Source organism: Artibeus jamaicensis, unplaced genomic scaffold (genome assembly GCF_021234435.1).
Source record: "Artibeus jamaicensis isolate MK-2021 breed Jamaican fruit bat unplaced genomic scaffold, CSHL_Jam_final scaffold_612, whole genome shotgun sequence".
In the NCBI taxonomy this organism is placed as follows: domain Eukaryota; kingdom Metazoa; phylum Chordata; class Mammalia; order Chiroptera; family Phyllostomidae; genus Artibeus; species Artibeus jamaicensis.
The window spans coordinates 10,026,102-10,146,060 of record NW_026522049.1 but is presented as its reverse complement, the minus strand read 5'-3'; the positions used below and the strand labels follow the sequence as shown (position 1 = coordinate 10,146,060).

General features: G+C 44.2%; 2 protein-coding genes across 13 annotated transcripts; one reads left to right on the top strand and one right to left on the bottom strand.

The window, feature by feature from the left end:
* The first annotated feature begins 432 nt into the window (after positions 1–432).
* LYSMD4 (LysM domain containing 4) lies at positions 433–5,748 on the top strand. 5 transcript variants are annotated; one of them, XM_037145928.2, is made up of 3 exons: positions 433–493; positions 1,676–1,965; positions 4,208–5,745. In XM_037145928.2, exons 2-3 carry the CDS (start codon positions 1,684–1,686, stop codon positions 4,811–4,813), a joined length of 888 nt encoding a protein of 295 aa, XP_037001823.2. In that variant the 5' UTR covers positions 433–493; positions 1,676–1,683; the 3' UTR covers positions 4,814–5,745. The 5 variants fall into 5 exon arrangements, with proteins under 5 accessions (XP_037001823.2, XP_053514878.1, XP_037001822.2 ...); XM_037145927.2 differs by having other exon boundaries at positions 487–567; XM_037145929.2 differs by lacking the exon at positions 433–493 and adding an exon at positions 574–853.
* A 9,955-nt stretch (positions 5,749–15,703) lies between these two features.
* Positions 15,704–119,378, bottom strand: MEF2A (myocyte enhancer factor 2A). Of its 8 annotated transcripts, none has more exons than XM_053658897.1 (12): positions 118,901–119,376; positions 93,048–93,134; positions 67,325–67,516; positions 58,371–58,574; positions 43,847–43,984; positions 41,525–41,744; positions 40,584–40,643; positions 28,524–28,711; positions 25,900–25,923; positions 22,975–23,101; positions 20,832–20,958; positions 15,704–19,382 (listed from the first exon to the last, which is right to left on the bottom strand). In XM_053658897.1, exons 3-12 carry the CDS (start codon positions 67,376–67,378, stop codon positions 19,019–19,021), a joined length of 1,506 nt encoding a protein of 501 aa, XP_053514872.1. In that variant the 5' UTR covers positions 67,379–67,516; positions 93,048–93,134; positions 118,901–119,376; the 3' UTR covers positions 15,704–19,018. The 8 variants fall into 8 exon arrangements, with proteins under 8 accessions (XP_053514872.1, XP_053514876.1, XP_053514873.1 ...); XM_053658901.1 differs by lacking the exon at positions 43,847–43,984 and adding an exon at positions 44,050–44,181 and having other exon boundaries at positions 118,901–119,373; XM_053658898.1 differs by lacking the exon at positions 118,901–119,376 and adding an exon at positions 94,493–95,132.
* Positions 119,379–119,959: the final 581 nt, after the last annotated feature.

The following is a 119,959-nucleotide window of genomic DNA, read 5'->3' as shown; positions in this document are numbered from 1 at the left end:
TTATCCTCTTGGGCGCGGCAGGGAGGAGCAGATTCCACCGGAGGACCCCTCGTTCACCTGAGCGAAGATACCCTTCTCTGCCAGGGGTCTCAAGCCCGTGACACCCCCTCTACTGTGAATCCGCCCTCTCATTCCAGATTATTGACGTACAAATTGGGGCCAAAAGTTCAGATGAAAGTTGGGAGTGAGGTGTTCAGGTAAACTGCAACCTGTGGATAATAGGAGAGCGTGGGGCGGGTCAGGTCGAAGGACTGGGGCCCCGCCCCTAGGCCCCGCCCCTAGGCCCGTGCTTGGCCCGCCCAGCCTCGCTCTCAGCTGGTCGCTTACTGACTTATCAGGACTGTCCGGTTTGGTCCAATGCCCGCCCACCGCTGATTTGATTGGCTGCTTGGCGGTCCCCACACCCCCAAGGTCACTGACACACTTAGCCAACGAGCATGCGCAGTAGTTCAGCAGCGCCAACGGCGCGTCGCGGCGAATCCTGGGAGCTGAGGTACCGGGGTTTTCCCGGGGGCTGGGGGTGTCTCGGTGTTGGTTGGGGACGCTAAGCGAGCCCCTTGCGACGCGGTGAGTTTACCCTGCTGTTGGTCTCGGTGACAGGCCACTCTCTTACAGCTGGAGGGGCGGCGGCCGCCACCGTGGGGGACTGGCACGAGGTTGTTGGGGTTGGAGGTCAGAGGTCTGGTCTTGTGTAAGTTGGGGCCCCGCCTGTCTAAGCGCAGAGACCGGCTGCCACGGGTTTTTATTGTCACGGAAGAGACTTTGCGGGAAACTGAGGCCTGGGAGTCTCCGGGGCCCCTGTTGGCTCGGGGTTCGGACGCGTAGGCGCGGCCCCGGTCTCGGGCCGCCACAGGTGATCCGGGCAGGGGCACCGGAGGGCGGGGACGGAGTGGGGGCGCGGAGTGGGAGGGTGTCGCGCTGGGCCACGCGCTGTCCCCGAGTGGGCCGCCCCTCTGTGGCTCCCAAGGTCCCCCAGACAACTCCGAGGCTGTCATTCTCCGTGTTTGAGAGTTCATTTCTGCATGCATTGGAACGATTTGGGGAGGGGAAAGGGGGTATTGTGGCTTTATGCACTTGGCCGGAAGTGAAAACACAAACCAGACACGGGGTGAAAGGAAGGCAAAGGGACTCGAGAGAAACCGGACGCATTTCTGAGGTTGGCAGGAGTTTTCCCCTAACTTGCCTCATGTAGCATATAACGTAAAATGTTTCAGAATCAGCGTGTCGAATTCTTAGTTCTTCTAAGTAAGTGGCCTTAATGGTGATACCTTGAAATGTGTAAAGTGGAACAAGGATTTTTCGTGTAACAGTTCTGAGTTAAGTTTCTCAGTGCAAGGACCCCAGCCACTTCTTTACTGCTCGGCGGCCACAAAGATAAGTTTTTCTGTACCTTTTGTGGTTTCGAAGAGTCACAGGTGTGGATGACAACTAAGGGGAGACACAGAGGGGTTCTTGCATTTTCTGTGCAAAATATGCAATTAGGAAAAAAATGGTGTTTTTGCTTGCCTATCTCTCACGCTGCATTTCTGCGTAAGCACATTGTTTTGTACTGCTAGTAATTTTTGAGTATTTACAATGATTCGGGAAAGGAGTCATCTCCGACAAGGTGCTTATCTTGAAGGTAGTCAGGGATGCGATGCCTTGTGTGGAATTAACCCTGGGGTTTGGTTTTCAGTTAAGAAAATGAGGCAGAAGGGAGCGTTAACCAAGACCTTCCAAGGTCCGGCCATGGTCTGTGGGACTGCAAGCAGCCAAGTTTACGTGTTTGAGAATGGCGATGGGGACTCAGGGGACTCCTCCGAGGAAGAGTCCCACCGTGTGGCTCTGCGGCCGCGGGGCAAGGAGCGCCAGAAGAAGGGTGCCCACCACCCTCCCCACCCAGGAGCCGGGGACGTTGTGTTGCTGCAGCGGGAGCTGGCCCGGGAGGACAGCCTCAACAAGCTGGCTCTTCAGTATGGCTGCAAAGTAAGACATCCCACAGGGGAAAGGGCCCGTGGCCCCCGGCCTCCGCCCATGCAGGGCCTCACCGACCGCATGGGAGCCCCAGCTGATCCTGCCTGACCCCAGCAGGTGGTTGGGAGAAGCCTCTTGAAGCACTGGGACTCCTGTTTAGCCAAAGATGGGAGGCAGATGGAAGCACTTTCAGCCCTGAAGCCTGGGCTCATAACAAGCGGGGGTTATGAATCTCAGGTGATGGGGGTTTCCCCTTTATGCAAAATATTTCTACTCTTCCCTGTCCCTCCAAACTGTGTTTGAGACCTAGTGAGGCCAGCCCTGGCCGCTGCGGCTCTGCAGATTGAGTGCCGGCCTGCAGACTGAAAGGTCAACAGTTTGATTCCCCGCCTGGGCACGTAACTGGGTTTCGGGCCAGGTCTCCAATTGCTGTTTCTCTCCCTCTCTTTTTCTCTGCCTTCCCCTCCTTCTAAAAATAAATAAATCTTAAAAAAAAAAAAAAAAAGAGTGGGCCAGAGATGCCAGGCGGAATTTACTCAAGATTCTTTTGGCATCTCGCTTTTCTGGCTGCTTCTCATTTTCTAACCCTTTCCTGCCGGTGGTAACTTATTTTGTTGGCAAAGTTATGTCTTCTCCCTTTTGAAACTGCATGATCTGGCTTTTGTATGCTGTGCATCTATATAACCCTGTCTCTCTCTAATTATGTTTTTAGCATTCAGAGTGATTAACAGTGGCAAAGTAAGTAGGAAAGTGTTTACAGAATTGCTGCCTTTCCCCCCTGGTTTGAAACTGTGTATTTCCCTTTGCTGACACCCTGCTACAAGTTTCCATGGCTTTCTCTAGGGCCACTTGGGCAGTCTGTTGATATTCACAGTCTTTTCCTCCTTCAACAGTCTGTCACTGTCTAACAAGGTTCAAATGGTCGAACATACCTGTGGGGTGTTGGGATGTATCCCCAGGAAGTGAACAGGCAGGCCTCTGGGAACACCCATACTGGTCCTTGAGTTGTACTGAAATGTACACATTTGACCCTTCTGATTGGCCTCTGTGGGCTTACTGCGTGGTTTCTAGAACATGAGTGGAAAAAGGCGTCCTACCCTGCAAAGAGCTGAACAGACGCACTGAGCGTCTTTGAGTGGTGACTTGTAATGAATCTGTGGAGCCTGTATAATGAATGCCGAGAATAAGTGATGAGTTTTCCTGTCAAAATTAAATAAATGTGATGTTTGTTAGAGACAAAGGCACAGTGGTCCCGAGCACCTATGCTTCAGTTTCAACACATCAATTAAAAATGTCCCTCGCTCCAGTTTAATTAGACAATTGGAAACACATGCTAAATAATTAAGATGGTCATGGCAGTGTCTTGAATTAGACTTTGTGTAAAGGTCCCTCAGCTGTGCTTACACTCTCCACGTGGACTTAAGTGTCAATACTGGAGAGTCCGCCTCTGATACTTTCAAACATTGGCTTGAGGAAGGGTTCATTTTTAAGTCCCTGCTTCTTAACCCTCCAAGTGGATTATGGAAGGTGTTCGTCAGGAACTTTGGTACTTTGTAAAATTCAGAGTGCTATTCCTTTCTCCTCCAGCGCTGGTATTGGAATAGAAGGTTTCAGTCCCTAGTTTCCAACTTGAGTCCTGATTCCCCATGTGCTTCTAATTACTGTGTTGTGCAGCCCTCCAGGTGAATTAACTGTAGGTCACTTTTATTTAAAAAGTAAATCTGTATGCCATGCAGCACCTCTGCAGAAGAAAACGCGACAGAATCCTGGAGGCACACCTCTTAAAAGGTTATTGCTGCTAAACTCCGTTGTGTGGGTCCGGCCAATCGGCAGGGGCTCTGTTTGCATTGTGCCAACGTGCACTGCGGCGGCTGAACTGCGTCCCACTGCGGGAGGGCGGGCGGCCAGGCGGGGGCGCTGTTGCCTCCGGAGTTAAAAGCAGCAGCCCGGACCAGCCTGCTTCCCACCGTCCAGCTTGTGTGCCACCTAAAAGTATTTTGTTGCAGTCACACTGCAAGCAAACACAAGAGTCTTTTCTGAAACTTAAGATCTTAAGTTGTTCAAAGTTGAAAACGTGGAGGAAATTTTGATGATGCAGCTGCACGTTAAAGCCAAAACACACTGATCTTTAGCCTAAACTCATTTTACGTATAGGTGTAGCATCCCAGTGTCCAAGGTGGGCTAGAGCCGCTGTTCCAATACTAGTTTGAGGAGCCCTGCGTAGTTCGTGATGCTTGTCTCCCTGGTTCCCTAGGTTGCAGATATCAAGAAAGCCAACAACTTCATGGGAGAACAAGACTTATATGCTTTGAAATCTGTTAAGATTCCAGTGAAAAACCATGGGATCCTAACAGAGACCCACACAGAACTCAGACCCCTCCTCCGCCCGTCCTCAGAGACCTGGGTGACCTTCGAGGAGCCGCCAGACCAGGACGGGGTGGCTGCCGGCACCGCTGCCAGCCCGCTGACGGATTTCTTCAAAGGCATTGACCAGAACATCGAGCAGGCGGTGCGGTCGGAGATCTTTGTGAAGGACAGTTGCTGCGCGGAGCCCCCCGGTCAGCCGCTGCCCCCGGCTCCTGTGAAGACGCTGGCAGACGGGGCGGACCGTGGGGTTCAGTGGTGGAACGCCGTTTGCATCATGCTTCTCGTGGGCGTTGTCTTACCAGTGTTTTATTTGGTCTATTTTAAAATACAAGCGACGGGGGAGATTCCTGGGAGCTTGAACTCAACTGCTGTCCCCAATGGCTCGGTGGCAGTGAGTGCAGTTCCAGGGCAAGCCCCCAAAGCGGCGATTCCAGTGGCAGCCACCCCCTCTCTGCACAGCCCCCTCAGGCCGACCACCTTGGTGGGGAACTAGCCGCCGCTGCTGTGGCTAAAGCCTCAGGTAGCCACGGGGCTCACGACCCACATCTGCTGGCACGGGCCGCCTCCTGGGCTGCTGCATGTACTTCCCTGTGGGACTGGGACCCGTTCCAGGAGCCACCAGTGGGTCCTTCCTCAACACCCTCGGTGCAGAGCATGCCCTGTCCTCGCCTAATGCGCGGCTGTGGAGCCGAACCACCAACGCCCGCGGCCGCCTGTGCCCTGCAGGTGCGGCAGGAGAAACACTGACACGTGTCTGGAGGGCTGCGCATCCTCACGACAGCGCCGTGCGGCCCCCAGAGCGGGCGTGCGGGGCTGGAGCCCCGGGCAGCTCTGGTCGCCTGGCTGTCGGCAGGGCCCCTGCCTGCTGCCGCTGAGAGAGACCGGCTCTGGCCAGTGGTGCTCTCTGCCCCCCTGGCAGGAGGTGTGCCCAGTGGTGAACGCCACCCTGCCCCGTATCTGCCTCACCAGCTCACCTTGCTGAGGCTACGTCACTTCTAAAGTAATAAAAAATGCCCTGAATCCTGGTTGCCACAGGGTTCCACTTGTCACCACTGACTTCACTGGGTGGGGCCCAGCCAGTATCCTGTGGGAAAATGACTTTTGTCCAGCAAAGAATGAATTAACTGTATCCTCCAAATGGAATAAAATAATTTCTTCTATGAAGGAAAACAGATTCCTGTTTTTTTTTCTTTTTTTTCTTTCAACTTGGGGGCCAGTAATTGAAAACTAAAAGGCGTGCGAAACATTGGAGAAGACAGGAGTGAGGTGTCCCGGGCTTGTGCCCAAGGTGAAGGCCACCCGCTGTCTGGCTGACTAGTGCTCTAAACGGTTCGCTGGGTGTGCACACCGGAGGCCGTGAAGCTGGTTTTCTACATATCTTACTACGGTTTGGGTGTCTTCCCGTTTCAAAGAAGCGGTGAAGTGTGTTCAGTTTTTTTTGGTTGAACGTCAGTACCCACCATTGAACTGCGGGGACGGTGGGGGGGGGGGTGCAGGGAGACCTCAGAGCAGAAGCCTCGGACACCCCGCCCCCACCCTCCCTGGGGGAGGTCGCTCTTTCCGCCGCCTCTGCCTTAGGACTGGGCTTGAGGGGGAGCAGTGGGGGCCCTGTGAAGGCGGCTCTCGGAGGAGACCTAAAGGTTTGTCTTTTTTCCCTCGGTTTTTTTGTTGTTGGTGTGTGATACAGTTAATGTACGGCACTACGTAAGTCTAGGGTGTGCAGCGCGGTGGTTGGACGTACAGACGCAGCGACACGATTCCCACAGGAAGTTTAGTTCCCACCCATATTCTCACAGATACAAAAGGGGGGCAGTTCCTGGTGATGGGAACTCAAGATCTGCTCTTAACGAGGTTCCTGTGTCTCACTCGGCAGAGTTAACCGTTGTCACCGTGCACATTACGGCCCCAGTCCTCACTGGCCTGGAAACTGACATTCTGTCCCTCCGCCCACCTTCTGCCATGTCCCCTCCCCCTGCCTTGGGTGACCACAGATCCAATCGCTTTTTTCTGTGAGTTTGGCTGCTGCTTTTTTTTTTAGACTCCACATACAAGATTAGACAGTGTCTTTCTCCGACTGGCTCGTTTCACTTAAACATGGTGCCCTTGACGGGGCCTTCCGTCCCCAGTGGAGGGGTTCCTTTTCTGTGGTGCAGTATTTCTCTGCGTGAGTGTGTATGGACGTGTAAAACTTCTACATCCGTTTATCCCCCACACCTTGTATGCACAGCTGCTCTGAACGTGGAGATGCAGGCACCTGTTTGCCACGGGTTTCCATGTTCTCTGGATGGGTTCCCAGAGGTGGAACTGCCGGGTCCCAGGGTTGCTCGCTGGCGTTTGGAAGAGCCTCCCCTGCCCCCACACTTTTGCCACAGCAGCTGTGTAGTTCACAGTCCCCTTCGTCCATGTCCTCGCCGGCCATTGTCATCTCTCTTTTTGATGGTAGCAGTTCTAACAGGTGTGAGGTGATGTCTCACTGTGGTTTTGAGGTGCATGATACGGGACATTGAGCACCTTTTCATGTACTTGTTGATAATTCAGAACTTTGGAAAAATGTCTGTTGAGGCCCTCTGCCCATTTTTAAATGGGATGATTTAGTTTGGTTTTTTCCCCTACTGAGTTGTGTGAGTTCTTTATGCATTTTGGATATTCACCGCTTGTTAGATACAAGGTTTGCAAATGCTTTCTCCCATCCCAGAGGTTGTCTTTATATTTTGTTGATGGTTTACTCTGCTGAGGAGAAGCTTTTTGGTTTGATGCCACCCCACTTGTCTAGTTTCGATGTGCCACCGTCTGCTTTTAGGGGTCAGACTGAAAAAATCATCGCCAAGGCCATTGTCAAGAAACGCACTTCCTCCTGTGTGATTTTATTCAGATGTGGGATCTCATGCAGAAGACAAACTAGCAAACCAAACTGAAACATTCGCAGGTAGAGAACCGAGGGACGGCTGTCAGAGGGAGGGGTTGGCAGAGCTGGGGGAATGGGGGAAGGAATTAAACAAAAAAAGTAGAAACATAACTCACTCAGACAACAGCGTGGTGATGGCCAGAGGGGAAGGGGGGAGGGAGTAGAACGGGGTTGGGGGGGGACAAATGGTGATGGCAGGAGACTTCACTTGGGGCGGCAAACCCACGATACAGTATAGAGATGATGTGTTGTAGGATAGTACACCTGAGATCTGTGTAATTTCATTTACCAACGTCGCCCCAATAATCTCAGTAAAAACTAAAGATAAAAATTATGCTCACTTCCTATGATTTCTTCCAGGAGTTTTATGGTTTTTAGTCTTACATTCATGGCTTTAACCCATCTGGAGTTCATTTTTGTGGTGGGTGTGGATGCCCCGTTTTCCCAGCGCTGCTGGTTAGAGAGACCCTCTCTTCTCGGTTGCGCATCCTTGGCCCCTGTGCCAGAGACCACTTAACTCCGTAGGCATGTGCTTCCGTAACCTGGGCACTGGGTGCCGCTCTCACGCGTCCTGGTTGCCATGGCTCCCAGCACTGCAGCTCTGTAATGCACCGGAACCGGAAGTCCGCTGTCCCCTGCCTTGTGCTCCCTGGTCAGGGTTGCCGAGGATCCAGAGTCTTTGGTGCCTCCCAAAAGATCAGGGCTGTTTTTTCCTGCTCGTGTAAGAGAAAAAGATGCCATTGGAATCCTGAGAGCGATTGTGTGGCTCTGCAGTGACTTTGAGGAACGCGGGCTTCTGGCCTTGTCACGCCTCCCCGTCCGTCCGTGAACCGGGCATGCCTTCCCGCGCGTACGTCTCAGTTTCATCCGCGCAGCGTCACGTTTGGTGTGGGGTCCTGCCCCATCGCGGTTAAACTCGTTCCTAAGTGTTTCATTGCTTTCAATGCTGTTGTGCGTGGTGTCGTTTTCTTTCTTTTCTTCCCCAGGTAATTCACTGTTAGTTGACACGCATACACACTACTGCTTTTTGTACGTTCATTTTGTATCCTGGACCTTTATTGGTTGTATCGAACAGTTTTTTGGTGGAATCTTTAGGATTTGGTATATATATATATAAAAGTCATCTGTAAATGGAGGCAATTTTACCTCTTTTCCAATTCTGATGCTTTTTATTTCCTGCCTGCATGCCCTTGGCTGGGCCCTGCCAGCGCGGTGCGGAGTAGGGGTGGCGAGAGTGGGAGCGCCAGCCTTGCACCCCCACCCCCCATCCCCCCCCCGCCCTGCCCCAGAGCGAGTTCTCAACCTCCCACCACAAGCAGGACATCAGCCGTGGGCTCGTCTCCTGTGGCCTTTATTATGTCGAGGCGTGTTCCTTCTCTACCCAGTCGGTTGGGAGTTTTTATCACGAATGGATGTTGAATTTTGTCCAGTGCTTTTTTTGCATCTATTGAGATGATCATAGGGTTTTTAATATTTCCTTTGCTAAGGAGCTGTAGCACATTGATTGATTTGGGGATGTTGCACCGTCACTGCATCCCTGGAGTAAATCCCACTTGCTCCTGGTGAGTGATGTTTCTAATGTGCTGTGACTTTGATCTGCTAGTATTTCATTGGGGCTTTTGGATCCTTGTTCATCAGGGACATTGGCCTGTGGTTTTCTTACGTTGGCTTTCCTCAGCTCTGGTGTTAGGGTGATACTAAAGGGAGTGTTCGTTCTGCTTTGATCTTTGGAACAGTTTGTGAAGGATTGGTGTTAATTCTTCAAGGGTTTGGTAAAATTTACTCAGAAGCCATCTGCTCAGGCTTTCTTTGTTTGGGCAGTTTGATTATTGATTTAATCTTCTCACTAGTCACTGGTCTGCTCAGGTTTTTTGTTTGTTCCTGCACCAGTCTTGGTACCTAGTTTCTGAGGTCTCGGTGGGCTGCTTCTCAGAATTCTGCTGGCTCCTGCAGATTGTACAGGTTTGGCACAGTCATCGGCGACGGCCCCTTGTCCCTTGTACTTGTGTGGTCTCAGTGGTGACGGCTCCTTTTCTCGCTTGTTCTTCTGTCGAGTCGGCCCTCTCTCCTCCACCGTGGTTGGTCCGCCCGGAGGTTTGTCGATGTCGTTAATTCTTTCCAAGAACCAGCTTAGCGTCGTTGATTCTTCTGCTGTTCCATTTCACGCATCTGCTCTGATCTTCGTTATTTCCTTCCTGCTGCCGCCTTTGGCTCCCTTCGTTCTTCACTTTTTATTTTCCGGAGATGGAGAGCTAGGTTATTTGTGTCCTTCCTCATTTCTAAGAGGCTTGTTTTTTGAAAATTGGCATTGACACACCCCAGCACGTTAGTTTCCAGGGTGTGTGAAACAGTAATGCGCACAGAGGCCGGTTCCTCCTGCCGATGTTTATCGCCGTGAGCTCCGCTGTCGGGGCTGGTTGTGCTGCGTCCCGTAACTTTCCCCCTTAGCTCGTCTCAGTTGCTTTTGTTGCTTCATCTGTCATCACTTCTTCCACCCGCTGGTGTTCAGGAGGGTGCTGTTGAATTTCCACGTGTCCATGAATTTCCATTTTCTTCCTGTTACTGGTTTCCCGTCATTCTGTTCAGGAAGACCCTTGGTGGGATTTCGGTCGCCCTGACTTTGCTAAGCGCTGTTTTGTGGCCTAGCATGGGGTCTGTCCTAGAAAGTGTTCCCCAGATGTTTGAGAAGACTGTGTTTTCCTGTCACTGGGAGGAGTGTGCACGTCTGCTAGACCCGGGTGGTCCAGCACGCCCTTCAGACCCGTGGCCTCCTTGCTGACGCTCTGGTCACCTGTCCATTGTCACGGGTGGGGCGGTGATGTCCCCAGCTGTGACTATTGCCTGCTTCTCCTTGTAGTCTGTTAGTTTCTGCTTTACATGTTTAGGTGCCCAAGTGTGCGGTGCACAAGTATCTACATTCTCCATCATCTTCATGGACTGACCCCACTGTATATCATTGTACAGTGACCTTGTCTCCTGTTACCATTTGTGGAGGTTTTGTCTGATACGAGTATTGTTACAGCTTTGGGGGGTTTGAGGGGGAACCTTTTGTATGAACTATCTTTTTCTAGACTAAAGTGACTGACTCCCATCCTGTCTCTTTTGATTGGTGATTTTTATGTTTAAAGTAATTATTGGCAAATGATACTGTTGCCATTTTGTTGATTGTTTTCTGGATCATTTTATAGCTCAGTTGTTTCTTGCTTCTTTTTGTTTGTTCATCTATTTGTTTTTAGCCCGGAGAAGAAGAGAGAGAAACATCAGTGTGTGGCTGCCTCTTATGTGCCCCCTGGTGGAGGCTTGGCCCGAAACCCAGGCATGTGCCCTGACTGGGAATTGAACCGGTGACCCTTTGGTTCATAGGCTGGTGCTCAATCCACTGAGCCACACCAGCCAGGGCCGTTTTTTGCTCCTTACCCTGCTGTCTTCTGATTGCTTTGGTGTCTTGGTGCCATTGTGCTTTGACTCCTTTCTCCTGTCCCTTTGTGTGACCCCTACAGATATTCATCATGTGGTCACCATGAGACTTACATAAAAACACCTTAAAGTTATGACACCCCATTTTAACTGGCACCTTATGTTTTACAGGGTCCCTAAACTTGACATTTCAGGCGAGTCCAAACCACACACACCTCTTAGCCGTCGGTGTGCAAGTGCGCGTGTTGTTTGTGTTGTGTGATCGCGCTGTGGTTAGGGTTCTTTTCACTGCACGTGTGTAACTGTGCAAGCAGAGCTGTTGAAACTTAGGAACGCACAGCCATCATCACCTTACAGAATCCAACTTTCACTCTGTCTTTACTATTCCCGGGGAGTCTGGGGCTTTCTTCTCCCGTTTCCGTGGCATTTGTTAGCGTCCTTGTACTTTCCGTGAACTCCTTCCAGCGTGGAGGGGCTTGGTCCAGACCCACGAGCCTGGGCCGTTGTAGAGCAGGTGAAGGTGGGGGCAGGTGAAGGTGTAGAGCAGATGCTGTGTGAGGTGGGGGCGCCGAGGTTCCGGTTTCCGGTTCCGGTTCCCGGCTGGGGCTGACCCGCTGGCTCAGGCGAGGACAGTGCTCGCACCGTCCAACGTTCCCGCGTGGGCTTTCCCTCCGGGTGGTTGTCGACGGGGAGGCGTCGGAGTCCCTCGACGTTGTGAGGTTGTGCGCTTCCCTCCAGGTCTCTCGGTATCTGCTTAACCCAGCGAGGCCTTCCGACGCTGGGTGCGCACATGTTTAAGCCTCAGTGTTGTCCCAAAGCCCCGGGGCCCTCGTCTGAAGGTGGTTTTCCGCGGGCTGCGCCTCGAGCCCTGCCCCTCCCCGCGAGTGCGTGCGTGCGTGTGTGCGCGTGTGTGTGTGTGTGTGTCTCTCTCTCTCTCTCTCTCTCTCCGAGGAACATTTTTGCTCTGGGGCTCCCGGGAGGTTGATGTAAAGCATCTTACAGATGCATCGGTGTATTTGGTGCCAACAATTTAATGTGATCACGTGTCTCAGGGTCTCACTCTCCCCAGCCTCATGGCTCTTCTGACACCAGGCCCAGCTTTCAGTCGCGGTCCCACCAAGGACTGTTCTGAACCCCTTGTCTCTGCGTCTCTGGGCCAGTAGCTGGGGGCCCCCTCTCTCCGCCCCTTTGGTGGAGGCCCATGTCCCTGACCCTGTGCAACCCCTCGCCCTGTGTAGGCATCTGGGTGTGGGAAGAAGTGGCCTCTCCCAACTTAGTGGAATGATTTCGGGAAGGGGAGCCTTTGACCTGTGGCTAGGGGGACACGGGGCCATGTTGTGACCCTGAATCGGTGGCATTGGGCGTGTGGCAGCACTGGGTCCCAGGGGCGTGACGTCCCTTTGGTCCAGCCCCTCTGGTGTCCATCCCTGGCAAGCGGGCAGGGGTCCACGGTAGTCTCGGGGACTGTGGCTCCTGAGCTGTGTGTCCAGGAGCAGGAGCTGGACTGGGGGCCAGGGTCAGCAGCAGGGGCGGCCAGAACCCAGCTGTGGGGCCAGCTGCAGGGGCCCAGGTCGTGGTCCCCATTGCTTGCAGACACAGCTACGGTGCCAGGATCAGGGCAGGTGTCCAGGGCCACTCTGGGCTGCCTAGCAACGTGGAGGTGCCGGGTGTACACATGGCCTCTATGTGCCGGTCAGTGACAGGAGGCGGGACCTTCTCTCTTTCACCAGCAGCTGCTGGGGCCCTCGTGTGGCGAGTCCACCACCGTCCCCTCCGTGCGTGTGTAGCAGTGGGGTTGGCCCCACACCAGGGTGGGCGCCCTGCCTTTGCAGAGGGTATGAACTCCCCGACTCTGGTGGAGCAGGTGGGGCCCAGGTGTCTGACCCTGAAACAGCCAGGGAGACCTGGGGTGGCCGAGGCTGTGGGTCCGGCCCAGGCAGTGGTAGGGGGTGGGCGGGTGGATGGCAGGGAGGGACTGTGGCCCCGCTGGCACCAGGGGATGCGGACCCCTGCAGGCGGGCCTGGAGAGTCTGCACATGGGGGAGCCGTGGAGCTCCCTCCCCCCCCCCCCCTGGCAGGAGGATCCAAGAGCGCCCTCTGGGGGCGGGGGTGACACAGGCAAACCACAGTGGTCATCTCCCCGTGCTGTGTTCTCAGGCGTGCTCGTCTGCCGCGTTGCAGGGCCTCCCGGGGGGACCCCAGACGTCTCCTGGCCCGCCGTCCGTGGGTAGCTGTCCAGTGATCTTTGCGGGGAGCAGGGACGGGGAAGCTGGGGTCTCCCTGCCGCCTTCCCCCACCCTGAATTCCCGTTTCTTTATGCTGCCTGAACCGTGAAGGCTGGGCCTCCAGAACGTGTCCTTTCTGACCGCGGACAGACGGTCGGCCCTCCACCGCGGGGGTGCGCGGTCGGCCGTGAACCTGTGTTAGGTGCAGGCCTTCAGTGCGCTCTGCTGCGCGCAGTTCGCTGAGCGGTTTTGTCAGGAGGGGCTGGCACCTTCCGTCAGAGGCCTTTCTGCATTTACGGGGTCCTGTCATTCCTGCCCATCACTCGTCACAGCGGCGTGTAGCACCTTGTCCTTGAAACACTCCGGATCCCCAGGATAGATCGCACTTGCTCGTGGTGAATGGCTCTCGTGCGCCTTTGACCTTGGCTCACTAGTATCTTGAGAGTGTTTGTTTGCACCTGTAGTCGTGAGGGATGGCGGCCCGTGGTTCGTTTCTCACGCTGTCCTTGTCTGGCTTCGGTGCCGGGGCGATTGGCCCAGGCCCTGCAAAATGAGTGTGGGATTGTCCCCTCCTCGTCCTCTGGGACCGAGGGAGGCTTGCGGTTAGTTGTGCGGAAAACCTGACAGACCCCACCCACGGAGCCACTCGGCCCTCTTCCTGGGGACCGCCTGCTGGGGCTTGTTTCTTCACGGGTCAGCTTGCTGGGTTTTACTCTCAGGAGTCGCCCGCGGGGTCCAGGCTCCCCATTCGCCGAGGTCCTATAGCGATGCCATGTGGTCCCATGTGAGTTACAGCATCAGTTTGTCTTTCTCACTTCAGTTCTGATTTTTTACCTTGTGTGGTTTTAAGACATCTCAGTTCAATCTGTTTTTTAAAAAACTGGCTCTTAGTTTCATCGATCTTCTCTATTGTTTCTCTGATCTCTACTTCATTTATTTCTGCTCTGTACTGTGTTTTCTCTCCTTCTGCTAAGCCGGGCTTATCTGGTCCTCTTTTAGTTCCGTGGGTATGAGTGTAGGTCTGAGACTTCCCTGTGTTACGTTTCCATTTATCACTGCGGACCGACTTCCCCTGTAGGAACTGCTTCCCTAGCGCCCCCGTGTTCCGTGCCGTTTCCATTGTCATTGATTTCGGGGTGCTTCTTGATTTCCCTTTTCATTTCGTTGTTGAAGTGGCTGGTGCAGCACTGGGTCCAAAAGAGGACGGGGGTGGGGTGCACACTGCCAGGAAAGGCCCTGAAGTGGGGAGGGGCTTCCCACTGAGCAGGGGGTCCTGGCAGAGGGCGTTCTCCGTGGCCAAAGCTGAAATTATTCACGACACAAAGTGCCGATAGTACTAGACTATCGCCCCCAGAATTACGTGAGTGCCCGAGTCCATAACGAGGGCAGCAGCTGCCCCTGACACAGGTCCCACCACGACGACGCAGGGAGAGACGGGGACACCGCAGCAGGAGCTGCTGCAGTGAGTGGGCGAGAGCTGGAGGGGACACCTGTCGGTCACGGTCTGCACCAACTGCTCTCAGACCTCGGCCCCGGACCCCGTGCCGCCCCCGCACACACACTGCGTCTGTGCGTTCCTCCCCAAACAGCCAGCTCACTGCAGCCGAGGACCCGGGCGGACCCACACTGAGGGACCCTCTCCAGACCGCCCACCCGTCCAGTCGTCTTCCCGGGTGTCTTGTCTTTTCTAAGGCGAGACCAAGGAGCTGCTACAGAGAAATGACAACTACGTGCCACGTGGATCCTGTGATGGGCACAGACCTTGAGGGGAAATGGGGACATTCAGATGCTGTGTATTGTTAACACAGTAACACAGTGGCCATGTCGGCGTGAAGGCCTGTGGTTATGACGTGTTAACACTGGGGGTGACGGGTGTGTGGGAACTGTCATTTCTCCAACTTCTTCTGAAGTGAGTCGGACTTAAAGTGACACAGGCAGGCGGGTAAACGGTGAGACCCGCCGACGCAGCCGTTGAGTTCTCGTCCCGCAGCGCCGTCCGTCTGCTGTGGCCGTGCACACGCAGGCAGGCAGGTGGGGGTGTGTCTCGGCGGCCCAGATGTGCTCCCTTGGTGGACCAGGCCCTCTGGGCAGAGCTTGGCTCGGGGCCGCCTGCAAGCATGTGGCCACCCAGGGCACCCCTTCCCGGGGTGCTGGTGCCTCTGTGGAGCTGGGAAGAAGCACTGCTTCCCTCCAGTTCCACGCCCAGGGGTCCTGTGACCCCTCATGAGGCCCTGGATGGCACAGGCCAGAGCCACCCTCGGGCGCTGGCTCGGCCATCGCAGGGAGTAGGTATTAGATGGCTGCAGGTGCAACCGAGTATTTTTAGCCACAGCGCTCAGCCACCTTTCAGAAACCTCCCTTGGCCTCCCTCTAGGCAGAAAGTAACAGCGGCAGAGAAATGGAGCTTTTAATTTAATTGACTGCAAGAATCTGCTTAGCCAGGCTTTTAGAAGGCAAACTGGAGGAAGAGAACTTTCCACTGCACGTTTTTCCCACCTGTTGCTTTTAGAAATGAAACTCACTTGGGAGATGGGTCTTTGGCTGCCCCGGCTCAGCGCTGTGTGTGCACTTCCGGCAAAACAATTCCGCCACGAGCTTGAGAAACTCGAGCAGCAGCCGCCGCCGCTCACCTCCCCTGGCGCAACGCCGTGCGCGGGTCCTGCGTGCAGGGCCACGGGCCTCACAGCAGGGGCCGGGAGGGGAGGCTGGCGGGCACTGCGGCGGTCCCCTTGGTTGCGGTCCCCTTGGTTGCGTGTCGGGTGTCAGCGCGCGGAGGGCGTCTGTGGGCAGATGGGGTCAGGACAGGGGCTGGGGGCAAACATGACAGAGTCTGGGGTACACAGGAAAAGCCAGTCTGTCTTTACTGTAGTGAGTGCAGGATACAAAGAGTTTACAACAACCTCTAGCGTTTTCTTATCCATTTGATAAAAAGTTCACTATCATATTTATTGTATAATGAAGAAAAAACAACACGTCGGGGAGAAGTTGAGATGAACTCAGTTTCATCTCAGGGATGGCAACAAAGTCCAGCTTGTGCCGCCAAACGGTTTCACGTGGTCAAACCGCGTACAGCTTCTTGTGTGAACTGTTGACTACAAACATTTACCAAATACATAAATCTCTTTTAAAAAAGCCATTTTAAATATAGCAAAGCAGTGTCTTCTTGCACAGCAAAGTGAAGAAAGTTTCTACAGAGAAAGGAAAGTTTTACATTTGTAAAATCTTGTTCACATTCTAATAATCATCTAGCTTCTTATGATCCAATGCTAGGAGTTTCTGCTTCCCGATTTACTATGTATTTCTTGTGCGCATGATGGTTAATACGGAAAATGTGTGGATGCTGTCAGCTGTCCCTCTGGTTAAAGGAAATGGTGACACAGGTGGTTCCTTTCAGAACCAACCCGACTGAGTCGCTAACACAATGGAGTAATGGGGGCTCGCGGGGTGGAGTTTGGGGCGGGACCACCTGCAGGCCTCCGGGGGCCGCGTCCCTCCACCACCGTGGGGGGGGGGGGGAGCACGGCTCTCGGAAACCGGGCTGTAACCAGTGCAATTCACGCTAAGCTTTTTTTGTTTTTGTCTTTTAGTAATAAAATACTTCATCTGCATGGGTGCGTTTTTCTTGTGATGGTGTCATACAAAACACTTGAGTCTGGAAAGGTGAGAGATGGAGGTCCTAGGGAGCCTGTGCGTGCGTGGGGCGAGGTGCGGGCTGCCTGCCAGGTCCGTGTGCGGCGGGTCCCTGTGCGTGTGGGGAAGGGCTAACAGTCGAACACTCGGTTCCCGAGAACGGAGTCCATTGTTACTTGGTCTTTGTGATTGGAATACAAACTCCGAGCCTTGTGTAAGGTTATTTTAGAAAACAGTAGTTGTACTGATTAGAAACCTGCATAGAAAGAAAGACTACTGAGATACAGTCAGAAAAGCCATCTCTTAAGGCACACAAGAAAATAGACAGTAAAGGTGACGGTGTCCACTCCCATGCCAGTGGACAGCAGAAGGTCATGAATGTGCAGAAGCAACAACGGAAGGGTCACTGAACACTTTCAAAGCTGTGGGCGGGTGTGCGTGGTGAGGGTTGTCTTGGAAGTGCAGTGTCGGGAGACGGCCTTGCTCTGACTAAGGTGACCTATGAAGAAATGTGCCTGCGAGGAAGTGGTTCAGGAAGGTGGGGCATCTGAAAAGCGAGTGTCTGCGCTGTGAGCACCACAGGCTCCCGCCCATGCGCCACTCAGAACCTGCCTGATGATTTGTCACCAAGAGCATCTAAGCGAACCCCCAAAAGGGGTGCAATTTAGGGGGGGAAATGTAAGTACAAATTGTAGGTAGCTGCTCAATGTTAAGTGTAAAATATAAAATAGCAGCATTTCTAAACCCTCATTTTGAGTTTCTCAGGAAAAGTAGTACTTAAAAGTCTGTGGTAGAAGATCTACAGGACTTGGAACTTCACTTGCGGCACAAGCGCAGAACAGGGGCGGACCCACTGTCCCCTGTGAGCGTAAGGCCTTGGTTGGGATGGGAGCTGAGGGCGTGGTCCCCTCCCCCGAAGCATCCTGTCCCCACTGCAGGACCCCCCCTCGGAGGCGGGGAGAAAGGTCCCCGCCCTCGAGGGCTCCCCGATGGTGCACCACCCGGAGAACCTTTGTGCTCCTCTCGTTGGCCGCCTGCTCTGGGGCCTCCTCCCAGAAGGCGAGTTTGCGGTGGTGCCTCACAGAGCCTGTTACAACACACTGGGCACTTCTGCAGCATGAACTTAACACCACGGTTGTTTTTGTTTTTTTTTTTTGCCACTTTGCTATTTATGCACACATATAAAATATATAATGATGCTCAACCCATACAGCACAAAGGTTACAAGGCAACACCACACACTCACCACCAGTGAGGGACCGTACACAACACCCGGAAGGACTGGGCTAATAATGAAAATCCAAAGTACAGTATATTTAACAAAATAGTAAATATCGAACAGTGAATACTCTACTCAACAGGGATCTCGCCTCCCCCCAAATTGGCGGCAAATCCACAAAAATATACTTTTTAATCTGGTGACCATACAATACATAGGTACTTACATCAAAGGTGATAATATATTTAAGATGCTATTTACAGAACGTTTGGCTCAACTTTTAATTTATATATAGAATAGTAAGTGTTCATGGCTTTTTCTTTCCAAGGTTCTGCTTGCAAGGTATTTTTTCCCTCTTAGAATAAAACTAAAAAGTTAAAACAAGATAAAGCTAGTCTCTTAAAAAAAAGTTAAAACATACAGCTTTGGCTTATATAAATAATTCATAGCAGAATGTTTCAAAAGTAGTGAATATAATTTTATATATAGTCATCAATTCATAAGGGTGTTTTTCTTTCATATAAAATATACATGAGCTAAAATCAGTTTTTTTAAAGATATGAATGTAAAAAGAAACTTCTGACATATCCCAATTATAACTTAATATATTAATTTATTTTGTTAATGCTCTACATTTCTAGGCTAGTATTTTCTGAAGATCTCATGCGTGTTTTCTATTCTCTCTCTTATTAGCTAAAGATCACTTCTTTGACCCGATACATCTTTGCACGTGCAAAACAGTTACGTGTGGGGCTTTTTTGTTTTTTTTTACTACCGACAGCCCTTTGCCATGCACCCCTTTGCAAAAGAGACCCATGCCGGGTTGGGTGGTTAATACAGAGGACATCCTATGTACAGTATTGCTTTCTCGGTTCCTGCTGTTCTACCGCTCTGCTCTACAAAGCACTTCTCCGCAGTACTACAGTCACCGCAGTCACACACGAGGGGGCCCTCGGGGCCTCCGCAAGCTAGTGTGGGAGGGTCACCTACGGCACACGTCTCTGCACACACCGGGTCTCTGGCGACCACGGGGTCCAGGGAGACGCCGCACTAGACTCCGCCTACAGGGTGCCCGCTCTGCCGGGACGCGCGTCTGCAGGTCGACAGGAGTTGCAGGTCAGTGCCTGATTCTGCATATGCAACACACACCCACGCACACACTCACACCCACATACATACATACGTGAAGGGTAGATATGTATGTATGTACATATAAATATATTTACCTCACGTCCTCACCAACCCCCTTAGCTACGTCGGGCAGTTCACTGCAGTCACAGTACAGACCGCCGCCCGGCGGCCTTAGGTCACCCAGGCGTCCATCCGCATGCGCTTCACAGAAGGGCTCTCTCTGTCCTCGGCGTTCGGGGGCCGGCTGAGCACGATGGGGGAGTGGAAGTCCCCTCGCGGGTCCTCCCGGTCGCTGCCGTCGTAGGAGCTGCTGGAGCTGCTCAGGCTGTCCGCGGGCGAGCGCCCCACATCCTGCCTGGGCTGGGGCGCTTGTGATGGCGGCGGCGGTGGTGGCGGCGGCTGCTGTGGCTGCTGCTGCTGGAAGCCTGACGGGGTCATTCGATCCCGGGGAGGTGATATCGGCTCGGACTTGATGTTGATGTTCTGGTTGGTGTTGATGGACAAATTGGAACCCTGAGATAACTGCCCTCCAGAACTGCAGGGAGAAGAAAGAGACGTGGGACGGCTTGTGGGCGCACCTGCACGGTAAGGACAGGGCGGGTCGCTGGACGGAGGGGAGCCCTGTCTGAGACCGCGCCTGGCTCCCCGGCGCTGGCTTTGGCTTTGGCTTTGGCCGTCCCCTTCAGTGCTTGGCCTCAAAAGAAATCACATCTCCCTGGCAGGGAAAAACCCCAAAACGGTCCCGTCAAGACCTTCTGGGGCCGGTCCTGTTTGCACCGTGGCCCTTCTGTAGCTGGAGCACCCAGCACGGGGCCGGGGCCGTGCGTTAGCTGAGCCCTGGGGGAGCCATCGGCAGCCTGACTCCCGTGTCCCCCCCTTCCTCCGCAGCTGGGTCTCGCTTGGCTGTGGGAGGCAGGACACCTCTGCTCACAGCAACTCCAGAAGTCAGCCGTGTCACCCCATTTCCAGAGAGGCGGCAGTGGCAGAAAGGTAAGCAACTTGCTCAGAGCAGGGCTGGAGGGTGTACACGGCTTTTCCCGGCTCTAAGCACCACGCCAAGCCCCCGCCTGCACCAGGGACATTTGTAGGGCGTTCGTTCGGGAGGCAAAGGGTTTGCTGCCACACAGCCCTTGGGGGACTCTCGCGTAGGAGGAGGGGCGCCCTGAGCCCTCAGAGGCCCCTCTTCTGGAACACTATGGGCCACCTGCTCCATGAGCCTGCTGCTCTCCCGGGCACCACTGGACGCCCTGCTCACTCACAAGGCAGGCAAAAGCAGCTCACAGTAGTTCGTGTGGGAAATAATTCAGTAATAAATATGAGAATAAATTGTTTTGTGTGCTCACAACTGTGAACCTACTTTTGCCCACCCTGTCGATCCCCACACCCAGCCCGAGAGCTGTGTCCTCTGGTGCCAGCTCCCCAGTGAGGACAGACGTGCGGTGGGCTGGGATCTGCCACAGGACCCCCGTGGGCAGGGAGAGGACAAAAGGCACAGCTCGCCATCCTGCCTGTCTGCTGATGGAGACGCGGGTGCACCCAAATACCTGTCACCTGGCTCCACTCAAACTGCACGGCCGGACACGGGTTGGGAAGCCGAGGTGGGAGCAGGAGGCTCAGTTGTGGCGGGATTGGTGGGCGGGGTGCCCAGTGTCCCCTGCGCCCCCTCAGTGTGCCTGTGGGGAACCCTACTCCCTGAATCTCCTTTAAGGAAGGCCTCCTGTGCTCAGTACCCAAGCTGTTAAATGAGAGCCACGTAAACAAAGTTCTCTCCAAATACTCGGGCCACCAAAACACTGCCGAACCGAAAGGGTGGCGGCCCATGGAGCAGGTGGGGGACAGGCCGCAGGCCGGAAGAGGGGACAGCACAGCAGCCCCGCTGCCCCCTCACTCCTGCTTGGGGCTCTGAGGACTGTCCCGCAGCGTCTCTGTGCGGGGGTCCCCCGGGGCACGCGGGGGAGATGCAGGGAGGCCTCCGGTTACTCACACCAAAGAGCTGAGGGCAGCCTGTCCCAAATGGTGCTGCTGCCAGGCCGACACCTGCCCCAGGGACAGCATGCCCGGGGAGCCGAAGCCCTGCAGGGCCGACAGGTCCGCGCTCGCCAGCGAGTAATCTGCAAGAGAGGGAGGCGTGCCAGGCTCAGGGTCCGCTCTTCACGGAGCAGCGTCCCAGGCTGAGAAGCCAGGGCCTGCCCAACCTGGAACCGCAGACCGCAGGGCCTAAATTCCACAGAGGACTTCCTCTTGGGAGGTTTATGGACTTAGCTGTATTTGATTGTCTGTGATTATTTCAATAAACTAAGTTGCAATTTTGTACTAAATATCGTTTGTTATTTCTCATTCCAGACTGGTCTATAATGCCGAGGCTGTGCTGCAAAGCTGCTGTTCCACACACCACACTCACTGCCACCTCCGGGAGCGCGTGCACGCACGGGACGCCCAACTGCAAGCAAACTGCTTTCACGCCGCAAAAAGAGCTGGGTTACAAAAGGACAGCACAGGCTGTGTTCTGCGGCTGCTTCAGCCACAGCCACTTCATCCGGAACGTGGGACGCACGCCCACCACTCACGGGGGGGGGGGGGGGGGCTCTCCGGGCTCCTTGTCAACACTCGCCTCTCCCATCCAGTCCCAGAGGGAGGCGGCGAAACTCAGCTTCTCATGGCTCGAGAGCGATGTTCAATGAAGTTGCTCTTCCAGTGAATCAACATCGTTTTAAAAAGCAACTGAATTTTTCACAGAACTAGGAAACCCAACGGTGCACAGGGAGGGAACCACAGCAGACCCTGAACAAGCACAGCAGCCCTAAGAGGACAAGGCTGGGGTTTGCCCTGCGTGACCCAAACTACTCTCCGAGGCTGTGAGCACACAGGGCGGCACCGGCGTAAAGACGCGCACACACACCCCCGACCCCACGCCTCTGTGGCCAGTGCACGTTTGACTGAGGCGGCAAGAACACACTGTGCGGTAACGGCAGTCTCTACCATCAATGGTTCTGGAAAACCCAACAGATACGTGCAAAAACAAAGGAAGGGACAAACCAGACCACCGGTGACCTTATATCCGAGAATAGACTGACCATGGATGAGAGACTTAAACGTCACCTCGGGACTCGGATGGGACCTGGCGCCGCCCTGCAGGGGTGAGGGAGGATGGGCTGGCGGAGCGCCGGGCGCCCGGAGACAGCGCCCAGGTGGAGGAGCTCACGCTTTCCTCCCGACTTGAGGCTCATGGATTTGGGCATTTTTTCATGCCGACTGTAAGAGAACATCATCATTTCATCTAACAGACGTCTGTTTTCAACCAAACCTTTTAAAACAAACGAATGGTTTGTTTTAAAAGAACAACTTGGAATCAAAGCGCCAAACACGTGCACGGCTCCGCGGCCCCCAGGGAGCTCCACGGTTTGGAAGCACCGCGATCAAGCACTTACCCTCCAGTGCAAAACAAGATGATCTTTATTACCACCTACTCACAAGAAGCATAAAGAACAAAACCCTGCTTTTCGGCATCTGAACAATTAGTCCAGGCACGATTTCACTGTGTCCCTCTCCGTCCATTGACGCGTTGGGAGTCCGGCCCGGCCGGTGAGAAGGGGACCCGCACGTGAGTCCGCCAGGCCCCAGCGCGGCCCATCTAAAGACAACCTGCCGCGCCCGGGGTCCTCCTCTTCAGCCCACTAAGCCAAAAGCAGACCCCACCCAGGGGTGGGCACTGACCAGCCAGCTCTGCGGACAAACGAGAAAGGTCCGGTTCTGTCCCTGAGACTCGAACCACAGACACCACACCGGTGGTTACACGGAGGCGCCGCCCAGTGAGGAGACGGAACTGTCTCACTGCCCAGCCTGCAGGAGGGAGACAGTGCGAGGAGAAAGGGCCAGCAGCGGCTGTCCCCTCCTCGGCGGCGGCGGCACGCCAGAATCCTGGGGACAGCTGCAGGGCAGTGAGAGTGCCTGCTGGGAAACCTGTGACCGGCGTGTTTCCTGTAATGTCCTCAGGGCTGGCGGGCACGTCTTTCAATACAGCAAACGTGAGTCCGGAACACTGGAAGCAGTGCATCCCAATGCACACTTTAAAGGCACACCAGGACCACAGAGCAGAAGGAAAGCCAGGAGGGGCGGGGCCGGCTTACCAGTGTTGTAGGCGGTCGGCATGGCCGAGTACACGAGCCCCTGCGGAGGCAGGCTGGGCGTCGCCACGGACACGACCGGGGTGGCCAGGGGCTGCGCGGCTTGAGAACTGCTTATCCTTTGGGGGTTCTGCGAGAGGAGAAAAGAGGGACACGTGCTGCTGGGCGAGTATTTATGTTCAGACTTCACGTTTTAAAAATAGCATTCGATCTGAAAGTGACATTTTTCACGGTTTTATGATATGTCATTTCCTGAAGCAGTGCTGACATGAAAACCTTAAAAATAAATACTAATGGGAATCACTAAATATTGAATTTTAAGGGACATGTTTTCACGGTAATCATTCACTTCCTCCTTTTTCATGCAGCATTTACTGATGTCAGAGGCCCACCCGCGGCACAGAACCTGCGTGGCGAGGGGCAGCTCCTCTCTGGGGGGCGTCGGCGGGGCCTCAGAGCCACTGCAGGCAGGGCTGGGCTGCCAACACGGACTCCCTGCAGGTTCAAGTGCCCGAAGGCCGCAGTCATTAGTCTATAAAGAAATTCTAAGTCCTTGAGTGTAAAGCTCAAAACTACTTTTAAGTCACGGCTTACTGAGGGGCAGCTTGCCTCTGTCTGGGCTCCCTTCCAGTCTGCAGCTGGGCACGTGTGTAGAGAGACTGTTTTAGGGCAGGCTCAGGTTCACAGGGGAATGGAGGGGAAGGTGCGGAGATCCCCGTGCCCCCCCAAACCGCACAGCCTCCACATCAGACCGGTTTCTAACAGTCCTGTGTTTGGGCCTGCGTCGCGTCAGTGCCCGGCTCTCCTGCCGGAAGGGCCGCTGGAGAACGTGCGTGCCACAGGCTTGCAGACCGACTCCGCCTGCTAGTGTCCTGCCTGCCCTGGGAGCGAGTGAATCAAGTCCGCTATGAATAATCGAGACCGACTAAGACAGTGGCTGCCCCGTGTCAGAGTGTGATGGCGCAGCCTCTCACCACACCGGCCGGCGGGACCACTCCCCAAAACCAAGGGCCAGTGAAGCAGAGCGCAGGCCCTGTTCTGTGGGCCGTGCACACAAAGCCGAAACACAGCCCTAGGGTCCTGTTCTGAACCAACAGGAGTGCGGTTCAGCCTCAGCCCCCCTGAGGTCGAGAAGAATCCCAGTGACTCAGGTTCCTGGCCACGTCTTCCAGGAGGAAGGCCCTAGAGCTACATGCCTGGACACTGACTACGTAGTAAGGGTCCAGAGCTCAGTTTCTTTCTTTTTAGTTTGCATTTTCTATACAGTCTTCACTGAGTGTTAAAAAGACCTTTCACTATGTGGCTGGACCGCCCAGGACTTTGTCCCAGATGCACCGTGGTGCCAGGACCCTCCCTCACCTCCCATTTGTCTGTCAGGCGGGAAGGCGGTGACCTCGGGCAGCCTGCAGAGCTGCTGGGAACCTCGGGAGGGAACTGCGCACCGCACGAGTGCGGCAGGGCCTTACTGCCCCCCAAACACTTGGGCCCAGGGTTCCCACAAAACTGGTGGAAAAGCACCAACGTCTCTCTTCCTTCGGACCCACAGCTAGTGCCCTAGAGTGGCCATAGGCCGCACTGTCCTGGGGAGCGAGGCGTCTGGGGACTCTGTGGCCCGACTCCCACAGGAGTCTTCAGTGTGGGCTTCGGGGCACCCGGCCCTCCTCGCCGAGGGCCAGAGCCACCCACGAGTGTACCCCAGAGTTCAAACCAGCATGAACAGCTTTCTAAATTATAACACCTGGTGCTGGGTGCTGAGATTTAGCAGAGTGAGTGACTTCTGAACCACTAGGGGGCAATATATTGCCAGATAATTCACAAGGCAGCCTTCACAACTTCTAATATGAATTATTTTCTCTCGAATTGTAAACCAACAATTTGGTAATGTTATTGTATCATTAAGTATTTTCCCAAAAAGCAGTCCAAATCTGCACGTGATATAACCCAGTACTACATGACAGCCAACTAGTACATTTTAACCAACATGAAACCACATCCAAAACCGTGGGAGTGAGCACTAATTTAAATACAGGATGAGCTCGCTCTTACTTTAAGAACACAGCAGTCTTATTTAGAAAGAAACACACCGTGCACAACACGCCCGCATGCAGGTACACGTCCACGAGACACGCCCCTCCCCCATGCTTCCATGCACCCGAGCCCTGCCTGCTGCAGCCTGAACTCGGGCCAGTGCTTATCCCCTGAAGGGCTCTCATCAGAGCTGACTCTGAATTCATTCGCTCACGTCTGTGAGGCCTGAGTCTCAGTTCCCGAAGAAAAAACAGATCAACTGAAAGTTATTTTTAGCCAAACTTACTTTCTAGAAGGAAAGCAAATAGAAATCATTTGTTTGGGGGGGGAGGTATTAATAGCTACTTTTGAAGATGGAGTATCTTCTGATAAAAAGTAGTAAATTTGTGCACAATTGCAGACACTCCCTCGGTGAACAGGGAACTCCTTTGTGGCTCAGAGCCTTTCCTGCAGCATGAGATAATCCCAACTCTGTGAAAAAGGTGACCTCACCAAAAATGATGTAATCATTTCGAAAGGAAGAGAAATAACACAAGACCATGTGTTACAATCTGAGGAACTTTGAAGGTGAAGTCATTTTCTAAAAATATGTTAATAATTTGGGGAGCTATATAAGGTATTTTGCATCTGTAAGAAAATCTTTAACAAGGGTCTTGTGACCATGGACAGCTATTGTCTGAAAGCCTCATTCCAATAAAATGGATCAAGATAATCAGGAATAGAAAATCTCAGCACTGTATATTACCAGTGGATTGGTTTAGTTATTCAAAGTGTTTGGACAGTGTTTAGTCTCAAGAAAAAAATCTGTGATAAGGGAACACTGGTTAGGTAAAAACGTGTAGGGGAATTAGTACTTTCTACACCTTTTCCAACTCCCTTCGAGCAGAAACCCACACTCACCAACTCCAATTCCTCTTCCTCCGACTGCGCTCAGAACACAAGAGGGATGAGAGAGTTACTAAGACTGTTGGCATTCAACAAGAAAGTATTTCTTTACGAAAACATGTTATTTGGACACTAGCAGTTGCTGGAAATTCTAAACAGGTCATTATATATGCAACAAATACAAACATTAATTATTTATTGTCTCTTGCAGCGGATTTTGAAAGCCCGGGAAGACTCTGACAGTGTCTAGGACCAGGGTTTACAGACGTGCCTCCCGACTTTCCCCACTGGCTGCACCCCTGCCACACGAGCCGCCGCACTGAACGGGCCGGTCACGGGCTGGTCTGCCTCCTTGTCCTTGAGAAGACTGCTGCCACCCAGCCTGACACCTCAGCCCTCTCAGCCTGGCCCCACATCTCCTTTGTCTCGTGTCAGAGTCTCTGCTTCTTGGGAAGAAGCTATTTTCTCTCACTCCCACAGCAGTTAGCACAGTGTTAGGGAAGTACAAGAGCTCAAACATTGGTTAATAGGTAGAGCAATTTTACACAACACAGATTTACATGTGTCTATCACTTGCAAATACTGTTTTGCTATGAATAAAGTAACTGCCACAGAGAAACCCCCAATGGGAAGAACAGGAGGCTGCAGGAGGAGGGGCCTGAGAATCAGGTACAGGAAGGAGAGGACAGGACCCTGTTTGCTCTTTGTCTCTTACACACCTAGAAAATGTACTTGAGAAACCACTGACTGACTAGCTTTTCCTACTTTACTTCGGTTTCTCTGTCAGCCTGTGAAAGGTGTCTCTTCATAGGCATCTCTGATACATTAAGCCTCAATCTGAAAGCAGGTTTATCTGCAAAGAAATGGCATAAAATAGGAGGGAGGCCGTTATTTGCTGTGTGGGTGAAAAACATGGTTGGCCAACAACTGTCTCACTCGTGGGTAGAATGCACCTCATCTCGAGTTACGGGACAGTCACATGCTTGCAGCTCCGGGACCCCCACCAAAACGCGAGGGCGCATGTGTGTACCCCTCACTGCGCCCTGCAGGGGGTATCGGTGGAGGTGGTGTGTGGTCAATTTTGGGTATTGCCTGGAGATGCTTCATGGCCTGTGCTTTAAAAAACCGGAGATGACCTTGACCAGTTGCTGAATGCCAGGATGCAGTCTGCCTGGACATTCGGCTGTTTACCGGTAGTTCTCATGAATGTGGCTAAGCTAGCGCTCCTTTTCCACTTCCCCGGGGCCCTCAGGGTGCCAGGGTCACTGCCTACACCCTCACAGATTAGCAGAATTTCTGTCCCACAGAGAGAGTGGGGAGAGGGATCCGGGCCAACCTCCCTGCCCCCCAAGAGGGCCTGTTTGAGCACACCCCCCACACGGGGGTCTGGGAGCGCCCCCGCGTGGCCCCGGCCTGGCCACGGAACACCTGGCCTCCAAGCACTCCGCAGCCCCCTTGTGGAAGTCTTCTGCCTCGCCTTCCTGGTCCGCCTTCCTGGTCCAGGAAAATCAGCATGTGCTGCCCCCTCCCCAGGGGGAGTCTGGGCCAGTCAGCTGCCCTGACGCGTTGTAAGCACTACAACGTGCTCAAGGAGCACTGAACTTTTTCTCTGTCCAGATGTTTTCATGGAAAGGCTGGGAGGGACACGGTTTCCAGCCTTCTGGATTTCTGAATGAGAAAATGCTTGTTTGTTGAGCTAAAAAGGTTGGTTCTGGTCTCTTCTGTGCTATGTTGGGGAAGCACTGACGTCTCCCTCACTCAGTGCGTGTGAAGATGCTGGGCGTCTCTAAAGCAGTGCAGACGTGGAGTCACTATCTAAAGCCCGAAAGCGTGGCTTTCACTTGCAAAAACTCCAATGTCGAGTTCCAGCAGCTACTTAGCAGAAGGAACCACCTGCAGGCACGTCGCACTGCAGGTCAGCAGCTGGACCACTGCCACACTCACTGTTGGTGTAAAACTCACACGTATATTCTAGTTATTTTTCCTACAAGAGACTAGGGGGTAAAACATACTCTTCTCTGCTTACAGACACAGGGCTCAAAAGTGAATGAGGCTGGGACCGTAAAGACACAGTCAAGGTCTGGACGGGGAGACCGGTCCTCTAGAGACTTAAGGGGGAAGGCTGTTTGAAAAGGAATAAATAGAACCTATTTGGAGAAGAGCTCATTCAGGTTTTCATGCATTCTTCCCTAGTCTGCAGCAGTGTTCGTTGGTATGTAGACTTTCCTAACAAATTATTAACACAGCATTTCTGCACAGAAGGGCACAGGCCATAGGTCACTGGAAGTGTGCACAGCACAGAGAAAAGATTTCAGTCGGGTTTAACTGATTAGTTCAGGGATGAGACCTCTAAGTAAAGACCCCAGCCTGGTAAAATTAAAATCACCCTCAAAACTAACCTCTCCATATTTAGCTTTCATTTTAAATAACCATTAAGCAGATTAATTTATTTTCCATTTCTCCATCATCTGTTTTCTGTGTATTTAAAATAGACTTGTTTCTTCAAATGCTAATTTCAAATAGAAGCCATCATTAGGAAAAAGCCTAGATTCTACGGCAGTACGGAACATTCGGAAAGAAAATACAGACTGTGCAGAAAACGCACGTCTGTGAGGCGCGCACTGAGCAGGCTGACGTACCAGAGGCGGCATCATGCCCTTGCTGGACGGGGGGATGACGACGCGGAGGTCTGGTTTCCGGCTGTTCATGGCCAGGCTGCCACCGCCCGGAGGAGGCGGCGACTTTGTGGGCATGACTTTGCCCACGCTATTTGCACCAGTAGTTCCAATCAGATTTGGAGAACCTCTTGAGTTTACGAATCCATTCCCTGGAAAAAAAAAAGAAATATTGCTCATTAACATAAAAAGAATCATTCAAATATTTGGGTAAGAATATGAAGCAAATTTTCCCCAGTTCTGATTCCAAATGAATTTTGTAAGAAAACTCATTAGTAGCTAAATCATGTACCTCCAACTATTTAAAAAATGAGCAACGAAAGTTAACCAAAGTCCGAAATGCCTATAAAGCTTAAGTTTAAGGCCACGTGTGTTCAGCCTCACTGCTGGGACCTGCTGAGGCGGCGCTGGAATCAGGAGACGCGTTTCCGATGCAGCATCTCCTAGCGGGGCCGTAGCAGTGCAGGCGTCACGGGAACGCGCCTGAGACCAGCCTGGTCACCCCCCGTGACAGCGAGGCTCCCTACCAGATGCCGAGCGTGGGGCGAGCTACCGCCGGTCCACCGGGTACTTCCTCCGAGCTGCAGCTCTGCCTCCTGTCTCTTCAGCTGGCATGAGGGTCTTCACTAAGTATCTCGGCTGTATCCAACTTTAATCCCCCCATTTCTGCTTCTTAACTTTCTCTACCAGAAATGCCTCTCTCAGAGAAAATGAGGAAATAGGCACACTGTGGTGTGTGCCCCATACACGGGTGCCCATTGAGAAAGGAAATAAATGTAAGACAGCATCCCTGTGTCCATGGATACTGCGGTCACTGCAGTCACGTGCCACAGCCCTGTGGCTTGGATGGGGCTGACGCCACATCAGTCACCCTCGCCCCACACTGGCTCGGGGGCCAGCACTGACTCAGGCCAGCCCGTGCGTAAACAGCACGTGCCCTCACCACAGCGATGGGATCACGGGCACCCCCCGCCGGGAGCCTAGGTGAAGAAGTTGTTCCACAGGGGTGAGGGGAGCCTCTGTATTCCTCTACAAATGACCGAGGAAGGATTTTATTCTCAAGCTACTGTGACACTCAGAAGAAAGGCAGACTGAAGGGCGGGCTGACAGAAAGGCAAACTGGGACTAAAAGACAGAGCCCGCCACTCTCGTGGTCTGTGCGACTCCGGTCTTTACCATTGCACGTTGGTGAGGAAGTGCCCCGTGTTATTTCAGCTTAATTCAGATGGTTTTGTTAGTTTCAAGGGATGGTATTCTGGTGCAAATAGTGACCATTCACCAGTTTATAATTCAGTCAGAGAGGTCATGCCACAAATTTTTTAAAGGTCAGGGAACAAGTATACCATAAAATGTCATTTATAAAACAGAGGCTACTATGCTATTTTAATTTCTAAGTAAATCACAAACAAAGCAGGAAAAAAAGACAAAATTAATAGATACTTAAAATATTTGGTGAAAATTTAATTACTAAACCCAAGATACAGTGTTAACTGCCTATAAAAAGATACAGCATAGGTCAGTATTGTTGCATATTTTTAAAATAAATCACCAACTATAATAAAAAACATAAGAAACTAAGTTAACTGTGTGTATGGTGTGTTTCTGGCAGCAGAAACTTCACGCCCTGAACACTGCACTATTCTTTCTATTTTGAAGAGTTCCTATGTCTGTCTGCTACCACACATAGATGTTAATTTAAGAACATTAAATAAAAGAATAGATTTACTGGCTAAAGAATTCCATCCCTGCTCTGGCTGGTATAGCTCAGTGGATTGAGCGTGGGCCTGCAAACCAGACATTAGCGGTTCGATTCCCAGTCAGGGCACATGCCTGGGTTGCACGCCGGTTCCCTGCAGGCCAGTTCCTAGCAGGGGACGCAAGAAAGGCAACCATACATTGATATTTCTCCTCCTTTCTCCTTCCCTTCCCCTCTAAAGATAAATCAATAAAATCTTAAAAAAAAAAGAATTCCATTCCTAACACAGGGATCGTACCTCCATGTGGTAAAGGCCATATATGATAAACCCATAGCTAACACCAAACTCAGTGGGGAAAAACTACTAGCATTCCCCTTAAGACCAGGAACAAGACAGGGATGCCCGCTTTCACCACTTCTGTGAGACTCGGCACTGGGCGGCCTAGCACGCGGATCAGATAGGAAGAAGAGGTGAAAGGCGTCTAAGTTGGAAAGGAGGAAGGAAAATTTTCCTTATTTGCAGATGACACAATAGTGTACATAGAGGACCCTAAAAATTCCACACACAAAAAAAATCAGTGAAGTAGCAGGATACAAAATAAATATTCAGAAATTAGTTGCATTTTTTACACCAATAATATGAACTATCAGAAAGGGAAACTAAGAGAACAATTATATTTGCCCTGGCTGGCACGGCTCAGTGGACTGAGCCCCAGCTTGCGAACCAGAGGGTTTGATGGTTCGTTTCCCAGTCAGGGCACATGCCTGGGTTGCAGGCCAGGTCCCCAGTATGGGGGTGCTGAAGAGGCAACCACACCTTGATGTTTCTCTCCTTCTCTCCCTCCATTCTCCTCTCTCTAAATATCAAATAAAATCCTTATCAATAAATAAAATCTAAGTGGGCAGCGACCAGAGGGCAGAGGGAAGGGAACTTAAGGGGAAAAAGGGGGAGGGATTTTGAGGAACAAGTATGAAAGACACAGAGATGAGGACTGGGGGGGGGGGGGGGGAATGGGGGGGGGGGGGAGACCGGGCAGGGGGGGGGGAGAGAAAAAAAATGTGTACTTGAAAAGTAACTAAATAAAATTTAATATAAAAATAAATAAATAAATAAATAAATAAATCTTTATATTTTCTAAATATAAAGTTAAAAAAAAAGCTTAAAATATTACATTTACAATTGCATCAGAAAAATGCCTAGGAATAAACTCAACCAAGGAGGTAAAAGATCTGTGCTTGAAACACTGTAAGACACTGAAGAAAGAAAATGAAGACACGAATGAAAGCATATACTATGCTCATCAACAGAAAAAACCAACATCATTAACATCTTCATACCCCCCCAGAGTGATCAATGCAATTCTTATCAAAATGCCAATTGTGTGTTTCACCAACTAAACAAATAATCCAAAAATGTGTATGTAACCACAAGAGACCACAAACAGCCACAGCATCTTGAGAATGAAGAACAAAGGCAGAGCTATCACACTACCTGATATCAAACTATGTTACGAGGCTACAGAAATCAAAACAGCATGATACTGGCATAAAAGTAGACACAAAGATCAACAGATCAGAATAGAGAGTCCAGAAAAAAATCCACATTTACATGGTTCATTAATCTATGACAAAGGAGACAAGAATACACAATGGAGTAAAGACAGTCCATTCACTAAATGATGCTGGGAAAATTGGACAGATACATGCAATAAAAAAAATACAAAGAAACTAGACCACATTCTTACACAGTATGCCAGAATAAACTCAAAATGGATTGAGGACTGAATCATAAGACCCCAAACCATAAAACTCCTGGGAAAAAGACAGTAAAGTCCCTGACGTTTCTGTTAACATTTTTTTCTGATGTATCTCCTTGGGCAAGGGAAACAGAAGAAAAAGAATAAACAAACAGGACTACATAAAACTAAAAAAAAGGTTTTGCACAGCAAAAGAAACCATCAATGAAATGAAAAGACAAACTGCTGAAGGAGAGAAGGTATTCATCAGTGATACATCCAATAAGGGTTAGTATCTAAAATTTATAAAGAACTCATACAACTCAACACCAAAGAAGCAAACAATCCAAGGAAAAGTGGGCGGAGGGCCTGACTAGACGCCTGTCCAAAGAGCACACACGGACGGCCAAGGGACATAGGAAAAGATGTTCTCATCACTGTCAGAGATGCAAATCAAAACCACAATGAGGTATCACCTCACACTTGTCAGAATGGCTATCATCAAATCAAAACAAAAGGTGTGGGGGACAATGTAGGGAAAAGGGAATCCTAGTGCCCTGCTGGTGGGATTGCAGACTGGTGCAGCCACTGTGGAAACCAGTATGGAGGGTCCTCGAAAAATGAAAAATGGAGCTGCCTATGACTCAGTGATTGCACTTCTGGGTGTACACTCCGAGAAACCCCAAACACTAATTCACAAAAGACTATACACACCCCCGCGTTCACTGCAGTGTTTTTAATGACAGCCGAGATAACAGAAGCAACCCAAGTGCCCATCAACAGACGAATGGATAAAAAAGTGGTGGTACATGTATACAATACAATGGAATATTACTCCGACATTAAAAAGAATGGAATCTCACCATTTGCAGAAGTATGAATGGAACTAGTGGGTACTGTGCAAAGTGAAATAAGACAAAGACAAATACCATATGATTACGCTTGTATTTGGAGTGTAAAAAACAAAACCGAACAGAAACAGACTCACAGATACAGAAAACAGATTCACAGCTGCCGGAGGGAAGGGGGAGATGGGCAGCACGGGTGGAAAAGGTGAAGGGACGAGGAAGTATGAATGGCGGCCATGAAGGAGTCACGGGCCGTATCTCCAGCACCGGAAACACAGTCCGTGATGCAGTGATCACTGTGCACGGTGCAGGCGGGCACTGGAAATACTGGAGGCGGGGGGACCCTTCGTAAAGGATACGACTGTCTACCCGCAGGGCTGCACACCCGAACCTAATAAAAAATAATGCTGAATATAAATTGTAATTGAAAGGTAAAATGTAGAAAATTCCACTCTTCATGCTTATTATAAAGCTGCCCAAGAAAAAAAATAGAATGGTGAACCAGAAATTTCTGGAGGACTGACCAGGACCCTTGAATTGTCTGGCTGGGACCTGGAGGTCACACACAGCAGTAACAACCGTCAAAATTCAGACACCAGACAGAGCCACCGCCATCATTTGGAAACAAACTTTTAAACATCTGCTCGGTGGGGGTCTGGGAAAGGAGAGAAACCTGGACTGTCTTCGGGAGCTTTTCCTCCCGTCAGCAGGAGAACGAACAGGCCACAGAGGCGTTCATCACTGTGCCAGAATCACACTCCGGGAAGGACAAAACCAACACAACAAAGGCGAGTGCACAAAACTCAGAAATAGAAAGCAGACCACTGACACAGGTTTGGGGCTCCACGGGGAAGCCCCGTGGGGCCGCCCACAGCCCGTGTGGGCAGCGAGGGCAGAGGACAAGCACCCTGGGTAAAGGGGAGAAGGGAAAGGTCATCAGGTCATCAGGGGAGCAGGGAGGCCGAGGCTCCTCCCAGTGACCATCGCGGCCGCGCACTTCCGTTCCCTCCCCTCCCGTAGGAGGCAGGAAGGCAACCTGAGAGTCCCCACGGGCCTGGAAACCTGCCCGTACTCACCCCGGAGGCGCAGTGACGGCCCCACAGAACCCAGTGAGTCAGCGACGACGACCACTGTGTACCGCTCTGCGTTTCACTTTAGGAGCTTTTGTACTGGTTTTACGGGATCATTTCAATTTTATCTGAGTTTCTTAAATGAAATAGAATTATTACTTAAAACCACTGAAAGCACGAAAATGTTTGGAAGTTCATGAAATATTTCAGGACAGGACATAAGGAACAGGACCGACTGAGAGATACCTGTATATCAAACCTGAAATTTTGTTAAAACATGTAACTAAAAACAGACTATGTCCCTGAAGGTAATCTGAAGAAAATGGATGGATGCTTCAGTATATCTGCCTATAATATACCCCAAGGTTAAAAAATACATTATTTATGAGTTAATTACTCATAAGAGAAACCACAAACCGGTGTTCTGCCAACACAACACAGCCAACTTTGTTGGCCCCTCAACAGGAAGGATGTTTCCAAGGGACAGAGAAACTGCAGCGTGGGGGGTGCGGCACTTAGGGCCTGGCCTGTGGCTCTTCTGCAGTCATTCGAAATGTCAGGATCCCAGACAGCTGGCGTCTCCTCCCTGCCCACCCCACCCCCCTCTCATCCGCTTCTTCCTGCTTTCTCCAAAACTCTCACCAAGGGGCCCACCAGTTTTCACGCACTTACGTGATTTAATTTTGTTGTGGGACCAGCATCTCAGTTGACCTTACGAGGCCATTTCCTGCCTTCTGCTTCCATCACCCTGAAGGGCATGCACTGAACCCAGGCTGCCCACACCCGGAGAGCCATTTCCTGCACGGTGCGGAGCTCCAGAAAGCAGCATTGAGAGCAAACACAGCCTCCTCCCGGCGCCTCCCGGGGGAGCAGAGCTGCTCTGGGAGGTTGGCCCAGCCAACCACCTGGATGTGAGATGTTTATCCCAGTTTCATTCAAAGATAGGAGGGTTTATTAGAAACTAGCGCGACGTTAGATTAACATTAATGACAGATGAACAGCATTTTTTTTTAAATGAAATACTGGCATGCCTGTCTGTTCCTAATCTCTGACAGTACTTAGAAGATTCTTACCGACTTGCTTGGCACTCAGATCTGAAGGGTAAAGCAGCATCCCCTCTCCAGTGGGTCAAGGGATGATGCAGCGTGTGATTTAGAAGAACGCGTTATCACGAAGCGCTGACGGCTCTTCCCGTGTGGGGTCCGTGGTGCCTTTCAGCTACACACGGTAGCTAGTGACCCCCGAGAATCCAGTTACAAGGATGGGAAGGACCTAAAAGCGCGGCGCTGCAGTGTGAGGCCCAGAGGACACATGACTCCGGGATGACGTCAGGGTTTGGTGCCGTGCCAGGAGGAAACGAGATAATCTTCGATGCACCGTTTGTTACTGTGTGGAGCGGAGGGATACACTACCAGCTCATTTTTTATGACAAAAATGAAGATGTGGAGACTTCTGAGGTGGATACCTCTAGTATATAACTCATCTTGCCATGGCCTACACATTTAGGAATTAAGTGAGTAAGCCTAGTTTAATGTCGTCTCTTAAAATGTGCTTTGGCGGCCTCACACGAACTTCACAAATACGCTCTGGAGGAACCTGCGCGGCGCTGCCTCCGGAAGCGTCACAAAGCTGATCTCAGCCCACAGGTGGATCACTTGGCGCTATCGCCCCGCCCGGCTCACAGAACAGTGTATCAGCTACAACAATCCCGGTGGCTGGGAAGCACTCCCTGTCCTCAATGCTGCTCTTCTAGAGCCAATATGTAGACAGTGGTGTTATTAATGTTTTATTACTGTGAATCTACTCCAAGTTCAATCGACATGCAAAGGATTTCGAAAATCTCAAGGGATTCTGAAAAATTCATCTAAAGCAAAGTTCAAGAATTAATTCTTAGTATATCTGACAAATTTTCATGATATCTGACAAACTTTCAGCTGATTATTCAGTAAACAAACATATTTTAAGTCTATAAAATGATATGTTTTGTATAAAAACTAAATGAGGTTTCTAAGATTAAAAAGACCTTGAGTTTCAAAATCACTGACGACCTATTTCCCTGACTCGATGGACATTCGTGCGTGACGGACAAAATTACTGTCCATTAAAAATGTATAATCTGGAACCGACAGTGCTCAGGGTGCCGCCGCTGCCCTTTGTGAACACTGCATTCGCCCTCGCCCCGCCCTCGCCCCGCCCTCGCCCCAGGGGCGCCCCAGCAAGGCCACGCCCCCTTCTCCTTCACAGACTTCACGGCCTCTCCCCTCCCAGGGCGTCCGCTTTGTGTCTTCTCCCCACACGCTTCTCCCCGGACGTGCTCCTGTCACCGCAAACAACCTACTCTGGGCGTGGGCCACGCTGTCAGCAACCCCGCACTCCCCGGCCACTGTCCCGGAGCCCTCGGGCTTTCAGGCTCTCTCTTCACCCTGCCTTTCGCCTCACCCGGCTCTGCTTTTCGCCTGCTACTCCCTCAGCCCCTCAGCCACTCCAAGAGCTTCTTGATGAGCCTTTCTAGTTCTGGTCCTATATATATATGTGTGTGTGTGTGTATTTATAAATTTATATATATATTTATATATATAAATATATATATTTATATATATAAATATATATATTTATATATATATATTTCTCCTTCCTCAACATGTTTTTAGAAAGTGAAGTTGCCAGACATCAGAGATTTTACTTTATGCTTGACCTTTAAACGTAGGCGCGAAAGTTAAAAGGAGTTCCCAAAGTCGTCTCACTACAGTATCATCTGAATGTTAAAGGTAAACTCTCAGAAGATAAACAGACGTAGTAAAACCCTAATAAAATAAGTGGACTGCCACTATGAAAGATGTATTCAATTTATAATATGTACAAAACTGGCAGGTTTTATCTGGACATACAATGACATCAACTGAAAAAAAATCACCATCTTAGCCCTGGCTGATGTAGCTCAGTGGATTGAGCACAGGCCTGCAAACCAAAGGGTCACTGGTTTGATTCCCAGTCAGGGCGCAGGCCTAGGTTGTGGGCTGGGTCACCAGTGGGGGATGCATGAGAGGCAACCACACTTTGATGTTTCTCTTTCTCCCTCCCTTCACTTCTCTGTAAAAATGAATAAATGAAATCTTTTAAAAAATCACCATCTTAAAAGGGAAAAAACAAATGCTCTAATTTACTACAACAGTAATTTTATGGCTATAGAGGTTTGCTATCAACATGGCACCACAGAAAGTTCAGGAACCAGAGAAAGAGGGAAAACGCACCTTCACAGCTTCCTAATGGAACTACTGTAATCGGTTGGGATTCCCCTTTTTATTTTCCATGTGCATTTTTTTGCATAGTTTTAAATCATAACTGAAAAGGAATTCAGTTGAAAATTTTAATATGCTTAATTTTCACACTTTTGAACATGTTGATTTGTTCCTATTATTCACTGCTATGAAGTGGTTGGAGATGGCTGGGTTGGGGGAGTGGTGGTGGTGGTGGGCAAGAAAACAAAAACAAAACAAAAAGATAAAGTTGTAAGGAACCTTTTCTAATCTAGTTTCTTTCTTTCGGAGAGATTCCCAGAAATGGGATCAGTGGGCTCAGAGGTATAAGCATTTTTACGACAACTGAAACACCTTGCCAAAAGCTTTTAAGGAAGACTACTACATTCACAGTGCCACCAGCTCGCACATTTATTGTTAAGACTCTTATTAATATAACACATCACAGAAAGGCGCACAAAACAAAAACCCAACGGTCAGGGAAGTACCATAAAGTACCATAAAGTCCGATGTAGCCATCGGACGAGAAAAGGCGCCCCGCCACAACCCGCTGTGTCTGCTCGCATCCGACCCCTCCTCACCACAGTGACACTTCCAAGCGGCCTATCAGAAACCACTTATTTTGGTGAGAGGGGCAGTATTTATAGCAAAACACACTTTAAATCCACATACACTCTAAGTATTGCACAGAAATAATCACTTCTAGTTGGTATCTGAATTAAGTGATACAAGATGTCTACTTGGTTGAATATAAATTCTAAGAAGCACATGTTAAAAAGCAGTTACAACACCCATGTGATTTAGGGTATAATTCAAACGGGCAGAGTAAGTAGAACTAGACCCAGGTCAGGTAAAACAAGTGTGTAACAGCACAAATGAAGACGTCTGGTCTTGATGTGTTGTAAATGTATACTGAGAAGCAGGATTTATTTCTGTGTATGACAATGCTCTTAAATAAATCACCACGGGCTTAAAATATTTTAATGCTAAAGGTTAAATTGTAATAGAAATTTGTGCTCACTCATTATGGGCATTAACATGATTATTAATGCTGACCATATTAAAACAGCTGCCCGTGACGGGGAGGAAGGGAACGGCAGTGAAACAGGGGCACATGGGGATGAGCGAGCACCACACGGAGATGCTCCGGATGAGCCCGCGACGACGCACCTAACCCGAGATGTGCGGTCAGGGCAACCCTCTAGACCTGAGGGTCTGAGGGGTGGGAGGGGGCTTACCAAAAAAAAAAAAAAGAAAGAAAAGAAACAATTACACGTAGCATGTCAAATAAGGATGATGACAAAGCCCGACTTTGAAATTACCAAAGGGAACACAGAAAACTGAGCCACAGAGACGAAGTCTAAATTTAGTGTGGAAAGGGAAAAAAACGAGGAGAGAACCAATTCGCACTTGTTTCACAGGAGAAAGAACTACGGTTACAGTGCCGGTGGAATGAGGAAAACAAAGGCATGGGAGGACGTCTTCAAAAAGGTACATTCCACGAAATAAAAATAATTTTGGAAATAAAACCAAGACCTAGTTAAAATTAACATTCAATAAAATAGGAATGACTGATGGCAGCCTTAAGCAGGCTGGAAAGTAGAAGAGAAAGCAATACGGACAGAGTTGGGGGATAAAAACATATGTGAAAAATGCAAATGAACTATAAAACAGAGGCAAAAGACACTAAATATTTGGAAATACACATCCAAGTGTAACCACCCTAACATACCTGGTAGGGCCTTTATGAACTTTACACATTAATTACTTGTTTTAAAATCCTACAACTAGATCGTATTTGTTTAACTCCATTAAAATAGCAATTAATGCAGTGGTAGATATACCATATTTTGCTGTGTATGATAAGAACTGTCTTGCCCAAATTTTTGAGGGAAAAATAAGGATGTGCATTATACATGGGTAGCACCTAAAATACCTTGTGTCTGTTCTCATGTTTTGTAATTCTTTGTTAAATTTCTTGTACCATAGTATATTAAAAAATAAATGCTAAAATTCCTTTATAATGCAAAAAAAACAAGTATCTAAATATACATAAATAAATAATTGAATTAAAACGACCCTGGATGGTGTGGCTCAGTGGATTGAGTGCTGGCCTGTGAACCAAAGGGTCGCCAGTTCGATTCCCAGTCAAGGCACATGCCTGGGTTGCGGGCCAGGTCCCCAGTAGGGGGTGCATGAGAGGCAACCACTCATTGATGTTTCCCTCTCTTTCTCCTTCCCTTCCCTTCTCTCTAAAAATACATACATAACATCTTTTAGAAAATAAAATGAAATGAAAAACTAAAATGAAAGATTTTTTTCCGAGAAAGTTTGGGCCAAAAACATGGGTGCGCATTATACACAGGACTGCATTACACACAGGAAAATACGGTCATTCTGCACTGATTCCTACATATAGGTCACTATATGTTCTGTAATTTGCCTTACTCATCATGCATATTTATTTCTTTCTCATCATTTTAAATTAAGTTACTCAATCATCTCCGCAGCCTGTCACGTTTTTGTGCAACGAATGCGGCGGTGCTGTCAGAACCATCCCCATGACAGATCTGTTTCCCGACGTCTCCAGGGACGCGCGGCAGAGTTTAAAAGCAGAGAGGGAGCACCTGCTGTGACCCTCGGGTAACTATGATGATATCAGAGTAAGAGACCTGGGTGATCAGTATGATGATAATCCAAAGGGATACACTTATTCTTACAACTCTCTGACACGTGTGCCACGTTTTTGGTCGTTGTGAGACATTATAACCTGCCTTTACCAGCACCCAGGGTGGGGCAGGCATCTTGGTGACTGGGTGTAAAATGCTGGTCATCTTGGGAGGGGTCCCAGGTAAGAGAACCCGCACGGCCACAACCAGGACGAAAGGTGAACTTCTGCACACGGCGCCCGAGACGGCCCTCCAGAGGCCGACCTCTCAGCTCTCTGTGTGTCTCAGAAGTGAGCCCGCCATTCGCACTGCAATCCCTCTGAAAACATTCTGCGCTACTGTAAGGTGTAGCAGGAGTCTGTTAGTCTAATTTTGGCAAGAACAGCTGACACAGAAAGCTTCTCCTTCATAGCTCTGATGTCAAAATGGTACCAAGGCAATTTAGTCTTTAGAAAAGAATCGTGTCTGCTATGAAGGAGGTGCTTGATAATATGTATTGAATAGATGAGCAACTGATTTTAAGGCCAAGGTGAAAGGAGTAACACAGGGGAGTTATGAAAAAAAAATGTTAAATCTTAGTAAAAGTACCCTGCAGAAGGAAATTCAGCCTACAAAGGGAAATGTCTACTTCAGTCACACATCCCCATTTTCCCTCCGGTCTGAGAGAAGGCCGTGTGTCAGGGACAGTGTTCCCTTCACCTCAGACGGGACAGACGCCCACGAAGTGAAACGGCGGGAAGTCACTCACCAACTGGGCTGCTTCCAGCTCCATTTGGCACCGTGAGGTCTGCAGCGCTCAGCATCCCACCTGACAGCCACACAGAGAGAGAGGGGAGAGGGCAGGTTGAGTATGAGCCGGCTCTCCTCACCTGAATGACTGAGAACAAAGTAAGCGGAGGTAACCCTCACTCCATTCCCCAAACCACAAAAACTAAAGCCAGCCCAGTCTGAACATGCAGTAACGTGTAATAGAAGCAGGTTAAATCACCAGCCACCGTCACCTGAAGGGTAAGTCGTAAGTAAGGATATGAAACAATTACAGTAAGACAGATAAAGTAATAGAATAATTAATAGATTATAACACAAGAATAAACTCTGTGTCTCACACACTTGCGACTGTGAACCTCCCTGTGCCCACGCCTGCAGGCGGGCTCAGCTCTAAGTCGGATGCGCCTGCCTCCTGTGCATCAGCACCAGAGTATGGACCGATACGAGAGCAGTGCTAATGCAGCACCACTCAACCCAGGACGGCGCGCAGAGTGATGCAGTGAATGCACCGCGAAGTTCTGCTGAGTCGGTAAACAAACTCAGGCAGGGAGAGATGCACGAGACACTAACTCCAGTCAGTTAGGTCTGGTCCTGTATTTTAATGAGTGGTCCACCCTCAGCCTGAAATCTTTTCTTGTGATGTCCTAGTTCACGTCCTGCCTGTCAAAGCGTGTCTTTCCTAAGACAAGGAAAGCTCATGGATGGCATGTTGTCTGTACGGCTCCACAGCCCTGACATAGTGCTAGAGCCACAGCAAACTGTCACAAAAAGTACTCGCAGAGAGAGCCAATTGTGTAGGACTGGCTCCTGCTTATTAGAACACTGAAATCAGGACCAGCAGAAGTAGGCACTGCTCGTGTCAGCAATTCGGTTTTCCACCCCTTCTGTCCAAGAGCTGGTGGAGCAGACACCCCCACGTACCTGCACTGCCGGTGCTCGGTGGTCTCTGAGGGGCGCCAGGGGACACGTTTCTGTGCAGCGTGGCCTGAGGCGGAGAGAGCATGCTTGAGTCTGCTAACGCGGAGCTGGCCGCCAAAGACGGGGACACGAGGGAGCTCCCTGGGTTCGTGTAGGACAGAGCACTGGGGCTGCTCACAGGGACTGTGACGGACATCGAGAAGTTCTGAGGTGGCAAGCCGGGCTGGAAGGAAGGAACAAGGAAGAGAAAGCTGTTAGTTCTCATTTCATCATTACTAAATGAGTTCAATAACACATGAACTTGAACTTGACAAGGTAACTCCAGTTATTAAATGTGGAGGATGGAGACAGGTTCTCACTAATCGACTTGCAAATTTAAGCTATTTTCTTTATAATTACATTTAAACATGAGTATGTTCAACATGAACCTTTTCCATTTCAATCTTTTACATCCTAATACATATACACTAAAATAATGTATGTAGTACATGTTTCAAACATTCATAGAGATGAAAATTAGATGTCAGAACCTGATATTAAAGTACTGTTGTCAAATTAAGACGTGAAATATTTCATGTTACCAAGAAAGCATAAATTAGTACTTTAATGAAACCTAGTTTAATACCATTATATTCCTATTGGGAGATTCCAATTATAATAAAAAGGGGAAGTGTATACAAATATTATAAACTTAGTGCATAAAATCTTGGACATTATAAATAAGACCTGGTATGATTTAAATGACTGACATTGTTAATGGACAAAATTAAAAAGATATAATAATAATAATCAAGTTATATATGTAGCGCAATGCAATCTGAATGTCATGAAAGTGAAAAGAATTAACAAAATTAACTGCTGCAAGCTCTCTTTAAATTGTGATTAAATTACAATTATTATCGGTGCTATCTTCCTTCCCTCCAAAATATTCCACACCCCTTTTAAGATATCTGTTTCCTCATTCATTCTTCCATAGACCATTTACAATGTACTTGTTCACCAAGATAAATAACAGTCTCCTATATAATTTAAAATGAGAGAAAACTTCCCTCTTCCTACTTTTTCAAACTCCTTTGCAAAGTAAGGTAACACTGCTAATTCAAAGTTGGAAGAATACAAAATAGTTTATGTACTCTATTCAATAGTTTACTTCAGGTAGAAAGTCAATATTCATTAACAGATAAAACAAAGGACATAAGATAGAGTTTTCAAAGGTAAGGCACTTATTTACCAATACTTTTGCATCTTAATATTAATTGCACATTCACCAACATCCATATCAGGTCAGAAAGGATTTTACTTTTTGGTTGGCTATTGTTTTTGTTGTTTTGTTTTTTTAGGAACGATGGTAGTGTTAGCACAAAAATAGCTCCTTAAGTCTATTTTTCATGAGTGGCTTGTATAGTACAGGACGACCCTGAAGAAGTCACCCATGATGCCTACGTCAGGGCACAGCGCTCCAACACTGACATAAATGCCAGCATCAGAACCAGGCTGCTCCAGGAGGCCTGCTGCACACACTGCCTTTGAAAACCAGATTGAGAACAGCTGCCTTAAGCGGCTCTTGCCAATGGAGCTTCCAGCGGGAGCTCTTTGGAGAGCTCTCAAAGGCGCAGGAGCTCAAAGAAATACTGGTCAGACATACGAGCTTGGAAGATTTTAAACCAACTCTTTGTTTTGCAACCAGTTTAAGAATGCTGTTTCCTTAAATCAAAATAGAACCAAGGCTCTCCTCCTCCATACCTACAGGATTAAAAAAAAGCAAGGGAGTTTGGAGGCATGGCTGCCAAGTGGTGTGAGGACATTTATAAAGAGCCAAAGAGTAAGCTACTATGACAAAAGAGAATTAAAAACCATCTTGAAACACCAAATTTTGTAGCACATCCAACCATTTTATACTCTATAGTCTCAAGAGCTACTTAAAGTACGTGCGATGTTTTTTTAAAGTCATGGAAGGGAGAGGGAAGTTGTACGCACCCTACAGTTAAAACATTGAAATCCAGAGCTGGATGAGACCTTAAAGAGTACGGGAGGCGGCTCCCTCACTGTACGGATAAGGGCCCGGGGTCCAGGATGTCTCGGGCGCCTACCCACAGGTACAGGTGGCGGTAAGCGGCAGAGCCTGGATCAGGTGTGCCTCTTCACTTGTGTTTAAAGGACTGCACGTGTACTGTAAGGGTTCAGCAACTCTAAAGTTCTACAAAACCCTAACAACGCTGCTTCCCCCTTCCACTGATTGCCGCCGTCACCCACGGTGAAAACACAGATGTGTGGCCAATCTCTTCATGCACGAGTTAAAAGCACAAACCATACTTTAGTACTCACTGCGATTTTATGATTCCGCATCATATTATCAAACTCCTCATTAATTTTTTTATACTTCTCTTCTGTGTGCGGAGTTAGCACATAGGAAGTGTCAGGGTCTGGGCTGTCGCACCCTCTGTGCTCCTTCTTGTTGAGAGCCTAAATGACGAAGTCAACAGAAAGGATCAACACGTAAAAAGGAGCGGTAAAGCGAAAGTACTTACAGGGCCTCGTTTGAAAATAAAATCACTATCTTCATTTAGTTTGCTGAGTCTGTCCTCCGAGAGCGGACTGTGCTCAAAGTAATCGTCAGCATCGGGGCTGTCACACCCGTTAAGGCCTTTCTTTCTTAACGTCTGAAATACAATTGGAAAATTCACACACATGATACTCACTTGCCACGGGTTTCTTTGTAAAATGTATTAAGAGAGCACAGACTGAATGGAGTTATAAAAAGGGCCACTGAAATGATCGCAAATGCACTCTAATGCTTCAGTAAAGGAAGTCTTGGATGATGCCCCCGTCGTACATTAAGAGCAGAATATTTATTTGTTCGGATGTTTTCCTTCCATACTTTCAAGAGAATACTAATAAATTACTCACTGCTCTGACAGTTACAACACAATCTAGTTAAAGCCTTGTCAACATATCTGCCAGGACCAATGAGTGTGAGAACTGAAACAGAAATGGATCAAAACGATGCTTTGAGAAGTTATGATGGTGCCTTTAGAAAATGAGCAGCTCAGCAACTTCCTCTACTGACACCCCACTCTGCTCGAAAGTTATCCTAGCGCCCAGGGAAAATCAGCACAATATCCCAATGATTTCATTTTTAATTTGTTCTGAAATACTATCATTTTCCTATATAATTTTGAAGAATAAAAACTCAAGTTAACTGAGAATGCTTATTTTATGCCTTTGTTTCTTGAAAGTAGAAAGCAAACACACTACACATTAATATTTGAGAATTTTTCTTAGTTCCCCTGAAGTGAAATTATTTTCAAATTTTACAGCTATGTCAGCCTCTCAGGTCGCTTTGGTACGTGCTAGGGATGCCCCACAACGCCTGACCCCCCCCCCACAGCCCAAGCACTGACCGTGGGCAGAGTGAACACACCTGTTTCCCACACGGCAGCCAGCCCCGCACCCTAAGTGCTGAGGGTCTAACCGACACAGGGCCTTTCCTGCGGACTTAGCCATAAAAGGTGCCGTCGTGGAGAACTAAAGGCTGAGGACACGCGTCCTCCCCCATTCGCGGCAGCGCGCTCCGCCTGCCAAAGCTCTGCCAGTCGCTATCTGCAGGGAGGATGTTAACACTCAGAACACTGGTGACCAGTGAACTCTCCTAACCTGCAGAGCCCCAGGCACAGAACAAATATAGCAGGTGCCTACACACAGACTCGGACATGCAGTTGTTGATTTATTTGTGCCTGTGATCTCCAGACGTTTCCCCCCGTATCCACCTATTTCAGACCAGGAAATTCAGAGCCGCACACTCGCAGTAATAGCGATCACTGAGCATGCATATCTTTGGATGTTTGTTCAGCTGCAGAAGAGAAAGGGCAGGGCTTGTGTTTCACAATGACACTCAATTATCCTAGGACAGCAGGGTTACCCCAACCTGCACTCTGGAGGAAGGACAGCCTTCTTCGTCCCCCGCCCTGCAAGCCTTCACTTCAGAGGGGTTCCCGTCACTGCGAGGGAAGCTGGGAGTCTGTATCAGCTCTGCAGATAACAGGCTAATGCACCTCTGCTGGAAAGCCAACGTGTGTCTTATCACCAGAGCATGAAGAGTTGTTTTGAGGACCCGACTACCATAAAAAGGCCTCTTCTGCCTTCTTTATCATCACCACATAGCAAAACAGTGCAGCCTTCTCCTGGGCCACTGGCACTCACGAGAGGAATGCTGTCACCTATTAGCAAGGCCAGGCGAGGCATACAAGAAACAGGCTGGCCTCGGGCTTTTCCGCCTGCCTCACGTGAGCCGCCACGAAAACACTTGCTCAGTGAAGAAGACAGTCCCAGAAGTCGCCGCACTACGAGGAATCTGCTCTTAAGTGGGGGAAAAAACCATCCAGAGTACTTACACTGCGTACTCGCCATGGCTATTTCTGTGAGGCTAACGCTCCCTGTTCTGAAAGAAACAAGACTTTGAAAGGGCTCCGTTCTTGTAAACAGGGCTGACAGTTTGCAGTGCCGCCAAGGCAAACTTAAAGGCAAAAACGCAATTGTGCCAAATAATTCGGAATTTCAGGGGCACAGACCATTCAAGTTGATTTCTCCTAGTTGCGTTCCTTAAATAACTCCATTCCGAAACACACACGCCAGAGGGTCTGCTGTGATGCGCAGCTGAGCTACTCCTCACTTCAGGCTGACTGGATACGACCCATGTCCTTCATGACGACACTCCAAAATGCCCTTCTGCCGAGGCATGGAAGGACCATAGTTGAGGCTTTTTCTGCACTGGGGAATTATGGGCTGATCACAAAGCTGGTTAACTCAGGGAGGGACCCTGCCAACCAGCTGTGGGGACAGAGGACACTGGGCAGACCCCTGGTGCCTCACCTTCAGGAAGCCAGGGATTCCTTCCAGCCTTGGGTAACATCTGCCCACATTCTTCCAAGAAATTCCCCTTTAGCCTGAGCTACTTAAAATAGATTCCTAGACCTCATAGTCAAAGAAACAGTGAACAAAACTGCCATAACCCTTTAGGTAGGTCCCATAACCAGTCTGGCTAGTGCCTCCACAGCCCAGAGTCCAGAAAGCATCCCAAAGCGGAGAGCAAGGTGACTGTGGGTTATCTGCTGCTTGGGGCCTGAGGAAATGGGTTCACAGTGGCACCTACACTAGTAAAGACCTTTAACGTCATGTGTTCTGTTGTTTCACTTACAAAGTATTAGCAGCCTTGTCTTTCAAGTCAAGAAAACACATATAGAATTCTGGGTATACATTACTGCTTGACAGGCCCTGTGTGTTTGCCTCGCACTTTCCAGTTGATATTACCAAATCTGCTGGTGAAACTGGATATGGAAAGAATGAGGGAGGCGTGGGAAGGCGATAGGGAAAAGGAACTTGAGGAGGCAAGAACAATGATGTTTAGACTTTATAAATATATCCAGGTTTTCTGTTACACAATATACTTAAGAAACATATTTCAAAAATGAATTATAAATCAGAGGCAGTTAACTGAATAGATTTCTTTTGGCTTATATTCTCTCATCAGCATGAAATAAGATAATTTTCTTATGCTCTGATGTAAGAACTAATCAGCAAAAAATAATGCATTTAAAATTTTAGATTCTTATTCTACATTAAAGTTATATATACATACGTATATATATATACACACACACACATATACACATGTAATCTTTAATGTTTGTGTACAGAGTAAAGAAACCTAGTATTCAGGATATTTTTCATCAGAAATGTGTTTAAATACTTAAAACAACGAAGATATAATATCTGACATAAGGGCTGATTAAAACCCCAAGGGCTGGCAATGTCAGGACTCTCCGGGCACACTGCTGACTTTCGGATTCGGGGGCTTCCACTGCCTGAGTGTTAACCGAGGCCACGCCTGACCAGACTGTATTTCACCAGCTTGCCTACAAGAACTGCAGTGCTCTTTAATGTATGTTCAACTCCATAATGACAACTGCAAATGCCATTCCCAGCTAACAGAATTGCGCGCTTAGAAGTAAAGCTACGGAACTGAAAGCACTCAGCAAGCTCTCGGGCACGGTTCTCAGTGCACAGGGACACATCAACTAAACCAGCCCACGAGATCACCACCCATCACCAGATCTCATCTCCGTGAGGCGGCTGAGCAGCGAGCTGATGAGTACTTGTAAAATAAAGGAATAATGTCTTCAGTTCAAAGAACTTAGACTATTAGGGCTTTTTTAATGACAAAAATTCTCCTTTCCCCCATTTTAATCATTGTTTCCAATTTTGAAAGATAGTTCTTACACTTCCTAGACATGTTGAAAATACATAAAAACATTTAATTTTTTTAACTGTGAAACACACATAAGAAAAAGTACATCAAAATTTATATAAAATTCAATGATTAGGAAATGAACAGCAGTGATTCTGATCAAGTCAAAAAACCGACCAGAGCCAGACCCCTCTGTATCTGCCTCCATCACACAACCCTGCACGGCCAGTGCTACTGTGATGACCACCTCCTGCATTTTCCTGATAGGTCTGCCGCAGGCACACAGGTCCCTACAAATATAATTTAACTTTGCTTACTTTTAGCAACCTTGTGAATGAAACGCATACGCTACACTACTTTGTCTAGCCTCTTTATATGCACCGTGCATTCTGTCTCGCCTCCTTCCTTTATGAGAGTTGTCCACAGGACTGCATGCAGTTACACTGTTCATCTCCACTGAATGCTGTGTTAGGGGGCGGTGGGGGCAGTCCATACATTCTACTGCAGATAGACTACTGTAGTGCTTCAGGTTTTTAGCTATTATAAAAATGGTACTATGTATATTTTTGCAGATAGTCAACTGTGTATCTTTACACATTTCTCTAGGGTATATTCTTAGGAGTGGAATTGTTAGTTCATAAAATATTAGCTCTGGCTGGTGTGGCTCAGTAGACTGAGTGCCAGCCTACAAACCAGAGGATTGCTGGTTAAGATTCCCAGTCAGGGCACAGGCCTGGGTTGTGGCCAGGTCCCCAGTAGGGGGCGTGCAAGAGACAACCGATAAATGTATCTCACACACATAGGTGTTTCTCTCCCTCTTCTCCCTCCCTTCCCCTTTCTCTAAAAGCAAATAAAATCCTTAAAAAAAATAAATAATGTCAGTCCTCAGTTATACGAGACAATGCCAAACTGTTTTCTAGTAGTTGTATCAATGAGCATTTCTACGTGCAGCGAGGATTTAATTTGCGTTACTCTGATTACTGAGGGAATGAAGCACATGACACATCTACTGGCCATTTGGATTTTCTCTTTGTGAAGTGCCTGTCAAACACTCTGCCAAGTGTTCTACTGAGTTGTTTCTTATTGCTTTATAGTCACTTTATTTGTAATCAACATAAGTCCTTTGCTAATTTTATGCACTGTAAAAAATCTCTTCCCATTCTGTGACTTTTTTAAAGACTTGTCTCTGGATGAAAATGGGTTCTTAATTTTAATGAAGTGAAATGTCTCATTTTGCCCCCTTTACAGTTTTCCCATATGGTAGTAGTTTTTTACGTCTTGTGTAAGAAAGCTTTCCTGACCTCCACATGAACACATTCTCCTATGTTACCCTCTAAATCGTTTTATGACCTGCCCTTCGCCCTTCCCATTTCGGTCTGTAATTTTCAGGCAGGTGGACTTTGCTGGGGACACAGCTGCACCACCTTCACAGTGTGAGAGGTCTCGGGAACGCACAAACAGCGTTCCAGCAGAGCGTCTGCATGCCTCCTACACAGCCCACAGCCTCGCTCTCTCCTCCCTTCCCGGAGTGAATGGTGCTCTTCTTGACAGCAACCTCAACATTACTAAACCTATCAAAATTAAGAGATGAGATAACTCAGTCTATTTTTAAGAACTATGAACTTGTTTTAAGATGCCAATTATCTACTGCTAGATTACTGTTCTTGTACCCCTTACTTGAGTACATTTTAAACAGTCCTTACGGCTGCCTAGTACCCACAGGACAAATGTTCTATTTCACAGAATCTTTTGTACAATGTGTATTGTGAAGTAAATATTGAAGGGTTTCCCATCCCCCTGGAAGTATATCCAGCTTTCCTAGCACCACGTATTGAAAAGGCTTTCCTTTTCTAATTCCCCTTGGCACTTTTGCCAAACATCAATTAATCATATTTATGTGACTCTAACATTTCTGAGCTGTTTTGCTCTGCTAAGCTACATATCCATCCCAAACTTTCTGTGTTACTGTAGCCTCACAGTACATCCTACAGGTGGGCCGTCTGGCTAGAGTAAAACAATTGGCAATTTCCCTCCTCCATCTACTACCCTAATTAGTGTATTGGGCAGGGGTGAAGGCATGTGATCTAAACCAGTACAACTGAGTTAACGTTAGGACACTTGCTTGATGTGGGGCACAACTGCTCTCTCCTGCTTGATAACAGTGTTTAGCAATGCAGCACCAACTAGCCACATGTGGTTACTTAAACATCACGAAAATTAAAAATCTGGTTCCTCACATTCCAGTGCTCAGCAGCCGCACATGGCCAATGGCTGCCGTCCCTGCCGGCACAGACACAGAGCACTTCAGTCACCACGGGGCGTCCCGCTGAAAGGTGATGCCTGAGAGGCTGCCGTGTAGAAGCCTGGAGCCGGGTGCAACAGAGGCCAATCTCTACTGCACCACCGGTGTTTGGTTATGTGATATTACAAACACCCCCATTTTAAAGGCCAGTTCCAGTCAGGTTTTCTGCTGCTTGCGACCAGGACAACCAAACACAGGCTAGTTTCCAAAACACTTTCACATACATTATTTTAACTGAACCTCAAAGCCCATGAGGTTTGGAACTTTAATACTAATCTCTTCCTATCAAACAGTGAGCTTAGTAGCTGGTGATCCTAAACATTCAATAAATAACTGGTTAATCTAGTCAAAAATGCTAATTATAGAAACTGACTTTGAATTACAATTAAGTGAATATCAAATAATAGGATTTGAGAATAATACCTTTCACAAAACTATATACCCACCTAAACACTGTTATTTTCTACCACCCTACAAAACAAGACTGATAGGTTCTCTATTCCTCAAAGTAACAATTTTTAAAAGCTTAATTCAACTATACAAATGTGGAAAATGGCAACAAAATTATTTTAATTATATAATATTATGGGATAATCCTACGGGAACACTAATTGCATTTAAAAAAGCATGCTGAATTTTAAAATTCCTATACAAATACTAGGTGTTATTTCTAAGTTCTTTTTGCAGAACATAAGCATTTTTCAGGTTTCTAAGACAGATTCGGGCAATAATAACCGGAGCCCATAAGTTAACCCAAAAATAACAAGTTATACGAAAACAGATGTTCTATAACATCAAACCCCGAGAGAAGCTGCCCCCACTGAATTACAGGAGGCGGGGTCCAACGCTCTCTGGGACGCAGGCGCGCAGCTTCTTCACGAAGCTTTAATCACTGAGCTCAGAACCAGTATTACAAGTTTGCCTTCTGGTGTCTTTGTACTAACGAATGACAATGAGAACTACAATCAATGTCCTTCGTTTGAGTCAAGAAATAGAACCACGTGTCAGTGTACCCACATATACACCATTCTTCACAGAATACCCTTTGGGTATGCAAGAATTGGAGCACATACTCCACGTGGGGAATCCACCTGCCGAACGGCACTGTAGGATACTTTTACTCTTCCAAAATGTCAGAGGCGCACACTGCCGCCGGGAACTGCGCAGGCGCAGCACTCACTGTGAGTTAAAAGTAGAGCGACAACTAGTCGGTGCCAAGAAGATGCACCTTTCTTTAGACAACAGATCCCTAAACAGAGTTTCTCGGAACTAAGCTACAAAACTCAAAATAAATATGAAAACTATACAGCTATCTGCTTAATGTTGACTATGTGTTTTAATAGCCAGGTTTAAAAAAACTGCATGTCTGCATTAGCTACCTTCTTCTGAAAGAACTGAACTATCAGCTGAATCTCACTTCACGGGCAGGCACGGGACACTTTCATGTATGGTAAGAACCCTGCATCTTTTGCTCTAAATGAGATTCCAGCTCTAAATGTAGTGTAATACATATGCTGAATGATTCATACTTGGTGGGGAACTTCAAAATCTTGGGGTTCTGAGTGTGCTGAATCCCTCTGAAGCATAACCAACAAAGGCACTTACGTGGGAAGACAATAAAATAGCCAACATGTCAACTTGTTAGAGAAACAGCAGGAATACGAGCCAGTTACCACTAATACTTTAGTGTCTGGCGCCATGCCCCATACACAGTATGATAAATATCAATGCAATAAATAAAAAAATAGAGAGATACTGCATTTCATTCAACATTTTTACCCTTTCTCTTTTAACCCTTTTCAAAAAAAATCCAGTTCAAACCTAACACAATTTATAGCTTGGGAAGTACAAGACAGTAAATCTCTGGCTGCTATTCTTTTAAGTTCTTTCAATAGCTACCCAAATCTTCAGGAGAGAGTCAAGGGCCTCACACCCCTCTCTGGGATCTGGTTCACTGCGCAGGGCTCGGCCCCTCCCACTCCTCACACCACACTTCTGCCATGCTCAGCTGACCTGAACTCTGGAACGGAACGGTGCCCTGCCTCTTTCCCTAGTCCCAGGTACGCTAACCCCCTGGCCTAAAACACCTGCTTCTAGCCCTTCCCTCTCCAACCCTGCCCTCTAGAGGGCTGTTCTCTGTCCCAAGTCCTCTGTGCCTTCCTCCTCCTCCCACTGGTCAAAAATCTGGCCCAGGTATCAGAGAACTGCCAGAGGAAAAAAAGAACAATTTATCTGATCATTAGCACTAACACACTCGCTCCCTGACAGAGAGAGATGTAAAGAGGACACGTAGGTATTCATCAGTAATCACAAGACATGCATCACTGACATGTGAGCTATATTGTACAGTAGGCTGTACCACACCTTTCCCCATGATCTCCTGTTGATAAATCAACATCAATCCCTGATGGAGAAAAATCTGACCTCAACGAAAGAAAAACCACACAGAGATGCAGTTCCTGATAAAAAGCACACAATGAAAACCAATAATTGTGCAATGAGTAAGAATATTTGAATACGGAGCAAAATAAAAACCGTGAAACGGAAACTGCAAGAGCCACGGTGGTCGCTGTGTGAGGAGATGGTGCAGGACAGGTGGGAGGAGGAGGGGCCATGAGGATTGCGTGCCTCACCCTGTGCGTCACCGTCCTGCTGCGTCAGGCTCTGTTAGGGACAAAAGAGCGGGGCGGGGGGGCTGGAGGTGCAGGGAGGCTCTGGGCTGTCTTCACAGGTCTCATTATTCCCCCTTTCCCTGCCGCTCCACTGCAGCCCTGTAAAACATTAGGCAAGCCGCTTAACACTCCCTGTCTGCTCCGCTCCTCGTCTGCAACTCGGGGAGAAAAGAACTGTTGGCTCGGAGAGAGTCCCTGAGGACATTATAATACTGTCACGAAAACTTTGCAGAATCACACTTCCCGTTCTTTAAGGACAGCACTAGGTAACCTCAGGAGATAAAAGTCATTCATCTTTCTTTTTTGCTCAACCGAGGAACCAGAGTCCCTTCCCACACACCCTCAACAGACCCCTGAATACCCTCAAGAGCATTCATAACCATGCAGATGGGAAAACCCATTAGAAATGTGTTCCCCAGTTCACAATTCACGATATTGCCGTACTATTTTGAATTGCTTTTAGAAAGGTCTTGAGCGTTACAATTTCTGCTTGCTCACTGTTTGAAATTATTTCAGAGGCTATATTCTTGCGAATGAAAGTATTTTAAAAGCTGGATAACCACTGCCAAGAGACTTCATGTGAACTTGAAGCTTTTAGTATCACTGCACTCAGGACACATTACTACGAGACTGCTTAGGCCTCTTCTGAAGAGTTTCTGACTCAGCAGGCCTGAAGCAGGGCTCCAAAACTTATAGATTCCCAGTAAATTCTTGGGAGAGGAGGATGGATTCTGTTGGTTAGGGTACCACACTCCGAGAAGTACTGATTTTAAATAATGTACCACCTGTTATGTAATAATTAACAGGTGGATCTTACATTGATTTCTTTAAGAGCCTCATATTAATTTCAAAATAATCTCTAAATTCCTTTGTAATTTGAAAGTAGGCAAGGATTATCAGAACTCAAAAAAGCAGATTTTTTCTTTCTTCAGAATCCAAACTATCATCATCTCACTTCATTTATCAGTGTGCCTCAATTTCCTCAACTGTAAAATGGGATCAGTAGAGAGATTTAATAAGATAATATAAACATAAGCCCTTGGAAGAGTACCAGACCATATTAAGTACTTGATAAATGTTACCTGTTATTCTATTACAATTATCCTCACTTATTTTCTGTTCATTATTGAGGGAAACTTATTCATGTTTGCTACATGTTATACCCTGCTGGTATAGGTATAAAATGCTATCTACCTATGGTGAAATATCCCAGAGACCAATAGATTCAGTGACGGGGGGGAACAAGGGGAGAGGATGGGTGAAATCAAAGATTTAGGTTTTGGTCGCAGTTCTGCCACTAAACTTCGACCTGACTCAGCACAGGTCATTTAACCGGGGTCTCAATTTCTACTTCCGAAAACGCTTACCTTGAATATGAAGATCACGAGATAACGCAAGTAGAATTTTTTTTTAAGTACTGTAGTATCCCTGTGGTGAATAAAATAGCTCTATTTGGGAACAGTTCACAAGACATTAACATGCAAGATCAATGGCCATAGCCCCTGTATTTAGATCCTTAAATTACATCACAATGATCTGAATCACCATAGAAGCTATCTACTGACATTCTCCAATGCCACCAAGTCACAGCTGTTTAAAAAATACTGAACAGGAATATTTAGCATCCCAAATATTCCTGCAAAGCAAAATTACAAAAGGGTTTAAAAGTAATTTCAGGTGTTTATCGTGTAGCAGCTGCCGAAAATCCTTACTTTATGCCTTTAGAATAACATTCATTTTGATGCAGAACTCTTTCTATTGGCTCTGGGCTTCTATTCAGTTTAAATTCAATGTATGTACATATACATGTATAAGTAACAGCCATTGATTAGCAGTTTTCATTTCTAGTAGCTAAGACTTTAGGACATGTCTAATGTCCTTATGCAATTGCATAATATAATTTTCATGTTTTTAAATCTTAATTTGCTGAAAACTTGGGTGTTCTAAAATTTTCTTTGTACATGTCAATTAATACTTTTTGTATCCATGCTCAACAACATGAAAATGTTCAATGCATATCTTTGATTATATTCTTTGTATAATGTCTCCTAATATAGGAAATAAAGTGATAAAACTCACTTTTTTCTAAAAAGTACATTCCTGAAAAGCGGTATGCGAACATTTTCAAACAAGATGTTATTTTAAACACAGCAGTAATACTCTTCATTTCAAAGAAATCCAGTTTTGCAGGTTCTTATGAAGTTTACCTTAATGACAACCTAATTCACCACCGTGTAGTTTCCACCTTCATACACTTAGTTCTCTCAATGTAGAAAGTATGTATATCCTACAAGACACTGCAGACCTTAATTTTAAATACCTGTCACCTAAAATATGTGTTGATTTTTTAAAAACTATATAGAAATAATGTTATCAGCTAAAGTTAATTAATTTTTCAAAGCTAGTATGAAAACACAGGTAGTATGAAATGAGGAACAGCAAAGACACATCATGCTGTAGAGGGTTTCTAATACCCATGGTTAAAAACAAAGGTAGAGAAATGTGAGTGTAGTGTCTTTCTTTCTGTTCACCCTCAATATGCAAACACCAACAGCTGTAACATGTATTTACCACAGCGCTCCCAGAAAACACTCTAACTCCACAGGCATGACACATGTGTGTCCCTGCGCTGCTGACCACGCAGGTGTGGTAATGACACAGGACACCCATCCTCCTTTCTCTTCACAGCTCGTCCCAACAGGACGAGTGTGTGGGATACAGAGGAAGCGCATCTACAGAAGGCTCCATTTTAACATATTCAAGACTGTCGGAGGACCGTTTAGTAAAATGTCAGGAAGTAAAATCCTGCTGATTTTGGAGATAACACGGGCTGCGGCAGGAAGTCAGTGCCTTCGGGTTGGAGGCTTTATGAAAGCAGTTCACCAAGTTTTCGGTTCCACTGCCGACCACGGAAACACACGAAAGCCAACCTCTCACAGCTGTGTATGTGCCACCTGTCAGTACTGATGTGTGTGCTCAGCCACGTGAGGTGGCTGAACTGTCTAGAACATCACACGCTGACGTGTTAGAAGTTAGAGATCAAAGATCTTTAGCTGGAAAAAGTTGATCTCCATGATTTATAAAACTTGGGTAGAAAGAACTGCCTTGTGGCTTGAATTGGAAATCTGTAAATAACATCGTTTTGCAGAGCTTGTGGCACCCAAGAGCCCCTCAAATATTGTTGTCAAATGAACAAAGGGACATCAAAAAGTGTGCTTCCAATGACTGCAATTGTTTGAAAGGAAACTATGTGAAAAAGGAAAAAATACTTACAATGGTATTCTAAAAATATCCTTAGCTGAGACACTTGTAAAGCATTTGAGAAAGTGGCCCACAGGGAAGTCAGTGGAAGTATCCGTCATTAGTTTAGCTCACAAAAATCTTTGTGGCCGCATTAGCATCGGCTGTGAGTGCTGTTGGTGAAAAGCACTCAGATCGTACACGCTACTCGTGTACACACACCTTATATATGTGGGAGAAAGGATATCTTACAAGTGTAGCCACCTTTGTCTTATAATGCAGGTTCACAAACATACAAGAAAGGCAAATTAAGCCTTATAATTTATTCTACCACAACAAACTAAGCCCTTACAAACAACTGTGTTTTCTATCCACTGTTTTGACGCAATTCAGAACTTCATAAAAACATATTGGTAAGATTTATGCTCACTTCTTAAATATTTAATTAAAAAGAAAAGATACAAAAGCCAATTGGTAACTGAACTGCAAAAGTTTTTCTTCATATTGAAGTAGACTGTAACGAAGGAGACTGCTAAAAAACGTCTGGGGTCTGTCCTCTGACACTGATGGCTGACCACAAACGACAGAGATGAGCAGAGTGAGGCAGCCTCCTGAGACCCCGGGAGGACGGAAGCAGACTGCCTTCTGCATGTCCGCGGAGGAAGTCAGCCTGTGGCGGTGCAAGGCTCCCTCGACTTCGGGGGCCAAGAGCAGCCCCGCCGCGATAAAGAGCACAGCGGTTAGGGCTCAGCGGGGTCGCTGCCTTCCAGGGTGAACCTTGCCTGACCATCCCTTTGTTGCCAGTAGAAAGTCAATGCTATTACTTGTTTGACTTAAGGCAGTGCAAATTTTTATGAGAAATAGAGATTTCAAAAATATGACATCATTTTAAACTAAACACACCAGGGATACTCCCCATTTCAAGGAAATTCAGTTACAAAGTCTCCTCTAAAGCCCACCCGAGCGGCAACCCCCTCTAATTTCCAAAACTTTGATTAGAAATTCATATCTATAGAACAGGGGGAAAGTCGACTGAATAGTTTGTACTGCATATAAGTGGTAAGATATACCAAAACTACTCAAGGATAGAAAGTAACTTACAAATGACATAACTGTGTTAAGGGGTTGGCTAAAGACGTAACTGTGCAGTTTAATCGAAGTGTTCCACGAAGGCCCAACTGAAAGCTCCACACACGTTCGGGGGAGGTTTGCAGGAGCGAGCCACTTAAATAAAACTGAGTCGACCAAGCAACAGCAAGGAGTCCTAGCTATAATATCGCTATACTTTTTCTTCTCTTTTCAACCAATCGGTTAATTGCTATAAAGTAGTAACAATGTTCTTTTAATACAAGTAGCAGATTTTTTCTTCGTAGTAACAATTACATACTATCCAAAAAGGAATGGCTAAGGCAGAGAAATATAGGATAAATTTAAAACTCATTGTCAGAACTATAGTATCTGTGGAGACAAAAAAATTAGATTTCTACAAAATACCTTAATTTCAATTATTTGAATGAAATCTAGATTGGAATTCCATTTCTTCTTTTACAGTTAGTCGTGTGTCATTTCCCAGGGTTGCAGTACTTTCACCAAGAAAGTGCCTAATTCATTAAAATAGTTTTCTGTTTCAATGAACTAAGCCAAAGTATGTATCTTTTCAAGTAGTGAAAAAGTTTGAATAAAAGTGAATACAAAACCTCTAAATACAAACAAGGACAAAAGTAAAGATCAAGCCAATCTAAAACTCTATTAGAAAGATGCGTGGGCAGGTACCTTTTAGGAGAAGCTTTTGCAACAAAAAAGCATTAAAGGAGAAGCATATTGGCTCTTGTTTCCGAAGGTTTAGTTTTAAAACTCTATTTCCGAGTAGAAAAATCATTCTTTAAAAATCCCCTCTCTTTCTTTTCACGTAGTTAGGGTGGCAGAATTATGAGAGATACTGGAAAGCAGCAGACAAAGGAAAAGCAGGGCACAACTGAACACTATCGCTGACATCGTTTTCTTTCATTTCGTCAGTGTTCAGAGCTATGGGCAACCAATGACGTACTGAAATAATTAAGACATTAAGACGACAACTTCGTACTGCCCAAAGAGATGGCAGTGTCTTAGACTATCAATTTAAACATTCATAGAGTAAGTCAGAGATGAAACACTAGGTTATACTGGGTGTGTGGTCCAACCGCCCAGCTTGTTTTGTCTCAATGAGCAAGCTGTATTTATAACGTAAGTGGTCCATCACACAGCAACAATGAGAGCCTTCTAAGAAATGATTCAGAGAAAACATGTGTCTACCCTTTGGACATTTATATTCTGGATGTAAAAACCACCCTGACAGCTAAAGTCATCAAACAAGACGAGCATCCCTGCGGTTCGGGCCGGCGGGGCTGTTACCTCGACAATGTCCGAGTTGGTCCTGCTCTCGTGCGGCTCGTTGTACTCGGTGTACTTGAGGAGCACCTTGTCCATGTCGGTGCTGGCGTACTGGAACAGCTTGTTGGAGCTGTTGAAGATAATGAGCGCTATTTCACAGTCACAGAGCACGCTGAGTTCATAGGCTTTCTTCATTAACCCAAACTTCCTCTTTGTGAAGGTGACCTAGACGATCAAAGAAACGAAAGTGTATTTTTACCAAAAGCATTTAGGGGAACTTGAATACAGGCTACCTGAAGACGACTCTTCTTAACACTGAGTCCAAATTCGAAGGAGGAAAAGGTTCCCAGCCTCGTGCTCCCGTGAGCCTCTGCCTCCCTCACTGGCCCCAGGGCTACAGTCCCACATGAGCCCTGTGCCTCTAAGGGCGCTGGCAGGGCAGCTGCCTGAGGAGGTGTTCCTTTCGCCCACCCGCTGCAGAAGCAAGGAACCAGAGGAGGAGGCATGTGAACAGTGACCCTTAGCATCTAGTTAAAAAGGGTTCCCCTCAGAAACGCCAAGTCCTACACAGAGGCATCCATCACTCAGACTTTACTCCCTAAACAACTGAGCACCCACTAATCTAACTTGTACTTGCCCCTCCCTCCCGAGCCCTTCTCCTGTGACCACTAAATTTCATAATCTAGGACCAGCAAATTCCCTAATGTCCTTTAAATATTTAACTAAAAGCTGTCACCTGAAGTTCTCTCAAAAAGAGGTCAATTTTTTTTTTATTTTTAAACATTATATTCCCTATACTAAAGGACCTGGAAGATACATCCCTTTTGTTCCCTATTCTCTCTCCCAAATTATTTTTCCTTCCTCCCCCTTCAAAAATCCCAGATGCTTTGAAGCTCAAGCCATGACATTTACACTACCCAACAACCCTCAGTGTAGTGGGCACCAGGTGACCCGCTGGTCACTCTCTCTCATGCGTACTGAGAAGTATCATCTGACTACTTCTCGGTCTGGCCCTGCTCTCATCTCTGGTGCTTTCAGCATCGGTTGGGGGAAAACCACTATGAATACCATGGTCTCTCAGTTCCTTCATCTCCCAACTTGCAAGTGATCAACTTCCACCACATGTCAAGTACCCACTCCTACAATCATGCCTTTAACTCCGCCACCAGCAATAATCACACCCCCACCCCGAAACCTCAATTTCGTGCGTTCCACTTCACTGCCTCTTTTCCTGCTCCCCTCAGGTGCATTATCTCTCCAGAAATTCTTTAACCTTATCAAGGCCTCCAATCACTGATCTCACAACCTTGTTACTATCTAGTCTCATGTCCTTTCTTACCTCTTGATTCCAGGATCCATCACTATTTTCACTCCCTTGCAAACCCTCATGACTTCTTCACCCTTGTCTCACCTGCTTGCCTGGTGCAGCCCCAGTCAGGGACTGACCCCTACCCATACACTGAATTATCCCTGCCTCTCTGTCCAAGTAGCTCACACCTCTCCTGGGAACACTTGAGCTCATACACACGCACACACTTGATGTTTCCAAGCTCCTAATAATAAAACTCAACATTCAGCGGTGCCTGACAGCCGTAACTTCGCTCGTCTCTTTAGCCCGCTCTCCACGTCAGCTATTTACCGCGCTCTCCCCCTCGACTTCCCCTGCCTCAACCCACTGATGCAGGCGCTCCCCATCACCACTTCATCAGTTAAACACTGCCTCTGTCCCTCTCCACACTCTCCGGGCTCTGCTGCTGGTGTTGACATTTCCGGTCCTGCTCCTCCCCACATGCCACAGGCTTCCCTCTCCCGGCATCAACAGTCTCCTTCCCCTCTACCAGGTGGAAGGCCGTAAGCACGCAAACTTGCTCTAGACTCTCCTCCGACTGACTCCACACTGCCCCTGCGGTTGCCACCCCTTCTCCTTGCTCTACTTCAGAGCTCAAATGTTTGAAAGAAACATCCGCGGCTGTCCCCAGTTTTGCACTACCTGTTCTCTCCCCAACCTACTGCGCCCTCAGACTTCCACTCCTCACATTCTACTAAGACTTGTCAATAATAACCTTTGATTTATGTGAATAAGGTCAATCGTCCCTTTTATGTCCTTATCCTAGCATAATGTCAGCAGCATTTGACAAAGCTGACCATATTCTCATTCTTCAAACACTTTCTTCGCCAAGTGTTCTGCGCCCAACACTCTCCCGGTGCCCTCCTCCGGTGGCCGCTGCTCCCAGCCTTGGAGCCGTGACCTCTTCCCCTGCTCTGCGCTGTGTATGGAAGGGCCCAGGGGCTTCCACTTGAGCGCCTCCTCCTCTTTACCCTCACAGTACTTGCCAGGTGACTGCAGCCAGCGTCATGATTTTGAAAAACTATAAAGATGCTCTTCCCACAGTCTTTTCCATTTCAGCAATTGGTACCACCCTCCATTCAAACAAAGCCAAAAAAATCTAAGAGCTGTCCCTTGATCCCTCTCACCAAATACCCCACCACACCAATCCATCAACAAACTGTGTCTACTCTACGTCTCGGACATATCTCAAATATACACACTTCTGTCTACACCGCTACCACCCTAGACTAACTTATATCACCTCTAATGTACATTATTTATGTAGTCATCTGAACTGCATTTCCTGTTTCACCTACTATACCCTACAGCAGTAATATTTGCCATTTACCTTCCAGAGCGAGATTTCTGACATATAAATCACAATGTGTAAGTGGGAGTTTAGTTTTTCATTGCACTGAAAGTAATATTCAAGCTCATTAAGCAAACAAAATAAATGATCTGGCCTCATTCTCACTGACCTTATTTCATCACTCACAACTACCTCTATTACTAAGAATTCCTCCTATAAATATGAATCTTCATTTTGAAATAGGCTTGTAAATTTTGGTACATGAAACATTTAATTTCATTTTATTTTTATGTATTGTAAAATTTAAATAATTTTAAATTATCATTAGTAATATAGCTATTTCAGTATTTATTAGCCAAAATAAATAAAAATTTTATTTTTCAATTGCCATTTTACTCCAGGATTATAATCACTATAAACAAAGAATAAAGCTAAAGACCTAACCTATAAAATTCAGTGCTTCTATAAATTTGAGACACATTTTGCTTTAACCTAACCAGTTTTTCTAATTTTGTACCAAATCTGAAACTCAGCATTATAATTCTCTAAATTGAAGAAACTGGCTGCCTTTAAAGATGGCTGCACCATCTCTAAGAGACCTTCTATACTTAAACCCTAAGTACCTGCAGAGATTCACACAATATGTATTTAGGCGTATCTTTAGTTCACTGTTGAACTGAAAAGTCGGTAAGACACTTAAGGTTTCTGGTAGAGCACGTACAGGAGCTTGGAAGTTGCCACTCCATCCTAACAACAAACAGAGAGCTGAATAAACTGAAAAATTTAACTCTTCTTCAATCCCTCAGAGAACTGAGGTCAGAAGGCAACTTCTGCCCCCCTCACCCCGAAACTGGAGCCAGTATCAGGGTAGGAAAACCAGAACTATAACTGAGGAAATGCTGGAGGCTTACTGTGGACAAGATCAAAGTGAAAAACCCCAGGAGGGCCCAGCCTGAGAGGGTCACACGTATGCTTCTGCATGTTTTACCCTCGGGTCCGGTCCCCACCAGGTCCCAGTGGTAAAGGTCAGGGAGACGCCCCTTGGGCTTCCAGCAGGGAGAGGGAAAAGGAGCCACTCTGAAGTATGCCAGGGCATTCGTTCCTAATGAGGCCTGCCCTCAAGACAGACAGACTCTGTTACCAGAGCCTAACTGATGGGGCGGAGGGAAGCAGCCTTCCTTCCAGCCACCCTCACCCACCCAAAGCTGGGGTTGGGCACCGCAAAGCACTCACAAAGTGCACAGCCCGCCAGCACAGGTTCACGAGAGACTGAGTCCTGATCACAGGATGACAGACACTTCTCTCCCCGCACCACATGACTAAGGGCCTACTACTGCAGTACCTTTTACCTAGTGCATCATGCCTGGCTTTCAGCAAAATTACAAGGCATACTAAAGGCAAGAAACAATCTGAAGACACAGAGCTAGCATTAGAAGCAGTGTCATATATGGCAGAAATGTTGGAATTATCAGACCAGCGATTCAAAATAACTATGATTAACATGCCAAGGGCTCCAATGGCAAAAGCAGACAACATGCAACAACGGGTAAGCCGAGAAATGGGAATTCTAAAAACATAACAATTTTAAATGCTGGCAATAAAAAATCCTGTAACATAAATGAACTGTCTCTAATGGGTTCATCTGTAAGCTGGAAACTAATAAGGAAAGAATCTCTGAGCTTGAGGATATGTCAACAGAAACTGTGACTACTAGAAGAAAGAGAAGTAACAGAAGAAATATTTGAATCAATAACATTTGAGAATTTCCTCAAATTAATGTCAGACACCAAACCACAATCCGGGAAGCTCTAAGAACACCAAGTGGTATGAATGCAAATGACAAACAAACAACAACAAAAATAAAAACCCTTAAAACCCTAAAATGACACCAAGGTATATTACATCTAAGCTACATAAAATCAAAGATTTTTTTCTTAATCTTGAAAAAAGCCAGAGGACCAAAACATCTTATATATAGAAGTGTAAATAAAAGAATTACAACCAATTTCTCCTCAGAAACCAGGCAATGAAGAAGAGTGTGTTTAACATGTTAAGGAGGAAAAAACCCAGTAACCTAAAATGCTGTATCTTATTAAGCAATTACACTTCAGAAGAAATAAAGACTCTCCTAGACAAACAAAAACTGAGGAAATCCATTTCCACTGGACCTGTTGCAAAAGAAATGCTGAAAGAAGTCCTTCAGAGAGAAGGAAAATACAGACCAGAAACTCTGATCTACATAAGGAAGTGTTGTTATTCTTAACTGATCTAACAGATATCAGTTTGCTCAAAATAACAGTGACGATGTATTTAAACGATTATAGCTTATGTATCAGGGGAAGGAACAACAGCATCAATACAAGGGACAGGAAAAGAGGAATTACAGGTACTTTGTTATTATAAGGCAGTAAAAGCCTGTGAAGCTGTATAGTTATTTGAAAGTAAACTTGGGGTAGTTGCAAATGTACATTACGAAGTCTAGGGCAACCATTAAAAAGATAAAAAAAACTAAGTATAACTGATATGTTAAGAAAGGAGAGGAAATGGAATCAAAATAATCAATTAAAACCACAAAAAGAAAAAGAGCATAAGATAAAAATAAAAACAAAAACAAGAGTAATAAATAGAAAACGAATGTAGTATATATTGATCCAACAATCACTTTAAAAGTCAATGTTCTGAATTTGCCAATTAAAAAATAAAGACTGTCAGTGAATCAGAAAACAATGCCTAACAATATATGGTGTCCACAAGAAGTCCGCTGTCAATATAAAGACACACATAGGGTAAAAGCAAAGGGAGGGAGAAAGACATAACACTAATCAAAAGAGAACTGAAGAAGCTGCATTAATTTCAGACAGAGCAGATTTTGGAGCAAGGAAAATTATCAGGAGTAAAGATGGCACTATATAATGCCAAAGGGGTCAATTCTCTAGGACGACATAACAATCCTCAGATCCTTAAAACGTGAAGCAAACAACAGAGCATCACAGAGCTGCGGTGCAAGGAGAAACATGAATTATCACAGTAGATTTCAATACTCTTCCACCAAAAATGTTGGGGAAACCCCGTAAGGATGTGTGTGATTGATATCTGCTTCATGCAACACCAGCAGAATACACATTACTCTCGAGCTCACATGAAACACTACGACAGGCCACATTCTGCTTAACAAATATAAAAAAGAGAAATCATACAAGGTATGCTCTCAGATGACAATGGCATTAAAAAAATCAATAATACAAAGATAGCTGGAAAATACTTGGAGATGAAGTAGCACACTTCTAAGTAACACAGAAATCAAAGAAGAAATCTCAAGAGAAATTAACTATTTTGAACTAAATAAAAATACAACTTATCAAAATTCGTGAGATACAATGAAAGCAAAGCCTAGAGGAAATTAATAGCACCGAATGCACAATATTGGCAAAGAAAGACCTAAAATCAATAATTTGTCACCACCTTAAGAAATTTTTAAAAGAGCAAATCAATCCAATGAAAGCAGAAGAAAGAATTAGAGCAGAAATCAATAAAACTGAAAATAGAAAATCAATAAAGAAAAATCTATAAAACCAAAAACTGGTTATCTGGATACCTCCAGCCAGGGTAACTAAGAAAACAAGATACAAATTACTAATACCAAAAATGAAAGAAGGGACATCTTAACTCAACTGCAGATCCCATGGATAATAAAAGAATAAAAACAATTCTATGCCTATAGGTTTGATAATCTAGATGAAAGAAACCAATTCCTTAGAAGACACAATCAACCAAAACACACACACAAAAAATAGGTCTATTCAGACTGTCTATTAACTGGATCAATAATGACAACCTTCTAAAACAGAAAGCACCAAGCCCAGATGAGTTCCCTGGTGAATTCTAACAAACATTTAAAACTTATACCAGTACTGTATGATCTTCCAGAAAAGAAACAGTACCCCCTATCTGTGGTTCTGCTTTACAAGGTCACCTGCGGTCAACTGAGGTCTGAAAATATTAGCGGGAAATTTCAGAAATAAACAATTCATACGTCTTAAATTGGGCACTGTTCTAAGGAGCACAGTGAAATCTCGCGCCACCCTGCCCGGGACGTGACTCTGTCCAGCATATTCACACCGCATATGCTTCTTACCTGTTGGTAATTCAGCAGTCCTCTTGTGTTCAAGTCACCCTTATTGTACTTAATAATGGCCCCACAGCCCAACAGTAGTGATGCTGGCAATTTGGACATGCCAAAGAGAGGCCATAAAGTGCTTCCTTTAAAGTGAAGAGGTATGTATGAACAGGAAAAAAACATAGTGTATATAAGGCTTTGGGACTATCTGCAGTTCCAGGCATCCACCAGGGGGTTTTGGAACGTGACACCCATGGATTAGGGGGAAGTACTGTGCTGATTATAGCTTAAGAGAAGACCACTCTGCCTAGAAGATGAGACATAGCGAAGCTAGGTACACAGCAGGGAAACAATCCTTTAATGTCTACCTCTCCCTCAACTGTAAGGTTCTCTTTCTCCTTTTTAACTTTTGTTGTATTTTTCCCATTACCATGCATTCCCCTTACACTCCCTCCCCTCTGCAATCACCACACTGTTGCAATTAGGTGTTTATGGATGTCATGCAGAGATTTTCCTTCCAGACGATATTTTTATAAGACGTCTACTTCTTACTTGTAGCTGCTGAGCTACAGTGGCAGACTCCATCTTTTTAGCAAGGTCCTTTCCTTAACTTACAGAGTTCCATTACACAGTTGTCTTTTCCTGGCACCCCACTCCCTCATCACGTGGAGTCCCTTCCCCTGGTGAGTGCAGTCCCTCTGTGCTCATGACGAGAGGGCAGGGGCTCTTATGTGCTTTGTACTTCTGTGCGCATGTGTTATGCCTGATAAACCCTATTTTACATGTGTCCTGCATGTCCTCATGAAGCAGGTGCCCGTGCCTCCCTACATGTCAACATCCTCCGACCTGTGAAGGGGAATTTACTTGCAGCCTCGCTGAGAATCATTCCTTTGGAATTTGGGGCTAGTTGTTAGCCTTCGCTATTTTATCGGCCTTGGTAAGGAACCCTACTATGTGAGCCTGACACGTTAGCCAAGGAATCTCCCTGCCCTGAACAAGGGCCCTCATCAGTTCGGTCTGTGGGCCACTCCCACTGATTTATCTGCCAGTTGCTCAGCTGAGTCTTCTCTGCAATTACATCCACCAACTGGGTGAGCAAGCGCTCAACCTCGGCAGAACGCACTTTTAGTACTGTTCTGTTCCTTGTACGCTTCCAGAAACCAGCTGTCCTTACAACTTCTCCTGATGAGGAGCTTTTCCAGAGACAATCTCTCTCCCTCCTGCATATGCTTTGAATAGTTTGCTTACAATAATCTGGTAAATTATTTTTCCTTCTTTTTTCTTTAAACCGAGGGGTTGTCAGATATTCCCTTAAAGGACCAGAGAGCGAAGACGTTAGCCCCCTGAGCCACATGGTCTCTGGGGTAACTGACTACTCAAGTACATGGCTGTAGTGGAAAGCAGCCACAGACAGCACGTAAATGAATGGGCACAGCGGTGCGCTAATAGAGTATTATTCGCAAAAGCAGGCAGCCAGCCCAGGGACCACAGTTTCCAAGCCCTGCTTTAAACCCTTACAACTTCTGGTCTTTATCCATCGGTAATCACTACTATCCTGAACTGGTAAGAGTTGGCTGACTTTGGTACTAAAACCATATGGGGTGGGCAAGGTAGGGTTACAGTTGTGAGTACAAAAAACACAGAGCTTATTCTTGCATTGTTTATTAATTACTGTATTATTTTCCATACAAACAACTGTAAATCTACTTTTACCAATCCCATAAATGTTTTAGAATATTTGTGATAGTAAAAGTTGTAAAAACAAATCTCATTATTTGTTGGTTAACCAGAAAATTTAACTGACCAGACACATCATTGATGGCTGTAGCTACTTTAGGTTTTACCTACCTGTGAAAACAGAGGTGATAACCTAAAGTGATCAAGATACAGAAAACTCACAATCACATGTACAGAAGATTACATGTGTTATGATAAATCTACACAATGAATAGTAGTGGTGCGACTGCAGTGATTTGACTTTTCTTCTTTTTTACCTATATTTCCTGCAATTAACACACATGATTTCTGAAATAAAAGTTTCTTTAAAGCACATGATAAACAGCCAAAACTTGCTGACTGCTAAAATATTTCATTTACTCAAGAAATAAAAGTATTGACTTGAAATTAAATTTAAGAAAAATGCAACCATTTAAGTCTATACTCCTTTTTTTAAAAAATTATTTACATCAATTAAATACATAAACTAAAATTTCATTTACCTGCCGGTTCCTTTCATCCATTATGCGTGTGATTTGTATTTTCTTCCGCCCCATTTTCAGTCACCTTTCCTTCCTTGTATTCCAAGTATTTAATTCAAAAATTAATTTTCTTCAACACCCTAATGCATCGTACACAGCTTCTGTTATTTCGGCTCCTAGTCCAAGGGCTACAGCTGAAATTTTCTATAGGATCTAAAAGAAAACACATATTAGAAAGTTTGAGTTCTATAAATTTGCAAGTTGATTATACAAATTTCAAACCTGTTTTTATGCTGCACACTGACAACACTATGTGTCCAAATTTCTGGTTACATAAGATTAGTAAATAAGTTGAAGTCTTGTTCATTTCACCCCTAAAATCATTGACGGATGATGTCAAAAAGTGGCACCGGGCGCTACTGACACAGGGAAACAGCCACCCCCAGAATGGGGGAAGTAACTATAAGGCACATTATCTCATACAAGGTTAATGTCCAGAATATATTTAAAAACACCTAATACTCAGTAACAAAAAAATAAACTATTTCATTTAAAAAATAGGCAAAGGACTTGAATAGACATTTCTCCAAAGATATGAAAATAAGCACACGAAAAGAAGCTCAAAATCCTTCTGTCACTACCGCAAATCAAAACCACAACGTGAAACCACTTCACACCCATCTGAATGGCTGTTACCAAAACAAAATAAAAACACAAAGAAAACAAGTGTTAACTGGGAGGAACCGGAACCCTTGAGCATTGTTTTGGAACTGTAAAATGGCCAAGCTGCTGTGGAAAACAGCATGGGGGTTATTTGAAAAAATACACATAGAATTTGATCCAACAATTGATCCAACCATTTGATCCAACAATTCCACCCCTGGGTATAGACACCCCCCAAAATGAAAGGACTCAAGAAACATGTCTGTACACGTGCTGATCGGAGCATTACCCACGACAGTCAACAGGTGCAAAAAACTCAAATGTCTCTGGCCTGTGAATGGAGAAGCAAAACAAACAAAACCCAGAGGAGTACAGTATACACATACTATGAACACAGAGTGGAATATTTTTCAGCCTTAAAAAAGAAAATCCTATTAAATGCTACAACATAACATGAGATTCTTGAAAGTATTATGCTAATTAAAATAAGCCAGCCACAGAACACATACCATATAATTCCGTTTACATGAGGTACCTGGAGCAAATGCATAGAAACAGAAAAAGGAAAATGGTAGTTGCCAGGGACAGAAGGGAGGAATGGGAGTCACTGCCTAAGGGGACAGAGTCTCAGGGTGAGATGACGAGAACGTGCAGGAGATGGTGGCGATCACTGCACAGAAATGGGGACGTACTTAACGCCGCTGACCTGCACACTTAAAAATGGCTAAAATAGTAAATACTGAGTTATGTATATTTTACCACAATTTCAAAAAACACATACTCTAGAAAGTATGTAGACCCTTAAAATAATTGAACACTATAAATGTTATTAGTACAAGGAGTTTTTGTAGAAATGGCAACATTTAAAACCTACCTTTAAACTATAAAACTGATCTTTAGCAAACACAGTTGGGAATTTTCTGCCCACAGAGAAAGTAAAATATCTTACCTAGGGGATAAAAATGAATCTCTCTAATTAAATCCCCAAGGCCTATAACTGTGTTCAGGCAACAATAATACAGTAAAAATCAGTTGAAACAACTCTCAAGTTGAAATTTTTTTTTGTATGTCATTTAAAAAGAATCAGGAACTAGTGTTTTAACAAGATTTCCAATATGAGTTTTGCTGGCTTAATTTAACAGATTAACATAGAACCCAGCATTCGGATTCAGACCAAATTACATTAATACTGATACAGGTGTTCAGTCTTTTAAAATCAATTTTGTTTACTGTTTTAAAAAAAACTTGTTGCTTAAGTATATAAATATTTTAAGAGCTTGGACTTTAAACAGAAGGTGAACTTTACTTCCAACTTGGCCCTTATTAAATCAACACCACTCTGAGTTTGTTCATCAAAACACACCATTTTGGTGATTCTAGTAAATCAATTATGTATTAATTTTTTTAAAAGCTACTAAAATAAACTTTCTAATAAAGTAACTATGTACAATCAACAACTGACTGTTGTAAATAAACAGGTCTCTATCGAGAGACAATAATTATTCATTCTTTCTTTAAAAGAGGAAACTTGAGAATTCAATTTTGAACATATTAAACTTGAATTGGTCATGGATCGCACAACTGAAAAAGTCAAATAGGAAGCTGATATAAGATTAAGAAATCAGAGCTAAAAATACACCATGGGGGGTCTTGGGCATCTAGATGATATTAATATTGTAGGAAAAATGTACCCACCTAGGGGTAAAATATGAAATAAAAAAAAGCAAAAGCACCACGGAACAAAACATTTTGTCGCTGTCTTTGAAAATGAATAGCCCAAAATCATCCTCTAGATATAAGGTTTCTGAACAATTTGACCAGCATTTAAAAATTTTTTTTTCAAAAGAAATCTGAATTTCAGCTTCCTCTGAAAATTCCATTTTACTTTCAAAAACTCTAAGAAAATAATAAGACAATGACAAAAACATGTGTATGGATGCTCACCCCAATGCAATCAAAATATGAAAACATGAATGGCAAAGATACTGTGTAAGCACCCAGGGATAACCCGTTTATATAATAAAATATGGTAGCCAATAATAAGGCCTAAACATTTTACAAGTGTTCACAATGCATCTTTGTGGGCAGGAAAATATACAATTCTAGTACGCTTTTAAGAATTCTACTGATGTAGCATGCACCAGTAAAAGGTGGCCTTGCATGTAGACTCATGTCACAGAGATTAATAACTTGTGGGTAGTTTTTAAAAATTACGTTTACTTTTTCTAAAATAAATACCACGGTTGTGCTAAGGAGAAGAATCATTACAAAGAGCAGAAACCCATGGCTGCCTTTAAAATCAAGAAGACCAAGGAGGCCAGAAAGCATGAACTTCACACATTACTAAAGTGTCCCTTCTACATGAGCGTTTGTGCAATTTCCAGTCACTCTTTCTTCACAACTTGCTTGGAATTTGAAAGCACTTTCCGACTGAGGACTATTAGAAGTTGAGTGAAAAAACACCTAGTCCTAAAATAGTTGAATAACCTTTGGTACCTGACAACTTCGAAGTAAAAGAAATTTCTTTGGTAACAGGGAAACTGAAATTATACACACTATATGTACCACAGAAGGCTAGAATAAAATACGTCTGCAAATATACGAGGGAAAGTGACTCATTATTACTATTAACAAATATATGTGCAAGCATGCCCTGTTATTAACATTTATTTTTAAAATTTTTGTACTGCTGCCGCTATCACAGATGTCCCTGTCTCCCCCTTGCCCCAGCTCTACCCAGCCCCAGCCCCACCTTCCCTCTGGCCATCCCCATAGTGTACTTTGTGTCTAGTCATCAGAGAGATGCGAACCAAAACCACAGTGAGACATGACCTCACCCCTGCCAGAATGGCCACTATCAATGAATCCACAAACAATAAGTGCTGGGGAGGGCGTGGAGAAAGGGGGATCCTAGTGCACTGTTGGTGGGAGTGCAGACTGGTGCAGCCACTGTGGAAGCAAGTAAGGAGTTTCCTCAAAAATCTGAAGATGGAAGTGCCTTTTGACCCAGCGATTCCTCTTCTGGGAATATATCCTACGAATCTTGAAACACAAATCTGAAAGAATACATGCAACCTTATGTCCACAGCAGTGTTACTGACGATAGCTGAGATGTGAAAACAGCCCAATAATTCAGCAGTCGATGAGTGGATAAAAAAGCTGTGGTACGTTTACACAATGGACTACCACATGACCGTGAAAAAGAAGGAAAACTTACGTTTTGTGACAGCATGAATGGACCTAGAGGCTATTATTCTGAGTGAAATTAGCCAGTCGGAGAAAGACAAATACCACATGCCCACACTTGCATGTGGAAAGTGATGAACAAAGTAAACTGATGAACCAAACAGAAACAGAGGCATGGACACATGGAGCAGACTGACCACTGTCGGAGGGGAGGGGTGAAGGGAAAACTGGGTGAAAGAAGGGGAAGGGGTTAGCCAAAGAACATACACGTTATTAATATTTGTGATCAGAAAATACTTTATTTACTTTGTGCATGCTAGTTCACGTATTTACTTCCCTTGAAGCATATGAATAGAATACCTTTTTTGCATATGCAATAAAAATCAGAAAAAATTAAATGCAAACCATTACCTTGTAACTAATTTCCCATAAATGAATGTCAAATAGGTATGTAAAGTTATACATTATTTAAAAAAGCAAGCTACTTTTATGACATAAAAGTACACATATAAGTGACATGTTACATATTAATACATATAGCGTTTAAATTTATATACAGTTTATACAGTTTAAATTTTTTCCTTAAGCTCCGTAAATAGTCTGACAAAAAGGAGGGGAAGAAAGAAAGCTGAGACAACACGATCCACCACCCACTTTCACCTGCACCTTGTCCTTGACCACACTCCAGTTGAGCTACCTGAAAAGCATATGATCCTCTGATTTTCAGCTTACCTAAGAAATCATTTTGTATTGTAACCTCTACTCTTTCAACAAAGAAGAGACTGAAGTCCAAGGAAAAAGCGTGCCGTCCAAACCCTCGGTTCGCCCGCACGCCCAGGACCCTTCCCCTGTGCCACAGCAGGTGTTCCTCAACCTCCCTCACACGCTCACTTCTCAGTCCTCCTCCGAGTTACAGACTCATTACTTTATCTATGAACTGCCTTTTTTACTTTAATACATATATTTAAATGTTAAACTGTATTACTGCTATAACAGAAAAATCATAGCAGTAACTTCCCACAAATGGAAGCCTTAAAATAATAAAAACAATTAAATATGAAGTAAAATTAAAGCAATTAAATACAATGTTGGTGTGTATATATGTGTATATGTGTATGATACTATTATCAGTTATAGTTTCCATGACTATATGGGGTAAATAGATATATCTATATATAACACATGTTTGGTGTACAGTAACTAAATATTACAGGGTGGGATAAAAGTACCTTTGCTGATATTCACATGGAAAAAATACAATAATTAACAAATAATATAAGAACAAACTGCTTCATGTACAACTGTAAAACTATTTTTGCCCTATCCTGTCCTTCTACATATGAAACATATGTAACATATAATATGTATATAATTATGTTAACTATAAGCAACAATAAATCAAATGGCCTGATTTGTAAAAATGCATACTCAGACAATAACTTCCTCAGGAAGAATGAGATTACAAAAAATTAAGAGGGATTCAGCTCCATTTCACCCAGGAACACCAATTTTTAGTTTTAATGTAAACCAGATAAAAAATCCCATCTCACATGCATACTTAACCAGAAAAGGGAAAGGCTGAGCAACCATCCTTGACGGGGCTGAAATACTGAAAATTCGTTCCTAATCAAAAAGGCAGTAACTCTTGTCTAACTAACTGTTGCCTCATGACGGCTTCTGAAGTCCCCTTCACAAATGTGGGAATGTACTTGGCTGTTTGCAAACAGGGGTGGGAAATGGGTTCTACTGCCATTCACTTCTTGCATCAATTTGGGGAAAATGCTTTTTCAAAGCTTTTGTCAGGCCTTTCAAGTATTTTTTCATAATATTTAAAATATGTTTCACTGCTGGTTCAATTCACCCCATAAGTACGTTCACAACCATCAATTCAGACAATGAACACATTTTCTCTTACTTATTAGTTGGTTGAACGGAGAAATGAAGTTTTTCGAGGGTCCTGGTACCTAATAACAGCAAAGCACTCGACACACACTATCTTCTCAAATCTGTGCACCCTGTTTATGCGAAGGGCATTATTATTATTCTCATTTTCAGTCTGAGAAAACTGAAGTTTAAGCAACACATATCACTCCGCAAGGCCAGAGCTGATAACCAGAGCCGAGGCCGTTCTAGAACCTTGAGCGGGCTCTGTGACTTCCCAGGGTCACAGCTGCACTTTGCAGCCTCGGGAAGCGGCTGGAGGGACAGTTCTGAGGCAGGCAGTCTTCCTGCAGCAAAGGGTCGCAGGCTACCCTGCTGTTTCTAACCCAGACCTACCACAGACACCCTGTATCCCACCATGGCAAAGGATCATGGGGGGAGAGAAGAAGCCAAAGACTTCCAACCACAGTCAGGTACAGGAAGCCCACCACCACTCCCACAGCCTGGCTCCTTCCCTCCTCCTTCCTCCCGTCCACATGGCCAGGCCAGAGGCGCTGCAATCTATCATTTCAAGCTGCAGGTGGCTGCCTCCTCCTACTTGCCCATACTTTGGAATATAGATATTCCTTGACCTACTATAATATTCTTGCACACGTTAAAAATGTATTGCTCTGGGCCCTGGCTGGTGTAGCTCAGTGGATTGAGCACGGGCCTGTGAACCAGACAATCGCAGTTCGATTCCCAGTCAAGGCACATGCCTGGGTTGCAGACCAGTTCCCTGCAGGCCAATTCCCAGCAGGGGACGCATGAAAGGCAATCATACATTGATGTTTCTCTCCCTCTCTCCTTCCCTTCCCCTCTTAAGATAAATAAATAAAATCTTAAAAAAAAAAGAAATGGGGTTTATGTTAAATGTTACATATATATTTTAAAAAAATGTATTGCTCTGTACCACTTGAGGGTAAATTGCATATATCAATCCTTAAAGTGCGAATTTCCTAAGAATATGAATATTTTTCTCATATAACCAAAGTACAATAATCAAATCCAGGAAATATATCACTGATACGGTACTTTAAAGTGCAGGCCATACTCCAATTTGCTAGTTGTTTCAATAATGTTCTTTAAAGCCCCCCGCCACACACACACCCAGTACAGTACCTCATTATTCAGGATCCAATACCACATTGAGTTGTCCGTCTCTTTGGTGTTCTTTATTCTAGAAACATTTCTTGGCCTTTGGCATTCATGACATTGACATTTTGAAAAATACAAGCCAGTTTTCCTACATAGTATTTCTCAATTTAGGTTTGTCTGATATTTCCTCACATTTAAGTTCCCAGCAAAAACACCTGTATCCTTCCTAGGGTATCGTATCCAGAGGCTTGATGTCCATCTACCTCTTAATAGGCATAAAATTCTCATCAGAGTGGCAAGCAGATATAAAATGTTGTGTAAATGCTAGCCAATACGGCAGCTTCAACATCCCATGATTCTAGCTAATATTCATAAAACCCTTCTAAAAATGAAATCTTTATCATTTGAAAATTATAACCTCTACTGAACAAAGATCAATTTTATCTTTGTGAATAGCATGCAGACAACATAAATCGTCATCAAAATGATGCTGTGTGAAGTGGAAGGACATCTAGTTATTAAAGATGTTATTAGGGGAGCAAAGGTTATGCTTGTCCAACTTTACTTCGCTGGTCAGAGAAGCATGGGGGAAAATTCCCCATCTGTGAATTAACAGAAAATCAAGGTAATGGTTCTCATTAATAACACCTGTCTGCATTAAACATTCTTCCTAAGCCTTCATGTTACTTTATAATGCTCACTATTCAATAATTTACAAACAGACGTGCATCCCAGTCTCCTTCTATTCCACACAAGTACGAGGCAGCCAGAGACACAGGAAGCCCTCCCCAAGCACCAGAGCTGGTTAGGAAAACAAGTGGGGCGGATAACGGCAAGACCAAATGTTTTACACGGTTCTCATGCAGGCAAGGGTCTCATGTCCAAAAATTTATTAGTGAGAAGGACAACCCCCAAAAGGTAAAAACTTTGCACACTTTCAAGATAATTAGATTTGCAGACACTAGGACAAACAAGACCATAAAAAAGTACTTCTAATCAGTGAAATTTGCCCTGTTTATCTGAAAATGTATTTATTGACTTCAAGGAGAGAGAAAATACATATATTTTCAGTATAGCCAAGGATAAGGAATATAACATCAAGTGCTTCAGTGTTTAGTTATATGTAAGCTATAATACAGTAACTATATCAAAAGCACAGAAGACTTATCCATCTCCATACGAGTAATGTAGCTCCACAGCGTATCCCAGGTTACAGTCGTTGTTTTCTATAGACAGGCATGGAATGTAAAAAGACCGCGGAACAAAATCTTTACCGTGCTTCATTCCCCTAACACATCTGTGGCCATGATGGACAGTAAGAGGACTCCTAACGGAATCCTGCCTTTCATTCCTAAATGACATCAAGACAACAACTTATTCTTGATAGGGCCAATATTAATTCATATAACGACGAACAAATGCACCCTAAGAAATTCCTGTGTGTCTCCATTCTATCCGACTGTGATTCTCTAACCCCTGCACTGCTCCAGGATAAACGACGCAGGACTTCAGCCAAGGACACTAACAAGCCTCAAGATAACACTGCTCCTATCCTAACCGAGAGAAAGAGCCGAACAGTTTACAAAGCATAACCTTTCTTGAACTTATCAAAGAGCTAAGGTTTGCAAGGCAGCCATGTGGATGGAATTCCAAAGGCCAACAGATCTCTCTGAGACTACAAGCTTCTACCACAAAAGCTGGTAAGAAGGAATCCGCATACAGCTTACCACATTCTTAAAAGCTGCATGGGCTGGCATGACAGTCTAGGACCTCTGGAGTCCCCAGACAGAGGGGACTGCGTTCTTCTCCACGAACCTGGCCCATGTGCTCACACCAAAGGCAGGGGCCAAAACCGAAGACGTGAGAGAGTCCTCCCTTGGAGACACACGAACACAAGTTTCTGTCCACTTTCCAGGCGTCGGTTATTTATGAGATACGGGACTCTGGGGCACTATCTCCAGAGTGTAAACTTCTCTCGCCCTTCATTTTCAAATCTGCACACGAGAACAATGAAATTTCACACGCAATTTCGTGACGGTTTCTAAACATAAAGCACCTATTCAGCACCTGGCATCACAGGTGCTTAGAAGTTATACTTCATATTAATACGCAGTTTATTCCAACCCCCAGTACCCATTTGCTGGGGTTGGAATAAACCCATAAAATTAATGAAGCCAGCCTAGGCGTGGCTGCCACCTAGGGAACATCTAAAAGGCAAAGATCAATTTAAAATTTTGCAAATTTAGTAAGATATTTAGAGAAATTCATCAGATATTATAAACCTACAAAAATTCACATTTATAATAAGAGAAAACTGGTTATCTGGAAGAAAACTGATTTCTTTTATGAAAGGAGGAATCATTTTTTCATTTACCTGGATTCAAAGTTCATAATTAGATACATCAGATTTTCACCAACAGAATTTATTTTTGTTTGAATAACATGTTTTAATGTTATACCATGGACATCATAATAAGTGGACTGGATTTATTGACAGGATTCTTTACTGTCTGAGGGACTACTGACTACAGAGAGAAACACTTGTTATTCTCTATTCTTTTTTTAATGTTCATTTTCCTTGATGTCTATATGTAATTTAAAAATAAGCATCAGATACTTAGAAGATAGTTCACGTTCCTTCAGTTTCAACAATGAAAATAAAAGATGAAACAGAAAATAAACTGGGATCTTCAGGAGTAGTCCAGAGCAAAGAAGTCGACCGCTTTTTCCTCCCCCACAGGCATTGACGCAGTCCAGGTCAACCACACTGCCTAGGGACTGTGCCAGTAGGGAAGGACCACTGCAGAAACTTAGAATGAAATAGCAGAACATGAAAATGCCAGAGAAGATAGAGAAGAGGGACCCAAGTTCACCGACGCAGGAACTGCCCTAACCCTAACCTTCTTGTCAGATGAGATGGTCGGACCCTCACTGCTCAATCAGCCCCTCCATCACTTGCAGCAGAAAGCATCCTGCCTGACACACACGTGCAGACAGTTTAAGAGTGGACTGTAATCTGTTCCCAAAAGGATAAGAATACTACAGATCATTTTTAAATGTTTCAGGCAGGTTAGTTTCATGCCAAATCACAAACATTTTTCCATGATCTATCATTTCATTCTATTTTTTTGTTTTTAGATGTAAAAGAGATGTACACATGGTCATAAGACCAAAATGTTCCAAATGAAAACAGATGATAAACACAGAAAATGAAAATGCTTTGTAAATAAATATAAATCATATAGTGAAACACACATAGAGACTTAAAAATGAAAGAGTTTCCTATGTGGCTCTAACAAAAGCTATTTGGTATCTTACAGGTACTCAGTGCAGCAGTCTTTACAAGAAATGATGGTGTGTGAAATGAACACAATGAAAAGCTGCTAAACGGCAGTGCGGGGCGATAGAAGCCGGCATTCACAGAGGAGCCATCGATCCTTTTAATATACACAGGTCATAATTATATTTAGAAAGCAGGCAAACTAATAAATGACTGTAACAAAGATAAAGGGGGAGGCAGTCGAACAGCTTGTCGACTCAGCTACTCACTGCTTCCTAAAATTCTCAAGAACCTTACAAAACTGCTTCAAAATGCTCACACAGCCAGCCACCCAGTCAAAGTTCAGTATCTTTTCCAGACAGGCTCTGCTGGCCAAGTGAGACGGGGTTTCACCTTCACTGTGATAAGAATGCGCGTGGCTACAGCTCAGCAACCCAAAGAAACCTCAACCTAGAATGACTTTACAGGCATTCAGTATCCAAGAGACACTCCACCTTATCAATTCACAGCACCAAACAATGAAGGCAGATGACAGGTGATTTTTCCTAAGACTGCCTCACACTAGTCTTTCTGCAGAAGGCTCATTGGGGTAAACATTATTTATCCCAAAGTCAGATCCAGAAGAAGGAGCTATGCTGTTAATACTAAGCTAACTGCCTCTCACTGAGATCCAGCAGGCAGTTAACAAGCACTGGTAATATGGAAGTCTTGAATTCCTGTACCACAAGAAGCCAATATTAAAAATACATTATGCTATGTTACCTCATTAATTTTCAATTGTCCTCTCAAATTAAAAAGGAAACAAAAAGAAGAAAATTAAATGACTGACTGAATTAAGCAAAATCAAGATGCTGTCCTATACAAATGCTAACAATTATCTACAATCTACAAAAAGCCATTGACCTGGTTGATGTAGCTCAGTGGACTGAGCGTGGGCTGTGAATCAAAGGGTGGCCAGTTCAATTCCCAGTCAGGGCACATGCCCAGGTTGCAGGCCAGGTCACCAGTGAGGGGCACGTGAGATGAAACCACACACTGATGTTTCTCTCCCTCCCTTCCCCTCTGTCTAAAAATAAATAAGAATTTTTTAAAAACAGCCACTGAATACATCAATATTGTGATTTTGTCTCATTTCTTCAAAGATATTAAAAAATAAACATGAATTTGTTAGATAACACCTTCCTATTTTATCTCTTCTAAAAATATTTACTTTGTATAGATATAAAAGTTTTTTTAAGTATTCCAATTTGTTCAGCGGTTTATGCTTGAAATGCAATGTCTAATCCTGAACACTGATGATCTACAATTTATTTGTAAGAACAAGCCTGTAGTTTGGTATAGAACCATTAAATCCATCATGTTCCTCAAGGAAAACGTTCTCATCTTTAGGTCAACACACAACTCTTATTTTTAAGTGATGGAATAGAAAATATACTCACCTTGGAGTGAAAGGGCCCATTTTAAATCCCAGCTCTGCCATTAACCAGCTATTAAGGATCTCCACCAAGTAAGTCACTCAGGCTGTCTGGGACACAGTTTCTGCATTTTTAAAGCAGAGCAGATACCCAATACATCACAGAACATGTAAATATTAAGGTAAATGAGAAAGTACACTAACGCACCTAAGGCACAAGCAACACAAAGCACACACAAGTCCATCAAAGGTCAATAAACGCGTTCTCATTCAGTCCCTCTCCGTCTTGTTTATTTGCCTTGCTTACTTGTCGGGTCAGATGTCGAGGAGGAGTGGCATCTGGTAGCGGTTCAGAGGACAGGTGCTGCAGTGAGCCCGCCTGGGTTCTCAGCTCCACCCCTGTTAACAGCTAACCTTCGTTACTTCACTTCCCTAAGCTTCAGGTGCCACGTCTCAAAGACATCATGTCTTAACTGATGCTCAGACACTTGTGAGAATTAAAGAGGTAACATAAAATCCTTAGTGTTGTATGCAGCATAAGTAAGTTTACAAATGGTAAGAAAATCACAGCAGGTGCATCCAAACTGTTGTGAAATGTGCATAAAGGACAAATACCAGGTACTCGGGTCACCAACCTCCTGCAAAGGCCCTGGCCACCATTTGGACACCAGAGTGAAATCACCAGCCTAACGGGCCCTGTGTTTCCAACCACACTCTCCACTACTCTCCCTGGGTGTCCTACAGGTATTAAAAAATCCAACGTTTTTAAAAACCAAGCCTTTCCTGTACTGACACCTTTCCTGCCCAGTTTAAACATCCTACGTAGCCAAATCACTCCTATTTATAAAATCTCCACTGAGTCCACATTGCCCACAAGAAGAAAGTGACTACAAGATCTGGTTCCCACTGGCAGCATAGGACTCTACTTCCCGAAACCATCACTGCCACCCTGGCCTAGGCTTTGCAACCATCCACTAACTGGTTTCAGTGGGCATTTTTATTCCTCTCCAATCCAATTTCCCCATTTTTGCTAGAGCAATTTTAAAATCTAAATACCGGCCCGTGGCTGGTGTGGCTCAGTGGACTGAGAGTCAGCCTATGAACCAAAGGGTTATTGGTTCGACTGCCAGTCAGGGTGCACACCTGGGTTGCAGGCCAGGTCCCCAGAGGGGGCGCGTTCAAGAGGCAATCACATATTGATGTTTCCCTCTCAATGTCCCGCCCTTCCCTCTAGTCTCTAAAAATAAAATTTTCAAAAAAAAAAAAAAAGTTAAAACTAAAAATCCAGATACCAGAATGTCACCACTGTTCTTAAATCCAAGCCCTGAATGTGACCTACAAAGTCCTGTCTAATCTTGTCTCTGCCTCTCTGCCTCTCGCTCAGCAAGCTTCAGGCACAGGCCTTTCTGTTCTCAGGAAGCTCTTAACTCCTTGCAGGGCCTTCACACACACTGTCAGCTGGCCACCTCTCCTGAGGTCTCCTCCCAAGCACATCCCCTCACTAAGAGTCCTAATAGAGTCTTCATGTCTCAGTATTACCACATTTCCTCCATGAAATGTTCCCTAACCCAAACTATCTTAGGACTCCTAACATACTTCAGAGAACACCCCGCTTCTCCTTTATGGTACTTACCACAACTGTAATGTAATCACTTGCACAATGAAATGTTTAATTTCCCCTACCCCTTGCCAAATTGTGAGCTCAGTGATGAAGAGGATCAAATCTACCATATTTTGCCCCTATAACTCCAGCAGCTACCCAAGGGCCTAACCAAAAACAGAAGCTCAATAAACAGTTGCTTAGTTAATGAACGAAAGCAATCAAAGCACAAGAAAGACTTCAGGCCCCGAACTCTGAAAACTCTGAGAGCCATCCTTCTGAAGGTTGTCAGTTGTTCTTCACCAGTGGAAAAGGGGAGGTGAGTAACACTCTATCCATCGCCAGCACGTGCCAACAGCGTGTTAGACGTTAGGGCATGCTGTCTCACTTACAGGCCCAAGAACCGCGTGAATGGTCTTGGCAACCCTGCCCAAAATCAACTGGCCTTAAATGTGAGAGATTATTTCTGGACTCTCATTTCTATGCCACTGGTCTTTCCACCCACCCCTGTGCCAGTGCCACGCTGTCCTCACTGCTGTGGCTTTGTAAGAATTTCTAAGAGCAGAAAGTGGGAGTCCTCAGCTTTATCATTTTTAAAGGTTATTTTTTTATCTATTTTGGACCTTTTGAACTTCCATATAAATTTTAGGATCAGCTTACCAATTTCTGCAAAAAAAAAAAAAAAAAAAACCCAAAAGTCAGCTAAGATTTTGATGCAGACTGCATTCAATCTGTGGAGTAATGCAATCGTACTAGTATTGAGTATTGCAGTCCATAAACACAGCCTGCCTGTGCACTGACTTAGCTCTTCTTTCATTTCTTTCAATGACGTTTTGTAGTTTTCAGTGTGCAGGTGTCATACTTCTGTTAAATCTATTCCTAATCATTTTATTCTTTTGTTGCTATAGTAAATGGACCTTGTGAGGTCATCAGCATTTGCTCCATTTCCTGAGGAAGGGACTGGAGGCCAAAAGTACCATTCATGCAGCCCCACACAAGGGGGCTGCATTGAAATTTTGGCTCTAATGCCATGTTTCATTTTTACAATATAGTACCAGCACTGATGCTGTTTTTTAATGTTTTTTTTATTTTTCAATTATAGTTACCATACAATATGATATTAGTTTCAGGTATACAGCACAGTGATTAGACATCCATGTAACTTACAGAGTGATCACCCTGGTGAATCTAGAATCCCACACAGCTATTACAACATTGTTGACTGTATTCCCTACGCTACACTTTGCATTCCTTGTTTTTTTATAACTGGCGATTTGTGCACCTTAATCTCCTCCCCTTTTTCACGCATCCCCCCAACTCCCCTCCCATCTAGCCACCATCAGAATGACCACTGGAACTGTTAAGCAGTAGCTGAAGAAAAGCTATCAGTCAAAACTGTCAGAGACATTTCTGGATGGACATGATCCATCACTAAATAAACTAAACTTCAAAATCTTCAAGAGCCACCTAACTCCCATTTAATGAGTTGATGCTACTTCAACAGCAGAATACTAATGTAATTTCCATTAAATCATACGTGGATGCACAGGAGAAACTGAAGCTGTGAAAGGACCACAGCATTGCACTATGTCCTCCCCCGGCCCCACTGCCCCCAGAGGGCAAGTTATCAGAGGCCACAGTGGGCTGTCAAAACAGAAAGGCCACGGGCAGGTGTCCGCTCAGAGAGTTCTGACCTCCTGCAAGGTCTCCATTGCCCAGTCCCTCCTGCTACGTACAGCAGTGCTGATGCCCTTCCCTGCCTGTCATGAGTATAGTTTCAAGTACCCACAAAGGAACTCAGCTTCAACCTACTTCCCACTACTACTCTTAGATAACCTAAAAAAAAAACAAAAAAAAAACTACATAAATAATAAGATTCCTTTTTATCACCCTGGCTGGTGTAGCTCAGTGGATTGAGCGCGGGCTGTGAACCAAAGGGTTGCTGGTTCAATTCCCAGTCAGGGCACATGCCTGAGTTGCAGGCCAAGTTCCCCCAGTGGGAGCCACGTGAGAGGCAACCACACATTGATGTTTCTCTCCTTCTTTCTCCTTCCCTTCCTCTCTCTCTAAAAATATATAAATATTTTTTTAAAAGATTCCTTATTATCAATCTTGCAGAATTAACATGACCACTGTGATCCTTGATGAATCACAATTTCTGGATTACCCACAGGCTGATCCTGAAAAGAAAATGATGAGTGGGTATAGTCTAGACAGCGGTTCTCACAACCCTACTGCTGTTTACTATTTACGCACAAAATAATAAGTGCATATTTCAATAAATGGATCAATAAAATCCACTGATGGAATGCAGTGTCTCTCAATTTAAGTGGATACTGGATCCAACTGAGAAGTGAAAACATATTTTTCATTCATGAACTTACCCTGGCCCCACAATGAAACTCTTGAACCCTAACTGAGACTAATGCCCCAGCTCTGCAGATGATGATGATGATGCACACCCAGTTCCAAGGAGCTGCTTTATCGCAGCACAGCACTGGACCACTCACTCACTCACTGGCTACGTGTGAGAGTGAAGTGACAAAGAATCACACAAACGAGTCAACTCCTGATGGCATGTGATACACACATTCATGTTCATTTCCACCGAGAGGTACCTTTTCTCCCTTTCCCTTGACTTACACGGCTTTCTTGGCCTTTCTCTTTTTGCCGTATTTGATAAAGATACAAGGGTTTCATATCCCTCATTCTTCTGTTCAGTTTAAACACTCAAGGGAGGAAGGAGAACAGGCATTCTGGTTTACCTGGAACACCAGCTTTATGTCCACTGTGAGGGTGCCATTATTAGGCAAGGCCCCTCACTGTCAAAATATCATGGCTTGACAATAAATTAGATCAGAGCTCAATCTGTTTTCATTTCTATATGATTTTTTAAAATTGAGTATAATTCTTGTTTTAAAGTAAGTTACTTGGTTTTGGTTTTTGGGTTTTTGTTTTTTTTTTACTATATTCACAAAGTTGTACAACCATTCCCAGTATCTAATTATAGATTATTTTAATCATTACCCTAAAAAACTCAGTGCCCATTAGCAGACATTTCCCATTCCACCCCCTCGTAACTCCTGGCAATTACTAATCTACCTTCTGTCTGTATGGGTTTGTCCAGTCAGGGCTCTGATGAATTAACCATCGTGAATAACGCTGCTATGATTAATGGACACAAGTTTTTGTGTGGGCATGCCTTCAGTTCTTGGGCGTATAGCAGACGGGCAGAACTGCTGGTCACGAGGCGGCTTTACCACCTTTTTGAGGAACTGTCAGACTGTTGTCCAAGGCACCAGAATCTTTCACATTCCCACCAGCGTCATACAGCATAAGGGTTCTGATCTCTACACATCCTCACCAGTGCTTGGTATTTTCTCTTTTATTACAACCATCCTATTGGTGTGAAGTGGCATCTCATGTGGTCTTGATTTGCATTTCCCTGATGACTAATGACATAAAGCATTTTTTCACGTGCCTATCAGCCATGTGTGTATCTTTGGAGAAAAGTTTATTCCAATCCTTTTGTTATTCATCTTTTTATTGTTAAGCTATAAGAGTTCTTTATATATTCTGGATACTAGGCCCTCATCAGATATGATTTGCAAATATATTCTCCTACTCAGCTGGCTGTTTATTCACTGCCTTGAGACAGCATCCCTAGAAGTGCTGAAGTTTTTTCTTTTCTTTTTTTTTTTTTTTTTAAAAAACTTTTTTTTTTAAAGATTTTTTTATTTATTTATCTTTAGAGGGGAAGGGAAGGAGAGAGGGAGAGAAACATCAATGTATGGTTGCCTTTCATGCGTCCCCTGCTGGGAATTGGTCTGCAGGGAACTGGTCTGCAACCCAGGCATGTGCCCTGACTGGGAATCGAACCGCGATTGTCTGGTTCGCAGGCCCGTGCTCAATCCACTGAGCTACACCAGCCAGGGCTGAAGTTTTTTCTTTTGATAGAGGCCATTACACCTACTTCTTTGGTTGGTTGTGCTTCCAGTGTCATATCACGACCTGATGCGAGGTCACAAAGCTTTAAGCTAATATAGTTTTAGCTCTTACACTGACGTCCTGAATCTATTTTGAGCCAATTTTTGTGTATAGCGTAAAGTAAAAAACGAACTTCCGTCCTTTACATGTCGACATCTAGGTATCCCAGCACCACCCATTTAAAGGGCTATTCCCCCCAGTGAATGGTCTTGGCAACCCTGCCCAAAATCAATGGGCCTTAAATGTGAGGGATTATTTCTGGACTCTCAATTCTATGCCACTGGTCTTTCCACCCACCCCTGTGCCAGTGCCACACTGTCCTCACTGCTGCGGCTTTGTAGGAATTTCTAAGAGCAGAAAGTGGGAGTCCTCAGCTTTATCATTTTTAAAGGTTATTTTTTTATCTATTTTGGACCTTTTGAACTTCCATGTAAATTTTAGAATCAGCTTATCAATTTCTGCAAAAAAACCCCAAAAGCCAGCTAAGATTTTGATGCAGACTGCATTCAATCTGTAGAGTAATGCAATCGTACTAGTATTAAGTATTGCAGTCCATAAACACAGCCTGCCTGTGCACTGACTTAGCTCTTCTTTCATTTCTTTCAATGACGTTTTGTAGTTTTCAGAGTGCAGGTGCCGTGCTTCTGTTAAATTTATTCCTAATCATTTTATTCTTTTGTTGCTATAGTAAATGGAACTGTTTTCTTGATTTCATTACAGATGTCCTAGTCGCATTCTATATGATTTTTTTCCGTCCTCACCAAAGAACATGTTTTAATTTATTTTAGAGAGAGAAGGGCAAAAGAGAAAGAGAAAGACCCACATGCACCCCCACCAGAGATCAAAGCCACAACCTAGGTATGTTCCCCGACTGGGAACCCAACCTGCAGCCTTTTGGTGTATGGGATGGTGCTCCAACCATGAGTCACTTGGCCAGAGCTATACGATTCTTGATTTCAGAAACTTTCAATTCTATAAAAAAAGTAATTAGAAAAGTTTATTGCATTTGAGTATGAATACCCTGGGTCATCCAATTATTATCTTCTAGAAGGGGGAAAACAGTATCCAAATAAGCAAAAAGCCCTGGAGGCTATCCGCTTTGCTAAAAGATCTCTTTGAAAAATCAGAATCAAGCGATGTCGAATAACTTTAATCCCAATTGCAGTACAGTGCAACATTATTCACACACACACAGGCAGACACACATACAAAGAACACACACTCTATTCCCTTATAAAATACACAAACAAAAAACCACTCACACTCATTCTCTTTGCCAAAGTTGAGGAAACTATCTCACTGTAATTTGTAATGCAACCAGAGGTTCTTTGCCCTCACAGAATTATTGTTCAATGACTTTTAACAAGAAAAAATGTTTCTTTGTTCCCTCTAAAAACAGTTGTTTCTGTTAGTGTTTACCAACAATTAAATCCAGGCAGAAATTCAAATTCTGAATGAATGTAAGGCTATCCGTAAACTACTGTTTTATGGAAAATAACTAAAGATTTCATTTCAGCCAGAATGGTACCTGATTTGTACAGTACAATGATCAACACAATGATGACTGTCAGTCACTGTTTAAAGAAATGACTCAACAACAAAATCACTTTACTTTGAATATAAATGCAGTTTTGCTGTATGTATATAAGGTCCATAAAGGAACAACAAATGTTAAACTTAATTTTACAAAGCCCTAACTTATATTAGCTTATTATAAATTTTAGGTAAAATTCAAAACACTAGCATCTGATTCAAGAAGGACAGTACTGAGAAAATAAGCCTTAGTAGCTAAAAGAAACCACTTTTAAGTGGTTTAAGCTTTAGCCCTCTGTGGGTATCGTGACAGACATTCTGACCAGTACAACCATGCGAATTCTATAAACCTGTCGGAAGATGGGCAAGAACTCATTGTGACTGAAGTCGCTCACTATGAACAAGAGTGGAGGCTGAACCCTGCCGGTGGGTGTGGAGCCAAGAGAAGGTGAATGGGAACTGAAAGCCAGTTTGTTCTCCACTCCGAGTCCCCGAACCCTAGCAGAGGGCAGCATCCCCCCAAAACTCGGACAGGAGCCTTTTCCCAGCTTTGCAAAGGCTGTGGCCTGGCTCTCACACCTCCAAAGGACTTGCACAAAAGCTAGGAAGACTGAAATACTGAATATCGGTGGATCTGCCTGATATTTTGGAACGCCAAAATATCACTTCTTACCATGTGCTCATTATGTGACTGTTTTCAGTAAAGTTGAAAAACTAAAGTGGTTTAAATATGGTATCTTTCTATATCTGGTTTTCTCTGATTAAGAACAGGTGGTGCATTTGTGTATGCTTTGAGCCTGTGTTTTCAGATTAAGGGCATTTGAAAACTGAGGGCTAAAAGATCAGGGGAAAAGCAGAGGGTGAAACTTTAAGGGCCAATTCCTACTAGAGAAATACATATACGCCTTGTTTTATACAACGTGCAATACAGTGCTAAAAATTATGTGTTGGTTGCAATTATTGGTCAGTAACATATCATCTTAAATTTGCTACAGAAGTTAACTAAATGTTATAGAAACTAGAAGCAATGTTTTAATGCCAGTATCACTCCCTTCATTTAACTGTACAGGTAGAATGAAGTTTTTTTTTTAATTGTGCTCCCTTAAAGCAAGACACACCTTTATTTAAAAACAATATACAGTGTTAGTTAATCATGTTAAATAATCCAATGACTAAAAAAGACATTATAACCTCAAAGTTTTTATCAGAATGACCAGTCTATACAATTTATATTTTCTTTCTGGGTACCCCAATGACATGTCACGTGATTCTGCAGTGACTCACTTTTTCACTACCTCACTCACGTCTACCAGTGAAGCGAGCTCCCAGCTCGAGCTCTGAGGCGAAGTGAACGGACCAAAGTTTTGCCATGCCAAATATGCCTCTCAGGATATTGGTTTTATGCTGGTTATTGAGAAACGAAAGACTCAAAGAACCTCTGACCCTCCCCCTTACCTGCCTAAAGGAATTCAGAAAGAACCTGCTTCAGGAAGGCAATATTAGCATATTAACCTTGGCATATTCAGCGTAGCCTGATTGAATTAAGTGTGACAAACAGGCAGGACCCAATCGAAGTCTGCTCTTAAACTTCCCCTGTGTCCCGCTGTTGCTGGGATGCCCAGCAAGACTGTGCCCACCTCTGATGTGCCCAGCAGCAATGTGCCCTTCCCCCGCTCCCGGTGTATCATCTACGGCCCCCATGAAGCCCCAGACCCCTGTCCCATTTTCCTCTCTCCAAAATGGTTTTACACCTCAACTGCCCAATGCACCTTGGGTCTAATTATTTTATGGCACCCTCACATGTACATCTGCAATAAATTTGGGGCATTTTCTCCTGTTAATTTGTCTCCTGTTAATTTGATTATTAGCCCAGCTAAAAGAACTCAGAGAAGCTGGGAGGGAAGTTATTTTCTGCGCCCCACAGGATATAACCACAGGGCACCTTGGGCTCCTTAGAGATAGGCACAGTATTATTAAAATCATGATTAGAAAAGAGACTTTGTAAACTGCCCTTATTAAGACTACTGCCCATCCACACATGACCTTTCATTACCAGATTAATTAAGCCCACATAACAGCAATGTCCAGTCTTCACATGGGACACGCAAGGGAAATAAAGGACATAGCAAGGCAAGGTGTGGAAACGAAAATGGTATTCCAGGCCTTCAGCACCACTAACACACTTCCAATATTAACACACCCTCCCTGTAAAACGCAGATACGTACGCCTATCCCAAATACTTTTCCGTCTGTCACGATATCGGGCAGGGGAGATTTGCCTGTAATTACATCATGTATGAAAGATACATTATCATTACTAGAAACCATCTTGTTCTCTACATTATGATTCCCATACCATTTACTAAAAACTTTTACCTTATATCACCCAAATCAAACCTGTATATAAAAGCTTCTCTAGGCCTAACCTTATCCTTATTTACAAAGATAAACTAGATTTGGGGTATACTATTAGACTCAGAATCAGATTTCTAAATGAATATGAAAAGGAGCATAGAAAAAAATATAAAGAATAGGCAAGCAATGAAATTAGAAACTGTTAATGTATAATGTACACAAATATAAAATATAAACATTTTACTTGTTTAATTTGTGTTTTTTCATCTTTATATAAGTTGAATCATAAGTAACTAATTCTTTCATTTCTGGCTTCTTTTGAGAAATGTATTTGATATTCACCTGAAGTTCATCTATTTTTATTACATTACACTACAAGTTTAGGTGATTGTTAATGAATGTATTGTATTTGAAGCTATCACAAATACTGCTGCTACCAATTATTAACACATCTCTGAGTACACGTGATCATGCACTATTCTCGAGGGTATGCCCATGGTAAGAAATCACTGGGTCACAAGATATGTGAACATCAAAAAAGCTTCCTAAAGTAGCTGCAATAACATACATTCCCATCAGCAGTGTACACAGAATTTCCATAATTTATTCTACCCAAAACTCAAACTTTGTTTACTTTTAGCCACTCTAGTTGCTTATGAGAGTCTCTTTGCAGTTTTAACTTATATTTCCCATATTACTAATGAAGTTAAGCACCTTCACATATCTTTTAAATATTTGGATTATTTTATGAAATACCTTTTCATGTGTCTTGCAGGTTTCTCAATTGGATTGTTTGTCACACTAATTTGTAGAACCGCTTTGAACATTCTGACATAAGCCTTTTGTCTATTTTATGTATTGCAAATACAGAATTCCCCTTTGGTTTGCCTCTCTACTCTCTTAAAAGCAACTTTGCAAGAAAAAATTTTCTTAATTTTAAAGGAATCAAGTTCATCACTTGTTTTACTTATATTAGCGGGTTTTTTATTTCTTTTTAATAACTGTCAAAAGATTATAAAAGTGTTCTCTTTGGATTAGCTTCTAAAATTTTATGATTTTTGCCTTTCATGTTGAGATGTTCAATCAATAGTAAATTGACTTTTGCATACGGTATAGAGCATGAGTCATTTTTTTCTTTATGGATCACCAATCATTCCCATATGATTTATGGCATAATTTTTGCCCCGATACTCTTATTAAAGTGCCAGTTTGTCATAAAGCAAGTGTCCATGGACATACTGATCTTCCCCCAGGCTCCATGTGTCTTCTCTTTGTCTCTGTGGCACTAGCTCACGGAAGTAATTATTGTAGATGGCTAAGTACTGAGTGCAGAGTCCCTCCAATCTGATCGTCTTTTCCAACACTAGCTAAGCTCAAATGAATAAAAACTGTATGGTCATATCAATACAGATGCAAAAGAAAATATTTGACAAAATCTGGCACCCATTTATGATAAAAACTCTCAGCAGCATGGGTGTAGAGGAAACATAACCGCAGGTAATCAAGACCATATATGATAAACCCGCAGCTAACATGATAAACAACAGGGAAAAACTAAACATCACACACAAGACAGGAATGTCCATTTTCATCACTCCTACTCAACACAGCACTGAAAGTCCTAACCACAGCAACCAGACCAGAAGAAATAAAAGTCATCCAACCTGGAAAGGAAGAAGTAAAACTGTCACTCTCTGCAGATGACATGATAGTGTATGTATAGAACTCTAAGCTGTTACTGGACCATAAAATCTCCCTTAAAACACAACACAAAAACAGACAAACTAACAAAATTGTAATAATACTGGTTGGGGTTACAGCTGAACCTTAAAAATCTGGGAGCTGAAGCACCAACCTCCCTCCAAAATACACACGTAACTACCGCTGGCCCTCCACTTACACTGGTTCCCAGTCGCCAAGTCCATCCGGGAACAACAGGTCTGACCTGTGCCCGTCGGGTGAACTGCTGTCAGCTGAACAGCAAGGTCAACTGAACAGTGTCAAATGAAAAAAATCCATGTCAAAGTGGCCTGTGCAATTCAAACCCATGTTGTTCGTGGGTCAACTGCACTTAGAATGGAGAATAATCCTCAAAAGGGCATGGATTCTAACCCTCAGAAAGGTATTAGCTCAATGAATGACTAAATTAACTCTACAATGAAGGCTGCTCTGGACCAATGTCAACAAAGCTTAAAAAGAAGGCTCAAAAAAATTCAGCTGATACCAAGTAATTTATTTACATCTGTACAAAGAGGCAATTTGACACTATACAAAAAAATTCCTTCACCCAACAATATGAAATCACAATGTTCAGCATACAAACATAAACTAAAGAAATGAAGAGGAGGAAAATGTGGCCCATAATAAGAAAAGTCAATCAATATAAAGAAACCCAGGAAAAATAAAGTTTATGGAGTTAATAGATGAGGGCACTAAAACAATTATTATAAATAAGCCCTATATGCTGGAAAAGTTAAAGGGAAATAACATGATAAGGAGAGAACTGGAAGAAGTAACACTTCCAGATACAAAAAATAATAATCAGGAAAACAAAACAAAACAAAATACTGGATGGGATTAAAAACAGAGTATATGCTGCAGAAGAAAAGACCGGTAAACTTGAAGACAATACCAACCCTTCAAATAAAGCAGAGAAGAAAAGAACTTTTAAAGAATCAAAGTGTATAAGAGCCAAGAGAGATAATACCAAAAGTATAACTAGAATGTCTCAGGAAGGAAGGAAGGAAGGGAGGAAGGGAGGGAGGGACGGGGGCAAGTGGAGTAGTTGAGAAATACTGGCCTGTATTTCCAAATTTTGTTGTAAAAAATTTCAAATCTAAGCAGTATTTCCTCAAAGAAAACCATACTAAGACACATCCTAATCAAATGACTAAAACAATCATTGCAAAAGTCTTAAGAGTCCAAACAATATTTACATATGGGGATACTGAATAAGAGTAACATCAGACCTTCTGTCAGACCTTCTGTACACTGTTTCAGAAACTTGATATTTCACAGCATATTACTAGAGATAAAGATGGACATTTCAAGATAGTAGACCCCATTCATCAAGAAGACATTAGAAAAAATATGTATGCACCCAATAATAAACCTTCAAAATACATGAACCAAGAAGTAAAAAGATAAACAGACAAATCCATTCCTCAAGTTGAAGATTTCCATACACCTCAGTCAGCAATTACTGGAATAAATAGAAAACCCAAAGGGATAAATCCTGAAGAACACTATCAACTAATGTGACCCCGCCATGAAGACAAAGACACTGTCTACAGCCTCGGGTGTAGCGAAGGACACGTCACAGAGAATTAATTCCCTAATGCTTAACTGTGACCCACAACGGAACAGCTGAAGTTACGCTCACAGCCATTTCCAGGGTTCAGAGAGGTGCAGAGTTCTGAGCCGTGGGCATGAGCATGACTAAATACCTACAGTGCCTGGACACAAATCACTCAGTTTTGAGCAGTTAGTGAACAAAAGGAACTTATGACAAGTGTAAGTTAGATTTTTTTTAAAAAAGAAAAATAAACATTCAAAGATTTACACAAGACTAACCAAAGTTTATACTTTAAAATATAAAGTAAACTTCATTATTCCCATCCTGCCTGTACATATGTAAGTTTTGGACTGAAAAATACTTGGCTTCAATTGAAAAAAACAATGCCTTTTCTTCCTAGTTCCCCAAACTGAAGGGTATCGTAAAATGGGCTGTTTTTCAAACTTTAACAGTAAAAATATATAGCCCCAAGAAACTGATATTGGAATACAGTATTTTAACAAGGAACTCATTTTGTGAAGTTCACAAAAGTACTTTCTAACATTTAATTATTCAAGTTAAAAATTAGACCTTATGTTAAATAGCAAAACTATTCTTAAAATAATAAGAAAAAAAATCTTGAGTACTTTCCCCAAGTTTTTACTGACAAAATCAGGCTTAATCAATGATATCTAATATTTAAAATGTTAATGATTACTTTTTATAGCATACGAAAAGTATTTTTTATATTACTTTTAAATAGTCTGGTCACAGCATAACTTGTTTCCATTAAAAAAAAAGGTAAGGGGGAGGGGGAAAAAGGCAGACTTCAGATGAGGTTTCACTCACAAACACTTCTGAGAAGAACTACGTATCTTACTGGCATAGTGGAACCATTAACCTAGACCAATTAGGTTTTTGCATCAAAATAGCTTATAGGGCTTTGCAATTATAGGCCTATGATATAAGGCAACAAAAGGAATCCACATTTTAAAGGATTACTGAAATTAGCGTAATTTTTTCACTGACCCTTCCCACCTTTCAAGAAACATGGCCAGATTTGTCCACTTTGTCTATCATTTGAAAGACAAATTCCCTAGCTTATACATATCCTCAAACCCCCCTCCCTTCTAATTATTGTTACATATGAACCCCCTACTTTAGATCTTTTTCTTCTTTTTTAAAAAACAAGGGTAATGGACATGGATGTGTCAGAGTGAAAAGACCTGGTGTTATCTGAGCAGTGGCAGACAAAATACAGGAGACATTATCTGTATAATATTATGCACTTCAACTGGATTCTATAAATTGTCAATTCCATCTACATTAATCCCCAAAATGACTGTCATTCAAACTTACAAGACAGTCTGAATGGACTACATTTAACTCCCAGTATTTGTTTACTGCATATTGCGAAAAAATGAAGTGTCTTACTAGAAATGATGTTTCAACAAAAAGTGCACTTAGATATGATCCTTGAAGAAAATTCTCCCGTGTTTCTTTTTCACAAAATGCAATCCCCTAATAAAGAGAAAAATATGAGATGGGTTAGTAATTGTTCTTAACTGGCATATAATTAAATATACATTTCATTATTATAAATTCCAATAACAACATGGTACCTGGCAGATAGCTCCACAAATACTTGCTGAATAATATAAAATATGTTTTTAAGTCAGTTGTTTTTGCCCTGGCTGGTGTGGCTCAGTGAATTGAGTGCAGGCCTGCAAACTGAAGGGTCACCGGTTTGATTCCCAGTCAGGTCCCCAGGAGGGGGTGCATGAGAGCGTAACACACACTGATGTTTCTCTCCCTCTTTCTCCCTCCCTTCCCCTCCCCTTTAAAAAAAAAAAAAAGTCGGTTGTTTTATTTGGTTAATAAAAACATGTTAGCCAACTGAGCATTTCTAATGTCACTAATCCATTCTTTTAAGGAGTATTACTCAGATGTTCAGTAATATTCTATGCACTCCAAGAGTCGCCAATTGGTTTCCTAGGTTCCACTTTCCTATCCTCTTTATCGCATGATAATGCTTTATGTTTATTTGGTAGATAACACTTTATATTTACCTGGTACATAATGCTTTATATTTACCTGGTACACACAGACTACTGAATTTATGTTTTGATAAAATAGTTGAAAATGTTTATTGTACTATGTTCTCATTTGAAAAGAAAACTGTCGACAGGGCCAGTGATCTCTACTGCCATAATATATGTTTGTATTCGTACACAAAGTATATAATTGCAGCTTTATCTATTTTTAAAGGGAATATAAAATAAAAACAATGACCATAAAATGCCAAAAGTGACTATAAAATTGATCAATGTCACTAACTCACAATAAGAAAGAAACACTGGTGAATACTAACCAATGGACTAGTGCATGAAGAATAATCTAGTCCTGCTACTTTTTTGTTTGGAAATAACAGCAAGACATTTAGGCAGAAAGCGGAAAAAGAGGGTAAAAACCACCCCTCTCCTCACCCCAACCAGCCAGGATCTATTATGCTACTAATCAATTGCATGACTGGGTAATTCTGCCAACCCCTCAGGTGAATCTGCTTCATCAAATGAAAATCACCATTTCTCCACAGAAACACTAGTCCTTTGAATCTGATTCAATAGCACTAATTACTACGATACTATAATGTTATTTCCAGTTGAAATAAATACCTTCTTCATCTCTCCTACTGCCATATTCCTTTTATATCAACAAATTAAGTATTAAAAGCTGGAATTTTAAAGTACACATACACACAAATAAACCTTTTTTGCAAAAGTAAAAAGAGCTTGTTTTAAAAAGCCAGTTTCAGTCTTTAACTTAGTGCTAAGAAATGTAGAAAGGAAAAACTCCTCAAATACAGTTTTATTACTTACCAACTTCTAAAACCCAGTAATTCAAAGTAACACTATTCTCCAGGGGTCCCCCATCTACACAAAACTAATGACTTTACCCTGGACTTTAGCAACAGCTTTGTGGCACCGGTGTCACTGCAGGAGTTAAAGGTCAGCAATTCGACCCAGGGCAAATAAATGATTAAACACAAATTTGATGGTTACACATCGCAGTGCCTATTCTTACATCAAATTCATCCCTAAACTCAGTACATGAACTGTTATTGATAACCTGTGTTTTGTACAGGACTCAGAGTTTCTAAAAGGCAATATTCTAAAAGCCAAGTTTTTGTAGTTTTTTTATACTTACCTTCAATGAAACACACTCTGACCTTCAAAAACTAAAGCTAAAATGTTAGTGCTGCAGCCAGTTATAAGCAAATTTCATATATTGAACCTCCAAATGCCATTGTTTCCGTGCAGGCAAGGGCTAGACAACCTGTACCTCCTCCGCGCCTCCCAATCTGGCCCCGACCAACTACCTAGCTCCCGCTACTTCTAATTAACCTGGACTACAAGCCATTGCCTCAACTGTGGAGGCAATTACTCTGTTCAAGTTTCTTCCCCACTGAAATGAGGATACTGCAGATTAGTGGAAATTTCTTCGTAAGAAAAAAATAAAAAATAAAGCAAGGGAGGGTGATGTATCATCATAGGGAGGAGACTAAATGTGAGAAAAGGTATCAGGGAAGACCTAATGTAATCATAGTAAGAACAGCAGCATAACATCTACGTGTTTATCATCTGCTAATCGGTTTCCTAATTGCTTTCCATGTGTTAACTGATGTAAAACCAACAATAACCTCAGTATTATCCTCAGGAGGAAACTGAAACACTAAGGAGCATCTTGCCAAGGTCAAGCAGCTCAGCTAGTGAAGTGGTGAAGCCAGGATTAGAATTCAGGAATTCAGGCATACAGCTACACCTAACCACAGCTCAAACAATGCTGTTTTTGAACAAATTCGATCAGTGAAAAAATGAGTGCGCCCTGTAGCAATGGCTTCCAAACAGAGCAGAGCAAACCTCGGTCTCAGAGGGCTGACACACCTGAGCAACTTCTGATACACACGGACACATACTGCACACCCACACCTGCGTGACAGACACCCTGACATGTAACAGGCAAGTGCCTGCTGTGAGAAGTCAGCACGGATGACTTCTCAATAACCTGTAAGATACATTTTAAATTTGTAAGTGACAGTTACCACAAACAAAAGTACACAAGACAATAGCACAAAAATCTCATGGTAAAAAAAATAAACTTTTAAAGAAGGCACTTTGAAACAAATGCAACCTTTTGAAGGCATTATAAGTGGCACAAGTTCTGTCAATTTCCAATTGTCCATTTTAACAAGGGTTAAATGGAATGACCAAGGTTCAAACTCCTCTCCTCAAATGTTTCAACTTATGCTTTACCAAGCAAACAGAAAACACCTAGTACAACTGTTGATGGTAACTGAAGACGTGAATGACCAAAAATAAATAGCTGGCTCCCTAATTCCTGTTAAGTGCCTCATCAGTGAGTGCCAATAAGTTAGAAGGCAAAGTGAGACCAAAGTGCTGCTGACATAATATTAAGAGTCTAGTTTCAAACTCTAAGAGCCTAAAAACCTAAGCATCTCTTCAAATCATGATAAAAAATAATAAACAAACCAAAAACCCCAACCCAATATATTTCTGATATGTTGGATGTCAGAAATTATCAAAACTTCATCAAATACCTCTGCCTTGAACATAATGCAGGGCCCAAGAAATGAGGTTTCTATCTGAAAATAAACAACTTTAAAGTCAATCCAGATTAGAACAAAAATGAAACGGGGAAAAATAACATTAAAAAAGTCTATAAACACAATAAAAATTGCCTATTTGCTCAAATATTAATTTCAGTTTGTAATGGAAGCTTGGGTTAGTAGCAATGATGTTTTTAATTCAAATAAGGGTCAGCTCTCATGTAGGGACATCGAACTCATGCCTTAAGAAGATTTTGCTAGCAGCCATGATGGAGTAACTAGTGCCAGACATGCTCTCCTCCCACTGAATTTAATTAAAATGTGTCAGATATATAAAATTATAATTTTAAAACACTGGGCAAGAAGCAGCTCGGCACCGTGATGCCTGCAAAAAAGGCAAGTATTCCCTATGGGTCAATGTGTCAGTGCAGAGTAAGGAGGCAGGACGAGAAGGGGAAGCCGAGCAGAACTCAGGGGACTCGGTGGGCAGAGACAGAGAATGACACTGAGGGAGGCCGAGGCAGGGGACACTGCGAGACAGAGCAGCAGAGGCATGGAGCGCAGGAAGGGAAAGTGTGTCTGAAATCTGCAGAGGCTTCTTGAGAAGTTCTGCCCAAATGTAAGGTAAATGTAAAATATAATAATAATTTTACATTTCCTAGTAACCACACTTGAAAGTAAAATGAAGCAGGCAAAACTAATTTTAACATAATTCATTTAACTCAATATGCTCAAAACACTATCATTTCAGGATATAACTGAAACTCGGCGTGTTTTACATTTATAGCATATTTAGATTTGAACTAGCCAAAATTCAAGCTCTTAGCAGCGACATGCGGCTAACTTCTATCATGTACTTGACAATGAAGTTTCTCATTGAGTGTGATGCTATGCATGAATAAAGTGAAACTCCACAAGGCCACGCAAAGAACAATGACCAGGAAGCAGCAAGCTCATAACTCCCCACTACATTAAAGCCTGAGGGAAGCCCAAATTCTGACCAGAGGGGAGAACAATCTCCCAGACACCCTGGGGCAATCAGGAGCAACTGAGGCAGATTAGTTACCTATACTACTTCTGGACTAAAGGCTACACTGGACCTGCCAGAGTAAAGTTTAAAAACAAGCCTTAAAAGGCTCAAAATGATCTACAAGAAATGTAACAGCCTGACAAAACAAAATTTAAATATCTCCTGAGGAAATCAACAAAATTCAGACAACGGTGTGAGGAATGTCCAAGAGTCAATCAGAACTTACTAAACATAAGAAAATGGAGAGATGTGTAACCCTTACCAGGAGAAAAATCTGAAAAAAAGATATGAACCCAGAAATAGAGGGATGGTATCTTTAAAAACATATAAACTTTAAAATATTATAAACATATTAAAGTATTTACAGAAAAACAGGAATAAACAAAGAATTATTTTTTTAAAAAATCAAATGGATTTCTAAAATGTAAAAGGTAGTATCTTGAAAAATAACTGGACAGACTCAGCAACAGATGAAACAGAACAGGGAAAAAAAGAATCCTAAATTGAAGATGCAAAAAAAAGGAACAAAGAAGAGCATTGAGGACCTGTGAGAATATCAAGGGCAATCTGAAAATGGTGTAGAACTGGAATACCAGAAGAGTGGGAAGACAAATGTCTGAAAAATTAAGAGCCAAAGCAGTTCCCAACGTGAGGAAAACTGAACCCATGTATTCAAGAAACTCAATGGACAAAACAACTTAAGCACAAAGAAACCGCACTGAGGCATATCGTAATCAAACTTCAGAAACCCAGTAATACAGAGAAAATCTAAAAGCAGCCAAAGTAGGGGGAAGACAGACCTACAGAGGAACAAAGATAAGAATTACCACAAACTCCTCGTCAAAAATAATGCACACGAGTTTAAAACAAAGGAACAACACTTTTAAAGTGCTAGAAAGAAAAAAAAGCTGTCAACTAAAACCTACATAAAATAAAAATATCCTTCACAGGTGGGGAAATAGAGACACATTCAGACAAAAGTTGAGAACCTGTCACCAGCAGGTCTGCACGACAAGGAACACTGAGAGAAGCTCTTCAGAAAGACAAAGGACAGCAGAGGGAACCCTGATGTCAGCTATGGACTGAGGTAATCATACCATATAAACATGGGTTCACCAGTGTGACAAATGCACCACACCCACGCAAGATGTTAATAATAGGGGACGTGGAGTGAGGGGGGAAATGGGGGTTGTGGGGGAAGTACACTGAAACTCTATACTTTCTGTAAACCTAAAAGTGCTCTAAAAATACATCTACTGTTTCTGTAACCCTGAAAGTGCTCTAAAAATACATCTATGAAAGAAGAAATAGGAGACAGAGAACCTAGTTCTACACAAAGGGAAGGGCAACAGAAATGATAAATATGTGAGTTTACCATTTATTTTGTTTTAATTTTTGAAAAAGGTACTTGGCTGTGTAAAGCAAAAGTGGCAATAATGTAATCATCATGTACAATAAAATAAATGACAAAAACAGAAGAACTAGGAAGAGAAAATTGGTAATGTGAGGAAGGACCTCACATTATTCATACAGCGATGAAAGTAAATGGTGGTGAGTTGAAATGCACGCCAGAAAACCCTAGAGCAACTACAAGAGAGAGAGAGAGAGAGAGAGAGAGAGAGAGAGAGATTAGTAAAATAAAACTAATGAACCAAGAAAGATAAAATGAATTGCTAAAAAAAAAATGCAATTCAAAAAAAAAGATAGGAAAAGAGACAGAACAAGGAAAAAAGAAGAACAACATATAGCAAGATGGTGGACTCAGATCCAACTATATGAATTACACTAAACATATATGGCCAAATGTCCCAATTAAACGGTAGAGACTATCGGACTGAAAGCAGACACTGTTAAATTGGTTAAAGATACTAACTTTCAATATGATCAACAGACAGGTTAACTTTCAATATGTTCAATAGACAGGTGAAACATAAAATAGAAAAGGGTATACCACATACATATATACACATGCACACACATATATACAAATCTTCAGAGAGCTGGAGTCCCTGTGTTCCACAGAGCAGACTACAGGAGAATGAGTATTACAGGTATGAAAAGTGACATACATCATACTCCGTAAACTGTCAAGTTATCGGAAATCCAACATAATCCTCCGTATGTATGCAGCCAATACTAATTTTAAAATATCTAAACAAACACTGACAGAACTGAAAGGAGAAAGCAATAAATCTATAGTTACAGCTGAAGGTTTCAGTGCTCTCTCACAAGTGGTAAGACAAGCAGAAAGAAAATCAGGGAAGACAGAGGAGACCTGAACAACACTATGAACCAGCCTGACCTAAGAGCACACACACTGCACCATAAAATAAGACACGAAGAAAAATATAAGAACTGAAATAATATAAAAGTGTTTTTCTAGCCATGAGAGAATAAAATTAAAGGCCAGTAACAGAAAAATATTGGACATTTTTCTGAGTATTTGGAAATTAACCTTCCAAAAACTCGAAGGTCAAAGAAATTATGAGGGAAATTTTTAATACTTTGAACTGAATGACGACAAAAATACATTATCTAAAAATGTGAGGTGGAGCTAAGGATACGTAGAAATGTACAATTTTAAGTGTTTATGTTAGAAAAGACTAAAAGGTTAACATTATTGTTCTAAATTAGCTTCCACCTTACCAAGCTAAGTGAAAAAAAAAAAACACATTAAACAAAACACAGGGGTAAGGAAATGATAAAAGGAGTAATTGGTATAATAGATCGGAGATAAACAATAGAGAAAATCAATGAAAACAAAAGCTGGTTGTTTGAAAAGAAGCCCTAGCTAGACTGATCAAGACCAGAAAAGGGAAGACACAAATTACCGACATTAGAACCAAGAGGTATTTTGAATAGTAAAAGCATAGTAAGATAATACTAAGGACAATTTCAGCTAATAAATTTGACAAAGGAAATAGACAAAATTCGTTGAAACATGCACATTATCATAACTGACACAACAGAAGTCTAAATAACCCTCTATTTAATAGACACATTGTATTAGAAATAAAAAAGGCTTCCCACAAAGAAAACTCCAGACCCAGATGGCTCCCCTAGTGAATTCTTCCAACATCTAAAGATACAATCAGTCTTCCACCAACTCTTTTAGGAAATGGGAAAACATTTCCCACATTTAAAGAGGTCAGCATAACACTGATACCAAAACAAGGCAAGGAGACCACAAGAAAGAAACTACATGCCAGAATCATTTGTGTGTATGTGTGTGTACATATATATGCAAATATCATTAATAGAATACTAACAGGTTCAATCCAGCAATACATATAAGTGGAGTTTGTCTCAGGGAACACAAGGTTGGTTTAGTATCCAAAAATCAATTAATGTAATTCACATTAACATACTATATAAAAGAAAAATCATGATTAATTTCAACAGATGTAGAGAAAGCACCTTATCATAATAAAATACCCATTCCTTGAGGGATGTGGAGAAACCTCGCAGCAAACTAGGACGGAAGGGAACTTCCTCAACCTAATAAAAGGCACCTACCTACTGAAACCTACAGATATCATATTTAATAGTAACAGACAACATCCATCCCGCCATGACTCGAAACGAGGCATGGGTACTCACTCGGTCTCACCATTTCTAGTCACCATTTTACTGCACGGAGGTCCTGTCAAGTACAGTGATGTAGGAAAGAGAAAGGCATCCAGATTGCAAAGAGAAAGAAAACAGCTTCTTTTTGTGCATACATGACAATACACAGGAAATACAAAAAAATCTGCAATAAAGTACTGGAACTAAAAAGCTGGTTTTGAAAGGGTGTAGCATACAAGATCAAAAATTTTTAAAGTCATTTCTATGTACAAGTAATGACAAATGCAAAACTATATTTTTATAAAATACCATTCATCTTAGCAACAAAAGTATGAATTATGTAAAGACAAATTAACGATATGCATGCAAGACTACTAACCTGAATACTAGAAAACACTGCCGAGGGAAATCAGGAAGAGAGAGACAGAGATCAACATTCATAGATCACAATGCTCAACCAATATTACTGTGACACTGATTCTCCCCAAACTGATCTGCAGATTCAACACAGTCCCAATCAAAACCCCGGCGAGCGTTCTTGTAGCAATTGGCAAAAGTCATTCCAACGCATTACGGTTTAAACAATTTTGTAAAAAAATAAAGATGGGAGAATACTACATGCTGTGTTTCAAACAAAATAAAGGGGGGGGGCCATAAATCAATGGAACAGAATAGAGAGTCCAGAAATAACTTCACACGCATACGGTCATTTGAATTCAACAAAGGTGCAGAGGTAATTCAACAGGAAAAGAAAAGCCTATCGACAAACAGTGCAAGAATAGATGAATCTTGATATTACCTCATACCATTCACAGAAATTAATTCAAAAGGATCACAGACCCATGTAAAAGCTAAACTGTAAAACTTCCAAATGTAAACACACGACAACAACAACAAAGTCCACTGTCGCATGCAAGGCAAAGATGTATCACGAAGGCCGCAAAAAACAAGTCCTATAAATGAAAAAACTGACAAACAGCACTTATCAAAAATAAAACCTTCCGCTTTTCCCAAGACACCATAAGAATATAAAAATCAAGCCGCACATGGTAGAAAATGTTCTACAGTGGTGAGAATGGAAAAAAAAACTTCTATCCAGAATATATAAAGATGCCTTATAGTTCAGTAATAGGAAGGCAAACAACCTAATTAAAAATGGGGAAAAGATTTGGACATTTCACCAGAGAAGACACATGAATAACCACCAGCAAGTAAATAAAAAAATGTTTTAACAACATTACTCACCAAAGAAATGCAAATTAAAACTACAATTGAGATGTCTCCCCTTAGCCATGGTTCCACTTTCTGGGGTTTCAGTCACAATCTCAAAAATGTTAAATGAAAAACACCAAAAGCAAACTGCATTAGTTTTAAACTGCACAGTACTCTGAGCAGGGTGATGAAGTCTCACACTGTCCAGCTCAGCTCCACCTGGGCTGTGAACCAGCCACACCGTATGCACTGCCCGCCCATCGGTCACCCCAAGGCTGCCAGGTATCACAGCCTGTGCTCGAGTGACCCTCATTTTACTTCGCAGTGGCCCCAGAAAGGAACCCTGAAGTGCTTCCTTTGAGTGAAAAGGTAAGTATACTACAGTAGGGTATTCTGAGAAAGACTGCACTATATAACTTTTATTAAAGTATGTTGTCAGAATCGTTCTGTTAGTTATTGTTGCTAATCTCTTGCTGTAAGTAACTTGTAAGGAATCAAAGAAAAAAACAAAGTATATGTAAGTCCAGTACCATCCCTGGCTTCAGACATCCACTGGAGGTCTTGGAATGTGTGCCCCGCTCCAGCCCTCCATGGATAAGGAGGGCACTGGTGTATTTTCACTAGAACAGCTGACCCTAAAGAAGCTGACAACACAAAGTGCTGCTGAAGACATGGAGAAACTGCGACTCTCATCGCTGGTGGGGCTGTAGAATTACACAACTACTTCGGGAAGCAGCTTTACAGTTTCTTGCAAGCTGAAACATACACACCCCAGAAATCCCACTCCTTGGTATCTGCCCAAGAATAATGAAAGCTTATGTCCATACCAAGGCTTATACTCAAATGCACACGGGAGCTTTACTCATGACGGCTCCAAACTGGAAACAACCAGAACGTCCACGACAGGTGAACGGAGAAGTTGCACTATAGACATAAAATGGAACACTAGGCAACAGTAAAACGGAACAAACTACTGATAGGACACACACATGAACCAATCACAGAAACATCTTGGTCAGAGAAAAAAGCCAAACACTAGAGAGTACATACTATATGATTCCACTTAGGAATAAATCTGCAAATTTCTGAGTCACCACCGGAGAACACAAAAACCCAAAATTCACACATTGTGAAAGCCAGCCCTCACCACCAGAAAGCTCTGCATACCTGCATACAGTTCCGGCTTCACCAAGTTCAGACCAAGGACAATGAGCACCATTCTTTAAGTCTTGGTGTCTTCACCCACACTATAGTAATAGTCCACAACCTTCCTGAATTTAGTTGTGAGCGTTAAATAAGCATATAATGTGCTTAGTGCACTGCCTGGTGTACGGTCTGAACTCAGTAACTGGTAACTAGTCACTTGGGCTGTTTTTTTAATCAGCATCAGCATCACTATAGTTATAATTACTTATTGAAGGGGCAGTACAATCGTAAAGAAATGACCCAGAAAATGGACAGATGGAACACTTGAATGTCAGTGGGAATCAATTCGTTAACAACATTTCTATTTTAAAAAAACCCCATCACTTTGTTCACAAAAACAGAAAGTCAAACATTACAGCAAAAGCCAAATTAGAAGATTTGGATGATATTTTCAGTCATTTAATATCTGATACTAAACCTGACAAAAAAAATACTGCTAAGGCCTTACAAAGATTCATAAGCATCTTAAATACTAAGCATAAGCATTCATAAGCATAAATAAATACTAAGTCACAAGAAACAGTATCTTGAAGTCAGTAAAATTTCGGAGGCAAGCACTTAAAAGAAGACAGTGATTTTTCAGCAACCAGGGGCCGTTCCAATTACACGAGGGAAGAAAGGAACATGACACAAACCTGAGTAGGTGTGAACAAAAAGAGGAGAGCAGGGCACAGGATAGACAGCTGGGCACAACACGATTACGCACAACCTTGAAAACAGGAAAGCATTTGAGTTTAACATGACAAAAAAATGTGAAGATAAGAGAAAGGCAAGACTAATCCTGTCAACGGGAATAAAGCACAGTCCCAGCTTGAGGAAGGCATAAAAGCCGGGCTCTTACACAATCCCAGGGAGAGAAGGTAGCACACCAAAGCCAAGAAATGCCCACTGTCCCCGGGGCCCTGCCACCTCCATCCATGTCCCTGAACTTCCCAGGAGGCCCAGCACCTCTTCACACAGCTTCTGCTCTTATTTAAAGAAATACAAATCCAATTCTCCTCCAACAACATAAAACACTGACAAAAAAGTTTTTAATTCTAGAAGAAGAAATGCTTAAAGGTAAATATGTTAAACAACTAAATTCTAGAAACCAATCATAAAGTACTCCCACGTATAATTCCAACTTTTTGTTAAACTTCTCATGTAAAAAGCATGAAAGACAGAGGACCAATTAATTTGAGCTCCAACAAACAGACACAGTGCCACCTCATTAAACGAAGTAAGGCGTATAGAGTCAGGGAATAACCCACACTTAACCATTCATTAAAATCAAAGGGCAATTATCAAGGTCATAAAATAAAACTGAGAAAACCAAAAGAGGATAGAAAAATAATTCTTAAAAGTACATGTGGCTTAACTTTCAAAGAAGTTAATATCTATCAGTTAAATCCTAAATTTAGAAGTTCACTTTTCTGAAAACTTCACATGTTAACTGCCATTAGAATAAAGACATACCAAAGAAGCCCGTGGCTGAATACAGGCCTATAACTCGTTCGCACTGTAATAACACCAAGGCATATCCATTACATGTTGCAGAAACAAACCTTTGAGTTAACAGCGGAGCTTCAGAGAAAAAAGCACCTACGGCGCCTGCAGCCACCCAGAACCTGTATTTGCGTGCCACTGAAATGCAGTCAGAGTACTTGTATGTCGTTAGTTTATTTCTCAGACGAGGGACATTCTGGAGCATCTAGCCCACCAGTGGGAGGTGACTGCCCCTGTCTCTTCTTAACTAAAAGCTTTGTAGCACTGACAGCATAAATCAGCGACTTTCAACCTTTTTCACCTTCAGGCGCACATAAACTAATTACTGAGATTCTGCAGCACACTAACAAATACATTTTTTGCTGATCTGATTAAAAATAGGTGTAATTTTGATTCATTCACACCAGGCGGCTATTCCTGTGTTGGCTGTTGTCATTTTTTAAAATTTGACAATCTAAGGGAAAAGAGGTCAGTGGCCCTGACCAGACAGTCTCAGGCGCTCCATGTTTTAAACATGCAGCACACTGGTGTGCTATGGAGCACCAGGGGAAAATCACTGGCATAAATCAATAGGTTCCCTACTCACTCTGCCCCAAAAGTAGAGACTTTTTTGAGAACAATGGTCACAGAATATCTCAGTAACTCCAAAAATACTTCCCTAAACCATATAAAAAAAAAAAAAGAATAGGAAATTCTACACAAAACCACACTTTCAGCATAGCCTAAAGACAAAGAATGCTGATACTGCAAAATAACTGTGAATGAAAACAGAAAATTCACCATATTCCAGCATTTGATGTCTCAAGGCAGTCCTCTTGAGCCTACTCAGCCACAAGGCCTGGTGGCTAACAGGCTGGCAAAGGGGCCTAAGGGTCATTTGCAAGGACCACCCAAAATATTAAACCCACTCTAAATCCGAAAATACTGGAAACGTGTCTGGGGCACCAGAATTGGGAAGAGAGGTTCAAAGTTCTGGTGACCTGAAGGAGCAGGCACCCCTTGAAGGCACTACGTGTCACGTAGAGGGGCACAACTTTGCGACACATGGCTTCTAGGGAAGAAAACGGGCAAAAGGAAGGGGAACACGTCCTTAGGTAAATGGATAATAAAGGGAAAAAGAAAGAGGAGAAAATTTACGCTGTTGTAAGACCAAAGAGAATTGCAACACCGGAAGTCGCACGACCACTGGCCAGCTGTATACCGACAGAAGAGGGCACCCATCACCTAGGAATACTGTAAAGCACCCCGATACCATAAACAAACAAAGGAAAGGTAGAACCCAGAAAGTCAGGAACTTGACACATATCAAGAGAGGAACAGCCCTACCCAAAACAACCTCAAAGCAGGAAGAATCGGTAAGTCATACTCCAAACACAATTAAATACACTCAAACAAGTATTTGAGGATATGAAAACCACTGTGAATCAGATATTCAAACATCAAAAAACAAAAATGGGCCAAATACCAAAAAGCTGGCTGAATTCCAGAAAGAAATGGGAAAAACTTAAAAATTATTACGGAACAAATTGCAAGTCACCCAAGGGAGAAATGACTCAAATGAAAATGAGCTACCAGAGTCCACCGTGTGCGTGACGAGCCACAGCCATCCACACCTGCTGTTACGCTTCACCTGATCTGACTCCCTATCCACAACTCCACAATAAGTTTTTTTTATTTATTGATTGTAGAGGGCGAGGGAGAGAAACATCAGTTTGTTGTTCCACTTATTTATATTTTCATTGGTTGACTCTTGCATGTGCCTGGATGGAGAGTGAACCTGCAGCCTTGGTTACGGGGACAACACAATGCAGCAGGGTTACTTCACAGTAACTTACACCCCTTCACTCACTCACATAAGCAAACTTACGTCTTTTGTCATAGTGAAATACTGTATTTGCTATACATGTAGGTGTTGCTTAGCCATTTGACATGTCTAAATAGGTTATTAGGTTCCTATTCTTTCTTTTCAACGTGTCACTGACAAAGTTTTTGAGTTTGTTCCCTTAACTCCAATCCCATTAGCCCTGTGTTGTTGTTGTTGGGTTTTTTTTTAGTCCTCACCTGAGGATATGTCTATTGACTTTAGACAGAGGAAGGAAGAGAGAAACAGACATCGATCAGTTGCCCCCTGTATGTGCCCCGACTGGGGACAGAGCCCTCATCTTTTGGTGTGCGGGCCGACGTTCCCACGGAGCCAGCGGTCCCAGGCAGCCCTGTGGTATGTGCCGCACAGGGCCCAGTGAATTTAGGAACATGCAGGCCCTATCACAGAACTGACTGTAGATGTGAATGCACACACACACGTGTAACCCTTAGCTCTATGGAGAAGGCCTAGAAACAATGACACCTTGGTAGCGATGAGCACACCCAGTGCCCAGACCTTGATGTCTAACTGCTCCCCTCCAATAAAAGCCAGTGCTCTTTGGGAAAGAAGACAACCACAGGACTGGGACAGGTAAACTACAAGTTGAGCCTGGATGGAGTCTCTCACAGTAGCAGAAACAAAGAAGCTCTTTAAGAAGAATGAAGACAGGTCAAAAGGACACAGGAGTCCACCAGAGGAGCTCTCAAAGGCCAAAGCTGGATGATCTGAGCAATAAAGTAAATAATGACAGTATAACATTATAACCTGCAAAATAAAATATCTTTGGGTCTATACTAATATAAGTGACTAAATAAATAAATGGCAGAGAAGGGCCAACTCTTCATTATAAAAGATTTCCAGTTGGTAAATGAAGGAAAAAAAACTACAAAATCATCACTAAGTAAACACGACAGAAATAACTGCTGTAGTAAATTCCACTGATGGACGCTAAAACCAGTGGGTCAAAGTCTGAAGGGAAACAGGACATTTAACACAGACTCTCCCCCAAAAAAACATCTCCAATGAGGAAAACCAACTTCACCATGAAGAAACCAGTAGAGGCCACCTAAATCATGTGAGCAAAATCAACATCACTGATAACAAGACCCTGACATCATGTATCCACTGATATAAAATGCACCTCCTGATATAATACCATTACTCTTCTGGTATTACAGCCAGAGTGCAAAATCCCACATGAATCATAACAAAGCATCAAACCAACCCAAGCAAACTTAAAGGCATTCTAAACTGTAAGGACTGGTACTCTCAAAAGCATCCAGATCACAAAGACAAGCGAAGAATGAGTTAATAGTGAGTCTTCTCCTTACACTCTGATAGATAAATCCCCTCAGTTCCCTACTCACTTCGTATCTTCTCCTCCACTCCTCTCCAAATACCCATTTGCCAGCCAAATCACTGGGCCTTGTCATGACCAGGACCTGTCCACTTCTGGGAGTAAACTGCACACCCCACTCCCTGCCATGCCCCTTCATCCACCCAGGCACTCCCCCGCAAGGGACTGCATCATCTCCGCAAGCCTGCCCCTCCTCCTGTGCTTCCTTTGTGAGTGAACTGCCCATTTGTTCCCTCAGTTGCCCAGACACCCCATCTGCACCCCTGACTCTTTTCCTTCCACCTTCCACATGCCCTCCCTCACTGAGTCCTCTCATTCCACCTCCTACGTCTCTCAGATTCACCAATTTCCTCAATCTTCATCCCACCGTAGTACTCCAGGCCACCTCACCCCTTTTAACACTCAAGAACTGTAACATCCCCTACTGTCCCTGCCTATTAGTTTTAGCCCTCTCCAAAGAACTCTCCACAGTGCAATCAGTATTATCCTTTTAATCAGTCTCCTTCCAGGATTAAGATGCTCCCATTTGCCCCCAGGATGAAGCAGATTCCTTTATATAGCTTATAGAGCGTAAGGGCTCTTCACAACTTGGCCCGTGTTTGCCCCCCTCAGCCCACCTTCCCTGACCCTGCCCTCTCCCGCACTGACCCACCCACACTTGTACTCTGAGTTTCCCCAGGCCACTCAAGCTCTCTAAGTGCATCTCTGTCCTTAACACAGCCCTGGTGAACACCACCCTCTCTCTTCACAAAGCCGTCCTGTTCATTCTGCTGGCTTCAACCTAAAGTGAAGGTGTCATTTCCCAGGGGATAAATTTTTCTGTCACAGTAAAACTGGGTGAATTGCCCCTTCTTTGTGTTCCTGGAGAACTCTGCACTGTCCACATCAAGCACACAACAAAGGGGACTATAAACATAGACACAACCACACTCCCACCTGTACGACTGTGAAAGCCAAGCCTGGTCACTGGGAGGGCTCGCCACGCAGCCCAGTGGACTAAGCACACATGGTAACGACCCTTACTGTGAAATACATCGCAGAGAATTAACACCCAACGAGTCCTGGCTCAGGAGCACACTATTCTTCCCACTATACTTTGTGGCACTTAATTTTACTTTCATAAACAATTCAATGTTAATTAGGTATAAAGCATTTAAAGTTAAGAAGGATCCAGCTATCAACTCATTTTATTAATTAAAGTGATGCCCAGAGAGGTTATTACTGGCTAAAGAACAAAACACTATAAAACAGCAATGACAAGATTAGGCATTTTGATGTTCTTTAATTACATACTTTAATCTCAGGAATTAGCATTTTAAATTTTGAAGTGGAAAAACATTAAAGTTTTTCATTTCTTCTAGGATAGCGGAGTTACTAAAAACAGAACAAATGAATCACCAAATTCACTTTAAAGAATCCACAAAATTACCTAAGTGTTATAACATAAGAATATTTAATTATGGTATAGGAGTAATAAAGATAATACTGACTGAATCATTTATATAATTATATGTTATAAACAACATAGGTATCAACTATATTCAAGGCCCTGTTGAACATATTCACTGAATACATGAAGAAAGATCAAATAGGATTCTTACTCCCAAGAAGCGTATTGGAAAACAATACCCAACCATCACAAAATTAAACAGAAAAATTAGGTGAAAGCAGTCACTGAAATTGTTAACATTTTCAGAGGAAAAGACTTTCTTCTGAGGAGTTTCAGGAATGTAAAGAGAAATTACAATCTACTGCCTGAGGAATCACTCAGAATTTCTTAGCTTGGCCAGCTGCAAGGGCTCTAAAACTTGCTATCAACAAACAGTCTACCGCCCAGTTCTATGTTTCTCAATGCCCCACGCAATAAGAGAGACCGAACTCCCAGAGGTGGCTGTGTCTACAACAGCTGTAGGAAAGGCAGAGGATGAGTCTGGAATAACTTTTTGTCCCAAAAGAAGGAAGTGCTCCAAAAATGACAGGAAGAGGTGAAAGCAATCAATGAGTGAAGCTGAAGGAAGGGGTACCCACCGACCAAATGTGAGTGAACGTGGAACATCCAAATGAATACTGTACTAGCAGTAAGAGTATTTGCATTTATACTGGCATCAAATAAGCAAACAAGAAGGGAAAGTTGGTCTTTACAATGGAATAAAATGCCAATTTATAAAAGTGGAAGGAATAATACAAAAACATGATTTTGGAACCATTGTGTAATTGACTTAGGCAAGAATCATCAATGAAAGGTGAAACTATTATATGACCACTTTAAAGAGGACTGAGTATTTACAGGCTCAAATTGTCTCTCCATAAATTGTTCAATAATAATGAAGATGACAACGGTAACTTTATAAGGAGAAAACTGGCAGGCACACCTGAACTAAGTGGTCCAAGCAGACCCATCAATGGGTCACACTGACACAGCACTGCCCGCTAAGGCAGTTCAGGGAGGCCATGTCATCACTTGCGTGGTGTTCCTGCCAAAAACGCCCAAAGTCTGACAACAAAGGAGCAGTTTGACAAACACAAACTACTGGACACCCTACAAAACAAAGGTTCTGGACTCTCCAATACTTTTAACATCAGGAAACGGAAAAATGTTGAAGGACTATTTCAGATTAAAAGGGAAATGATAATTACAATGCAAAGACCATTATAATGCAATGGATAATGCTCGATTAGAAAAAAATTCTACTAAAGGAGATAAATGGCACGATTGAGATTTCAACAGTAACTGTATATGATAGTATCAACATGAAATTTCTTGAATAACACTATGATTATATAAGAATGGGACTTTGTTCTTCGAAGATATTGCCTGAAGCAATTAGGGGTAAAGAATCCTGCTGTGTGCAACCCACTCTCAAACGGTTCAATGATGAAAATATAAGAGGAAGAGGGGAAAAAAAGAGGAGGAAGGAGAAGACCCAAAAGGAGATCTGTAGAGTGTACTCCTGCTATTACTTTACAAGACAGACAGATGTTCAATGACTTTATGCATTTAACATGCGGTCGCCTTGCCATCAAGGCACCCAGTGTGTTAATGCGCGGTGTCCATCTACCTCCACCCGCATCTGTGCCGTCTCACATCGGCTGGCAAGCCTCTGACACACTCCAGAAGATGGAGTCAAGGAGCACCAAACTGTAAAGGAAATGAATACTAGTGTCTGTTTCCAGACTTTGGGGCCACTGTGAATACAAAAAGTAATAAAGCAAACATGCAAATGTTACTGGAGGTGACAGGAATATGGATCTTAAGGTTTTTCCTAAACAGAAAGTTAGAAACAAACACCTTTCTGCCAATACTAAAAGTCTACTTTGGGTAACGGAGCCATTTCTAAATGACAAGAGCTTAACTCCCAGATTCTTCTCTTCCTTTCCCTTCATAATCCATGTCAAATTCAGGTTAATACTATTAAGAAAAAGGTTCGCAGTATCAAAATCAATATTTTGCTAAAGTAGTCCCCAACTTGCAAATGGGATACATTCCAAAGGCCCATTGTAAGCCAGCTGCTTAAAGTGTGGAATGATCTTCATTATTACAAATAGTGTCCAGTCCCTAATGCGGCCACCAAAGCTCTCCGTAAACCTCTGTTGGCAGCACAGTTGAACTAGCGTTGTATTTCATGGACACTGTGTTAAATTGCAGAGCCCCAATTTGTGAAGTGACACAAAATTAGGTGGGTAAGCTAAAGGGAGGACATGGAGGGGACGCTGGCTAGGAAGGAGCAACTAGTAACCAACTGCACTGTTTAACCCAGTTTAATGCCTGCTTTTACAGGGACAGGCATTTCAAACCTGAAGTGTAGCCCTCAGTAAGATGGCTCCTCACTGCCCATCTAGAAGGCGAAATGGAACATCAGGAAATGCCACTGGTGCTCAACAGCACTGGGATCACCGCCCTGACCCAGAATGCTGATGACAGTATGCTAATATGTATACGAATTCATAGGATGGTATTTTATAGCCAGGAAAGTACCTTTATAATTTTTAAAGGCAGACTGGGAAAACTAGTTTTGATTGGTTATTTTACTAGGTTGCCAAAAAAGGGTGTATGCTTTTTTCATAAAATGAGACACATTTTTCATTTTCACCAATAACTTTATTGTTCTGGATATTTTGAGTATATTGACTAAGTGCTGCTATTGGTTTCTAGCACGTAGAGGCCAGGGGTGCTGATAAACAATTTCTAATGCATTAAGACAGTCCCACAGCAAAGAATTATTTGGCCAAAGTGTTGGTAGTACCAAGAAATTTCGCAAACCACTTTTGACACATTCAATCACTCACAACACCTTCCCCATAAACTGAACACATCTTTATTTGTGTTTCAGCTGCATTTTCGCCTTTCTTGAAATAATAAAGCATAACAAGCCAAAAATATTGCCTGTTTTCTTCCATCTTAAATATTAAATGGTTGCACAAAAATTCACCAATTTTGGTAAGTTTTTTTAACAGCTCTCACAATACAATGTAATGAAATTGTTTCGATTAAGTCAAAAGACAACTGAGCACTACTAAGGCCATCATACAGAAAAAACTAAATGAACCGTTTGGCCCACCCAGTAGTTAGGGAAACTTTAGGGCTCACTATATATCACGACGGCCTGGAGAACACTGAGCACACAAACAGTGCAAGACAGTCTTTCACGTAGGAACTCAGCCTAGCAGAAAAGAATGACATCAACTGGAATACTCCAAGTATTCTAAAATGGTATTTATTCTACAAATAGTGTATCAAGAGCAAGGGAGGAAAACTTCGTCCAGAGAGATTAAAACTGGTGTCGCAGATGACACCTGAGCTACAACTTAAAGAATGAGCAGTACGATAGGCACCTGAGCAAAGGAGCACGCCCGCTCCCGGCAACAACACGGACAAGGGTACAGAGGCACTCCGTCCAGTACTTCCTGTTTTCCAAGTGCTAGCAGCTGGCCAGTGACTGGAGACCCAGCTACTAAGCAAGGCCTCTGCCTGCATGGAGCTTCCATGCAGGTTGGAGAAAGACCATAAGTAAGCAATAGCTAAATAAACAAGATATGTATACATTATGAGTATCTTAAAGGAAATAAATGAGAGTTGTGAGACAGTAACTAATGAAGTACAACATTAAACAACAACATGGTCTGCCTGAGAAAGTGAGATTTTGGCCAAGTTCCAAAGGACTTAGACATTCCAGTCTTATGAAGAAGGTGTTAAGCAGGTGTTACAGAAAGTGCAAAAGACCCTAAAATAAAGACATACAGCATTTAAAGAACACTGAGGGGTCCCTGTGGCTGGCATCCAAGGAATGAGGAGAAGAACAGTGAGAAGAAGAAGGGTGAGAAGGAGAAAGATTAGGGCCATTCGGGCCAAAGAGAGGAATACAGGCTCCATTTTGAGAGGAATGGGAAGTCATAGGAAGATTCTATGCAGAGAAATGACATGATTTAGCTCCTAAAATAAGCCCTGGAGCTGCTGTGTGCTGAAAAGAACTTCTAAGGAACAAGAAAAGAAACAAGAAGTCCGGTTAGGAGCTACCACAGTAAATCATGCAAGTGATAACGATGCCTTGAAATTAAGAGGTGGCAGCGAAGACTAAGAGTGGTGGATTAGCTCAAGATAAATTCCGAAGGAACAACAGAATGTGTGGATGGATTTGAGAGAAAAGAAATGAATCTAGAAAGACAGCTTAAGTTTCTGACTCGAGTACTGCCATTTACTGAGAGAGAACAAGCCAGCAAACCAGATTTGGGGGTAGGGGGAGAAGAAAACGGGGGGAAAGGAATAAAGAGCTGTATCTTAGTCCTATGGCTAATACTATGTTTGAAATTCCAACTCCATTCCCAAGTGGACATCAAACTCAGGGAAAATTCTGGGCTACAAAAAGACAAGTGGTAATCATCAGCACTCATGGCCTTTTCAGGGAAGAGCAAACAGCTGTCCCTAACTGGGTCAGAGAAACTGAAGGGTAGTGGCCGACATGAACCTGGAAAGACAGGACAGAATCCTACGATGCAGGGAACCATGACTGAAATAACAGCGATGGCAGGCAGAGGGAGTGGCGACAGCAGTGGCAGGGAGCAAAAATTACTGCATTTTAGGTGGCAGGCATTGTGTGAAAGCCTTTCTAATACACGTCACTTTAGTCATTTCAACAACTCAATGAAGTAGATATTATAATGGCTGTTTTATACACGAAGCTGCAAAAAGACTGAGAACTTGCCAGAGAGCAGAGTCCTAGAGAGGGTATTCTAACTAAGGCAGTGTGATTTTAAAACCCCATCTCTCTCATCCCTTAAGTGACTATCTCTCTACTAATTTTCTGTGCTTTCAAAGCTTTTCTTTAAAAAATGAATGGCATTTAGATCTGAATTTTAGAGGCATGATTTCCCCCTGTATGTACAGGCTGGATTGTTAGGGAGGGGAACAGAAGTGAGAGAGGCGGATCCAGTAGTCGTCAGTGCAAGAGCACCTTGTTTTTTTAATAAGCCAACAGTTACCTTCCTGGGTTCAATGAGGAGGACCCCTTTGTCCCAAGGGTCACAAATCACGTCTCAAAAGTAATCCACATCAACCAACCTACACAAGCATGCTGCAGGGAACAAAAATAACCTGGTAAAAGGATCCAGCTCAAGCAGTATAAATTTACCACTCACTACGAACATATGTCTCACAACCTAACTTTATTATTGATGGTTGAGGGGTTTTTTTTTGGGGGGGGCGGGTTAGTTCATAGATTAAAGTTTACATTTTTGTATAAGAAAATAAAAGTAGCGCTGATTCAAGGCAACTGTAAGAAGAGGTGCCTTGGCTGATGTTTATCAGAAGCCTGACTAGAGCCTGGTTTCCATCCATGCTCACAGCTCCTCTGGCTTCCAGCATGACTGGTTAACACACTAAAGAAGTAAGTGACCTGCTGCCCTACACCAGTGTTCAAACACTGGCATTCCACCTCAGAAACCAGCTAATTCTTTAACTTACATGCCTATGATTTCATCAAGTGATTACTAAGATAACATTAAATAAAAAATTAAGCTCAAATATCAATTAAATTCAGTACATGAGTAAATATTAGAATCAGTAAATAACAAATGTCTGCATTAAAATAAAGTATCTACTAACTATGTGTCAACATGTATCATGTGCTATGCATAAGACGTTAACAGATGGGTTACACTGAATTAGCATAAATTGGACACAGGTCCATAGATTATAGAGGACACAGTTAAAGCACACACAGATAAAATCACTTCGTTCCACAAAGCGGTAGAATAAAGTATAAAAAATTATACAGGGTAGGGCAAAAGTAGATTTACAGTTGTTCATATGGAAAACAATACAATTAATGATAATGGAAGAACAAACTGTTTCACACACAGCTGTGAAACTGCTTTTGCCCCATCCTGCAGATTACCTACTAAAAAGCTATTTTTGAAACATACCTATTCCGGGCATGTTATAAAAATATTTTTCTAATTTTAAACTTTAATTACTGTATCTGGAAGACACAGGTAATTCCTAAAGGACGCATTTCACTAAAGAGTAAAAAACATACTTATATTTAACTCTAACTTTGTTTAATGTCTGGGCAAGTTATGGAGGATAGAATGAAACAGTGGTTACAGATCACAAATGTACTGTAGAACAGCCAATAAACATTTATGTGTAATCTGACGGTGAATTGAAAGGCTGGGGTACTGTATGCCACACAAACACATGTGCATCCTCCTGCACTTACGCATGAAATGGAGCCCTGTGGCCACAGGCACTACGTGTACAAGCATTAGGCAAAGCGCCCGTGTCATCTCCTGGGAAGAAAGGGATGTATGGAGGTGGGAATAAAGGGAGCTCCGGCAATGTGCGTTTTTGTACATGAAGCCTCAGGCAGTGCATTAGACAGTTTCACACCCGCTATTTCATTTAATTCTAGCCATTCCAAGGGTAGGTGGTGTAATTCCTTTGGATTTCACAGATGTCTGTAACTCTGTCGGCAGTAGAGCCGAGATCGGAACCAAGATCTGAGGACAAACTGCAAGTCTTCCTTCGTGAGGACTTGCACATCAGCATGAGCTCGAGTGTCCCTTTGCAGGAGGTTATCTAACTGCAAGATGGATGTGATTTTCTGTTATTTATACTTCTCTAATTACTTAAACACTGGGAGGGCACTCCCTTCTCCATCTACTAAGAATGTTCACAGATTTTCTTTCTAATCTAGAAAAAAAAGCAATACTGATCATTTTCAACCCACAGAGCAGTATGTTCACTGCCCCATCACTGATTTAAAAAAAAATTTTCAGCTAGACTTTGTAACATTCATAGGTACCATGAGTATATCCTGCAAAAAACAGATGGGATATGGTCTGATTACCAGGCAGAAGAAATGCCCATGGACAATGGAGAACCATCACCACTGTATGTCCTCTCGTCAGATGAAAAGCAGCAAAGGGAGGGGGAACAAGGCTTTCCAAAACCTAACTGCTACTTCCCAATAACTTGTTTCCAGCTGCCTCCTTGTCAATCAGAACACAAACCTACTCAACATGTAAGTGAAACAGTTCAAACTCTAAAAGCAAGTTCTATTAAACATTTCCATAATTACTTAACCACCCTCAGAGTACACGTCACTATTTCTCTCTTGGTAACCAAAGAAGTAATGCTGCTGTTGCTTGAATATTAATAAAATTAATGTTAACCTGCATGGCATTCTAAATGGAAAATACAAAGCTATAATGCAATTGTTTTGAAAAATAAAACACCACTCCACAACACTCAACTCCTTTAAAATAGTATTTCCTACTGCATTTACCAAAAACAACCTTTGTCACACATGCCTATTAAGGAAACAAAAACTCTAAGAATATGGAAAGAGATTATTCTCCAACCGAAATTTAACCCGGTGACACTGATTATTTCTGAGCCCCAATGAGCTATTTGCTTTCCACCGAACACCCCCCAACTCATATCCCTTAACAATTTAATTTTTTTTAACTTTCCCTGGAAAGTAATTTGAGTTCAATATAATTTCATCACATTTGTTCCAATGTGGAAAAAAACCCTAGCTTTAAACACGTGTGAATTACATGAGAGCTGCAAATTTGTTTCAGGTGGGCGCTATTCAAGACATTGACTACTTCAACAATTAAGTTTCTATTGAAAACAATCTTGCAAACTGTTAATCTCAAAACCGAGTCTACAAAGTATTTAAATCCCAGCTTTAGCTCTTCAGAATACTTTCATCATTTTAACACCATTATCCCAACTTTTTACAATATGCTCACTTAGAACTCAAAAGTGACTCCAGAATCACCAAGGGCATCGCCATATAGAACACACTAGTCTTAGTATTTTATGACACATCACCTGTGATCACTTCATGTACTAAAGTCTAAATAAAAGTGGCATCCACTTTAGTGAAAACATCTTTTACTTCTTCCTACAACAACAGTCACCATACAGTTAAATGAGTGGACCAAGCCCTCCAAAAATATACCCACAAAAATACACCCAAACCACAAAATAGGCATACAAAAGCTACAACAGCACAATAGTTATTTTCTCCTTTCCAAAAAAAAAAAAAAATTAAAGCTATTTTGTTTACCTCTTCCAGAGAGTGACTGTTCAAGTACTGCCAAGGTAACCGATTTTAAAACTGACAACCGGAGTACTGGCATTGCCAAAACAACACAGCTGGATTCTTAAAGGGAAAGTACTCGTGTGCCTGTAATGTACACCTAATTACAGCTTCAGAAAACCTTCTCTTCGTGGAGTAATACGTGATACAAGACACAAAGAAAACACACCGCGTTTTTAAAAAAAGAAAGAAAAATCAGACAAGATTGGTTTGAAAGCACACACGCACCGTCTGTCGTTCACGCCTCGCAGCAGGCCGGTCCGAGAACGCCTTTCCCGGAATCCCAGCCCCTCGGAAAAAGCAAACGCAGGTCCCCCCTGCTCTACACACAGCCCCCTGCCGGCCCGAGGAGGCGGGCTCGCTTCCCGTCTCAGCCACCGCACTTCCACGGGGAGAGCGGTCTCCCCGACTCAGAAACGCTCCCCTTCCCCGAAGTAGTCCGCACTCTGTCACCGACCCATGATGGAATTCTCACGGCTCCACGGCAGCTGATAATCGAACTCCAAGGCAAAGTTTCTGTCACGACAACCCTTCCCCGCGAGCCGGGGTCTGTCTGCCGATACTTGGCCGTCCCGGGCGGCACGCGGCGCCCTCCTTCCCCGCGAGGCTTCCCTGCAGGGTCCGCTGTCGGCGCCCATAGGTGCCCCCGGCCCGGGCCGCCTGCGCAACCCCCCAACACCGACCCCGCCACTGACATCTACACTCACCGAGCGTGCGGACCTAAAGGTTCCGCCCCGCTAGACCAACCTCCGCCCAAAGCAGCAGTGGGGGAACTACTTCAAGTCCCACCACACTGGGGGGTCCACCCCCTCGGGGAGACCCCGGCCTCGGAGCCAACGAGGAAGGAAGGAAAGGGCGCTTGGGCGTTCCGCCCCGAGAGGCTCCGAGCCTCCAGGGAACTCCTTCAACTTTCAAGAAGGTGACGTCTCCCCTCGCCCCCCAGCCCCAAACGCCGTGCGTGCGCGGGGAGGTTCAGCCAGCGGAGTCCGCGCTGCCCAGTCCCTCCGCGACACCCCCTCGGTCCCCGGGCCAGCCCTCGGGGCACCCCGCCCCCACCTCCCCAGGCGCCTCGCCCCTCGGTACCGACCCCTCTCCACCACCTCTGGTCGCCTACCCGGCACTCCGCCCGCCCCAGCGCCCCGAGCCTGCGACCCGGCCTCCTGCCAGCCGGACGCCGCCCTGTCCTGGCGTCCCTGGGGCCAGCGGGCTCCACTCCTCGGTCACACCGCATCCCGCCCCAGCGCCCCTCAGCCCTAGCCTGGCCCCCGGTCGAAACGCCGACCTGACACCACCGGCCCCGAGGACCCAGCCCCACCGTTTGCGACCCTCACCGTGTCTCCGGAGCAGCTGGCGGGCGCATACACGCTACAGCCAGGACCCGCCACCAGCGCTCTGCGTCGCCCGGAGACGCCTCCTTCAGCCCGGGACTCGCCGGGACATCCGCGCACGGATCCCCACACCGGGGCTATTTTTAGGAGACAGGCCCGGGCCAGACCGGAACTCGTTCCTGCGCGCGCGCATGCGCACTAGGAGAGATGGCCTCAGTGTTCCTCCGCCAGCCTCGCCTTCTCGTTCTTTTCTCCCGAATCCCTCTCGCACTTATCGCAGGAGGTTTCTTTTTGGAGCTGCTTTACCCTCTGGGTGGACCTTAGAGTCTTGTAATGGGAAAGACAAAGGTGTGGGCTAACACAGTTACACTGATTGGGAGCCAGAGTTACTCCACAAGGACAAGAGGGGCGGACTATGTTTTTCCGGGTGGGTGAGGAGACAGATCAGCCAGTACAGGAAGGGAGATGACGGCGGTTTGGCGCCGGGCTGCGGGATGGACCTTGCTTTCCTCTGAAGGCGTGTTCGCCAGGGAGGGATATTGGTCACTTGATGAGGGCTGGGCGTCTCCCAGGGCGGGGCGGCCCGGTGGCGTCCCGGTGGCGTCCAAGACCTCGGCCACCCCGCCCCCCTGACCAGCCCGCCGGGGCCGGGCGGAGCGGCTCCAGTGACGCCGTGCGTGGCAAATGGCCGCGCCTGCCCGCGGGCGGCAGCCAACCCGGGGCGCCGGGGGGCGGGGCCGCGGCTTGGGTGCGAGAGTTCTGCGCCGTCCCGGAGCTTGGTGCACCCTAGCGTCCTTCGGAACACCCTGGGCGTCCCCTGCGGGGCCCATGGGACCGGGGTCAGGGCCAACCCCCATCCCCACCCCGCTCTCCGCACACGCTCCCCCCGCCACCCCGACCTCGGCTCGCCGCACCCGAGCCCACGCCCTCTTTGTGGTCATGGCCGCACCTGTGCTCGCGCCTTGGCGGTCGCCAGTTCAACCTCGTTGAGTAATCGCAATAGTACCCGGGCCCCTGGTTAGGTGGCTGGGACCCGGCCCGGTGAGTGGGGCTTGAAGGCTC

What these genes read in the sequence shown, in the direction of transcription:
- LYSMD4 (XM_037145928.2), top strand. Translation starts at nt 1,684, where the DNA reads ATGAGGCAGAAGGGAGCGTTAACCAAGACCTTCCAAGGTCCGGCCATG. An exon ending in CTCTTCAGTATGGCTGCAAA is followed by an intron (nt 1,966 to 4,207) that starts GTAAGACATCCC and finishes CTGGTTCCCTAG; the next exon opens with GTTGCAGATATCAAGAAAGC.
- MEF2A (XM_053658897.1), bottom strand. Translation starts at nt 67,378, where the DNA reads ATGGGGCGGAAGAAAATACAAATCACACGCATAATGGATGAAAGGAAC. An exon ending in CCAACTCGGACATTGTCGAG is followed by an intron (nt 43,985 to 58,370) that starts GTAACAGCCCCG and finishes TTCGTCATTTAG; the next exon opens with GCTCTCAACAAGAAGGAGCA. An exon ending in TGCGGAATCATAAAATCGCA is followed by an intron (nt 41,745 to 43,846) that starts GTGAGTACTAAA and finishes CCTTCCTTCCAG; the next exon opens with CCCGGCTTGCCACCTCAGAA.